Here is a 115,118-nt window from a genome sequence, read left to right on the forward strand (position 1 = left end):
TCACAAGAAAAAACTCTGTTAACTATTATGGTAATAGATGTTAACTGGACTATTGTGATGATCATTTTGCAATATATACAAATAACAAAGCATTATAATGAAATTAATGCCAATTATACTTCAATGAAAGAATAATAACTTTTAAAAAGAAAAACTAAATTCAGTTGCAGGTATCCCTTTGAATTTTGTACCATGGGAATGTATATGTATTCAAGAAATACATATTCTGTATTTTTCTTAAATTAGGATACTGATTAAATGTTCAGCTGAAAGTAGGTGGAGTATAGTTCTGCCTTCAGGAGGAAGAAAAGCAGCCATACTGTAGAGGAAAAGGGTAGAAGGCAGTAGTCCCTGCATTCAATACTAGATCCCCCTTGACTCATGGAAAATTTTAAAGCAGTAATTTCTAAGGGATAAAGAAGCCAGTGACTCTCAGACCAGTAGGAGATAATTAATAGATGAATCATAGAAAAGGGGTGAGGAAATGGCATTCCACAGCTCCTCACACATATCTCTAGGATCAAAAGGAGGAAGACTGTCATCACCAAAAACAGAGAAATGGGAAGATGTAGTTAGATAATTTGCAAATAAGTTGGAGATAGACCTACAACTAGATTACTCTTAGGTAATCACATCTCAAGTTAAGTAGTTAATAAAGTTAGATTGTGAACCCAGATTAATCAGTAATGGAGAAATGGGGGAGGAGGGGAGAGGGGTACCTAATCACATTAGGGAAAGGGAGCTAATCGCCTTAGTATAAAACCAGTTTTCTTTGTCTACTTCGCTCGCACATGCCCCTGGCTGGCTGTGCGCCCGACTCTGCAGACTCATGAATAAACGACTCACTTTGCTGCTCAAGTCCTGTTTCCTGGTGTTTTATTGTGAGAGTGTCTCACATTTCTTCACCCCACTTCATTAACTCATCTATCAAATGAGGATGACCACATTTTCTATATCTCACCATTGGACTGTGAAATGAAAGGAGCCCTTGCTTTTCTTCTCTGAACTCCTACTCATCCCTGAAGCACTAATTCAAACATCACCTCCTCCATGAAGCCTTCGTAGTCTAGTCTTTCCTGACCAGAAGGAGTTGTTAGTGGTTCCCTCTTCAGGCTTCAAGAGAAAACCATCTCTAGCATTGTTCCAGTGTCTTTGCGTTGTCCTACTGCTTTCGTTTTCTCCCAGAACCAAGTAACTGTCTTAATCTTTGAAACTTCCAAGGAGCTACCAGTTTACAATTAGGATTTCAATAAATACCGGCGTAATGAGTGATACCTGTTTCCTTTTTTGCATTTGCACACGCTTCTTAGGTGATTCTGCAAAGAACCTAAGAGGTGAATTCTCTTTCCACTAAAAAAAAATCACCCTGCAATGTAATAAAACCATAAACAATACAAATATTATGGGGTTTTATTTCTTTCAAAAATTTAAATTCCATCGGGTATCTTTTCAATATAATAAAGTGTTTTTTAACGGGGAAGGAGAGGGGCACAGAGCTCCCTGTCGTCTCCATGCTTTTATTGCAACTAGTACCTGACTTTTTAAATGCCTTAAAATACTCAACAGATGTTTGCTAAGAGAATGAGCAATCTTTTTAAAGCTTTAAATGATGCACGAAATACTCAGGACTTCGCGGGCTCTTCCCAAGATTGGATTAAAGATTTACCTGGGACTCAGACGAGAAAAGTAAGAAGCAAAAGTGCACAGCAAAAGACACTCCTGTGTAGTTACATATGGATTAGTTTGGCTTTTTCAAAATTTTCCTTCAGAAAAACACCAAATTCCTAACTGCTTTCTAAACGGCCTGGGGAGATCACCACAGCAGGTTTTCGTCCTATTACGCCAGGCCCTTCCCCTTCCGCGAGCCGAGGCAGGCCCCGCGTCAGTCTCCAACCTCGTCCGGCTGGAGCTTGGAGAAAGCTCACGGGCAGGCCTGATCCCGGCGTAAGGAGAGTTTCGTCTGCGAAAAGGAAGCGTCTAGGATCCGAACGGCCAGCTCCGCCAAGTGGCAGCGTCTGCCCACCGGGATCTTTGGGGACCTAGGACTTATCGATTCCGGAACCCGACGCCAGGAACGTGAGCGCAGCGGAGCATAATAGCTACTGTACCGTACTGCCGTGAAGCCCAGAAGAGAGGCGGATGTCAAGGGCGCTGACGCGGCTGGGGGAACTGTGTCTCAATGGCACTTTCCTGTTCGCGACTCCGCCCCCTCCGGAGGGGCTCGGCTCGAGAATTCAAGATGGAGTCGCTGAGTCGAGCTGGACAGCAGATGAGCTTAGCGGCCCTGAAGCAGCACGACCCCTACATCACCAGCATCGCAGACCTCACGGGCCAGGTTGCTCTGTATACCTTCTGCCCCAAAGCCAACCAGTGGGTGAGTGCCGCCAAGCCACTGAGGTCGTCCGCCCGGCCGCCGCCTCTTAAAGGGGTCGCGCGCACCGCCTTGTGTAGGGGGTGATGCCAGAGGCCAGGGCAGCAGAGACGAGATCAGGGAGTGGAGGAGATGGCCGGGGCATGAGGGGTTTCGGGGGCACGGGGATTCGGAAAGAGGAGCTGGAGAAGTAGGCGCAAGACATCCGGGGGGAAAGCCAACAGAGGGGAGGATTGGAAGAGGATTAGACTCTTGGGGTCGGGTCCGGGAACGTGGACGATCTGCTTTCTTTGCAGATGTGGTAAGAGGATATGGGACCAGTGAGGTCAGAAAGAAGCCTGAAGGATTGAGGGTTATCAGATAAATTACACATATACAATCTATAAAGTAAACGGCCCGCCCTTCCCCCCCACCAACAGACACATAAATAAGAGCCCCCTTCGCAGATTCATTCGGATTTAAAGCTTGAAATCAAGTTAGTTTCAATTCTTGAAAGAGAGGAGGTGGGGATACGCCCGCCCGGCTTTGCTCGAACTACTCTGTATTTCCAGAGTTTTGGAAGAGTTCAAGACACTTAAAAGGGCTTCCATTTTCGGATTCCCTTGAAATCTTTGAAAAAGAGACCCTGTAAATGTGAGTCGTTCCAGCTTTACTGCTGGTGATGTCACCCCTGAGTGCTCTCATCAGACTAAATACTTTTTGGCTTTTTTGCGCGGGAGTGAGTCCAAAAAAGTTACATTAAGTGTGCTCTGACTTGTTGGCCCCTGTTTGAAGCTTCGTTGATTGCTTTAATAACATAATTTCCTGTTTCCTAATAATTGATCCTTAATTAACTCATTCAGTTATAGGCTTTATTTACACTTGGAAAATCTTCTGTACTTAACAAAATACTAGCAAATCGAATACAACAATTTTAAAAAAGAATCCGTAAATGTTTAATGAATTGAATTCATAAATTACTAACGTTCATATTTCAGTAAGAAATGTCCTTATACTAACAAGACTATGAAAGGTTATCATCATAGCACATCCTTTACAATATAATAGAGATATGTTATATATGTATAGCCAATAATTTAGTGAAAATCATTTGCCATTTACAAAGTTAATTCAGATTAAGACAGTTGTCAAAATTATCTTGCTTTAGATCTTTCTTTCACCTCCTGGAAGAGAAGGAGACATGGGAAGCCACAAAGAACAAAATTATAGATTTTTTTTTTTTTTTAAGTTAAACTGTTTTAGGCATTGGCTTAGTTTGAATTGTTCTGAATAATTATTCTGTTCTTGGTCTACTTATAAATTTGTGAAATATGAATTGCAGACAAATGTTAAAGACTTGGGGCAGGGACTTATTTACTGACAAATTATATTTCTAATTTTTCACAGACTTTCAGTATTTTGGAATTTTAATTGTGGAGTTCTACTTTATATATGAATTACAAGTCATAATAACCTGAGTTGAAAAACAGGCTGTGATTGTTTGTTCATTTGTATTATGGAACATAGAGCATAACCAAAATCTTTTCTCTCTTTGTTATTTTACAGTGAGTTATTACTTTGCAGTGTTTTGTTTGGGCAAGTTTTCTCTGTGAGACAGTTGATTACCAATTTTTTATACTAATAATTTAGCATTTGAAAGTCAAAAAGCCTCTGAATCCATAAGAAGGAAAAGTCCCATGATAATATTTAAGCTGGGCTGATACTCCAGGAACAAATCAAGATGATAAATATTTTCCTTAATATTTTTTATCCCAACAAACTAAATTTGATTTGACCAACATTTAACATTTTCTAAGAGTTTGTTGGTTACATTAAAATATTTAGGTCCTTACCCTGGCCGGTGTGGTTCAGTGGGTTGGGCATCATCCCGCAAACCAAAAGGTCACGGGTTCGATTCTCAGTCAGAGCACATGCCTGGGTTGGGGGCCAGGTTCCCTGGCTGGGAACATGCAAGAGACAGTCAATCGATGTTTCTCTTGTGCATCAATTTTTCTCTTCCTCTCTCCCACCCTTTCTTTCTCTCTATAAATAAGTAAATAAATAAAGCCACCATGTTTTTTTTTTTTAATAATAAAATAAAATATTTAGATCCTGTATAGGCTGTAAACTGCAGACTAATAGTTATTTGTTTTGTTTTGTTTTTAAACATTGTAACTATGTTTAAGACCTAAGTACGCTCTTGGCACAGCAAATGAAAGATAGTTTGAGTTGTACTTTATTAATCAAAACATTTCACTTTAAGCTAAAATTTTTTTAAATTATTTATAAGACCTATGATGATTATGTTAAAGCAGGATATAGTTTGATTATTCAAAAAAATTCTAAAAATAACAAACTAATTGTGTTTTACAGTAATTTTTTTAAAAAACTTGTATAAGATTTTATCTGAGCCAAACTGACAACATAGGCCTGAAAGTAAGATTTCAAATACCTTGTGTTTGATAGTAATTTTTTTTTTTTTTTTTTTTTTAATTTTTGAGAGGGGAGGGGCGGAAGAAAAAGAGGAAGAGAAACATTAATGTATGGTTGCCTCTCCCGCATCCCCCAACTGGGGACCACAACCTAGGCATGTGCCCTGGCTGGGAATCAAACCGGCACCTCTTTGGTTTACAGGCCAGCACTTGACAGTAATTTTTAACAACAACATTTGCTAGTCATGAAATATATGAAAATCCCCCAATGATGAAACACAGTATGCTATAAGATAGTTTCCTCCTTTTTTTTTTCCTACTAACTTTGATAAACTTTAAAAATGAAGCAATTGGTGTACACAGTTCCTTGCCTTTAAAATTAAGAAATCTTAAAAATAAACAAATAAAAAAAATTAAGAAATCTGGCTAAAACATTTTAGTTTAAAAAGTGAAAGCTAATTCCAGGATTTTCTTCTTTTTTAATTTTTTTATAAGTTTTTTTTTTTTTAAGATTTTTTGTTTGTTTCTTTATTTTAAGGGAGGGAGAAAAGGAAGGAGAGAAACATTAATGAGTGTGGTTGCCTTTCACGCGCCCCCAACTAGGGACCTGGCCTGCAACCCAGGCATGTGCCCTGTTTGGAAATCGAACCAGCAACCCTTTGGTTGGCAGGTCAGCAGCACTCAGTCCACTGAGCCACACTAGCTAGGGCCAGGATTTTATTCTTTAAAATAAAAAACTAAAGAAAAATGCTACAGATAGGGGCATATTGCTGGACTGAATATTGCATAGACATTAATATGCATCAACAGCATAGAAAAGGAACAAAAAAAATGGTAGTAGTTTGCGGAGTGATGACTTACTTGACCTCTTCAGAAGTGATTAATTTTAAAATAAGTTGATCTTAAACATGAAATATTTTTTTTCCTTTGGAATAGTTAGGGTTGGCTTATAGTTGGAAAACTAATTGATTCATTGTCTATTATAGGAGAAGACTGATATAGAAGGGACCTTATTTGTATATCGAAGGTAAGCATTTTTTTTTTTAAGATATATGTATTTTTAAATCTCATGGTGAATAATGTCACAAGAAGTGGTTCAACCCTGTAGTACATTTGTCTTCAGAACCTTTCTGCTTGACCCTTCAAGTATTCATTCACCGCTACCTGTGAGATCCTAACCAAGTTATGTCTCCTCTTTGAAATTTCCTATGATTCAGAGTAAACAGAACTAAAACTTATTTAGGAACCTAGCAAAACCATCTCAAGGTAGAAAACATTTTTTAGTAGTAAGTGAGTCTAAAACAGATGCCTTCCTCTTCCCTAGCTCCCCACCCATATTTTAAAAGATACATAGTTGAGAAAAATATAATACTATATTTAAATTAAGCTAGTAGGGTTATAAAATAACTAGCTCTATAAAATAATATAGTTGAAGGGTCAGCACTGCTGTTCTGTGGTTACTAAATGAGAGGTTATCTTCTGTCACTCTGGTTCTGTCCCCTTTTATACCCCCTCCCTAAAAGTTCTGGATTGTGTGCAATATATTTAGTAATGTGTATTTTTAATTTGAGAGTCCTTTAGAAAGCCTGAATTATTCAGAATTGCACATTTTTTATTTTCAGTGTTTCTTGGAGTTATCATAAAATGTGATTGGTTTGCAAATTTCAAGTTTTATGATCTAAAAGTAACTGACAGGATGTGATAGTCATGGAGTTCCTTTTTTTTTAAGGGTATTTTATTGATTATGTTATTACAGTAGTACCAATTTCTTTTCCCCTTGCTCCTCTCTTCCCAGTACCCCCCTTCCCTCTGGCAATCCCACCCTCCTTGGTTCATGTCCATGGGTCGTGCATATAAGTTCTTTGGCTTTACCCTTACCTATATTATTCTTAACTTTCCCCTGTCTATTTTGTACCAACCAATTATGCTTCTTAGTCCCTGCACCATTTCCCCATTCCTCCCCCTCCCAGCTGATAACCCTCCAAATGATCCCCATACCTATGATTCTGTTCCTATTGTGGTTTGCTTAGTAGGACTCAGTTTTTATTTTTTAAATTCAGTTGTTTATAGTTGTGAGTTTGTTGTCATTTCAGTGTTCAGAGTGTTTATCTTCTTTTTCTTAAATAAGTCCCTTTTAACATTTCATATAATAATGGCTTGGTGGTGATGAACTCCTTTAGCTTTACCTTGTGTGGGAAGTACTTTATCTGCCCTTACATTCTGAATAATAGCTTTGCTGGATAGAGTAAGTTTGGTTGTAGGTCCTTGCTTTTCATCACATTGAATACTTCTTGCCAGTCCCTTCTTGCCTACAAAGTTTCTTTTGAGAAATCAGCTGATAGTCTTATAGCAGCCCTTTGTAGGAAAGTCTGTTCTTTTCTCTTGCTGCTTTTGAGATTCTCTTTCTCTTGAACCTTTGGCATTTTAATGATGATGTGTCTTGGTGTGGTCCTCTTTGGGTCTAGCTTGTTTGCGACCCTCTGTGCTTCCTGTACTTGTATGTCTATTGCCTTCTCAAAATTTGGGAAGTTTTCCTTCATTATTTTTTCACATTAGCTTTCAATTTCTTGTTCTTCCTCTTCTCCTTCTGGCACCCCTATGATTTGGATATTGGCACATTTAAAGTTGTCCCAGAGGTTCCTAGGTCTCTCCTCATTTTTTCCAGTTCTTGTTTTCTCATTCTGTACTGGTTGACTTTTTTTCTTCCTTATGTTCCAAATCATTGATTTGAACCCTGGTTTCATTCCCTTCACCATTGGTTTTGTGGGGATTTTCCTTCATTTCACTTAGCATCGCCTTTACATCTTCCCTTATGCGTTTGCCATACTTAAGCATATCTGTCAAGTCTATGAGCAACTTTATCACCTGTGTTTTGAACTCTATGTCTGTTAGGTTGGCTATCTCCTCGTCACTTCGTTTTCCCACTGGAACCTTGATCCATTCCCTCTTTTGAGCGATATTTCTCTGTCTCCTCATCTTGACAGGCTCCTGTGTTTGTTTGCCTCTGTGTCTTAGGTAGAGCTGTCACACCTGTTACGTTGTAAGGGGCGGAGCCTTAGGTATTCATCAGTAAGGGCAACCCATTTCACCACACTGTGGCACTGTGTGTAGGGGAGGGGTCTGAGAGGGAGCGGTGCTGCTTGCTCAGCAGTCAACCCCTTTTCCAGGCACTTCTCCCACTTCTGTGTGGGACTGGTGACTCTAGCAGTTGCCCTGACTGTCATTCCCAGAGTGGGTGGGTCTGCCGACGTTCTAGGTCCGTGGGGGCCCTTTAAACAAAAAAACTATACTGGGAGACCGGCAGTTTCTTCCTCTGCCCCAACCCCCACTGGTCTGCACAGTCAGAAGCAGTGAGGCTTGATTTTTCCTGGTGCTGGGACTGTGAGCTGTGCGGTCTGGTCTCGTGCTGGGAGTGCTCCCCAGGTGTCCCTCCCAACTTTTTAAAACATGCGACTGCGCCTTCAGCTCGTCTGCTGCTGCTTCCTCTGCTGCCACCAGCACAACGCATCCTCTCTGCCCCGGCTCCGCCCCTCCTACCTGTCTGGATGAGTATTTCTTCTTTATATCTTTGTTTGTTGGACTTCCATGCAGTTTGAGTTTCTGGAACTTCTGGTTGTCTCTAGTTTTGAGGTAGTTGTATTCCTTCTTAGTTGTGGAGGGAGACACAGCATGTCTATCCAGGACTCCATCTTTGCCGGAAGTCTTATGGGGTTCCTTCTTTTCCTGGATCCCTGTTAGGTCCTGCTGTGGTTCCTTCCTTTGGTTTCTAAAGCTTAGGGACTAGCAGGAGTTACGACTGACATCTGGTTCTTTTCCTTTTTATTTTATTTTTTTTAATACTATGAGTTATCTTTTAAAGATTGCTTTTCTCATTTGATTATAATTAAAAAGAATATCAAATATTCTCGAAATTTTGCGGGGAGGAAAAGTCTTTAACCTTCACCTCCTTAATTATTCTTCATTAACAATATAAATCTCTAGAAACTTCTCAACTGTTGTTAGAACTTTAGTGTCTATAATACTTTTGAAAGTACTCCTTGCTTTTTTGTTACAGTAAAGTACAGATTCACTAATTATAGAAAATGTGAAATTTAGTATAGTGTCTCGACTTAATAAAATGTAATACATGGAGGCTTACATGGTATTGATTCTAATAAAAGGAGACCAAAAGGAGAATCCTTTATATACCTTGGATAAAGATATGCTAGGATGTCAGAATATTACTTTGCAGAGACCTCAGCATTGAAGAAGCCTAGATTTGGAGTCTGAAAACCTAGTGCCGAATTCTGGTTATTTGTATAGACCTTAATCATTTTGAGCTTGTTTCCTAATCTGTAGAACAGGATTGTAAAATGAATGAGAAACTATAAAGTGGTGTATATACCTGTGAGAAGTGTCTAAAGGATTATGTACTGAATCACATTATGGATAGTAGGATTTGAGGCATTTTCTATCTAACTCAGGAGAACTACAAGAAAAATCATTAGTATAATGTTATATAGACATTATAACCAATCCTGTGCCATATTTAAAATAAATGAGATTTTTTTGAGCAGTGTTTATTAAACATCTGTGTTGTATGTCTTGTGACACAGCTGGAAAAAAAAAAGACAGAAACCCTATTTGCATGGAGCTTACATCCTAATGGAAAAAGACAATAAGTATGGAAAAAGAGAAAGGAGGTTTAGAGGTGTAAGCTTGGGAGCCCTGTAAAGGATAGTTCTCAGGTAGGCCTCATTGAGAAAGTGAAATTGAGCAAAGGCTTGTGGGAAATGACATAACTGTAGATTCTGGGCAAGTGGTCCAGGCAGAAGTATTGAAAGACAGTGGCAAGATACCCAGTGTGGCTAGAGCAGGAAGAACCAGGGAGGAGGCATAGGAAATGAAATCAAGTTGGGGGGTGGGGTGATGGCATATCAGCTAAGGCCTTGTGGCCTTAATAAGGACTTCGGCCTTGACTCTAAGAGACTGAGTCCTTGGAAGCTTCTGAGAGGAAGAGCATTATGATCTGGCTTAAATTTTTTTAAATTTTAAGTGCTAATAATACTGTGTAATGCAGTAGTTATTCATTCTTGGAAATGGAAATAAAGTAGTAGATAACATTTCTACAAACTAATTGTGACTGCAGATTACTTTTCTTCTATTAAACCTAAGGTCAGCTTCACCTTACCATGGTTTTACCATTGTGAATCGATTGAATATGCACAATCTTGTTGAACCAGTGAATAAAGATTTGGAATTTCAGCTTCATGAACCATTTCTTCTATATAGAAATGCAAGCTGTGAGTATATCTGTTTTATTGCAATTCGTATGTTTATAATTAAATTGAGTGACTAGTTTCTAGCAGCACATTTTTAGAGTTTTAACTTACAAAAAACATTTGGTCTATACTTTTACAGTTATGAATTAGTTTCAATAAGATCAAATCTTTTTAAATGGGCTTCTAAAATTAAAACACTTGTATACAATAACTTAGTGTTATTTTATTTAACTGTACTATTTCATATAATAACGTTACATTGCGTTTTTGTTGTTTGTTTTATGAAGGTAAGTTTCACCCTGTTTTTCTTGTGAGACTGAATTATTGGCTGCACATGCCCCTAAGCAATAGGACTTAGTTTCTGAGACACAGAATGGAACAGACACTGATAGTTCTGTCCACAAAGAACGTACTATCTTTGCCCTGATAGTGGTATTTTTCCATCTGTTCATTTAGTTGAGTGTCTGCTGGGTCCAAGTGCTGGGCCAAGAGGTACTGTACTTTAATGTTAATGATACAGTAACTTGTGTTGGGGTAGGCAGGCATTTAATTCAACTGAGACTCAGAAGTGAGTGGCAACTACTCAGTTGGAGAGTGTGGATAACCCCCTTTTTTTCCTTCAAAGTCCAGGGTATTTTTAGGCATTTTACAGACCATTAAGAATGGTTGGATGTAGTCAGCAAAGCTAGAGTGATCTTTCAAGATGTAATGTACTAAAAAGTATGCAGTACTTGGTTCCTGTATTTCAGTATGGGTATGAGTGAGGACAGAGGTTATGCTGTAACTATCATCTAAAGAAATTGCTGGAGAGAAATCTTGCTTCTAACTCAAAAAAAGTAAGTTACTGTGTTTGAATTTCACTTGAATGGGAGGTAACTGGTATTGGGGGAATGTATTCAGTATAAAATATAAAAAGCTACTAGAAATTATTCGTCTTTTAATTCCCAGAATGAGCAGTGGTGAGGTCTGTTTTGAAGTTAGAAGCCTCAAATTCTTCTCCCTAACTCTCTTTTAACTATCAAAGTGAAATGGAATCTCTTTTCAATAAACTATTTAGGTAATTTAATTACCTCTGAGATTTTAATTTCTGTGTACATAACTGGAAATGCCTTTTAAACCTGTAAGTTCAGATGGATTTAAACTAATGTTAACAATAGAATTATTTCAGGTGGCTGTGTTCTTTGTATTGAATAACCTGTTAAAGGGGAAATTCTGCAAAGAAATATAGATACAATTTTTTTAAAAGAGAAATTGGCTTAATTCTGCCCTTTACTACCTGGAAACAATCTAGATATTGTTTCTTAGGAAATATTGATCATTAAAATAGTAAGGAAAATTACCAGAGGCCCATGGACTTAATTACCATTTAGTATAAGCGTGAAGTGAATCGTATTGTATTTCTTTCACAAGTAACGGTTCCTTTACAGTTGGAAGTGCAACATAACACAAATATAATGAAACCATGATTAACCAAAATTAACTAATCAGAGCTTCAGTTATCTGAAAATATTTCCATGGTCCATTTGTGGAAGAAATGAAGACATAAGAAATCAAGCTAATGTTAGATATTATTTTGTGGAAATTAGCAAATAACTTGAGTGTATTCTGAGGTCAGCATAAAAATATCAACATCCTATAAATTCAATCCCAGTATAGTATCAATATTGTATGTAATTTGTTGTAATGTTAAGATCTTATATCATCAGGAGTGTTTATTATCTTAATTAGTGTTCTTGAGCAGAAAGGTACACTAATACATTTTATTTTAGAGAGAGATTCAAGAAAAGATGGAAACAAAGGTTTCCTTAGTTAAATAGAAAACTCACTTAACCAAGTCATTTCATTTACCAGTTAATGGAGACTCTGAATCATCTCCTAAGAGCCTTACAGTTTCTGATATTGCTAATTAGAAGTTCAAGAACAATTCAGCTTGTTCAGACTAGAGAAAGGCCTGAAAAGATCAAGTACAACACTGGTGTATTAGACACAGCCTAGAAGAGCAGCTTGGGGAAGTATTTAAAGGAGTAGCTGTATCGGGGAGAAAGTGCCAAGATAGCATAAAGTGGTCGGGGAGTGTATGTCTTGTCTATCTCATCTTAAAAGTAGAAAATAGTCTTGTTGGGTCAGCAAGCTGTTGAATTGTTCTGGGATTTGTTCTTTAAATAAAAAGTTAATTAGTGTCTGATTGTGTATACAGGTAATTATAACTGATTCTATAGCTGCTCTTCTGTCGTTTTCTTGTGGGAAATGGCACCAAGACGCCCATTTTACTCATTACACCTTGAGATCCAGCCAGCTTCTTACACTTAAATCAATTTGTAGAGTTAATGTAATAGAAAATTGAACTATAACTTTTTTTCCCGCTTCTAAGTTTTTTTTATTTCTTTTTTTTATTTTTATTTATTTATACAAAATGCTCGCCCAACCCCTCCCCAACTACACCCAAAGAAAAGGTAAAATTTTATAGAGAAAATGCTTATCCTAGTCAAAGGCTTAGGTTTGGTACTTGTCTGGAATCTTTTGGAAGTGGTTTATTTTCATATACTGTGTAAGAGCCTTTTGGCAACCACAGGATCACAACGTGGCTGCAGTGAGGGTTGGGGAGACTGCAGATTCTGCAGTTACTAAGCAATATCATTATATCCCATGCACCTTATTTCTGGTTCCTGACTTACAAATGAGGACGCTAGAGTCCAAGAAGAGTTAAGAAACTTGCTCAAGTCACAAAATTTTAAGTGACAGAGGCAGAATTCAAATCTAGATCTGTTGCACTTCAAAGCCAAACTTCTTTCTATCCCACTGCAACAATGAAATTGCTTCATCAATCTACTTTCCAGAACATAGCTATCCAGTAGATCTCAGTGATGATGGAAATGTTCTATATCAATACTATCCCATATAGCAGCTACCAGCCACATGTGACTGTTGACCATTTGAAATGTGGCTAGTGCAACCAAGGAAATTTTTTTCTTTCAGTTTATTTAGTTTAATTAATTTGCATTTAAATTGTCATATGAAGCTAGTGACAACAGAAATCTGAAGTATGACTCCATTTTCAAACGCACCCTTTAGTCATGCCATATTGAATTGAACAAGCACTTGGGAAACTTTGGATTAGGTTTTTCTGCTTTTAGTCATTTCTTTTTAAAATTTATAAGTGATTTCTAGATATAAAGGCTGCCCAAGATATCCCTGAGAGTGGCTTTGCCATGGTAACACTCTTGGCATGGAATTTAGTTTTCAGACAAGAATTCTATTCTAGGCTTTACCATTTTACTGACCGTAACCTTAGATAAATCACTTAAACCTCTGTGTACTGCTTGTCTTAAAAGGGTATCATATATGTGAAGGTATTTTGTCAAGCACTTAAAAAATATAAAATATTACAGATTGTGTCTCCATCTTGAACTCAAGCCAAAGGGTCTTATTAGTGAAAGAGTCATAAGGACTTTGATATTATCCAGGTTCTTTTATAACCCATGCCCATAGTGTGCTTCTTCCCATTCCTTCTGACTAGCACCATGACAATTTGGGGATTCTGCTTATCTTTTCAGGTATTATTTTCAGATGTAGGGGCCATTACTAGACAGGCTGAGCTATGACAAGTTGAAAATATATATATTAAGATGGGAAATCTTGGTATAATTTTTTTTAACTCTCAACAGAAGCAGTTTTCATCAGTAGGTCATGGTGTTTTTTAGTAATTGTTTTTCAGTTACAGCTGGCATATAATATTAGTTTCAGGTATACAACATAGTGAAGGGACACTTATATAACTTACAAAGTGATTACCCCCGTAAGTCTAGTACCCATCTGCATGGTACTCATTTTTGTCATAATACTGGAACACATAGCATCCTCTTGGCGAAAACTTTATATTAATAATATATAATACTAATGTTTTAATCTCCCTAAAAAAACATTGATGAGAGTTTTAATTTTATCTATAATTAGTTGATAAAAAACATAGGTCCTTTGCTGTATAAACATATGCATTACTGCCAATCTGCTGATCTTCTGTTCTTATTTGTAAACAATCCATTTTACTAACTGGATTATAAAATCATTCTTTGTAGACTGAACTAGGTGTTCTATGGCATAGGCACATCAAGGAAAATATCCTTCAGCTTCTGTCCACAATAGCATGACAGAAAATCTTCCTACAAACATTTAGAAATGTTATATAAAAATATTGAATGCATAGCTTAGGCAAAAGGGAAATAGTGGACATTGCAATGGGCCAGCATCAAAGTGTAGACTGAAACCTTACCTGGAAAGCCAGAGAGCTGACACTGGCTTCTAGCTGTTAGGGGTTCTTGGGGATGGGGACCTTTCCTTAATATAAGGACTCCATTATAATTATGTGGAGTCAGGAGACAAGATCTTGAATCCTAATGCGGTACAGAGTTGGAGCTAGACAGACATACCAGCATATATCCAGGTCTCCTGATAAGCTACATAATAATAAATTAGAAAGATTTTGGCCTACCAACCTAGGGAGATAAAAGGCAAGCCTATCTATCTGAGGCAAGGCTGAGTTAGAGGGCAAATGTTTCCCCTAAAAATTATAACCATGAGCTTTCCCTCATTTAGATTTGGAGTTTAAGTTATACCATTTATTTGGTATAATTTCTTATCCAGGTCAAATATTAATATAAAATTAGTCCTCAACTGGTGAGCACTCAAGGACATCTGGCAAAATGCAAATGCAAAACCCTTCTAAAGAGACCATTCTTAACCCAAATTGCCCAGGGATCTCATTGATAAGCTTTAAGGTCCAAAATTACTAAATATACAGGGAAATAATTAACAGTCAATGAGAGAGAAGTAGAATACAACAAACAGCAGGATTTAGCCAACCCTTCCCAAGAACTTTAGTGAAATAATCAGATAGACTTTAATGAATGTAAATATCAAGTGTAGATTATAAAATAAAATGACAGCTGGATGTAAAAAACCATAGCGCTTCTAGAAATTAAATTTTTAATTATTAAAATTAATTCTCTACCTAGACTCAACAATTAGAAAGAATTTTGGGAAACTGGAGGAGACATCCAAGAAAAGTATCCAGAGTGCATCACAGAGTGAGAAAGAAATGGAAAATATGACGGAGAGAATGGAATTGGAAAGTCTTAACAGATGACAGAGAGGAAGTTCAGAACGATGAAATTGAAAGATTTTTGTATTTATTTATTTTTAGAGAGAGAGGGAGAAAGAGCAGGAGAGAAACATCGATGCGCGATCAGTTGCCTCGCACACCCCAACCTAGGACCCAGCCTGCAACCCAGGCATGTGACCTGGTGGGGAATCGAACTGGCAACACTTCAGTTCACAGGCTGACACTCAAGCCACTGAGCTACACCAAGGCAGAATGATAAAATTTAGGGAGAGATATAATTTTAAGAGTTTGAGAACTTTCCAGAATCTGTGAAAAACATAAATCTCAGGTGTAGGCAGTAGAATAAGTCCCTAAGCATAATAAATAGAAATAAATACAAACCTGAACATATGGTAGATCATCAAAGGCAAAGAGACAGCAGCAACCAAAGGCTGCCTGAGATTGACTGTTTACAAACAGCAACAACTAGACAGCATGTTTAGTTGCAGCTACTGAATTTGGAAGACAAAGGAATAATATTTTCACAGTACCAAGGAAAAAAACAACCAACAATTTAGTAATCCAAGAGAACAAAGTACACTTTTTTCAACAAAAACAGAACTGTCTAGCAGCACTATCCGGTATGGTAGCCAAGTGATGCTATTGAGCATTTGAAATGTGCCTAGTGAAACTAAATTTCTAATTGTATTTAATTTAAATTTAATAGTATAGTTCTAAAGGCTATAGTTTAAAAGCAAGAAAATAGAAAATGAAATTTAAGAAACAATAATGAGCAAAAAAAAAGGAGGTAAATCAAAATAAGCAGTGACTGTATAAAACAATAAAGTGACTAGTTTGAGTAGAAATTAAAAAGGTGAAACAAAAATACTAGACAGCAATAACATAAAAGCTGTTCAAACCTAACACATCCCAAGACTGAGTTGAAATAAACTGATTAGTCATAGACTTTTAAATCAAGATATGTGTGTTCAGCCCTGGCTGGTGTGACTCAGTGGACTGAGCGCTGGCCTGCAAACCGAAGTGCCACCAGTTTGATTCCCAGTCAGTACACATGCCTGGGTTGTGGGCCAGGTCCCTGTTTGGGGGCATGTGAGAGACAACCACACATTGATGTTTCTCTCCCTCTCTTTCTCCCTTCCTTCCCCTCTTTCTAAAAATAAATAAAATCTTTAAAAAGGAAAAAAGATATGTGTGTTCAAAAGATTCAGGGTAACCACTGCATAATAAAAATAGGATGTCTTTTAAACCAGTAGAAACCAGGATTAAAACAAAGTAAATAGAAACCGTGGGAAATAGAAAGCCCAAAACAAAATGGCAATAAATAAATAATTCAGTAATTAGAACAAATGTTAAGTGAACTAAACCTACTAGTTAAAAGACAAGATTCTGAGATTAAAGATACAGAATTTGCCCACTATGCCGCTTTCAAAAATCTTAAAACTCGCCCTGGCTGTGTGGTTCAGGTGGTTGGGGCACCATCCCATACACAAAAGGATTGTAGCTCAGTTGCCAGTCAGGGCACATGCCTAGGTTGCAGGATCGATCCCTGGTCAGGTGTGTACTGGAGGCAAGCCATCAATGTTTTTCTCTCACATCAATGTCTTTCCCCTCTTTCTCTCTGTCTCTAAAATCAATAAGCATTCCTTTTAAAAAGTCTTAAAATTCAAACACCTGGAAAGGTTGAAAGTTAAGGGATAAAAAGATATATTAGGTAACTATTAACCAATCAAACAAGACTGATATAGCTATGTTAGTCAGACATGATAGATTGTAAGGTAAAAACATCTGGGATAAAATTTACCACATAATGATAAAAGGAGCAAATTACCTAGAAGATAAAACAATTCCAAACTAATGTGTATCTAGTATATGTCAAATGTATATGGAATGTTAAAAATCTATAATTGTAGATTGACAGATAAATTTAATTGACAGATAAAGTAGACAGTTCAGTAAGGTTATGGTATATTAAACAATATAGTTAAGTTTGATCTGATGGATACGTGAATAACCTTGCTTCCAGAAATGCAAGAATTTGCATTTTTTTCCAAGTACATATTAGAATTTTATAAAAATTACTACATGTAGGCCACCCAGCCCAAGAAGTTAGGAATCTGAGTTAAGATGAAAATACAGCTGAGTAGAAATTAATTGGAGAAAGTAGAAATTGCAATAGAACAACAGATCAAATCTACATAATTTTCAAAAAACACTCTCCCCTATAGCATGTTTGATCCAACAACAATGAAAATAGTGAGAGGAAGCATACTAAGCAATATTAGGAAATATATGTATATATGGGAACTAAAGGTAGAGAACACACATTTTTTAAAACCAGAAACCACTATGAAGAACTTTTTTCGTGGAAGTTTAAAACTTAGATTATATGGACAGTTTCCTTGAAAAAACAGTGTAACAAAACTTAGGAATAGACAGATCTGAACAGACTCACTAACAATAAAATAATTGGGTAAGTACTTTAAAATATCTCCCATCATATCTAGAAAATGCTGAGAGCATTCAGTAAATGCTCTAGGACAGGTGGTTCTCCATATAGAGAGCAGCCTCTGAAAAAGCAGATACAGGATCTGTGCATTTTTGACCGTGTCATAGGATACTTAGCTCCACAGACCACTTTTCTGCAATAAAGAAATCATACTTCTCTTATTCACTGTCCTTCAGCAGGCATTTGGTGACCACCTGCTATAAGCAACATACCTCACTAGTATGTTTCTCTGAGAAGGTGCTTTTCGCTAAGACCAGTGTCAAGGGGTCCTTTGATTTCCACTTTTGTAGGCATCCCTCAGAATGAAAGTGGTAACCTGTGTATATGTATACTTATGACTTAATTATAAAATATTGCGAGAATAATTTGTAAGGTGGGTTCTGAGCAATTTCTTTTTAATCCAGAATTCAGTGTTTGAATTAACAGAAATATCAAAGCAAGCAAAACCGGTTTTTCTGTTACAGCTAAACAGTTTACGACATAACCTGGTTAACTTAAAATATTAAGATAAAGGTTTGTGGTACCATTGAGCTCTGCAAAATCAGTTCTGTCACTTAGTGATTTTCCTCTGCAAAACTATTTCAATATTTTACTTTGCTTTTAAATAAGGTGATTATTTAACTCACACACCTTAATTCAGTGATATTTATTTAATATCTGGCATTTGCCAAGCACTTTATCAAGTGCTATATACCATTTTAATCAAACTATTGTGTACTTTTAAAGAATTTTATTTGCCTTTAGGCTCTATTGTATTTTTTTAGAAAATTATAAGCAGAAGTCATAAAATTGGTTAGAACTTTTAGTGTCAGAACTCTGCCTTTCTGATAAGGGTCAGAATTCATAATGAAATAAGCTACTGTATTAATCCGAATGCTATGCTTATTCCTAAAACAACTGTGTTAATTAATGGTAGAAATTAATTAAGACCTGTGATCTGAGAATTTTCATTTGTAAATTTGAATCATTAGGCTAGTAATAGTCAAAACTTGATCCATCAGAGATAGAAGGGCAACTCTGTGTTTCCTCCACTCAACATCTTAAGGCATGGATTGCTCTCTAAATGCCACTTTTCCATAGCCCAAAAGTACTTTTGGGAAAATGAACAAAGTATGCTGTTCCATAACCTGCTTAACAACAATAAAAAAATCATCATAACAAGAACAATTAAAATAAAAACATTATGCTTTTTAATATTTTTAAGAACTTACCTCCAAAAGCCTGTGAGAAGTACCCCTTCGTTTCTGCTTCACTTACTACTTTTCCTTTATATCGGGCATCAGTCTCCTGATACAGAGCATTTTTAATTAAAATTAGATCACTAGAAAAAGCAGGGAGATTCATTTCCATAGTGTTGAAAATGCAGCTGCCAAATGGAAAGTTTTAGTAGAAGAAATACTGTAGTGTATGCCCTTTATTTTTCTCTGCTTGTCCTTTCTCAGTTCAAGGGCAAGACTCAGAACAGTAGAGATGGTAGGTGGCTGTTGGCACTTGGCGCGAATCTTCAGACTTAAAGCACGGTGCAGGAAATTTACTTGCAAGAGAAGTTTATAATTTGTCAAGTCAAAAAATGTGAGTTCTACCTCCAAACTGAAGGAGGAATTTATAAACAATTTTTAAAGTTCCACAGTTCGTTCTTTGTGATCTTTGAATTCAGCACAGTGCTTCTTACTTAGCCTGAGGAAAGGCAGTCAGTTTTCCCCCATCAGCAGCAGCACTGCTGTGGTGGGTATGATTCTGTAATCAGAGAAAGAGAAAGGATCTGTGGCAACTGCATTAGTCTGGCCTTCTGGGCCAAGATAAGGAAAGAGCATTGCTGTTGCCACATTTGTAGATTGAAGAGGTAAAAACACCATGAAAACACAGAGTGACTTAGACTCCAAGGCTGACCTGGAGGCACTGTTAGGTCAGACATTTCAGAAACCTGTATTACTTTATATCTGCTGTAGGCTGCTGCTTAGTAGAGCCTCTGCCAGGTGTCTTTTGTTAACTTTGTGAGTCCATGAACATTTTAGAATTTCCAAAGCAGATTATTTTCGTTACGCCTTGCTAATTACTGGCTCCCTCCCACCTCCCACAAAGTAGTGTTGTCATGTAAAAAAGTAATTTTATGTATTTTTTAAATTGTGGTAGTATCTTAATTATAAAGATTTTTCAAGTTAACCATGTTGCACCATTTATCTGTAATATTTTCTCTTATGAGAACTCACAAAGGAATGCAACAATTACTTGTTGCTAAATGGCAGAAATGTGTTCTTAATATGTATATGTATAGGTTTTCACCTGTGTTTACATAGTGAAGTTCATTGTGAAGGTAAAAATTGAAACACAGAGTAACCACTAGTGTGAGAAGATTGGAAGCTGCTCTGGAGTTGGCAGGATTAGTCTCCAGGCTGAGCCTTGAGGTTCAGTACCCTGGAGGATCCAGGCAGTTCGGAGCTGCTTACAGAGTCAGTGCTTCCAGGCATGCTCAGCTTTTTCTTTTTATTCATAAGGAACACATAGGATAAGCGTTTCCCACCAGTATTTAAAAGTTAGGAAAAAAATAAATAAAAGTATTTTACACACACACACCCATAACACCTGGATTTCTGTTTTTTCTTGGGACAAAATGGTATGCATGGTCACACAGCATCGGCATTCCTGCAAACACTAAAAGCCGGAGCTGTGGGCAGGGATACCCACCTCACCCTCATGGATCTCACCTCCTGAGGTTTCTTATAACCCCATGGGCATTTGCCTTACAACCTTGGTTTGGATGATCTTTTAGTAAATTTACAGAAGAATATGTAGGAGAGAAGTTAGGGAAAGGAGAGAAAAGAAGTTCCGCCTTTTCTTACACCACTACCTGCCTGACCTATTTTCCAAAGCCCTATGTGTAGATTTTTGGAAGCCTAGGAAATAGGAACTCAGTTTCATGGAGGCTAAGGGCCATTCTGTTCACCCTTTGTTGTCCCTTAAGATACATAAAAAATGATAATATTTGTTTGAGACACCAGGGTGAAAAGACCCCCAGCGGGGGGGCGGGAGTGGACATCTGCAACATTTTGGCATACCCGTTATCACTGGCAGCATACACTGAGGGGATGCTCTCCTAACTTAGGGGGTGGCGAGGACTGTGGCAGTAATGGCAGTAAATCCTAACAGCAGAGATAAAACCCTCATGTGATCCACTGTTTTATTTGGGCTTGCCTATCATTTAAGAATAAAAGTTTATAAATAAAAATGATTAGTTGTGATATTTAGGTTTATTTCTTAATCCCTAAAAAAGTTCAAGGGTCATTTTATGTGTCTGGATCCTATACTGAGATTATTATATTAACAGGGACTGTGGAAGCAACATTTCTAATAAGTATTTTCAGGTTTGATTTCATTTAGAGAGTGGTACCAAATTTTAAAATAATAAAACAAAGAGCTTGCAAAACAGCATTTTTAAATTACCTGGCCAGCCCTGAGTGGTGTGTCTCAGTGGGTTGGGCGTCATCCTGCAAACAAAAAGGTTGCTGGTTTGATTCCCATCAGAATACATGCCTCAGTTGCAGGCCAGGTCCCCAGGTAGAGGTGTGCAGGAGGCAACTGATCAGTGTTTCTCTCCCTTTTTCTCCCTCCCTTCCCCTTTCTCTAAAAATAAATAAATAAAATCACCTGAGCCAAGTCTTTTAATTAATGTTCAATAAACAGATATTTACAATTAAAAATTTTTTAGGTGGGCTCCATCTCTACCATGTTAGTTTCAGTATTGTTTTAAGATATGTTCTTTTGGCCAAAAGGAGTAAGCTGCTATGGTAACTGAAACATATCTGCCAGCCTTTCTTATAAATACGCTGGCGTTTCCTCACCTGCCTGTGTGTGCATTCTTACTCCCACCTCAGAGCCTTTCTCTTCTCTCTCTTTCCCAGCTGTTTGGTGTTCATGTGGTTTTATACTTGCCAGGGCAGACTATGTTTATGTAATCTGTTCCAGCCTTGTATTATTTTAATAATCAGAAGGATCTTTCTTATGTCTAGAGTAAATGTTTTTGGCTGTGTTCAGAGCCCATTTCCTTGTTTTTGTTTCCTGGTGTAGGGGATCTTTGTCAGTATCATCTTTAGAAGTTTTGTTACTCTGAACACCATTGCCAAAAAGCTTTTATCAAACCTCCTTTTCTGCTTTGTACCATGCTGAGAAAATCTCCAGCCTTCTCAAATCCTTTTAGAAAGTAGGTCAAATCTAAATAATAAATGAGTCAAAAAGACAACATATGTTGTTCAAGAGAGGGATTTCCAGCTCTGTTTTTGTGACATTTCACAAGATCTCTAGAAGTCTCAAGGGATTTTATAAAGCCTCCATGTTATTAATTTGGCTTATTTTGACTTTATATATTCCATATACCACTCCAGATGAGTAAAGTACTATATCAAATCATAATAGGCTGTTGGATCTTCAAACAGGCTCTCTAGGGAAATGCAAACCTCTTGCCCCTCAGCTTTTTAAAAGTTTCTCAATATTAAATAATCCAAATACCTTTAATCTTTGTCAGTCTTATTTTTCACTTTCAAAAGAAAAGGGCTGTCATTTGAAAAGAAAAGGAAACATTTGGTTTTATTTTCTGCATCTTCATATTTTTCATGGAAGTACAAACTAAAGGTAATTAAATATCCTGTCATACTTCCTAACTCTTCAGTGACTTGCCTCTACAGCATGACTTATTGGGGACAGCTGTTAACAGCCATGATATATGGTGGGTATCTAATAGTTTGCTTTCATCTTGAGAAAAGCCATTTATCATACAGGATGCCATCATTATTTGCCATAGCCAAGCAGTACTATATTGTCAAATCCCTAAATCCTCTATGGTATAGTTAATCAAGGAAAATTATTTCAGGTTGTTTTAGCAAGTGAATTGTTGGCAGGATGTATTAGGCCTTATAGTGTAAATTTTATTGAGGAAAATACTTGTTTTGGTTTGGAAACAAGGTCCTCCGCAGTTTTAGCTATCTGGCAAACTTGTCTGTCTTTCCTCACTGGTGACAATGACAGGCTTAATGGCAGGTCTTTGGGCCTCCTTGCCAGTTGCATGCACTGAGCATTTGATATGTTGGCAGACAGCTGATCTTGAATGCGTGTCTGAACCTCTACAGGTCTGCTTTTGGCAGAATCGAGTGTGACTCTTATCCTTTACCCATTAAGCTATCATTATGGCTTCCTTATCTTTATTTCTTCTACAAACATGCCTTTGAAAGTGTTTGGCTCTTTTTGGCAGTTTACTTGATAATATACAAGAGCGGAAGGCATGTGTCTTATTTCTAAATTGAAAGCATATTTTTTCAAAAGAAAAGGGGGGACCTAAGTGAAGATTTGTCATAATAAGCTGACAGCTCTGATGGATTTATTTTGATTATCGATATGGAATTCTTTGCTAAGACTTTGGTTTACAGTCCCCTATGAAAACATAATTAAATGCCTCTCTTTGGCCCCCCACCCCCCAAAACATGTTTGTGTGCCTCTCTGAGCCTGATGTATTGTATATCATAAACATTTTTTCATCACTATAAGTAGTATGGGTGTGTGCATTAGAGGAAAACTGGAATCATTTGCATTTGGACTTTTGTGTTTTGGATGTTCTTTAGCCAAGGTTGGAAGAGGCATATTTAAAGAAAAGTAAGTGTGTGTAATTGCCATATATGGAGTCTTTTCAAAGCCCAGTCTAATTATTCTATGTTGGAGCAGTCGTTAGCTGCTAAGAACATAGCCAAGACCCGGCAGTAGATAATACTTAATAATTTATCTCCTCTGTTACAAGGCTGCTTCTGTGCTCTTCTTTTGGGCTGTCAAAGCTAAATTTAATCTGTTGCCTTACATACTTCAAAATTACTTTTTATTCATTGGATGTTGATTCTGTTTGAAGCATCAGTAGTGTTTTGACAATGAAAATGGGTTCCAAACATGAGAAACTCTTTACAGGAGTTCAAAGACTCCAAAAACAAAAGCCAACCTCAGCTGACTCATGGTGGTCCATGCAGTCACCTGCAGGACAGATGGCTAGGCATGGGGTCTGACAGTATAGGACAGTTTTCATGTAATTGGAGGGTTTCCCTGCCAGAGAATCCCCTCGTGAACAATGTAGGGGGAAATCTCTGTGTTCTTTATTCATTAAAATGAAATCATTCACTTACTCTGCATATCAATAATATTTTCATTCACTCTACAGTGAAAACTAAAAATTCCAATTAAATTTTTATTTGTATTGAAAGGGACTTTTTAAAGTTGTGATTGGCCATAAAGTCTTGTAGAGAAATACTGGATTGGCAAAAAATAATTCATTTAGTTTTTTCCATAAAATAAGACACATTTTTCATTTTCACTGATAACTTTATTGATTTGGATATTTTGAGTATGTCGGCTGTCTCCCTCTATTAGCTGCCAGTGGATAGTGACCAGAGGTGCTACTAAACATCTTCCAATGCACAAGATAGCCCCACAGCAAAGAATTACTTGGCCAAAATGTCATTAGTACCAAGAAACTTCACAAACCACTTTTAACACATTCGATGAATCACAGCACCTTCTCCATATATTGCACGAATTATTTTTTGCATTTCAGTCATGTTTTCACCTGTCTTGAAAAATAAAGCATAATATGCGAAAAGTGTTGTGTATTTTCTTTCATCTTCAATATTAAAATGGCTGCACAAAAACTCACCAATTTTGATGTTTTGTTTTTAATTGCACGCTGATATGACAACTGTCACAATACAGTAACCAAATTGTTTCAAGTGAAGTTAAAGACAACTGAGCAGTACTAGTCATTTTTCAGAAAAAAATGTAACAAACATTTTGGCCAGCCCAATATAATTACCTTAATTCAAGGTAAAACAAAAAAATTCACGATTAAAATAGCTTTTTAGCTTTTATTAACAGTGGTTTTTCTAAGTTATAGTATCTTGACAGCATCTTTATAGAGTAGAAATAATAGCTATTTTTAAAAGTACTTTAAATTTTCTTATACTACTAACATTTATAGTTCTATATTCTATCCTTTTAGTGTATAATTTTTAACTTACTCAGTTATTTATATTTCTTTGATGTGTTGCTTTAATCTTCCTTCATGCATAATTGAAGTTCATTAACTTTATTTCTGTAAAAATTTTGTTATTTAAACTAGTGAGGCAATAGATGTGTAGCGGTAAGACTACTGGCTTAGAAATGAGAAGACCTAAGTTCTAGTTCTGAGACTGTTTTTCTCTGATTTATTAATAAGTCACTTAGTCTTATTAATGAGTCACTTACTCTTTCCATGAGCCTGTTTTCCATTTATAAAAGTGCATAATGAGACTTTTGATACAAACAAAATGGCATAGACTTCTCTTTGCTTCTCCCTGTAAGTGTAAAATTCAGAAATAACACAAGAGACAGTCAAGAGAACTCTGAAAGGTGAAAAGAGGAAGGTGATCTGGTGTAGGACCCAGAACTGACAGAACACAGCAGCAGGGTGTCTTACAACCTTTCTACACAACAGAATAAGGGGGCTTGGACCTGGTGTTTCTCAACCTCCAACCTAGCAATAGAATATGGCCCAGGGAGGCTCATTTCTTTCCGTAAATCCAATGGGAGTCCTGCCAACAATTCCAGGTGAGCCCAGCAAAACTGGCAGAAAAGATTGGAAGCCCTGCTAGCAATAAGTGACCATCAAGGGAGTGCTTTTTCTGCTTTCCATGAAGGAAAGATGGGTGCAGGGGAAGAGTCACATACAACCAGCCTGACCTGGGAAGCAGACTCCATTTGTGAAGGTCAGAGGCTTCCTTTCCCCCAGAGGCACAACAGGTGGCCTAACCATGGGAAATTTTCCACCCTTTCAGTCAACACTGGCTGAGAGCCTACTAAATTCCTAGCTCAAGGAATTAGAAAAAGAACAAAATCAACTGAAAGCATACAGAAATAAAGTAGAATAAAGATGACAGCAGAAATCAATGAAATTAAAAATAGAGAAAAATCAACTAAAAAGCTGGTTCTTTGAAAAAGAATCAATAAAATTAATAAACCCTTTAGCAAGACTTAAAAAAGAATGCAGATTACCAGTATCAGGATTGAAATAGAGGATATTACCACAGATCCCCCAGACTTTAAAAGAGTAATAAGAGAATGCTATAAGCAACTTTATACTCATAAACTTGACAATTTAGAAAAAAATGGACCAATCCCTTGAAAACCACAAACTACAAAACTAAACCAATATACACTAGATAATATGAATAGTCCTGTAGTCATCAAAGAAAATGAATTCACAGTTTTTTTTAAGATGTTATGTTATTTTTAGAGAGAGGAGAAGGGAAGGAGAAAGAGAGGGAAAGAAACATCAATCAGTTGCCTCTCACATGCCCCCAACTGGGAACCTGGCCCTCAGCCTCATACATGTGCCCTGATGGGGAATTGAACCAGCAATCTTTTGGTTTATGGAACAGTGCCCAACCCACTGAGCCACACCAGTCAGGGCTGAATTCATAATTTAAAAACTTCTGAAACAAATCTCCAGGCCCAGATGGTTTTAATGGAGAATTCAAAGGAGAATTAATACTAATTTTACAGTTTCTTCCAGGATACAGAAAAGAAAGGAATACTTCTCAACTGATTTTTATAATACCAGTATTACCCTGATATCCAAACAAGATAGAGACAGTAACAAAAACAAAAAAAAAGCTACATATCATTACCTCTCATTAAATTAGATTTTTAAAGTCCTCAACCAAAATTAGTAAATTCAACAATAAATAGAAAAGAAATATAAAAAATGCCTAGATAGACTTTACTCCAGATATGCGAAGAAGCTTGCTCAGTATTGAAAATCAATCAGTGTAATTCCCCATATTAACAGGCTAAAGAGGAGACAAAAAAAATATCATGTAATCATATTGTTTTTTGTTTTGGTTTTTTAATCCTCATCTGAGAACATTTTTTTTCCCCATCGCTTTCAGAGAGAGAAAAGAAAATATCAGTGTGACAGAAACATCAATCCTTTAAGCAACTGAGCCACACTGGCCAAGCCATGTTGTATTTTTGATACACAAACACAAATAATTGGATAGAATTCAATGTTCATTCATGAATAAAGCTTTTAAGTTATGAATAGAAGTGAACTGTCTCATCTTAATGAAGAGCATCTACAACAAACATCATATTTACAGTGAAAGGCTGACAGTTTCCCTCTAAGGTCAAGAACAAGACAAGGATGTCCACTGTCATCACTGCTATTCAACATAGCAGTGGAAGTTCTAGTCACTGCAGTAAGGCATAAAAGAAAAATAGAAGGTCTGCAGATTGAGAAAGAAGAAATAAAAGGTTCCTATTCATGGATGATATCTACAAACTCTTAGAACTAATTAGTTTAGTAAGATGTGAGGATGGAAGATCAAAACACACAAAAAAGTCACATTTCTGCATATAACAATGAACTTGTGGAAACCCAAATTAAAAACAATACCATTTATAATCTTAAGAAAATTAAATAGTTGGGTAAACTCTAAAATACTGGTGAGACCTGGCCAGGTAGCTCAGTTGGTTGGAGCATCATCCAAAAGGTTATAGGTTTGGCCCTGGCTAGTGTGGCTCTGTGGATTGAGTACTGGCCTGCCTGCAAACCAAAGAGCCGCCGGTTTGATTCCCAGTCAGCACATGCCTGGGTTGCGGGCCACGTCCCCAGTTGGAGGCAACCACACACTGATGTTTTTCTCCCTCTCTTTCTCCCTCCCTTCCCCTATCTAAAAATAAATAAAATCTTTTTAAAAAGAAAAAGGTTATAGGTTTGATCCCCGGTTGGAATGCATATAGGGAGGCAACCAATTGCTGTTTCTCTGTTACATCAATGTTTCTTTCTCTCTTCCTCCCTTTCTCTAAAGTCAATAAAAACATCCGTGGGTGAGAATTTAAAAAATAAAATAATAAGAATATTGAAAAAAATCAAAGAAGACCTCAGTAAATGGAGATGTGTACCATATTCCTCATGTATTAAAGGATTCAACAGAATAAAGATGTCATCTTTTCCCAAACTGACCTATAAGCTTACAGCACTTCTATCAAAATCCCAGCAAGATTTTTTATAGGCATAGATAAACTTAATTCTAAGATTAAAATAGAAAGGCACAGGCTATAGAAGCTAAAATACTCTTAAAAAAACAAGCATAAAGAGGAAGGAATTATTTGACCCAATATGAAAGCCTGTTGAGGAGCTTTTGTAATCAACACAGTGGGATATTGGTAGAGAGGTAAACAAATAAATTAATGGGACAATAAATAATTCAGAAATAGACCCACACAAATAGGCCCAACTGATATTTGACAGGGCAGCAAAAGATTACTCAGTAGAGAGAGGAGAGTATTTTCAACAAATAATATTGGAATAATTAGACCAAAAAGAAAAAAACAAACCAAGAACCTTTACCTAAATCTTTCTGTACAAAAATTAACTCAAGATGGAGCACCAACTTAAATGTAAATATATAAACCTTTTAAGAAAAAACAAGATTTTGGAACTATGGCTCAGCCAAGAGTTCTTAGACTTAACACCTAAAGTATGATTCATGAAAGGAAAAATTGATAAATTAGACCTTGTCAACATTAAAAACGTTTTCTTTGGAAGGACCTTATTAAGAAGAAGAAAAAATAATTTGCAAACAGGGAGAAAATACTTTCAAATCACATATCTGACAAGGGACTAGTGTCTTGAACATATAAAGAACTCTCAAAACTCAACAGTAAAAAAAAAACAATTATAAGGAGCAAAAGACACGAACAGACAATTGAATAAAGAGGGTATATAGATGACAAAGAAGCACATGAAGAGATGTCAGCATCACTAGCTGTTAGGGAAATGTAAATTGAAACCACAGTGACTTGGCTCTGGCTGGGTAGCTCAGTTAGAGCATCATCCCAACATGCAAGGTTGTGGGTTCCATCCCTGGTCAGGGTACATGCAAGAAACAGCCAGTGAATAGAAACAAGTGGAACAAGAAATCGATGTCATTCTCACTCTTCCTCTCCTCCTCTCTCTAAAATCAATCAAAGAATTTTTCTTTTCTTAAACACAACGACTTCCTTTCCAACTTGGGCCCAGCAGAACGGCTCCTGTGAAGAAGGGTAGCAAGAACAAAGGTTATTCAGCCGTCAGTGAGGTAGTGACCAGAGAATACACCATCAACATTTATAAGCACACCCATCAAGTGAGTTTCAAGAAGAGTTCCCCTTGAGCACTGAAAGACATCTGCAGATTTGACATGAAGGAGATGGGAACTCCAGGTGTGCACATTAACACCAAGCTCAACAAAGCTGTCTGGGCCAAAGGAATAAGGAACGCCCCATACCGTTTTCTGGTGCAGTTGTCCAGAAAACATAATGGGGATGAAGATTGACCCAACAAGCTCTATATGAACATTTAATATAAATGATAACTAACTCCTGATTGTCAGAGTTATCAAACTGCCCTCCCAAAAGGAGATACAATACTGTACACCCATTAGAATGCATACAAAGTTTAAAATGTTGAGAACAGTAAGTGCTTGTTAAGAATGCAAACTAAATTGCTCACACATTGCTGGTGGGAGTATAAAGTAGCACAACCACCCTGGAAAACAGTTTAATCGTTTCTTATTAAACTAAACGTGGAACTGCTGTGGCCAGTAACTGTACTTTTGGGCATTTAACCCAAAGAAACAAAAACTTAGTTTCAAACAAAAACTTGTACACAAACATTTCATAGCAGCTTTATTTATAATATCCAAAAACTGGAAACATTAAATGTCCTTCAATAGATAAATGGTTAAACAAACTCATGCATTTGTTTCATGATACTACTCAGCAAAAAAAGGGGGTGTCGGGGGGGATGGACTACTGATATAAGCAATGACTGGGCTGAATGGCAAGGGAATTATGGTGAGTCAGGTAAGCCAATATCAAAAAGTTGTATACTATATGATTCCATTTATATTAACAGTCTTGAAATGACAGCATTATAGAAATAGAGAACAGATTAGTGTGCTAGTGGTCAGAGGTGGGATGGGGGACCGTGGGAGGTGGGTGTGGCCATGGAAACATTCTGTATTTTGACTATCAGTATCAGTAGTCTGGCTGTGATACTATACTACAGTTTTACAGAATGTTACAATTGGAGGAAACAAGGCACACAGGATCTCTGCCCTTTTTTTTTTTTTTAATGTGTGAAGTTTCAGTTATTTCAAAATTAAAAGTTTTTTTTTTGTTTTGTTTTGTTTTTTTTAAGAAAGCATAATGATACCTGCCCTTCCTGTGCCAGGGAGTAGTTGGAAGTAAGAAAGGAAGTGCATCCTGGGACAAGCTGTGTCACAGTGGGTGCACATGGTAGCAAAAAGCCATACCTATCCATATATTTATTTTGACATATATGTTCAGCATTTCTAGCCTGCGTTATCCAAAAAGTATATACAATATTTTTATGTATTGTTATCTTTAACAAAGTTCCTTTATCTATTCACCAAATTTGTGTGTGTGTGGACTTTCTTGTGCTAATCACCATACTGGGGATAAAAAAAAAAGATGGGAAAAGAAGTGATGGACAGAGTTGATCATAGGATGGATCTGGAGCTGGTATTTGTTTTTAAAGCTTTATTTTTACTGTGACATTGTATTTTCAGTTTCAAGAGACTCACAAAAGTTCTAGTGTTTGATGGCTGGTAAACTTGGTTTTCAATAATTAATACCTTTTTTCCACATTTTCCTATCTATTTGGAATGCATGTTGTAGTCACTGTTCATTCTTAGTTTAGTTGGTATCATTTTTCTTTCTTGATAATACATAAAATAATGGTTCATCTTACACTTAATGGCATCTTAGGCTCAATGAGAGCTGGTAAGAATGTCTAAAACCAACTATTTTTGTAGTTTTCATCTGAACAGTTTACCTATCCTAATTTTATTAATAATTTTACTAAACATTTTCGCCCTGGCTGCTATGCCTCAGTGGATTGAGCGTCGGCCTGCGAGCCAAGTGTCTTTGTTTCGATTCCCAGTCAGGGCCCGTGACTAGGTTGCACATCAGGTCCCCAGTTGGGGGAGTGAATGAGAGGCAACCACACAGTGATGTTTCTCTCCCTCTCTTTCTCCTTTCCCCTCTCTCTAAGAATAAAATAAATAAATAAATAAAATTATTTTTTAAAAAAATTTTACTAAACATTTTTGGGGAAAGGCATTTTTTTCTTTAGAGGAATCTTTAACAATTTGAGAGTCTAGTGATAAATTCTGTGGCATCCCATGGTAATACTATATTACTTACATGTATGTTGAAACCTCATTTCCCTTTACCATTTTTTTCTCTTTGTTTTCAAGTGTCAATATACAGTATCTGGTTTTATGACAAGAATGACTGTCACCGCATAGCCAAACTCATGGCCGAGTAAGTATTTATATTACTCCATTTATTTATTTAAGTAATGGTATGTGAGAGATGAAAAATTACTTTTCTTCCTACTTCACTTTGTTACTAGAATGAGCCAACTTATGTATTTCCCTCCTAGTTTCCTGTTTATTGTCAAAAAAATTGGAATAGGCAGAAAAGGCTAAAGAAATCTAAAATTATTTATAATCCTGCTACTACACCTAGTGTGTGTTAGCATGTTAGTCTGTTTCCTTCTGGTCCTTTTCTTTATGTGTACTTTAGGTTGATGTAGTTGATTTTTTTTCTTACAAAAATAGGAGCATACTGTATGTACATCTTACTTTTTCATGTCAACAGCATTTTTCCAGAGCATTAAATAACCCTCTGTAGTGTTCTAATGACTGCATTGTATCCAGTCCTGCGAATAGATTGTAATTTAACCAGAACCTTGCTGTTAAATATGTGGTTAGTGCCATCATACTGCTTGGCTTCAGAGGATGTCATCTACATGCAGTGCACAGCCCAACCACCTTATCCAACTTAGGTTCTCTCCAGACTTTCTGCATGGAGAACTGCAACATCCATGCTGACCTCTTTAAGTGAACTAATCTTTGACATAGATTCTAGGTTTAATAGTTGCCAATCCATTAATAGATAGTATTCCAACAGAGTTTTTTATAAATCAGAATCTTGGAATTTGGAAAACAATTTTCATTGACTTAATGTTCTAAATGGTGGTTCATTGTCCTTTCTCAAGCTGTCAGCAGAAGCTACCCCTCATGGCTTATCTGTATTGCTGGTACTGCCGGTCTGGATTCCAGGTGCCCAAGAAGACACTGGTTCTAGAGGGGCCTGAGGTGCTACAGAGCTCTTGGCAAAATGCTACAGTGGGCACACTTATTCTGGTACACTTATGTTTCCTTTTCAGTTTTTGCCTGAATCTTCTCAGAAATGTTGACATCTCTTTCCCCTCTGTCAAATCAAGATTCCCTTTTCTCTCCTGCAGGATTTTTATCTACGTGTTTGGAAGAAAGTAACCTTAGTTGTTTAAAAGAATCTTATTTTGAAACTAATTTTTATAAATAAATAACCCCAAAACTCTCAATTCCCAGTATGTTTGCACTTTAAAAGAAGCACTCGTGGCTAAGGTTTTAATCCAGGATTGCTAACGTATCCTGTGGGATGTTAATCAGCCACCTGCTTCTCCTGCGCCTGCTGTAGCACCCAGGGCAGGCCGTGCTTACTGCTGTCTGCACCCCTGAGGATCGTTCTGTGTGAATCTGTGTTACTCATATTTAAAAATGTGTCAACTCTAGAACCACACTTTCTTTTTAGAGCATCTGTTTTCTAAAAAAGATAAAAACTATTTTACAAAGTCATGTATTTGATGACTACTTCTTAGTTTCGAGAGTAACAGGAAAGACAGCTTACTTGTGTTTACCTAGATGACACAGATTTGTTCATTCTTGGTTATCCTGAAATCCAGAATATTTTTTTAACATTTAGACTTTGGAATATATTAATGCCACTGACCCTTCAACAACACAGGTGTGAACTCTGTGGGTCCACTTTACATGGAATTTTTTTTTCTTTCAGTGAATATAGTACTGTAAATACATTTTCTCTTCCTTGCAATTTTCTTAATAATATTTTTTTCTCTAGCTTACAACAGAAAATATGTTAATCAACTATGTTATCAGTAAGGCTTCCAGTCAACAGCAGGTTATATTAGTAGTTAAGTTTTGGGAGGGTAGTCAAAAGTTATACTCAGATTTTCAAGTGTGTGGGGAATCTGTACCCCCTAACACATTGTTCAAGGGTCAACTGTATATACACTTTTCTCCTGCAGATTGGGAGCTTCTGGAACCTGAGTAAGAGAATCTGGCTTCTTTAGCTCTAACAGCTATTCACAAGAAACCATTTTGAGCTTTTTTTCTCTCTCAGGGCAAGCGGTGCCCCTAATGTAAAACTTCAAATGATAAATGAAACTGAAGACTAAAGGCCTGTCTAAAAGTATTGTATTGAACCCAAATAGGATGAAGAATTAGAAACAGGAAGCAGAGAGGGAAAAGAAAAGCATTCAGGATTCTTTCACTAGAAATATCCAAAAGAGAGAGAGATTTGCTTAAGCTTTCAGCTTGTTTTACTTGAAGTAGAGAGGTATTATTGAAAATGATTAGAGAATACCCTCGTGAAACTGTTCATAGTGAGTTTTCAAGTGTCTGGCTTGTTTATGACTGGAGAGAATACCTTATATGTTAACATTAATTTTGTGATAAATGGCATTCTCGACACTAAAGATAAAAAATACTACTTTATCTTTCTTTGCTCTAACTTTGCCCGTGTACAGCCTCTATTTGCTACATATTTCAAAATATCGCGTTTGCTAAACCAGAAGAAAGACAGGTAAAATTCTTTTTTGGCATAATATGTGTCTAAATAAATGTGCCTGTCAATGCCCAGTCTGTTAAACTGAGATCTTCCCATCACTGTTTTAACAGCTGCAATATAATAAAAATTCTTTGAGTAAAAAATTTATTTATTCCAAAAGCTGTTTATAAAAACTGAGAAGCTATTTAGGAGAGTAAGCAAATTTCTAAACATGTACTGTATATAAATTTGGAAATTCTCTTTGGTCATTGCAAAATTGAAAATCCATTAAATTTGTTAAAATGTTGACTCCTAAAGAAGAAATCCAGCCTGCCAGAAACTGTTTACAATAAAACTTATTTCAGTGTTTGCATAGAATATAAAATTTGGAGATTTCATGGAAGTGAGCTTTATTCCTAATCTTACAGATAGTCTTAGGGGCATATTTGAGGATTTGAGAGGAAGGGAGAGTTTGAATTGGAAGAGGCCTGAGAGTCCAAGCCTCATTCATGTGAGGGTCCCTTCCACACCACCCAACAGCTTCTGCTTTCAGCAGTGGTGAGCTTTGTAAGGTAGCCTGTTCCACGGGTGAACAGTGGGTCGTTAGAAATGTCTTCATTTGAACCCAAAACACAGATCCAGTCCAGGTCAGCGGAGAGGTGAATACAAGAATGGGCAAGCAGCCAGCATTCTAGGAGGTAGGTAGAAACAGGCTGTTGTGACCAGAAACCTTGATGAAGTGCAGATTCAGGATGGTATGGTCTATAAGCTGAATATAGTAAATAAGTCATTTGAAATAGTCTTTTTCCTTAATATTAAAGGAGTGCCTATTAATTATGGAAAATGAGGAAAAGTACAAAAAATGTGAAATTGCCTGTAATTTACCATAAAAAAATAACCAATGTACATCTCTCCAGTCTTTTCATCCTTTGCTACAGGCCTCTCAGTTATGACAGTACAGTATTTCCCAAGAGATGATCACAAGTACGGACATAAAAGAAACAATATTCTAAATGGTCTGATCCTTATATCATGCCAGTCTCCTTTCAGTCTACCATAAAGTCCATGGTTCTACCTTTGTTTTAGAAATAATAATCCTATTAAGAGCTATAAGAATCTAGATAGAAAATGTCATCATTATCTTAAAGCAGCATTTTCCAGACAGGAATCCTGCTTCAGAAGAAGATTCTATGGTCAGATAAACCTGGAGAATAATACTTACCTGGCAGGGAGATAACATGATCACGAAGGTGGTTTTCCCAGGGCGAGGCTTGTCCATTGCACTCCGGGTGTGCTGACCCCTGCGATTTCCCCAAATGTGGGAAACTTGACTGCAAAATTTGTGGTAGTAGGAGACTGCATTCGCGCTCTCCCCTGCTTAAAAAATAATAATCTGGGGAATATATAAACCCACCCTTCTTAGAGAATTATAATACATTTTAGTATATTAAAAAACTCAGGATGATTTTGCTGTTAACAAAAAGTCTGTGTAATATTGTTTAACCCAATGTTTTCAAATAAAAGAACCATCTCAATACACTGCGAGTTCCTGGGTGGACTATTTTAAAATAGCAAACTCAGTGACACTGAATGGCCTGTTCTTGTCCTGTTCCTCTTATTCTATAAAAACAAAACAACAACAACAACAACAGTAAAGGAATCTTTAACTACTGAATTGTTTTATTGCCTGTCATCATCACTGTCTGAAAAATTCTCATTTAATACAATTATCAAGTTGCAACTGCCAATAATATTCTGTGGCAGGTAGGCCTGTTCATTGCAATTGGAACTGAAAGTTGAATAAATCTTAAAAAGAAAAAGACTAGTTGCCTTATTAAAATTTATTATTATTATTACAAGCTTGAAGAAAAATACAAGAAACAATTAAAAAGCCATGTGCTCACCACCTCGCTTTCAGTTCCTGACATTTCGCTGTAATTGCTTTAGACCTCTATGTGCAGAGGGGGGATATTCTTAAGAAATGAAATTCCACAGATAAATTTAAAGACCCCAACCCTGTAAGTGACATTCTTAACCCTCACCTTTTCTTGCTTTATATATTTCCAAGTATAGAATTAGCGTAAGCAGCACCAGTCAAAATAAAGAGCATTGCCAGTCTCCCTGACCTTAGTTAACCCTTAGTGATTTTTAAGGAGAGAATGAGGGAAACCTTTTGTTTGCTTGTAGTGCTGTCATTAACTTTTGAAGATTCACCAAGACCTTTATTTTCAAGAATTAAACTTTTTCATTCATTCCAAACTTCCACAGTGAGTTGCTCAGCTATGCTGACTTCTTTTGTCTTGGTGACATTGTCCGTTTTTAAGTTTACCAGTTAGATTGACTGATTTTGAGATACTTCAAAAAAGATAATTTAGTAGAGTTTTTAATGTACCTATTTCTAACAACTCCAGAATGGAATTCTTTATTTTTGTCCTTCTCATAATGAAGTATAATATATTGATTGGCAATGCTGTGAATAAAATGGTGATTTGGTCAGTCATATAATCCGGGGTGAGGTAAGCAAGGCTCTGTGTTTTATAGTGTGAAGACAGTGTTATCATGACATTTTTCCTGTATGCTTGTAAGTGAACCGGCAGAGTTCTTGGATCAAGTTGTGTTTAAATGGGTCTTTCTAAAACCTGGTTCTCCTCTTACAGGGTAGTAGAGGAGGAGACGCGGCGCTCCCAGCAAGCTGCTCGGGATAAGCAGAGTCCCAGCCAGGCCAACGGCTGCAGTGACCACAGGCCCATCGACATCCTGGAGATGCTAAGCCGAGCCAAGGATGAGTACGAGAGGGTGAGGCTCTGCATGCCGACGGAGGGCCAGAGGGGATGGAGGAGACCAAAGCGGGCTTGTGCACTGGGACAGTCACCTCCAGGACCAGCAGAAATAATTAGTTCAAAAAAGAAAGCATGTCTTAGTTTTAAGCCTAAAAAATAAGAAATTTCCTTACCTTAGAGTCTTTGACTTAGCATGAAAATTGAGAATGTGTTTTTTTTCTGTTCCTGTAAAATTACTACGGGAGAAAGTGGTTTTAGAGTGCAGAAGTTAGCCTATAATAGGTAGTTCTGAAAACGCTTCATGCCACTCCATGCCTCTTCTTCACCCCTGCAGTCTCTGCTAGGTCTTCAGAATTTATGTAGTTTTTAAAAAGTGGCCTGATCATTTGCGCCTGTTAATACTAAAGAGCATATTTACAGTCTGTTTTTGGTGGTTAAGTTCACAGCCTTAATTAAGCATCATTTGGAGTTAGGTCCAAATGAGGGGCTTTTCTAGAATTCATTATTTTTCTGTTTCGTATTTTAGTTTAAAGGTTAACTGATAACATTTTCTCCCCAGAGTTGGATGAAGTAGAAGTAGTTTATTTATTCAGTACATATTTATGAACTGTCCATGGTGTGCCAAGTAGTAGGCGTTTCCTCAGTAGTCCTCAAACCTTGTGGCTTTGGAACTGCCCTGGCTCTTCACTTGACATCAGCACTGAAAAGCCCCACGCTCATTGGAGTGAGACTGAAGGTTTCCACTTTGTTTCAGCAGAATTATAATTGTCTCCTTACTCTTTACTAACACTGAGTTAAGTACTTTCATTTCTTGTTTAATCCTCACCAAAAGATCAGAGAACAAGGTATAAGAAGCACTCTCTAAAAACTGTATTTCCTGAACAGTTCTACTCTGATGCTGGCCTCTGCATTGTTAACAGGTGATCCTGGAGAAAAGGTTTCAGATGGTCAAATGAGCTAAAAAACACTGTTAGTGTGGCTCCTCTTGCCCCATCCTCTTAGAGCTCTAAGTGCTCAAGACTCGGAGAGGTCCCACAATAAATAAAACAGTAGCACCAGTTCCCAGATTCATTTGACTATAGCACCATTTTTCACATACTGCCCTTTAAGAATCTAGAGTTTAGGAAACAAACTTTTGAAACAGTGCTCTGGAAGGTAGTTTCCACCATAAACTATACAATAAACCTTCTACATTCAAACTCCAAAGAAAGTTCCACTTCCTAGGTAAAGAACTGTACATTAGAGCCCATGAGAAGTTTCAAATTCCTCACTGGCTCATAGAGAATTAGGAGGAAACTATGGATCTGTGAAAATTAATACAGGAAACGTCTTCTTCTTTATAATGAATTCATTGATTCTTTTTTTTTTTAAGTATATTTTATTGATTTTGTTGTTACAGTAGTTCAAATTTTTTCCCCTTTGCTCCCCTCCGCCCAGTACCCCCCTTCCCTCCAGCAATCCCACCAGCCTTAGTTCATGTCCATGGGTTGTGCATATAAGTTCTTTGGCTTCACCCTTTTCCTATATTATTCTTAACATCCCCCTGTCTATTTTGTACCAACCAATTATGCTTCTTAGTCCCTGCACCATTTCCCCATTTCTCCCCCTACCCCCTCTTAGCTGATAACCTTCCAAATGACCCCTATACCTATGATTCTGTTCCTATTCTGGTTTGCTTAGTTGGATTTTGTTTTTATTTTTTTGATTCAGCTGTTGATAGTTGTGAGTGTGTTGTCATTTTAGTGTTCATAGTTTTGATCTTCTTTTTCTTAAGTAAGTCCCTTTGACATTTCATATAATAAGGGCTTGTTGACGATGAACTCCTTTAGCTTTACCTTGTCTAGGAAGCACTTCATCTGCCCTTCCATTCCAAATGATAACTTTGCTGGATAGAGTCATCTTGGTTGTAGGTTGCTTTTCATCACATTAAATACTGCTTGCCAGTCCCTTCCTGCCTGCAAAGTGTCCTCTGAGAAATCAGCTGATAGTCCTATAGGCATCCACCTGTAGGCAACTCTCCACCCGTCTCTTGCTGCTCCCAGGACCTCTGTCCTTATCTTTCACCTTTGGCATTTCAATCATGATGCATCCTGGTGTGGTCCCCTCTGGGTCCAGCTCACCCGGGACCCTCCGTGCTTCCTGGACCTGTATGTCCATCTCCTTTGCAAAATTTGGGAAGTTGTCCTCATTTTTTTCAATCCTTGCTTCCTCATTCTGCACTGGTTGACTGTTTTTTCTTATGTTCCAAATCATTGATTTGAGCCCTGGTTTCCTTCCCTTCACCATTGGTTTTGTGTGGCTTTTCCTTCGTTTCACTTAGCATAGCCTTCACTTCTTCTCTTAAGCGTTTGCCATATTCAAGCATATCTGTCAAGCCTGTGAGCATCTTTATCACTGGTGTTTTGAATTCTGCATCTTTTAGGTTGTCTATTTCCTCATCTGTTGGCTATCTCCTCGACGCTTAGTTCTCCCACTGGAACCTTGATCCATTCCCCCTTTTGAGCCATACTTCTCTGTTTCCTCATTCTGACAGGCTCCTGTGTTTGTTTGCCTCCCCGTCCCAGGTAGAGCTGTCGCTCCTCTTACGTTGTAAGGGGCGGAGCCTTAGGGATTCCTCAGTATAGGGTGACTTGTTTCACTACCTTGTGGTGCTGTATGTGGGGGAGGGGTCCGAGAGGGAACAATGCTGCCTGCCTAGCACTTGTCCCTTTTCCAGGCACCTCTCCCACTTCCACACCGGACTGGCGCCGCTCTAGCTGCTGCCCTGGCCATTGTTCCCAGAGTGGGTGAGTCTGTGGGTGTTCTAGGACCATGGGGGCCCTTTAAACAAGCAGACTTTGCTGAGACCAGCAGTTTCTGCCTCTACCACAACCCCCACTGGTCTGCACAGTCAGAAGCAATGAGGCTTGCTTTTCCCCGGTGCTGGGACCATGAGCTGCTAGGTCCAGTGAGGAGCTGGGAACGCTCCCCAGGTGTCCCTCCTGATTTTTAAAAACGTGTGACTGTGCTTTCTGCCGGCCTGCCACTGCCTCCGCTGCTGCCACCACCACACCGTGTCCTCTCTGCCCGGGCTCTGCCCCTCCTACCTGTCTGCATGAGTATTTCTTCTTTATATCTTTGTTTGCTAGACTTCCATGTGGTTTGATTTCTGGAACTTATGTTTGTCTCTAGTTTTGAGGTAGTTGTATTCCTTCTTAGTTGTGGAGGGAGACCCAGCGTGTCTGTCTATGTCTCCATCTTGGCCGGAAGTCTGAATTCATTGATTCTTAGGAAACTGGGTGAAAATATATTTCAAGAATCATTTTCTGAACTTTTAAATTACCTTATATTAAGCCCTGGCTGCTGTGGCTCAGTGGATTGAGCATCGGCCTGCGAGCCAAGTGCCGCTGGTTCAATTCCCAGTCAGGGCACATGCCTAGGTTGCACGTCAGGTCCCCAGTTGGGGGCACGAGTGAGAGGCATCCACACAGTGATGTTTCTCTTTCTCTATTTCTCCTTTCCCTGCTCTCTAAAAATAAAACAAACAAATTAATAAATTTTTTTTTTAATTACCTTATATTTCCTAAATTTTCTTTCATATCCTTAATGAGTTATGGGTTATCTACAGAGATACCTTATTCTGTTTTTATAGAGGACTTTCTGTGTTCTATAACTAATAATCCAGGGCTCTGTCACCTGTTCCTAGTGATGACTAGACCAAGGTGCCACATGGACAAAGTATAGGTGCTGTGCACTACAGCAGACAGTCCAGGAGGTAGCCTGGCTTACTTCAAGTTCAGGAGTGAGTAGCCACAAAATGAAAGTAGGAAACAAACCTTGTTTTTATGCACAAAGCTGTAAAAGAACTCTAGGTCAAGTGGGCATTCATTCTAACAATCTGATGTGAGCCCTGGTAGGTGTGGCTCAGTTGGTTAGAACGTCACCCCTTAACCAACAGGTTGCGGGCTTGATTCCCAGTCAGGGCACAAACCTAAGTTGTCGGTTCAAGCCCTAGTCTGGGTTCCTACAATCCCCGGTCCAGGCACGTACAAGAGGCAATCAATCTATTCTTGTCTTTTGCATCTGAAACTTGCTCTCCTTCCCTCTCCCTTCCTCTCTCTCTAAAAAGCAATTAAAAAAAAAAAAAAATGTCCTGGCGTTGTTTATAAAAAATAAGAATCTGATGTGATTTCTAGTTAATAAACATTGCAAAAATAAGAATGTGGAGAAAACAATAATTACTATAGTAAAGAAAAGTCTTCCACAGTAAAGAAGAAATAAAATGTTGTTTGTGGTTAGACTGAAACTGAACCTTTTGGGAATTAAAGTTTTGATATTTACTTTATAGTATGTTCTTCTTATTTTTGAAAACCATCTGCAAATCGGTAGAGCTCCCATAAAGGACAGTTTTGTTTCTTGTCTGCACTTGGCCTAACATCTAACCAAAAGGAGTTGGTAGTAGCATTAACCCATGAATTCATTATCTTAGTGTTTGGATGGGTTCTCCTCAGCTGTCACATGGCTCCAGGTGGCTCCATTGTTTATTTTTAGGGCGAGACTTGGGAGATTGACAGTCAAGGGCAGGGGTGCAAGCCAGGTCTCAGTGATAGGATTTAATCCCAATTCTAAATCTCCCCTGTCTGGCGTATATAATACAGTGAATGAAATTCCAGACTTTTGAGTGAGATATTTATAATAGAGACTGTTTGAACATTAAAACTTTATAATAAAAATTTTCTCCCCAAGTTCTACAGTTAGTTTTAACCAACTTTTCGTTTTCTTTCCTTTTTTTTTTCTTTTGTATTTTTTTTCTATTACCGTTTATCTCCATATACCCACCTCCACATTCACCACGCTGTTGTTTGCATCCATGAGTTCTTTCTCTCTCTTTATTTTTTTTCTTTTTCTTTTTGGCTCCACTCCTCCACCTTCCAACCCACCCTGCCCAGAACTATCAGCCTGCTCTCCATCAATGAGTCCGTCTCTTATTTTGCTTGTTAGTTCACTTTGTTCATTAGATTGTATATATGAGTGAAATTGTACAATACTTGTCTTTCTCTGACCGGCTTATCTCACTTAGCATAATGTTCTCTAGGTCCATCCATGCTGTCACAGAGAGTTAAATTTTCTTTTTTACCGCCAAGTAGTATTCCATTGGGTAAATGTACCATAGCTGTTTGGTTGTTTCTAAATCTTGGCTATTGTAAATAACGCTGCAGTGAATATGAAGATGCATATATTCTTTCAAATTAGTGTTCTGGGTTTCTTCGGTTAAATTCCCAGAAGTAGAATTGCTGAATCATAAGGCAGTTCCATTTTTAATTTTTTGAGGTAACTCCAGTCTGCATTTCTTCCAACAGTGCAGTAGGGTTCCCTTTTCTCCACATCCTCGCCAGGACTTGTTGTGGATTTATTGATGACGGCCATCCTGACAGGTGTGAGGTGCTCATTGTGCTTTTAATTTGCATTTCTCTGATAATTAGTGATGTTGAGCATCTTTTCATATGTCTATTGGCCATCTGTATGTCCTCTTTGGAGAAGTGTCTATTTAGATCCTTTGCCCACTTTTTCATTAGATTGTTGTTATTGGTGTTGTTGTTTTTGTTGTTGTTGTTGTTTTGGTGTTGAGCTTTTAAAGTTCTTTTTTTTTTTTTCCATTATATTTTATTGATTATGTTACAGTAGTCCCAATTATTTTTTCCCTTTGCTCCCCTCCACCCAATACGCCCCTTCTCTCCAGCAATCCCACCTCTCTTAGTCCATATCCATGGGTTGTGCATATAAGTTCTTTGGCTTCACCCTTTTCCTATATTATTCTTAACTTCCCCCTGTCTATTTTGTACCAACCAATTATGCTTCTTAATCCCTGCACCATTTCCCCATTTCTCCTCTTTCCCCCTCCCAGCTGATAACCCTCCAAATGATCCCCATACCTACAATTCTGTTTCTATTCTGGTTTGCTTAGTTGGAATTTGTTTTTATTTTTTAGATTCAGTTGTTTGTAGTTGTGAGTTTGTTGTCATTTTAATGTTCTTCATAATTTTGATCTTTTTCTTAAGTGAATCCCTTTGATATTTCATATAATAATTGCTTAGTGATGATGATGAGCTCCTTAACTTTACCTTGTCTGGGAAGCACTTCATCTGCCCTTCCATTCCAAATGACAGCATTGCTGGATAGAGTAATCCTGGTTGTGGGTCCTTGCTTTTCATCACATTGAATATTTCTTGCCAGTCCCTTCTTGCGTGCAAAGTTCCTTTTGAGAAATCAGCTGATAGTCTTATAGGAACCCCTTTGTAGGTAACTCTGCTTTTCTCTTGCTGCTTTTAAGATTCTCTCTTTATCTTGTGTCACCTTTGGTATTTTAATTATGATGTGTCTGTGTGGTCCTCCTTGGGTCTAGCTTGTTTGGGACTCTGTGCTTCCTGGACTTGTATGTCTATATCCTTCGCCAAATTTGGGAACTTCTTCATTATTTTTTCACATAAGCTTTCCATTTCTTGCTCTTCCTCTTCTCCTGGCACCTCTGTGATTCAGATGTTGACATGTTTAAAGTTGTCCCAGAGGTTCCTAAGCCTTTCCTCATTTTTTTCAATTCTTGTTTCCGCATTCTGTACTGGTTGACTGTTCTTTTCTTCCTTATGTTCCAATTCATTGATTTGAACCCTGGTTTCCTTCCTTTCACCATTGGTTTTGTGTGGATTTTCCTTTGTTTCATATAATATAGCCTTCACTTCTTTCCTTACACACTTGTCATACTTAAGCATATCTGTCAAGCCTGTGAGCATCTTTATCACTGGTGTTTTGAACTCTATGTCTCTTAGGTTGGCTATCTCCTTATTGCTTAGTTCTCCCACTGGGACCTTGATCTGTTCCCTCTTTTGGACCATACTTCTCTGTCTTCTCATCTTGACAGGCTCCTGTGTTTGTTTGCCTCTGTGTCTTAGGTAGAGCTGTCACACCTGTTACGTTGTAAGGGGTGGAGCCTTAGGTATTCTTCAGTACAGGGCAACCTGTTTCACCATGTTATAGTGCTGTATGTGGGGGAGAGGTCTGAGAGGGAACAATGCCACTTGCTCAGCAGCTGCCCCTTTTCTAGGCACTTCTCCCACCTCTGTATGGGACTGATGCCTCTCTAGCTGTTGCCCTGGCCATCATTTCCAGAATAGGTGGGTCTGCGGACGTTCTAGGATCATGGGGGCCCTTTAAACAAGCGGACTCTGCTGAGATGGGCAGTTTCTTCCTCCGCCCCAACCCCCACTGGTTTGCACAGTCAGGAGCAATGAGGCTTTATTTTCCCCTGGCTCTGAGACCATGAGCTGTGCGGTCTGGTCTGGGGCTGGAAGCACTCCCCAGGTGTCCCTCCCTAGTTTGTAAAATGTGTGACCATGCTTTCCACCGTCCTGCCACTGCTGCTGCTGCCACAGCACCATGTTCTCTCCACTCCTCCTACCTGTCTGGATGAGTATTTCTTCTTTGTATCTTTGTTTGTTGGACTTCCATGCAGTTCTATTTCTGGAACTTCTGGTTGTCTTTAGTTTTGAGGTAGCTGTACTCCTTAGTTGTAGAGGGAGTCACAGTGTGTCTGTCTAGGCCTCCATCTTGGTTAGAAGTCTAAAAGTTCTTTTATAAATTCTGGATATTAACCCCTTATCAGATGTATTAGCAAATATGTTCGTTCTCCTATTCAGTGGGTTTTCTTTTCATTTTGTTGATGATTTCCTTTGCTATGCAAAAACTTTTTAGTTTGATGTAGTCCCGTTTGTTACTTTTCTTTTGTTTCCCTTGCCCAAGGAGATATATCAGAAAAAAATGTTGCTATAAGAAATGTGCAAGATATTACTGCTTATGTTTTCTTCTAGGATTTTTATGGTTTTAAGTCCAACCAACTTCCCTATTTTTATGTAAAGAAAGGTAGCTGAAACCAGTCCTTTATAATCGTCCCATTCTGAGTTGCTCCTAGTCGGGATTTATAATCTTGGATTTTGGCAGAGGTTGTTTATTTGGGGTTTTGTTGTTGTTGTTGTTATTTTTAAGTTAATTGAAAAAAATTTTAAACCCAGACTTTCTTGTTCTGAAAAAAAATAGGAGCACCATTATTTTCCTATTATGTAAGCAATACATATAAATTACAAAAACTTTTATATTTAAAAATTACAGTAAAAGAAAAAAGTCATAATTCCACTACCTAGAAATAATCAGTTTTTTAAAATTAGAATTTCTTTTTTTTTTTTTTTTTTTTTTTTAGTTAATTTGTTTGCTTATTTTTAGAGAGAGAGGAAAGGAGAAAGAGAGGAAGAGAAACATCATTGTGTGGTTGCCTCTCACTCGCGCCCCCAACTGGGGACCTGACGTGCAACCTAGTCATGTGCCCTGACTGGGAATCAAACCAGCGACACCTGGTTCGCAGGCCAACGCTCTATCCTCTGAGCCACAGCTGCCAGAGCTAGAGATAATCACTTTTAATGCCTTGTATGTATCCTTCCAGAAATATATATAAATATGCCTCAGTGTGTGTGGTGTATTTGTATATACTAGTTTTATTAACTAGTTTTAAAAGTAGTTTTTATTAACTGTTTTGTAACCTGTTTTTCCCAAAGAGTAACATCATTTTGACAATAACTAACTACATAGGGAGTCCCTGTGAGATTTCATTTAGTAAAATAAAAGTGTTGTGATGTTAATATCTGTGTACTTTTCTTTCTGTGCCTTATGTAAACAATACCCTAGATTTTCCTGATTCTTTTAAAAATTCAGAATATATCCTAGTAGCTTCCTAAGACATCAGGTACAACATTTTCTTTCAAGATAAGTTACTTAAAATGGAATTGATAGATCAGTCGATTTTGGCTTTTATTTTTTTATTTTTTTAATCCTCACCCAAGGATATGTTCACTGATTTTAGGGAGAGCGAGCAAAAACACCAATGTGAGAAACATCTATTGGTTGCCTCCCACATTCTCCCCAACGTGGGATCAAACCTGCAACCTTTTGCCATACAGGACAACACTCCAACCGAACCACCTGTCCAGGGCCAATATTGACATTTTTAAGATTTTTAGCAAATACTGTTAAATCTCCCTTCAAAAGGTTTGTCTCTTAATCATTTCCCTCAAGCCTCAAAGATACTGGGAACTGTCATTAACAAAAAAAATCAGAATAAATCTTCCAGGAATGTCCCAGCAATGCTCTTCTTCCTGGCCCCTGAAAGGCACAAGGGGGAGCCCCAGAGCCTCCAGACAGCAGGAGTGGGGGAGAATGAGGTCTACATTCCACCATTCAGGAGCAGCAACCCAATACAATTCAGTTCCATGCATTTTCCATAATGTGTTGAGATTGGTTGATGGTGATGTACAAAGAAATATGTTAGAAGATATTTCATAGGTTTTCACAGACTACTTCACCTCTATTTAAATGGGTAACACTGCATAAGTGGTTTTCTGAAATAATATAAGGGGTAAGGCATTTAAATAGAAAAAATTCATATCATTCATTCATTTAACATTGGAGTATCTACTCCTGTGCTAATCACATCCACTTACTGTATGCTATCAAAAAAAATTAATGTCTAGACCAGTGGTTCTCAACCTTTCTAATGCCACGGCCCTTTAATACAGTTCCTCGTGTTGTGGTGACCCCCAACCATAAAATTATTTTCATTGCTACTTCATAACTGTAATTTTGCTACTGTTATGAATTGTAATATAAATATCTGATATGCAGGATGTATTTTCATTGTTATAAATTGAATATAATTAAAGCATAGTGATTAATCACAAAAACAATATCTAATTATATATGTGTTTTCTGATGGTCTTAGGTGACCTCTGTGAAAGGGTCGTTCGATCCCCAAAGGGGTCACGACCCACAGGTTGAGAACCACTGGTCTAGACTGTGAAGCTTAAGGCTTTTTTTTTTTTTAATCTTGAATGTTCTAAACTGTTTTTGTTTTCCATTTTGACATGGATAATGCTCACCAGATGTGGGATTAGATAACGCAAATAGAACTTAAGTTTCCAAAAATTTAAAAATCGCCCTGGGTAGTGTGGCTCAGTTGGTTGGAGCATCATACCGCAAACCGAAAGGTCACTGGGATTTGATTCCTGGTCAGAGCACATGCCTAGGTTGTGGTATTAATGCCCTGTCAGGGCACATACGAGAGGCAATCAATCAGTATTTCTCTCTCACATGAATCTTTCTCTCCCTCTCTCCCACCCTTTCCCTCTCTCTGAAATTAGTGAGAATGTCCTTGGGTGATGATAAAAAGATAATGATAAAAAAATAAAAATTCATAATTCCATCTTTTTGTAGGATTCTGTTTAAGAACGAAATATTTTCACTTTATGTTATATACAAGTTAACAGGAATTTTGTAACATTTTATGACTTTTATCATCTGTAATTATGATGTTTAGAGACCTAAAATTTAGTTTAATTTATAAGGCTATATGATGATTACAAAAAATAATTGGGAACAATTGATCATCCAAATGCCAAAAACAGAAAAATGAACTCCAACCTAAATGTTAATACCTATAATATAAATCAACTCAAAATGGATCATAGATCTAAATGTAAAACATAAAATGATAAAAATTTAGAAAAAAGATCTGTTTACTATATGACCCAGGTATCACTACTAGATATTTACTCCAGAGAAATGAAACTTTTGTCCACACAAAAACCTATGAATGTTCATATAAGCTGCATTTATAATCACCGAAAACTGGAAACAACACATGAGTCCTCCTATGGGTGAATGGTTAAATAAACTATAATGTAGTCATATCATGGAATACTACTCAGCAGTAAAAAGGAATGAACACTCCTGGCTGCTGTGGCTCAGTGGATTGAGCATCGGCCTGCGAGCCAAGTGTCACTGGTTTGATTCCCACTCAGGGCACATGACTAGGTTGCACATCAGGTCCCCAGTTGGCGCGAATGAGAGGCAACCACACAGTGATGTTTCTCTGCCTCTCTCCTTTCCCCTCTCTCTAAAAATAAATAAACAAACAAATAAGTTATTTTTTTAAAAAATGAATAAACACTAATATAGAACAGCTGAGATGAATCTCAAAGGCCCTATACTAAGAGAAGGAAGCCAGAATTCCAGTTTTTACACCTTTCTCAAAAGGACAGCCCTGGCTAGTGTGCCTCAGTGGATTGCGTGCCAGCCTGCAAACCAGAGGGGGGTCCCTGGTTCAATTCCTGGTTGGGACATTTGCCTGGATTGTGGGCCGGGTCCCCAGTTTGGGGTGTGCCCGGGGCAGCCACACATTGATGTTTCTCTCCCTCTCTTTTTCCCTCCCTTCCCCTTTCTCTAAATATAAATAGATTTTTTTTTTTTAATATTGTAAAGGACAAAAGCTACAGTGACAGAGAACAGATAACTAGTTCCTAAGAGTACAAGTCTGATTAGAAGTATAAGGGAGTTTTGGGGGGTGATAGAGCTATTTTATGTCCTGATTACGGTGATGGGTACACAGAACTGCACATCCCATAAAAGATTAATTTTACCATATGTTAACTTAAAAGAGACCTTTGTACCTATATGAAAAGATGGATGTTAGTTGAACCTATTGTGATAATCATTTCACAGAATATGTAGATCAGTCCATCCTGTTGTATGCCTTAAACTTATGTAGTGATGTATGTCAATTATTTCTCAAAATCGGGAGGACATTTTTTTAATGGAAAAGTATATGTAATAAAGTAATGCCATTGGCTTTTCCTTAAAAGGATTATGAAAATAACAATTGTTGCTGATATTATTGTCTAAAATGAAGTGCTTAACTTGCTAGAAATTTTATTGTATAAGTTACATGAGGCTCCAAAGCAAAACGTTTGGATCTTTTTCTTGTTTTTCAAGTAGCACTTCTGATAACCTCAATTGCTATTTTGTGAGCCAAATAATAGCAAACTTTTTCACATGATATACTTTTCCTTTTAATTTAAGAATCAGATGGGCGACTCAAATATCTCCAGCCCTGGGTTACAGCCAAGTACTCAGCTCTCCCATCTGGGAAGCACTGAGACTCTAGAAGAGATGCCGTCCGGGCCACAAGATAAGGTTTGTACAGCTAAAGTCCTAGCTTTGTCCAAGATAACAAAATACAGAGTAACATTCTGTAAGAATTTTAATGCAGTACATACAGGTTTGATTTGTCATTTATCTGCCAAAGTATGTATGGGCAGCAACATAATGACATCTACTCATGTCATTGCCCCTGGTCCATGTAAATGCCTTTCATCTGGATTTTGTAGTACCCTCTGTCTGGTTTCCAGCTTTTGCCCTTGCCACTCCCTTTCCTATTCTTAACCCAACTACCAGAGAAATCCTGGCAAAATGTAAGTTAGATTATGGCATTCCTCTGCTTAAATCTCTCCAGTGGTGTCCCATCTCACGCAAAAGCCAAGGTCATGGCAGTGGCCCATGAGGCCCTACTTGATCTGGCCCCCCCCTATCCTGGCCTCATCTTCTGACTCTCTGCCTTGCTCACTTGGCCCCAGCCTTGCCTGCTCTTTTGCCTTACCACAAATGTGCCAGACTTGCTCCTACCACGGGACAGGTTCTTGGACTTGTTGTTCCCTTGACCTGGAATACTTTTCTCCTCTACATGGCTTGCTCCCTTTCTTCCTTCAGGTCTCAAGTGTCCTCTACTTAGGTGAGGCCTTCTCTGACCTTTCTATTTTAAATAACAATTCTTCCCTATCCTGCTGTGCTTTATTTTCTCCCTCAGATTCCTACCCAGCTAACGTGGTTTGTGGTTTTCGTATACATTCATTGTGTCTCCTCCCCAACAGAATGTAAGCTCCCTGAGGACAGGCAATTTTTGTCTTCCTTGTTCATAGCTGTAGTCTCAGCATCTAACATTGTAAATATTTGTTGACTGAATTAGTTTTCTTTATAACTGATGGCTTGATAAGTGAACAGATAGTAAGTAAAGCTCAGTTTTTTAATTAAACCTTTTGTTTTGAGGTAAGTATAGATTCACATGCAGGTCTTAAGAAATCATACAGAAATGGGTAGATAGTGTCAATATCCATGTAGCCTCTACCCATTCCCCCATTGATAACAGCTTGCAGAATATAGTACATTGTCACCGCTAGGATATTAACACGATCTACCCATCTAGTTAACATTTCCCCAGTTCCATTTGTATTCATTTGTGTATGTGCATGTATATATTTAGTTCTGCACAATTTTTATATATAAATATGAATACATGTATTGTAGCTTTGTGTATCCACCTTCAAAGTCAATATACTGAAGACTTCCATCACCGCAAGGATCCTTTGTGTTGCCCTTTTAATATTATTTTTAAGATTTTATTTAATTATTTATAGAGAAGAGGGGAGGGAGAGAGAAAGGGAGAGAAACATCGATGTGTGAGAGAAACGTCAATCGGTTGCTTTCCACATGCTCACAACCCAGGCATGTGCCCTGCTCAGGAATTGAACCAGCAACATTTTGGTTTACTGGACAGTGCCCAACCCACTGAGTCAAACCAGTCAGGACTGCCCTTTTATTATCACACTGCCTTTCCTATCATAGCCTTCCTACCTTCTCCCCTCCTTTTATCCTTAACCCCTAACAGCCACTAATCTGTCTTCAGTTCTATAAAGTTGTCATTTCAAGAATGTTATATAAGTGATACAATTCACTCATTGAAGGACTTCTGTGTTTTTATTGGGTTGGCCAAAAAGTTCGTTATATTTTTTTCTGTACCATGTCTCTGGTAGTGTGCTTAGTTGTGTTTAACTTCATTTGAAATAATTTGGTTAGATTGTATTATGACAGCTGTCATATCAGCATACAATTTTTAAAAAATCAAAATTGGTGAATTTTTGTATAGCCATTTTAATGTTGAAGATGGAAGGAAATATGCAACATTTTCAGCATATAATGCTTTATCATTTTAAGAGAGGTAAAAACATTATAGAAATGCAAAAAAAGATTTGTGTAGTGTATGAAGAAGATGCTGTGACTGATTGAACATGTCAGAAGTGGTTTGTGAAGTTTCTTGGTACTATTGATATTTTGGCCAAACAATTCTTTGCTGTGGGGCTGTGTTATGCATTGGAAGATGTTTAGCAGCACCCCTGACCTCTACCCACTAGAAGCCAACGGCGGGAGATAGCCGACATACTCATAGTATCCAAATCAATAAAGTTATTGGTGAAAATGAAAAATGTATCTTTTATTTTCAGAAAAAACTAAATGGACTTTTTGGCCAATCCAGTTGGTTTGGGCTATTACAGATAAAGCTCTTTGAGTATTTATGGGCAGGTTTTTTACATAAAATTTTACTTCTTTGGGGAAAATGCCCAGAAGTGCAAATATTGGGTTATTTGGTTATTGCATGTTTTAGTTTAATAAGAAACTGCCATATTGTTTGCCAAAGAGGCTGTACCATATTGCATTCCCATCAGCAATTTGTCCATATTGTTTTTAGCTATTTAGATGATAATTACAGCCCTGGCTGGTTTGGCTCAGTGGATTGAGCGTCGGCCTGCGAGCTAAGTGTCGCTGGTTCGATCTTCCAGTCAGGGCACATCAGAGAAGGAAAACTCTGACTCCAAAAAACCTCCGCTGCCTTGCGGCATACCTCTTCAGGGGAAAGGCTAAGGGAGTAAACCCCGACAGAAAATCCAGAGCTGGAGTCCCTAAGGCGGTTTGACGTTGTAGTCAACACCGGCAACTCCTGCGGCGCACCTGAAACCAAGCTGTATTGACTCCGTCTTTCCCTTGGATCCCTCAGCTGCGAAGAGAGGGGGGGTCTGCTGCATGGGCAACAGCAGACCCTCCATATCACCCTGCCCAGGCTCTGTAGCTTCAGCTTCACTGCAGAGGACACTCCAGCGTCATCGCAAGATGTCGATTCAACACGGGAGGAGACAGATACCGTGTCACTCCCGAGTCGGACTGCACAGCCATTCTCGGCGGTGCAGATAGACTCTTAAGAAGCTACACCATCGTCTCTCGAGACGGACGGCTGCCGACGAGATGATAATTACCATAAACCAGATGTTGTATACTATATTCCTATACTCCATTTTTACTCTATTAGTATTTAGGATCCTCAAGGTCAAAAATACATATTAAAAGTGGTACTATGTAAAATTTATTTTTTTGAAATATGTGTGTTGAGAGAAGAAGGGAAGAAAGGATCAGGGTTCCTAGATTTCTCTTGGTCTGGTTTATCAGCCATCAGTGTTCAATTGGTCAGTCAGTTCCCTTTTCTTTCTGAATCATGGGGTTAAGGATTCTTGCATTGTCTTAACAGTTATTATGAGACCCAAATGAAAACTTGAACCAAAAAAAATGCCTAAAGAACCATAAAGTACTGTTCCTTGAAAGATGAAAGATGAGTGTGACAAGCCATAGGTGCTCAGCCTTGTATAAAAGCACCAGTGGTGGGTCAGTAGACAGACTTCAAGTGGTGGGCACTCAGAATTGTCCTCTCTAATGCGAATAATGCTGATGCTGTTATTTTTTTATTTCTCACATACATTTAAACTTCCATTTTATAAACCAAAGTGGCAAAATTCTGTGAAATACTGAGTTATGAATATTGTCAGAAGCCATGTGATTAATTAAAATTAGCTTAAATGCATAATCAGTACCTACAGAGATAGTACATTTGTTTCATAACACTGCCATCTAGTGCTGAGAAATAATGCTCTCAAGCCTTAGTGGTATTGAATTCCAATTCCGTTTCATAATTCATGTATTAAAATTCCCTTGGGACTTTCCCTAGTAGATTTTGTATTTTTTTTATTCCATGGTTAAGATTAGTGCATAGTTTCTTGTGTATTCAGTTTATTTACCAGGTAGGAGATCTGAGATGGGCACAATAGAGCCCATCTCAGATACAAATACAAAACTATAAGCAGTGACAGCTGTGGGGTGAGGAAGGGACCATGTAAAAGCTGACACAGTATATTAGAATTCTGTCATGCACCACGTATGCGGTCACTCGCTGAATTCCATCTCCCAAGGGAAATGGTCAGACTAACATTCAGTTTTCATGAGGCAACATAAAACTCAGAATCCAAACTTGAAGCATATTCAGACACAAGGGAAGAATAAAATTTCTCCTTTTCTGTGGATGATGGAAGATGAATCCATGAATAAAAAAGCCCAGCTGCTAGAGAAATATAGCCAATTTTTCTTGTCATAGGGTCTTCCCAGGTGCAGAGACTGTAAAGCTTTTGGGAGGTTGTGTGGAGAAGCGTGCTCTGCTTACTCAGCGTCTTGTGACTGATTCAGCCAGTTACATATTTTCAGAAGTTGTTACATTTTGACCTGTAGCCGCTTTAGTTATTCAAGTGTAAGCTGCACCTCTTTTCCAGAAGTTAATATCACCATTCATTTGATTAGGTAACCTATAGTCTGCTTAATTGATATCTCACTGTGGTGGCCTAATGGTAAGAATGTGGACTACATTGTTAGAACTAGATTAGAATCTGGTTTTATTGTTGTACTTGGGCATCATCTAAAATGGCAATAATGCCCTGGCTGGTGTGGCTCAGTGGAATGAGCACTGGCGTGTAAACCAAAGGGTCACCAGTTTGATTTCCAGTCGGGGCACGTGCCTGCATTGCGGGCCAGTCCCCAGCTTGGGGCACGTGAGAGGCAACCACACATTGATGTTTCTCTCCCTCTATTTATCCCTCCCTTCCCCTCTCTCTAAAAAGAAATAAATAAAATTAAGTAAAAATAAAACACAATGGCAATAATAATAGTACTGCCCTCACCAATGAATAAAGTAATGCACCTTGTGTGCATAGCACAGGGTCTCCCATAAAGTGAGCATTGTCTATGATAACTTATTGCCATCACACCATCATTTATTCCTCCTTATGGGAGATACCTCTGAAACCCGAATGCTTTACCACACACCCTACTCCAGAGAAAGTGTGAGAATCTGTTTCTGACCTGGCAGAAGTTGTAGACAGGCAGCATTGGGAAATCTGTAAACTGTCTGCTTTTGCAGTACAGGTTCAGGGTTCTGCCATATAGTTTCATTTTTTATTATGAAGTAGATTTAAAACCATTAGAAATACTTACTTTTTAAGTGTAAGTGTAGAATCATTCCAAATGTAAATGCAGGACATTTTAATTGTTCAAAAATTGATTGCTGATCCACTAGACAAGTAAAAATTGCTACCCCAGATCATGCCATTCTTTTTTTTTTTTTTTTAATTGATTTTAGAGAGGAATGGGGAGAGAGAAACAGAAACATCGATTTGTTTTTCCACTTGTTTATGCATTCATTGGTTGATTCTTGCATATGAGTAGGGATCAAACCCATAGCCTTGGCGTATCAGGACAATGCTCTAACCAACTGAGCTACCCAGCCAGGTCTTGGATTATGCCATTTTTGAAGCTTAAGGTGTAATTCGTGGTGAGGTTTCTCCATGTCCTATTGTTGGATTGCTCCTTTCCTTATAACATAAAAATAGTATTCTTATCTAGGAAAGACTTAAGGTTTTCTGCAGAGTAGTCCCAGTATGGTCTGTGTTTTTACAAAGCATTTATATATCAATGTTGGTTTCTGTCCATATATATGAGAGTATATTTATGTACATATATAATAGAATGTGGTGGTTAAGAGCTACATAATTTACATTAATGAATAAAATCAGTGTAGTTTTTGAGCACTTTTTTTGCCAATCGTCTTGATCATTTTGTTCTAAACATAATGTGTATAAAAAAGAATAAAGTCAACTCAAAAATAGGCAAAGTGCTTGAATAGACATTTCTCCTAATAAGATATACAAATGGCCAACAAGTATTGGCAAGAATATGGAAAAATTGGAACCCTCTTGCATTGCTGTAGTAATGTAAAATGGTACAGTAGCGATTCCTCAAAAAGTTAAATGTAGAGTTATACTATATGATCCAGCAATTCTGTTCCTGGACATATACCCAAAACAATTGAAAACAGGGATTAAAACTGATACTTCTACACGAATGTTCATAACAGCATTATTCACTATAGCCAAAAGATAGAAACAACCCAAGTATCAATCATCAGATGAGTGGGTAAACAAGATGTGGTATATGCATGCAGTGAAATGTTATTCAGCCTTAAAAAGGAATGAAACTGACATGCTACAACATGGATGAACCTTGAAAACACGCTAAGTGAAATAAGCCAGTCATAAAAGGACAAATATTATATGATAGTACTTTATATGAGGTACCCAGAATAGGCAAATTCATAGAAACAGTAGAATTAAGATTATCAGGGGCTGTGTATGGGGTAGTAGGGGGAGGAAAAAAATAGTTATTCAATGGGTACAGAGTTTCTGTTTGAGTTAATGAAGAAGTTCTAGAAATAGCTGGTAGTAGTTACACAGCATTATAAACGTACTGAATGTCACTGAATCTTCACTTAAATATCGTTGAAATGGTAACTTGTGTTATGTCTATTTTATCATACTTCTTAGAAATGGGGCAGTGGGTATCTATACTTATCAATAGATATTTATGATGCCAGGGATCCAAAAGTGAGTAAATCACAGTGGGAAATGGAACCTATACATTCTAGTACAGTTAGGTGGCCTGGACAGAAAGAGACGTCTGTCCCATGTGAGAATTCATTGTCTATTTTGAATTACATTGAATGGATTTGAGTTGTTACCTAGTGAGTTTTAAACATGTCTTGAATGACTCCTTACATCAGGGAACAACAGGGTAGTTTATGATAGTACAGCCCTGATATCCCATCAGGTAGTTTTGTTTGTTTGTTTGTTTGTCCATTGAGGCATTTTATCTGCACATATGTATTACATCCCCAGAAAAAGAATCCCAGGATTTTCCCTCTGTGCGTTTTCATCTTGCTTCTTCGTGGTCCATGATGCCCACTGAGGTTGTCAGTACAATGAAACCAAACTGACTGGATGGAAGCAGGTTGTTCTACCATTTTTCTAGCTCTTTAAGTTGCACACCAAATCTGGGGCTGATTACTCCACAGTTGTTCAACCTGCCCGTGAGGTTCACAACAATCTTCCCAGCTCTGTGGTCATCGATAATTTCAAATTTGCCAATGTAACCATGCTTCATCATCACAGTTAGAAACCGAACAATAACTTTGGAGCATGGCCTGCTAAGAACCTGGTGCGTGCCTCTTTTCAGCATTGTTGATACTCTTGAAAGCATCGGCCAGGACATTTATGTGCACCATTATGGCCGCACAGAAAAATGGCGGAAAGAGCCATCAAGTGGTTTTGTTGTTACAGTATTTTGCATTGTGGGGGTATGAAATTCCAAGGATTTGATGAATTTCTAATATCTCAACATTTTTGATGTTCTTTAAAACATAACACAGATTTATTCTGATCGATATTAAAGACTACATATGATAATAATAGCTAGCTTCCATTTACTGAATGCAAGTTGGGCACCAGACATTATATTGAGAATTTAATTCTCACAACAGGTCTGTGAGGTGATTACCATAGTTGCCCCCATTTTTCAGGTGAGGGAACTAAATACAAAGATTATATTATATAATTTTCCTACTTAAAAGCTGGGAATTGAACCTAAGTATCTTTGATTTCAGACCATAAGCTCTACAATTTTTTCAGAAGTAAAAATGTGAGATTAAACCATACAATATTGTCTGCATTTTTTCAGATGTCAGTGCTGCCTTACATTTGAAGTGGGATTCTGAATCTAGAAGGTAGTCTCACTGCAGCATTATTAGTGGGGAGCCTAAACTTGTGATTTGAGAATTCCTTCACTTAAAAAAAAAAAAACTCATCACATTAATTTCCACAATATGTTAGATTTTAAATATTAATAGAATTGTATTTATTGAATTTTTTTAGGATGAAATTGTTTGGTATGAAATTGCAGTTCTTCACAGCTGGAGGAGGCTTCTGCCTCAACTACAGTTCCTTTGCACCACCTGCATCCTCCTCACACCTGCCCTGCCTCTGCTGCCCAGCAGCCCTTGCTCCTCACCAGCAGCGCTCCCTTCACTTCTGTCCCTCAGGCAAACTGCCCCACATCCTCTCTCCTCACAGCCCTCCCTCCTCCCTCCTTGATAAAGCATCCCAGCCCTCTCCCCTTAAGAGCCTGCTGCCAGTAAGCCTCCTCCCCCTTCCTTTCCCTGTACCCACCATTGCAGCACAATGCCCCTGGCATCTGGGAAACTCAGCAGTTACTTGTCAAATGGATGAAACAAATATTTTCCTGGGAAAAACTGAGCTCATTTTTCTGTTAAATGTGATCATACCATAGAACTATCATGATTATACTTCACGTGCAATTGCTTTAGCCTTTATAGACTTTTTGAAGCCCTGAAAATCATGTGTTTCAGTGAATTATTTTTTCCATATAAACATCCAAACAACTAAGTAGTCCACACACATTAGAAATAAAGCTATAAGTTGAGGCCACTTGTATTTTCAGAGTACTTAGGTTTGTCTCCCACTGGAACATAAGCTCTAGTAGGACTTTTTTGTCACTCCCTGCTCTTTTCCTTGGGCCCAGGTGAGAGCAGGACCTGGCACCCTGGATGTGGGCACCTGAGTAAATAAAAGCTAAATGAATAGGCAACACTGTGTGGAGGTGCAGGAAAGCTTGACTACTTCTCCTTCAAATCATTGCAGTGGTGCCAGTAAGCCAGATCAGAAATATATATGTAAATTTAACATTTTCAGCCTTAAATGCTTTGGTGTTTCTTAAGGATTCTGTGATTTGGGAGTAGGATGAGGAATGGCCTGTTTATTTTAAATGGTTACATTTATTTTCTGGTGTCTGAGACCCAGTCCTCAAGGTGCAGTGCCTAGCTTTTTATCAAGACCCATGAAAATAAAGGTAGAGTAACTTGATCAGCATTAGGTCCTTCTTTCTTCCTGAGTGTATTTCCCGACATGTGTTTCTAACATGCAAGAGAAGGCACGATTAACTTTGTAATAAGGTAATTGTCCTTTGACCTGATCTCAGTCTTTGCCCAGGAAAAAAAAAGTGAATTCTAACATTATCATCTGGAGTCCATAAAATTTTAATCTTTTTACTAATGAAGATTTCTACCCACCAACTTACGGAGACAGATGCACCTTAGCCTTTATTGCTAGTACCTCTTCAGTTTGTTCCATTTTATTCTCCTATTCTGTCATGCTTGCTTCTGCAAACTGTTTTTGGTTGATGAAAAAGAAGTTTAATTACACTGGGTTGCAAGAGATTACTGTCATTGAGTGGTTTGATTTGTTTTTTAGTCTGCTCCATCTGGACACAAGCATCTGACAGTGGAAGAATTATTTGGAACCTCTTTGCCAAAGGAACAGCCAACAATTGCGGGTGTGGATTCGGAAGAAGTAGAGAGGCTGCCAGGAGACGCCTCTCAGAAAGAGGCCAGCTCATTCCTACCATTTTCCTTTGAGCAGTCAGGAGGAACCCTTCAGTCAGAAAACCTTGGTGTCCATCCTGCTGCCCATCACTCCGTCCAGCCTGAAGTCACCTCCCCGGTGCTGATCACTCCCGCCTCTATCTCACAGTCCAATGAAAAGCAGGCTCCAAGCTATGCGATCCCGTTGTGCCCTGGGCTAAGTCCCACTCTACCAGCAGAAGCGCCTACTGCACAGGTTCCAGCCAGCTTACCCCGAAACACCACCATGATACAGGCAGTGAAGACCACACCTAGACAGAGGTCTCCACTCCTGGGTCAGCCAGTCCCTGAGCTGAGCCATGCCAGTCTGACTGCCAGCCAGAGCCCGTTCAGGGCCCCACTGAGCGTGACAAATACCGCTGGAACATCCCTCCCAAGCGTTGATCTTCTCCAGAAACTCAGGTTGACCCCACAGCATGACCAAATACAGACACAGTCGCTTGGGAAAAGTGCAATGGCACCCAGCTTTTCTCCAGCAGCCGGCCAGCTGGCCACACCTGAGAGCTTCATTGAGCCTCCCCCTAAGATAGCAACAGTGAGAGTCTCCACCACCCTGAACAACATGGTGCTTGCTCCCCTTCAGGTACTAGCAGGAGGGTGGGTGCTATAATTGAACGGGATAAAACTGTAAAGACCATGATTTTGACTGACATGAGACAGAGTCATTTTATTTTACTTTATTTTAAAGATTTTGTTTATTTTTACAGAGAGAGGAAAGGAGGAAGAAGGGGAGAGAGACATTGATGTGCAAAAGAAACATCGATCAGTTTCCTCTCACACGCCCCCAGTCGGGGATCTGGCCTGCAACCCAGGGATGTGCCCTGACCAGCAACCTTTCAGTTTTCAGAATGACACCCATCCCACTGAACCACACCAGTCAAGGCTGAGACAGAGTTATTTTAAAGAGATAGCTATTAGACCTGGCTGCTGTGGCTCAGTGGATTGAGCGTCAGCCTGCAAGCCAAGTGTCGCTGGTTCGATTCCCAGTCAGGGCACGTGACTAGGGGGCACAAGTGAGAGGCAACCACACAGTGATGTTTTTTTCCTTCTCTTTCTCCTTTCCCCTCTCTAAAAATAAATAAATAAACAAATAAATTATTATTTAAAATTTTTTTTTTAAAAGATAGCTATTGAATATATCAGGGGCTAGAAGAAAGGAGAAGTCAAAAGTCCTGTAGTAAACAACCCAATTGACAAATGGTGTTAAAATGCAATTCTACTTCCCAAAATTATTCCTTGATAAAAGCTAAGAAACTTTGTATTTTCCTCTCAGGATATATATTTTAGGGTTTTTTGTTTGTTTTTTTCTGATAGTTCCAGAAGTCCTCATTTGACCCAGGACCACTCAGATCCAAATTATCCCAAACTTTGATCAATTCCCAATTCCCTCAGTACTCATTCAGTGTGTCTCCTTTGTGCCAGGCACGTTAGGATGCCATAAGAGCATCCCAGGTTTGGCGTTATGAGGTCAAATAAAGCTTCCTAGTGAAACTAATGTTCAGCTGGGATCTGAAAGCTGAGTAAAAATTAGCCAGACTTTTCCTAGAGGTGTGAAAAGTGTTTGAGGAAAGGAGAATAGCATGTGGAAAGGCCTGGGGGTGAGAAGGCATTTGCTAAACTCAATTGTAGGGTGACTGGATCTACCGTAGAAAAGAACTTGGGGGAGTTGGTATTGGTTGATGAGCAAGACTTTGTAAACTGTGTTACAGAGTTAGAGCTTTGTCCTCAGAGCCCTGGAGAATCTTTCAAGGGCTTTGAGGAAAGGGTGGCATGCTAGGAAAGGAGAAGACAAGCAGGGTGACCCATCAGGGAGGAGGCTGTGGCAGTCACCCAGGCTTGACTTGATGGAGGCCTGAACATGAGAATGTGGAAAAATGGATTTGTTGAACAGTATGATTAGTGGGACTTCATGGCAGATTGGGAATGAGGGTGGTGTTCAGATCTCAGCTGAACATCAGTTTCACTAGGAAGCTTTATTTGACCTCATACCTCCAAACCTGGGATGCTCTTAGGGCACCCTGCTGTGCCAGGCACAAGGCAGATGCTCAGAGTACTGAGGGAATTGGGAAATGAGTGATTTATAATGTTGGTGAGTTGCAAGATCACAGAACTGAAAGGAGATAGAACCAATGTGTATTGGTTACATTTCAAGGTCTTAGCCTCATGCCCTTTAATAATAACCCCCAGTCTTAACATTTTACTAAATGATGTTTAGAAGAGCCCATCATACTAATTGTATATTATTTCTTAGTCAGTGGGATATTTTGTTTCACACTTTCGAAAGGGGAAATTTAGTATCTTGGTTACATTATTAAATTGTCATTTTGGGCCATTTCTGTTGAGCTTCTCTGCATTCAAGTAGGGGAGAGAGTGTCCTATTTAATAGTTGAGTCTTATGCCCTAAAATGTGCCTGCTGCCACAGTTCCTGTTGCTCTGGAAGTGCAGCTGTCAATCTTGAATGCTACCCCCTCCAGATTTTGACCTCTGGGAGAGCTCCCTGCTCTCTAGCGTGCCTCCTTTCAAGGGAAGCTTACCCATGTGTACATTTTCACTTACATGGCAGTATCGAATTTTAGGGCCTGGGGCTTCAGTATATTTGCTCTACAAGTTCTTTCTCTCCCAGTGAATGAGGACAAAATTTAGCATGTGTAAGTGTGACTCTGTTTAGTACCATTACCAAATCAAGCACTATGCTGCCAGGATCTTGCATCTCTGCAGACTCAACAGCAAAAATATGCTTGGGCTGTCTCCAGCTCTTATAGGAGCTATCTGTTCCAGCTTTTTCCTTAGAGACACCTTAAAGGCTTTGCACATACCTCCTTGGAGAACTGAGTGGGGAAAGGGTCTGGCTCTGTCCAGACACTCTCATCCTGTAGTCACATCGTTAGTTGCATTGTCACAAGTTCCTGTCAGCCTCTTCCCTCAGAAATCTAGGGGCTAGTCAGTGTGAATTATTGCTCATGTTTCCTGCTGGCTAACTTAACGTTTTTCCCCCAGTAACTATGAAATCTTCATTGAAATGTGCCACATCTGTTCATCTTTCTTTTTTAAATGTTGCAGTCTATGCAGCAAAACCAGGATCCTGAAGTGTTTTCCCAGCCAAAGGTGTTATCCAGTGCCATCCCGGTAAGGACTCCCATTTTCTAAAGAACACATTATGTTTAAGTTCTGCAGGGTGTGAAATACTTGAGTGAAAAGTTTTAGCTTTCAAGCCTGTGAAGATACTCCCTCATAGGTCAGGCTCCTCCTGTTCACCCAGAGTCCCTGCCATGACCCTCTGTAGACCTGGCGTCATCTCTCTGTGTGGATATCCTCCCTGACTGTGTGTACAAGAGCAGTGTCAGCCACAGAGTGGACATTCACCCTGTGAATGGGTGACTACTGAGAGCACATCAGCCTGGTTCTCTGAGCAGGAAGTAGTCTTTGCCCTGAAAAAGCTACGATGTCCCAGTTAACAGAGGACAGCGTCTCTTCCTGCTACACTGCTCTCATTGGCCTCCAACGTTCTGACAACAAAGCCTCCCAGGCCTGCATGTTCTGCCCCTTGCTTGTCCTCCCCTGCCCCATATTTTAAAATTTGTCCCCACCCTCCATCACCACCAACTGTGAAATGCACACTTATTTTTTTCAGTTCCTAAAATTTTACGTTCCCATTTGTCTTTGAGCCTTTGTACCTCTCCTCAAGTCTCAGATCTTAAGCTAAAGCCAGCTTCTGACTGGTCTTGTCAGCCAGTCATTTCTGTACCTTGTCCTGCTACATGGTGATCGGCAGGAGCTCTCAGCCTGGTGCTACACCAACAAAACAAGTTAAATGGCTCAGACCCCAAACCATACCCCAGAACTGTGGCAGGCTCTATGTTACTTATACATGAGGAGGGTGACAGGAGGAAGAGACATGGGTATCTCCAGGGGCGGATTTAACAGCACACTCACCAGGCGCGCACCCTGGGCCCCAACTTCTGAAGGACCCCACAAAACCCCAACTTTACACTTTTTTCTAATGACACCAAGTTTGGTTTCATATGTGCAATTTTAATTACGTACAAGTTGTAAACTTGCGGGACCCTTCAGAAGTTGGGGCCCTTCAGAAGTCGGGGCCCAGGGCGCGCGCCTGGTGCACCCACCGTTAAATCCACCTCTGGATATCTCGTTAATTTTATCAAGTGTGAGAATTATTTAAAATACTGATTATTACTAGTTAAGTGTGTTCTGATGGTTAGTGTTACTATCTTAGAAACACCTCTAAATGGGGGAAGGAGGTAGATGTTCATTAGAAAGAAATCGTTATCTTTGATACCTGCAGTGGTACGGTAAATTAATTGAACACTACAAAAGAAACTAATGCTTATGCTACTGGATTTTTTAATTCTCTTTTTATTGAAGTAAAGTTTACATATAATAAAATGCAGATTTTTATGAGTTTTGACAAACATGTACCCCTTGAGTAACCCCACCCAATCTCTATATGTAACATTTCCATCACCCCAGAATATTCCCTGTGCCCTTTTCCAGTCATTTCCCTGCCCCTCCCCATATAAAAACTTTACATTTTAATTTATCATAGCATTGTTCTTATGTGCATACCATGCCAGCTATTTGTCATATTCCCCTTCTGTGATGATAGGACTTGGCTTCCCATAACAGCTCTACAGTATTCTTATCACATAAATGAGCTCTTCCTCCTTTAGATAACAGGCTTCCTAACCAGACGTAAAATGCTGAAATGCTTCTACTGAATGCTAATCTGAACTCCAGAGTTACGTTGGACTCCGCTCCAGTCTCCTGCTACTTATCGGGTTATCAGGCATTTCCTACTTTGAGCCTGGCTACTGGCTTCTGCTCTTTAGTACACAATGACCATTGTTCCCCCGCAGGTTGCAGGCTCTCCACTGGTTACTGCAACAACCACTGCAGTGTCTTCAGTCCTGCTGTCCCCAAGTGTTTTCCAGCAGACAGTTACAAGGGCCACCGACCTAGAGAGGAAAGCAAGCTCCCCTTCTCCTCTAACTGTTGCAGCATCAGAAACTCAGAGAAAGCCTTCCATTATTCTCAGCAAGTCTCAGCTCCAGGATACATTAATACATCTAATAAAGGTATGTAGGATATCAGTTCAGTCTTTGAATTTTCATTCTTTAATTTTAAAAAAAATGATAAGTTCTTAGAAATTAGGTCATAAAGTAAATTCAGGACTAACGGGTAGTAATGTTTTCCTCTTTCTGAGCATATACTCCTGGTGGAAAAATATCTGAGCAAATTCCAAAATATTAATCATGGTTTTTTTCTGGGTGGTGGAGTGATTCTTTGGGTGACTAGTTATACAAATCATTTATACAGCTTTTTTTCCTAAGCTGTTATCAAGAACTTAGTTCTGAGGAGGTAACTGACATCACCATCTCTTCCAGAATGACTCCAGCTTCCTCAGTACACTTCATGAAGTCTACTTGCAGGTTCTGACCAAGAACAAAGACAACCACAGCCTATGACTGGAGCAGAAATCAGTCTGAAGACGGAATGTCAACCACAGAAACAAATAGGCCTCATCATGGAAACTTCTAAACAAGACAGAGTTTTGAGAATCCTGAAATTGAGCCTATGAGAAAGAGACTCATTTCCTAAGAATGTTTTCCAAGTGACGTTCTCAGTGATAATGGAGGTTTCACTGTGAAGCATCACCAGCAGACCTTTGTTTTGAAAAAAAAAAAAAAGACCATTGTGTTAAATTGCGTGGGTGTTTTCATCAGCTATAAGCAAGTATGTGAAATAAGGAGTCTTGATTTTCAGCTGCTTTCACTTTCGAGGTCTTAGGGAGGAAGTCTCACCAGCCTTGCAGCAGTTAAGAGTTCAGCCCAGTCTGTACCCCTTTCCTCCTCTGTCCCCCTAGAAACGTGAGCATTAGGCTGATAGTCAAGTTCTGAACAGAGCAGAAGTCAGCTCTGTGCAATGTAGCTTGAAGCTGTAAGGATCAGAGTTTAAATTGGCAAGTTAGTACTGATTTGTTCAAGTGAAGTATATTTTCTACAAATGCCTCATTTGGACCTTTAAAGTTCTGAAAGTTGTGTTTTGTTTTTAGGTGTCCTCAGTGCTGACGTGCAGCAGGCCCCTGGGGTCCTGCCAGGCCCTGTGGTGGTGTGGGAGCAGGCACGTCACTCCTTGGAAGCAAAGGCTGGGGCTAGTAAATCTCAAATTTCTATCAGAAATCCTCACTTTAAATCAAACTCTCCAGTGGTTTTGAAAATGTTACGTTTGTGTGTGAAGCATAGCCTTATTTTCCTTTTCTGTGTAAACACAGAAGTCATTGTTGATTGTTTTCCTTAACACTTTGACAAAGGACCAGTGGACCAATCTGACAAAGCCATTCTGGTTCCATTCCTCGTGTCTACTGAGAATAATTTTGAAGCTATGCAGAAAAGGGAGCTGTTACTCACATTGCCCTTACTTTACTGTAGTATGTGGATTTAAAACAAAGTGAAATTCAGAACTTTATCAATGTATTCCTAGGCTGTGAGTACTTTTGCAGCCCAAAGTGTGAAAATATGTAAAGATGCTTTGTTATGCTGCTATTAATCTGCCATGATTTATATTTATTCTTTTATGGCATGTAATGGTGATCAGTAATATTTTAATGTAGACTTTGATTTATTTCAGCAATAGTAATTTTAAGATATTCTTTGAATGAAAGTGTCTTCGTTTCTATGATACAGGTCCTTTTGTAGTATTTAACCAATTAAGATGCACTGCTTACTTTTCTGAGCACTATTTAATGATTGGGTAAGAACCCAAGTGGCTCAACCAGCTAGCATAAGGATTAGCTGTGAATAATGCTGACAGGTGTGATGGTTCCTCGGGAGCAATCAGTTAAGCTTTAATGGTAACTCAATCGTAAGTCCTTAGATTTTTTTTCTAGCTGAGATTTTAGAAAATTACTTGTGAGTTACATACTTGTTTTAGTTTGGTCTTAGTTTTTTAGCAAGAACGCTTTGTTGGGTTGGCTTTTGATAATCTAAACATGGGCAACTTTTCTGCTTCTCAATTTAGTGTCTTCTATTGCATCTACCTAGTTATGTGTGAATTGTGCAGAAGTCAGGAAACCTTGTAAGTTCTCAGACTCAATTAGGAATAGTTTGTTTACAAAGGTAGTGTGTAAATTCAGCAACCAAAAATGAATTGCTTGTGTATCACAGGGAAAGAGAAAAGTAAGGTATGGAGTGTTACTGACACCGGGAGACGGTTTCCAGGGAGCCACATGACTGTTCTCAGAAACAGCTGCACCAGTAGGTTTGATCACACTCCAGGCATAGTCTCAGTGGGCTCTGGTAAACAGAAAAATCAAGGGATTCTTGTTGTAATAGACATTTTAATTGAAATGATGACTTGAGTATGAATAATATTAAGGGATTTACAAGAGAATATCCTAAAGAGGGTCTGTAATCAGATCTGTTCATTTTCATCCTTTAATCCAAGGGAATAAATATGACAGGTGGTGAAGACTCTGTGATAAGTTTTCCTTAATGTGAAAGTAAACTTTTAAGTGCCCAAGTCATGGAGACTTGAAAAGGGTATGCCTGTTTCAACTTCCAGATTTATATATTCAAAGCATTTATTTGAAGTTCCGAAGCCAGAAGTTCACCATCATGATTACTAGGAAGTTTAGGCCAGAATGAGTTCCTAGAAAAGTCAGGCCAAGCCTGGATAATTGAACTTGGATACCGCTGGCCCAAGAGTCACAGTTCAGTTGCCTTATTCCTCTTTCAGGCTCACTATCCAGAACCTCATGCTAGCTTGAGTTGCATGTTTACATTGCTACAGTGTCTTTACTGGAACCTTAGTTGAATCATAACAGACACCAAACAGATGCTTATTGCTAGGTTTTGCAGAGCTCCAGGTGACTTGCATTTAGGCCGCTCTGCCTATGTGTGTGCCCACCCCGATCCCCGGGGTGGGGGATGGGGGGGGTACTGCTCTTCTGTTACAGTTCATGTGATGTCTTTGAATGGACTCCTGCACCTCCAAACAACCTTGTTCTTTAAGGCAGAGGCTCCTGAGATTTGTAAGGTGTGACTTTGAATCCTAAGTTTTCAAATGACTGTCAGTGTCAGGAGAAGCATTTCTTGCTGTCTGCATGTGCATGTCCACAACTTGCCTTCTAAGGCTTTTGGGCCATCATCACAGTGGTGTTTTGTTAAGAGCCTAAGTGGACCTGGGTCCTTCTCTGCCAGAGGATGCACAGGCTTTGTTTAGGGTATGTCTGACCCAACTTTGCATGTCAAACATTTGTTCTTTTTTCTGCCTATGTTTTCTTGTAAAATTACAAACCCCATCTCATCCTCTACTAGGTAAATATTTTTAAACAGTGCAGCTTTATTACTCTCCTCCCCAAAGAATGTAGTTTGAAATTTTCTCATTTTGGTAGTAGAGGCCATAACTGCCATTGTATTACTAATAATGCAACATGAAATTGAAGGTGCCTAACTACTTTTAAAAAAAAACAAAATCAGCCATCATACTGTAACTCTGGGCAAAATGTAGAAACAAGAGGAATGAGGTGGCACAGGCACGCGTGGGCCCAGTCCATGTGGGTGAAGACAAGGAATCACAGGAACGTGTGTCCTGCATTCTTGCTGCACATTGCTGCTGAGCATGTGTTTCTTTCTTACCTTTGGTTTTATTCACTTGTACTTGAAGTAACTTGTGCCCTGTGTTTTCAGGTATCTAAAATGTTAAGATCTGCACCAGGTAAAGCAACTGACCCTGGGCCTTTGAAAAGCTGTGCTTGAGAACATTACCCTGAGTGCCCTGGGGCCTCAAGGAGCCTGTTTTTTCAGCAAGAAAGATGTGTGCAATGTTTCACTTGGTTTTGTATTTGATTTGATACCTTCGTTAAATGCTGAGATGCAATATTCTTCACTTGAGAGTGGGGAAAATGCAAAATTGTTTTCCTTTTATCTGTGATTCCTTAAACATGTTTTTAAAGTATGTGTTCTCCTAAATGGTTTTTTATTCTGTGTTACTGCTTTGGGCGAGTGGCTCTCATGACTTTCAGTGTACCAGACTCAGCTCCTGGAAAGGTGGGGGCGAGCAGCTCTGGAATTACAGCAAGGTTTTTGTTCCATGAGCGCAATACTGCATCATTAACATTTTTAAAGGTATGAATTTTGTACCATCTCTGTATGTTTGCAAATATTAAGTTATTACATGTTTTCGAATGAGCATTTTTCATCCTAAATTTTATATGTTTGCAAATATATTTTTTTAATAAAAGTTCAAAACCAAGTTTTAGCACCTAATAAATTTTAGTTGTGTTTTCAATTTATAGAAATGGAATCTTTTGAATGAGTTGTTCCTCTTTGCCAGAGCCTAATACTAGAGAGATGGGGTGGGGTGCGAGAACAAGGCTGACAAAACCCATGTCTACCTATGTCCAGCCTGTTCCGGTCAGCAAGGTCACAGGCCACACAGAAGCCTCAGATGAGTGGACAGCTAAAGAATTCCATCTCTTCCTCTAAGGCAGCGGTTCTCAACCTTCCTAATGCCGCGACCCTTTAATACAGTTCCTCATGTTGTGGTGACCCCCAACCATAACTAAAGCATAGTGATTAATCACAAAAACAATATGTAATTATATATGTGTTTTCTGATGGTCTTGGGCGACCCCTGTGAAAGGGTAGTTCAACCCCCAAAGGGGTCGCGACCCACAAGTTGAGAACCGCTGCTCTAAGGTTTCCCCAGGTGGAGGATACAGTTCTAATCACAGCCAAAAACATAGTTTATAGGGGACTTTACAGTTTGGGTCATTTCCCAAATTCACTCCATTCATGTGTTTTTGTTTTTGTTTTGTTTTTTTTAATTAAGTATATTTTATTGATTATATTGTTACAGTAGTTCCAACATTTTCCCCCTTTGCTCCCCTCTGCCCAGTACCCCCTCTTCCCTCCAGCAGTTTCACCCCCCCTTGGTTCATGTCCATGGGTCATGCATGTAAGTTCTTTGGTTTCACCCTTTCCTATATTCTTAAATTTCCCCTATTTTGTACCAACTGATTATGCTTCTTAGTCCCTGCACCATTTCCCCATTTCTCCCCCTCCCCCCTCCAAGCTGATAAGCCTCCAAATGATCCCCATACCTATGATTCTGTTCCTATTCTGGTTTGCTTAGTTTGTTTTTGTTTTTATTTTTTAGATTCAGTTGTTGATAGTTGTGTGTTTGTTGTCATTTTAGTGTTCATAGTTTTCATCTTTTTTTTCTTAAGTAAGTCCCTTTGACATTTCATATAATAAGGGCTTGGTGATGATGAACTCCTTTAGCTTTACCTTGTCTGGGAAGCACTTTATCTGCCCTTCCATTCTAAATGATAGCTTTGCTGGATAGAGTAGTCTTGGTTGTAGGTCCTTGCTTTTCATCACATTGAATACAGTAGTCCCTCTCTATATTGTGGTTCACTTATCGCAGCCTCACTGCATCGCGGGGTTTTTGTAAATACATTTAATTATTTATCACGGATTTTTCGGTATATTGTGGGATTTTGCGGTACTGTATACGTATGTTGTTAAAAGTTACGTAGGTTTAAGAGTATGTTTAAGAACATAAGTAGTGTTTATAAAAGTGTGAGAAAGGTTAATAAGGGAGTGGGAAAGGTTAATAAGGGACTGGGAACGGTTTATAAGTGTGTGGGAAGGGTTTATAAAGCCTTGAAATATATATAAATACTAAAATAAATGTAAGGTTCCTACTTCGCGGACTTCACCTATTGTGAGGGCGTCTAGAACGTAACACCCGCAATATGTGAGGGAATACTGTACTTCTTGCTAGTCCCTTCTTACCTGCAGTGTCTTTTGAGAAATTAGCTGATAGTCTTATAGGCACCCCTTTGTAGGCAACTCTCCACTTCTCTCTTGCTGCTTTTAAGAGTCTCTATCTTTCACCTTTAGCATTTTAATCATGATGTGTCTTGGTGTAGTCCCCTCTGAGTCCAGCTCGCCCGGGACTCTCCATTCTTCCTGGACTTGTATGTCTATTTCCTTTGCAAAATTTGGGAAGTTTTCCTCCATTATGTTTTCATATAAGTTTTAAATTTCTTGCTCTTCCTCTTCTCCTTCTGGCACCCCCGTGATTTGGATGTTGTCATGTTTAAAGTTGTCCCAGAGATTCCCAACCCTCTCCTCATTTTTTTCAATTCTTGTTTCCTCATTCTTTACTGATATGTACCTGGGAATGCTTCCAGGTGTCCCTTCTGACTTCTTAAAACGTGTAACTGTGCTTTCCACCAGCATGCTGCTGCCGCCACTGCTGCTACCACCACCACACCGCGTCCTCTCCGCCCCAACTCTGCCTCTCCTACCTGTCTGGATGAGTATTTCTTCTTTATATCTTTGTTGGACTTCCATGCAGTTTGATTTTCTGGAACTTCCGGTTGTTTCTAGTTTTGAGGTAGTTGTATTCCTTCTTAGTTGTGGAGGGAGACACAGCATGTCTGTCTATGCCTCCATCTGGGCCGTAAGTCCATTCACATGTATTGAGCTATCATTGTGTGCTAGGCTTCTAGGACGATATGGAAGGAAAGGGAATGAGGGAAGTAAAATGTGATTATTACAGGAAACAGAGAAAAGCTTAAAGGAAAATGGCTTAATCGTATATCTCCCTAATAATTGTTAACATTTTAATATGTTTCCAAACAAAATTCTCCCTAAAATGTTTGCTGTACCTGCCTGCTTTCTTAGAGTAGTGCATATACTAACTCTTGCTCTGTGGCTATTTTTATTCACACATACACACCAGTCATCATTAATGTTGCATGTTCATTCAACACTTAAAGATTGCCATCTCATTATCTTCTTGATCTGCAAAATAACCCATTTTAGGGAGGAGGAAGTTGAAGCTGAGAGTGATTGAAGTTATGTGCCAAAGGCTGCTTATTAAGCTGGTGATGGGCCAAGGACCTGAAGCCAAGCAGACCAAAAAGCTGGCCTGGAATTCCTTTCTTGACTCCATTTCCTCCGTGATCAAGTATTCCAGGTTGCTTTTTATAGTTTCTTAGGTCACTCATTACCACAATTTATTAAAAGCTCAAACGGTCTGCTCGCTTGCTTTTCATCTGTCATGACCTAGGAAACCAGATAACTAGTTTCATTGGAATTTCTTGAAAAACTAAGGTCAATGGGTACTAAATAAGCTGTAGAGGGTGGGGTTTTAGGTTTCTGGGTTCTTTCTAATGATGTTTTCACTCCCTGTTTATGTATCCTGATTTGTATGTTGCTAAAAACCTGATCTTTAAGTAAGGAGACTGAGTAAGATTATTGAAGCTTCTGAGAAACAAATGTTTGTCTCAGGAATCAGCCTGTCTCTCCTACTACTGTAAATGAGAAGCTAGAAACTGGACTGCTGGGTGGTCCCTGAGGGAAGCCCACCTTTAGATGAAGCCAGGTCCCTAGAAGGCTGAAGGGAAAAACAGATAGAAACGGTCACTCAAACAAACCCTGGATCTCAGTCTACATCTCCACCTTGCAGATGGTGCATGTTGGGTTACCTACTACGTGTAGTGTGAAGAGGCCTAACAGGTTTCTAAAAAGCTGAGACCAAGTCAAGATTCTAAACCTTGCTAAGTGGCAAGAAGACAGCAGCTGCCACACACAGAGCCTGTGGTGAACCTGTGCTGTCCGAACACTGGCAGGAGGCCCTGAGGGAGCTTTACATTCTCCAGGTTCTCCAGGTAACTTAGCTACAGGGAAGATGACTGGGAGGTTTAACCAACAGAAATAGAATGGCTTGAAAGAAAATACAGTTAATGTGACAGTCATACCATGTTTGACCAGCATTTATTTCAGATGAGTTTAAGTAAATTTGAAGTGCAATTCCACAAGTAATCAGAACGGACATTTGTCGTGTGCTGCATGCTTTGTATGCATTCTTATTTAACCCTCTCCGCACCTTTGAGAGGTGGAGGGAAAGGACCACACGTGACGCCAACACACACCACCAACTTCCTGTCATCCCAGGGTGGGGGGCAGATCGGGGGCAGCGGCACTGACTGTACTTAGATTGATGTCAGCCCTTCAGTGTGAAAAGGGCCACAGAAAATGGAGCCAGGAAAACAGCCACAGTCCACAGGGCTATTTTCTTACCAGGTCCCTGTCACTCCAGAAAGATGGGTTCTTGCAAAGGTCTAGAAGCACCCTCAGCAAACCAACCCCTGTTTTCTTTGGAGTCTCTTAGAGCATTAGCAACGGTGCCCTGGCTTCTGAAGCAGGTACGAAACACATGTTGCTACCCAAGCCCAATTTTGTTGTTTCCATCTGCTGTATCCCTGATGCCAGAGATTGCCCCTCCTAGGCCTTTCCCAGGCAGAGTTCTCTCTCCCAAATAGAGCTGGCTGACATCTCCCATCCTGCTCGCACTGAGGTTTACTGACTTCTGTGTGCCCCTGCCCTCTCCCACCAGGCCCTCCAGACAGGAATGGCATGCAGGCAGCAGTCCCCATTGACCATGTGGTCTGCACCAGGGACCTCCACCCCAGCAGGCACCTCACCCCCTTTTTAAAAAAGTATTTTGTAATTCCACCTTTATTAACCTGACCTGGAATTCATAGAGACCTATGCCTACACACACAATTCTAAAATAATACCCTGAGTGTAATACAAAAGAAATTTTAGAAGTAATTTATAATAAAATACTCAATATTAACTATATTATCACTTGGCACAACTACAGAAAAGCTCAAAATGTCCCAGTAGAAAAGCCCTGGTCTTCACTCTGACGCTTGTTCCCAGCATCCCCAGAAGACGACTGCTGTCCCGCAGAGGGCCTGTCTAGAGCCCAGTGTGCCTGGGAGTCAGCGTCCCGCACCCCTCCGTGGCCACAGCACCGGTTCAGCACCTATTTCCCTGACTCACCTGGGCTCCCACCCAAAAGGAGACTGAAGAGCTATTTGCACTCCAGCCCAGGAGGGTGAGGTTATGAATTATGCGCCCAGAGGACTTCGAAGTGCTTAAATGATGGCTCAGTGCAATGACTGGAAGCTCAGCCCCTCTGATCACCCAGCATCTCCCCATGCTGTACCTTGGGGAGAGGGCAGAGCAAGGTGCGTGGCAGGTGAGCAGGACACATGCAGGTGCTACTTGTTAGTCCTCCTCTGACCCTTGAGGCTGGGGGTGGCAGCTTTTCTGTCCCAGGCATTGTGCGTGACACCACACCTGCATGCCCATGCACATGTGCACACCCACGCACACACAGGCCACTCCCATTAGACAATGACTCCATGGAAAACTGGCACTGCTTGAGCCCCTTTGTATCTACAGTGTGGTACATCATCAAGGTGTGTGCCACTATGTGTGGAACAGAGTGAATTTCTACCATCACGACCAGCTGGGAGACATGCTATTACCTCATTCAGAGGAGGGAACTGGTGATTGAGTAATTTGCCAAAGGCAGTCCAAGTTCACCCAGCTAGAGCACAGCAGAGGCAAGAGTTGAACTGAACCACCACCTGCTTATGGGCCTGTGAAATGTGGAGAAAGTCTCTAGGTCCCTGAAAAATTCTGAAGAGCATTCTGAAATGACAGCAGCATTGCTCCCTATGATGCAGCCATTGACTGGTTAAGAGATTGCTTTGCCTGTTGTGATTATTCCCCATCACCCTCGCAGGTGTGGCTCTCAGAGGGCTTTCTCAGCCCTAGGCCAGAGGAGGACCACGGAGACTCAGGCGCCCTGCCAGGACACTGGCCAAGCGGAGAAACTGAGGCCCAGGGCAGAAGATGAGTGTAAACCCAGCACAATTTTCCCCTCGACATCTGTCCCTGCTTTCCAATTCAGTGTTCTAAAATTTGAAATGGATTTATTGTCTCAATCCCCCTTACCCATGCCAGCCTTACACAGGTGTAGTTCCGTTGCAGGGAATACTGTTACATATATCAAAACCTTCTCCTTGGAGACTTCCTTCATCTGCAGTCTCAGCAGGCAATTTTTTTTTTTGCACAGATCACAGCAGGCAAATCTTTCATGTACACAGCCCTTGCCAGTCTGTGACCTGTGACCTCCTCAGAACCAAGAACTGTAACAGGACTGTTCTCCTTCCTGAGCCTCTAGCATAGCACCAGTACATGATCCTTGGTAAACGGAACAAACGAATGGATGAGTGAATCAAAGGGTCAGTGATGGTGAAACCTTTTCCCTGTCCTGACTGGGTGGCCAGCAGGAGCAGCAACTCTGTTTTGCTCAGTAGCACAGAGCAATGCTTTACCAAGGGCTTGCTCATCTAAGTCAGCAGAACAACAGGCTGGCTGGATGCCCTTGCTAATCCTGGGAGGGCAGGTGGGCAGAGAGAAAGTAAAAGCCATTGTGTCTGGAAGGCAACTAATCTGAGTTTGGGACTTGATGTTTCTCCTCACCAATCCTCTCACCCTTTAATGGCTTCGTATTTCCCAGGAGGAGCTGGGGCTGGGGACAGTGAAGCAGCCCCTCCACATGCCTTTCTCCTGAGTGCTTTAGTCCTACCTGCTCTCAGTAACCATTCCCTTCAGCTATTCCACAAACACCCAGGAGAAAATCTACTTCATCTCCACACAATAAAATAAACACGTGCATCTTTAATATCCACGAGAACAAAGTAGCCACCGCCACCAGAAACCCAGGTGCTAGGAGAAAGGGTGACAAGAGTGAAGATCTCCCCCAACCCCATCCTGCAGACCATGCAAGGTGCAGCCCAACTGCCCTAAAAGTGCCCCGACTGTCAACAGCACTGCCCTAGCACAGCCTGGCACAGTGCCCTGGGAAGGAGCTGACAGAGGCTGTTGAGGCGGTTCCCTGCTCCCCGCCCAGGGAGGTGCCCAGGCTCCACTACTGAAGTTGCAAGCTACAATGACTAGGCACCTTTTCTTTATGCACAAGGAAAGCAGGCCTGGCAGGGGTTGGCCGGACTAAATACTGGTGCTCACCTTTTAGGAATACCAACATATCCAGCTCCAGGCCTTCCGGGGTGACTCAGAGGGTCAACAACCCAGTGTGGTCCTGAGACTGGCCAAGGACACACAGTGTTGACTGGAAGAAAGCCCCCTCTCCTGGCAGCACAGTGCTGGCTGGAGTGGAAGCACAAGTATTGTTACAGGATAAACAGAAGCAATGCAAAATTGACCTTCCTCTGTGCCAATAATAATCCTGGGGGAGAAAAAATAGCACATAGACTCTGTGGGAAAGGATTTAAGATGCACAACAATGTAAGCAAAAGCAAAGTATGCAGTTCATAACCTGTTTAAGATATTTATGTTCATGGATAGGAAGGGAGAAAAAAACACTGGAAGGAAATACCAAAAAGTTGTCCCTGGTGATCTCTGGATGGTGGGGTTATGGGGCATTGAAGTTTTCTTCTTTGTATGTGTATCAGCCATGGCCCAACCAGACAAGCAGAACCCATAGATATACGCTATGAGGTCTGTCCAGAAAAAAAGTCCAGTCATTGTTAATATAATGTTACATTGATGTAACCTGGCAGCCAAGGAGAATGGACTGGACTGTGCATGTGTGAACAGTGACAACTTCACTGTACTAGTCAGTAGGGGTGGTAGATGCTGTTGAGTGAGCACATGTACTGTGTGGCCCTCACATTCAAAATGACAGAGCGAGTAGAGCAATGAATCTGCATCAAATTCTGTGTGAAGCATGAGCATTCCTCTGCGGAAACTATTTGGAAGATTCAGAAGGCCTCAGCTATGGGCAGCTGGTGATTGGCAGCTTCATCATGACAATGCTCGCTCATGCATCACAGCTCATGCAGAGTTTTTTTGGCAAAAGATGCAATCACCCAAGTGACTCAGCCCCCCTACAGCCCAGATTTGGTGCCCTGCGACTTCTCACTTTTCCCAAAATTAAAATCACCTTTGAAAGGGAAGAGATTTCAGACCAGCAATGAGATTCAGGAAAGTACAATGGCAACTAATGGTGATTGGGAGAACTGTGTGAGGTCCCAAGGTGCCTACTTTGAAGGAGACTGAGGCACCATTGTCCTATGTACAATATTTCTTGTATCTTGTCTCTTCTTCGATAAAGTTTTCACATTACATGGCTGGATATCTTCTGGACAGACATCTATATTGAGAAATCTGTTGCTAGGAATTGGTTTACTCCATTGTGGCGGCTGGCTATGCAAGTCACAGATCTGCAGGGCAGGCCATCATGAAGGGCAGGCTAGGCTCAGCACAGGGCTAGCAGCTGCTACTATGAAATCTCTTTTCTTCTTCAGCCTTTTAACCAACTGAATCAGGTCCACCCAGGATTTCTGGGCTGAGAGTGTCCTCACAGGGTTCTGACCTGGCACACAGGGCCTGGCACAGAGGGAGAACGCAACCTCTGTGTTGTGAGAATGAGCCCATTCTACAGAAATGAGGAAACTGAGGCTCAGAAAGGGCAGGGATCTCAGATTCCCTTTCTCCATCCTCTCCCCTGAGCACACTCTGGGGCCACTCCAGCTAGAGGCAAAGGTGGCTGAGCTGCAGAACGAGACTTTCTGAAGAGCTCTTTGCCAGGTGTGTTTCAGAGGCTTTAGAAGGGTTGCCACCATCCATCCCAGTTGTTCCCCATTTAGAACTCAGGTCTGGGAGATAACCCGCCATGAGGACAAGGATTTAGGTACCAAAATGTTAACTGTGAGGTAATACATAACGGTGAAAAACTGGAAACAGTCCAAATACCCATCACTAAGGAATGGTTAATAAATGAGGACATAGCTCTGTAATGGGACAATGCACACCTAGTAAAAATGATAACTTTGAAGGATTTTGATATGCTAACATGAAAATGTCAGAAAAGTTGGCAAATTTTATATGATCCTAACAATGTGTTAAAAAAAAAAAGAAAGGAAAAAGAACTCAAACACATATTGAGCAAAGACTACCTGTTTTCAGCCTTGCCTGATCACCTGAAGTCCAGATGTATCCTCACTCCCACACACTAGCCCCTGACCCTTGACCCTGTTTTGTTTTCTTCATAACAATTCTAATGAATCAATATTTGTTAAATGAATGAATAATTTAAATGGTGATCCTCTTTGAGTGGAATATTGCATGACTTTAGTTTACTTTTAAATTTTCTCTACCTTCCAGATTTTTACAATGAGCATATTTTACTTTTTTATTTAGGGAGGAAAAAGTGTTTTTTAAGTAACAATAATCTACTCAAGAGAAAACAGTTTCTGTGAGTGGGTTGAACTGTGTGATCACATCTTCCTCGGGCAGGGGGGGATTATCAAAAGAAGCCTTTCCAGAAAAACCCTCCTAAAGGAAATTTTGGGCATGGAACGGAAAGGTGGATTTATTACAATTCAAGTACTAAACCTATAAGCCCATATACAGTGGCCATGAGTGGACCATCTACTAAGTACTGGTGGGCATAAGGCTGAACACAGACTTGCACAGCAATCATCTCAGGCCCTGCAGGCCATGGCCCTGGATAAGAGTCAGGAAAATGCCTGAGAACCCCAGCTGGGATATTGACTCCACTGCAAGCCCTGGGCTGGCTGGCATACCCCAGTGCCTGGCCCCAGCGTGCCCCAGGAGCACATGGGCTGGCCCTGCCAAAGTGATGCCCAGTGCTGTCACTCAGGAGCACAGCTGCTTGGGGCCCATTCATGCCTCATCGGTGCACACTCCATGGACGTGCAGGAGCATATCAGGATAGCCCCACCCTGATTTTGATGCAGTTGGCAAAACAAGGACAGAAGGAGCCCCCACCCATGAGCACCCACCGCCTGGGGGTTCGCTGCCAACCCAAAAACATACAGGGCAGCCGCCTGGCTTATGAAACACAGGGACAGCTTTACATAACCATGAGAAGTCAAGAGAGAAAGTGCATTCATAAAAATGCATCCTTCTTCCCAACCTCAGCAGTACTTTTTCAAGATGGAATTTTGGCTTCACTTTTTTCAGATTATGTTCACTGGCAAAAGCCATGTTCACTGGCACTAAATTCCAACAAAAGAGAAATTCGTAAAATAGAAACTACAAGTTGCCCTCAGACTCAGCCTCCAAAGTCCCCCACAGCTTGGAGCCTGTCCCCGCAGACTCTCTGCTTTGCCCATACAAACTAGAAACATGCACGTACATAGGCATGCACACACGCACACGTCTGCTTTTATTTATTTTTGACAGAAGTAGGATCACCCTCCCTGCTGTTTTATACCTTGCCTTTGCTCTCTTAACATATCACATCTTTCCACCACGCACTGGACTTTCAAGGCTTTGCCTGCCACACTGCACTCAACCCTGTGAGGCACCTGGCAAGGCAGTGAACTCAGATCCTAAGGGTCTCCCCAGTGTTTTTCTCTGGAGAGCTCTCAGAACCTGGAACAGATTTCCTGAGGGTCTTCTTAGAAATACAGAGTCCTAGGCTACACCCCAGAGATTTTGATTCATAAGGCTGGATATGGTTCCCAAGGAACTATGTATTTAATAAGTGCTCAAGCAGTTCTGTGGTCATTGGGACCAGTGAGTAGCTACATTTCCTCACAGGCCAGTCCAATTTCTGTCCCCAAAAGTAAGCCCATTTCTCAGGAGTTTTGATCCTCATGCTATTCAGGCAAAACGACAGCTTAGGACTCCAGCAACCCCTGCCCTCAGCCATCGTAGGTGTGTTTGCAGGTGGAGGTTCCCTCGGGATGATCTCCCAGGCACAGAGTTCCCAGTCGAAGGGCATGAGCATTATGGGGCCTTTGTATCCGAGGGTCTGGCTGGGTGCCAGGGGCTGAGCAGCAGGAGGAGCTGGACTTTGGCTCTGCCCTGGACTAAGACTAAGGCACACAGGCTTTGCTGGAGGCCAAGGAGGTACTGTGGCAGTATCCCAGTGCCCTTTCTCCTTGCATGCAGCTTTGTTGGTTGCTGACTGTGTGACCTCGGGCAAGTCATGTAACATCATTCCACAGGTCTACCGTATATGAGACACAGTTGCAGTCACTGGGGGTAGAGCTAGCCAAGAACAAGAGAACACATCCCTCTCCTGAAGCCAACATAAGGTACATGCAGATTGGAGAAGAACACTGTAAAAACTCAGAAAAGTGGCATGATGGGAAGGAAGGGCTGCTCTAGACTGTCGATTTAAGAAATGTTCAGACCTGTGGAGAATTTTTATAAGACTTTATTTGAATGAAAACTGATGACAATTGCTGAGAATGCAAGATTTCAGATGCTTCAGAGAATATCGGTTTGCTATTTATTTTTTCTTTTCTTTTTTAAATTTTTATTTATTGATTTTTAGAGAGGGGGGAAGGGAAAGAGATACAGAGAGAAACATCAGTTTGTTGTCGTTCCACTTACTTATGCATTCATTGATTGATTCTTGCATGTGTGCCCTGACCGGGGATCAAACCCACAACCTTGGCATACTGGGACAACACTAACCAACTGAGCTACCTGGCCAGGACAGTTTCTTTCATGCATTTGAAATGAAGAAGGCAATTTAGGGAATATTACATAAAATGGGAGAACGCAAGGCAGGGATTGGATTACAGGGTACTTAAGATTATGCACTCTCTTACGGGTGGTAATGACTTCAAGAGATATTACTTCTGGCATTTCAAAGGGGTGTTAACCTAGATGCACAAGAACAATGGACAGAGCTGTCTTTAAAACCTTTCACTAAAGAAATTACAGGCCTGTGGGATGACTACCTACCATGATCTGCCCAATTAGAAATTTATGATTTATTATAGCACCCCTTTTTCATCCACAAGATCCAGGCAATGTGAAGAGTTCAGGAAGGGCATTACTGGCACAGGGACCAGCCCGTGCAAAAGCCTCTAGGTGGAGTGAACTTAGTGTTTTTCAAGGAAAGCAAAGTCATTGTGACTGAAATAGGGTGGGGAAGGGAACATGAGTGGAGAGAAATAGGATAGAGGTCAGGGGGACAGAGCATGTTACCTTGGAGGGGGCTGATATTCTAAGGGTGGAGGGAAATCAATGAGGATATAACTGGGAAGGAGCAGGGGTTCTCTCTGGCAGCCACGGGAATGTGAAGGAGATGCTGAATGAAAGAGGGTGGGTGCAGGAAATAAAGGAGCAAGATGGCAGCTTGAACCTAAGCAGAAAGCTGTGGCCAGCAGATCCCAAGCTCTTCCTCCCAAGTGCCATGTGATTTATGAGGTGCATGTCGTTGAATAAAAACCCAGTACCTGGGGACAGGAGTACCACGTTGGACGAACAGGGCGTTGGCAACCGTCCAGCCAGTCCAGGGTTCTGGTTCTGAAGCTGACATTGAGGGAAGACCAACAACTGCTGACATATGGCTGAAGCCCAGGATGAACTGGGTCTCATTCACCTGGAACCCTGAGATGAGAAGCAGCTATCCCAGGGGTTCCTATAGCCCTATAGCCCCATGGTATGGCAGATGGAAGGGCATTTTCTTTTTATCACAATGGATCTCGAGAGCCACAGCGAATCCCATGACACCATCAGATACCAGGGTGGGCACAAAGTGGCAAAAATTAGTCCCATTGGGCATATGGGGAAATTGAGGCTTAGAATAGGAAACCACTGCTCTAAGGGCTATAGAGTTGGAAGGCACAGAGCTTCCAAATGGTTTCAAAGGTATGTCCTCTTATTAGTCTGTGAGCAGCCTGAGGGCAGAAATGGCTTAGCCCAGGGCTACCTCACTCTGATCCAGCCTGCAGCACTGGCCAGCCGGGGGGCGAGCCTCTGACGGGCTGGGTCAGTAGGAGCCAAGTGCTAGGGATGCCACACTTGGGATCTGGCTGGGCAGCTGAGAGCCAAGGAGCACTGAGGGGGAGGATAGGGGACTCATTCACATCCAGTCTGTTGTCCCACATGATTCAGAGCTCTGGGTGTGGACTATGCAAAGGACACAGAGGGGAGACACCAGGGCCTGCCAATGGTGCCTCCCACAGCTCTCCCAGGGGATCAGCATAAAACATATGGTGCAGACCCCTGCTCAGCCACCAGTTTTGTTACAGAACCCCTGGGCTGCTCCAATTGAAAACAAACCCACGGGCTGTTCAGTTAGGGGCCCGATTGCCCGCTGCCAGAATTATAACTCTCAATACCAGAGTTTAGTGAAAAGAAAAAGAATTATTTATTTAACAGTTATATTCTTCGAATTCGGCAGCCGTCCGTCTCGAGAGACGATGGTGTAGCTTCTTAAGAGTCTATCTGCACCGCCGAGAATGGCTGTGCAGTCCGACTCGGGAGTGACACCGTATCTGTCTCCTCCCGTGTTGAATCGACATCTTGCGATGAAGCTACAGAGCCTGGGCAGGGTGACATGGAGGGTCTGCTGTTGCCCGTGCAGCAGACCCCCCCCCCTCTCTTCGCAGCTGAAGGATCCAAGGGAAAGACGGAGTCAATACAGCTTGGCTTCTGGTGCGCCGCAGGAGTTGCCAGTGTTGACTACAACGTCAAACCGCCTTAGGGACTCCGGCTCCGGATTTTCTGTCGGGGTTTACTCCCTTAGCCTTTCCCCTGAAGAGGTATGCCGCAAAGCAGCGGAGGTTTTTTGGAGTCAGAGTTTTCCTTCTCTGATGTGCCCTGACTGGAAGATCAAACCAGCGACACTTAGCTCGCAGGCCGACGCTCAATCCACTGAGCCAAACCAGCCAGGGTATAACAGTTATATAGATTTAGATTATTTGCAGATTTCTGCTGTTAAGTCTTATGTTCTTTAAAACACCCATAAACACATATCCTTGCCTCCCCCCTACCAAACCTGGCCAGTCTTAGGAAGGTCAGAAACACCATTTCCCTACTTTCCAAACACAGTTCAGCTTTACCAGCAGCTGCCAATCACTCAATTCTGATTGGGGAGGTCCTTTCTGTGCTGTGGTGCCCTCCAGCTCTCAATGCAGAACCGACTGGATTCTCAGCCTCCTTGTAAACTGCCTTCTTCCTGCAAACTGCATGGATCTCCTCTCCTCAAAACCGCATGGCGAGAGCCTCTTAAAGCATCCTTGAGACCTCTTCTCCAAGCCACATGGAGGGAGCACACAAGAGCAAGAGAGAGCTAAAATGTTCGCAGCTGCTTATATATCCCTGACTGGATCCTCTGCCGCAGTGGGTGTTGCAAACAGTTCTGACCATTCACAGAACCTTACGTAGGCTCTGTCTGCTTTTTCCATATCATCCCCTGGTTCAAGATCCCTCCCCATCTACCTGAGGCCTTGGAAGCATCCAAGCCATTTTGCATAAGAAAGACACTAGCCACCAGCCTCAGGAATGTGGAGGCATTCTGAAAGCTGCTTCCTTCTCCCCATCCCCCAGCTGCAAACTCTGGGGATTTTTGGACTCCCCTGTTTCTGTAACAGTTTGAGGAGCCTACCTTTATCTCTCTTTTGTAAAATGGAGCTTCCTCCTATGTAAGACATGGTAAACAGTATTGACCTCATGGGGCGCGTGGGGTGGGTGGATTCCACAGACAGTCTCTGTGATGACAGTCCCTGCCTTTCCCCACTCTGGGAATTCCCTTTTCCCAGGGGGCCAGGAAGTCTGGAAATAGCAGAAGTGGGTGCTCCTGTCCCTACAGACTTGGGACCAGGCCCAATAATCTAAGGGTCAGCAGTGTTATTAGGCCCTAATAACTTGTGAAGGGTCTGCTTCTAGTACTTTCTCAGTTAACATTAGCAGGTATCATCATTACTACTACCGTTACTCTCATTTTCACAACCCCCGACCTCCCTTACAGGTCCCTAAAGCCATGGGTTCACTCTCTTGGGGCCAGTGCTTGAGAATGGGTTGGGTCTGCTAGGGCAGAGCCCCACAGCCACCAGCCCAGTGACCTTGTTGACTTTGCCAGTCTCAGTTTGCTCATTTGTGAAGCGGGAGTCCAAGGAAGCCTCCCCTCTCTGTTCTACCCAGGGCTGTGCAGAGGAAGGAGACTCAGAGTGGTCTACAGTGAAGATGCGAGTCAACAGGCAAACTCTGAGCCAAGCCTAGAACCTGGAGTTACTTCTATTTGTTTGGTTAATACCACAAAGCAGTGCCTCCTGACTCACAGGAGCCTGGCAGCCCATCTCAGTCCAGCAAATGTCGGGGGAGGAGAAGGGGAGGTTAGGCGAATGGTGAGCATCCGGCTGGATCTGCAGGTGCCCGAGCTAGTGACAGCTTCAGTTTCCCGCTCAGAGCTGGAGGGCTGGGGCACCGGCCGCTCCCGGAGGCGGAGCCGGTGGGGCGGGGCTGGTCGGGGCTGGGCGGAGCTGTCGGCGGCGCCGCGGCCTGGGGTGATGCCGGAGCTCCGCCCCCGTGGGCGGGCCCGGGAGTCTTAACGCGCCCCCGTGCGGCTCCCGGCCTCGGCCGCTGCTTGTCTCTGCCGGAGTCGCTACGCTGTTTCCGTGTCTCCGCGTCCTACAGTGTTCTGCTCATCCGGCCGCACCATGGAGGGCTACCATAAGCCTGACCAGCAGAAGCTGCAGGCCCTAAAGGACACGGCCAATCGCCTGCGCATCAGTTCTATCCAGGCCACCACAGCGGCCGGCTCTGGGTGAGCGCGGGGGGGCCCCGGCCGCGTTCAGGCCTGGGTGGGAGAGCAGTTTTCGGCGGCGGTGAGCAGGCCAGCTCAGTGTGGCGCTGCATGGACGCACCACGAGGGAGGCGGCCAGGGCCAGGTCAGGTGGCGGAGACCCGCGCCTGGCAGACCTCGGGCCGGAGGCCCTTCCGCTCCGCCCTCTCTGCCTGGTGGGCCTCGGCTCCCTGTGCGCCTCTGGCCGGCTCTGCCCTTGCAGGACTCCGGCCACCCGGCTGTGCTATGGCGCGGTGGGCGCGACTTGTGAACCGCGCGTCCTCTCTGCAGGCTTGCTGGGAAAGCCACCATTATTGCGCTCTCGCGGAGAGCCGAGCCCTGTGCGGTGCGCCATAAGCTCGCGGCTCTCTGGATCCTTTCCACACCCTGTGTGGGGAAACCGAGGCTCAGAGTTTAAGTCAGGGCCACACACAGCGTGAGCTGGAATTTGAACCCAAGGTGCCCAACTCGAGAACGCCTGTTTTAACCCCTCGTCTTGCAGGTACACTCGAGTCTGGCCTTCTCTTCACCTCACACTTCCCCTCCCCGTTGCCACCTAACATTCCTGCCACCTTGGGTTGGGGTCCAACTCTGCAGCAGGGGACTGCTGGGACCCCGGACTAGGGTGTGGGATTGGGGAGGAAAGCGGCCACGTGGATGCAGAACCTTGGCACCAGGTGTGAAGGAGGGTGTCTTAGAGCTGACTTGGTGGAAGGTGGGGATAAAGGTTGGGGTGGAGAGACTTCCAAGGCTAAGAGAACGGAGGACCTAGCCCCAGGGCCAGCACCCGGTGGACTTTCCCCAGGACAGAAGTTGGGGCACCTATCTCCCAGTAATTTTTCAGGGCCAATTCTTCTGGAGGTGAAGAAAGACTGTTGCTGGTCCCAAGAAACCTCCACTGAAAGTGGCTGGTAGCAGGGACAGTGATAATGACGAGGGCCACTATACAGCCAGAGACATCCAGTGCAGTAGTTAAGGTTAGGATCTGTCCGTCTCCTACTCTGAGATGGGAACAATAGTAGCTCCTACACACGGGGTGGTTTCAAGGATTCAAGCCGCTCCCTCAGGGCCTGGCACAGAGGCTGCAGAGACAGCAATGTGCTGGGTTCATGAAATGATTTGGGGGCTGGGTGGGGGTGATTTCCAAGAACTTTCCTAACCAAGCTGTGTGTTTAGAACAAGGATAAGATTCTAGCTTCTGGCCAATTTTATACAGGCCATATCATTAATAAGTATACCCTTTTGACCTTAATGATGGGTATGCACTACTCTAACCCATTGTGCCTTTAAGACACCCAGTTCTCAGGAGGGATTAGGCCTGTCTTGGCAGGCCCTTTCCTTTCCACCCCACCCCCATGCATACTTTGGACCTATTATCTCCATTTGGGTTTATCAGCCCTACCCACTATATGGGAGTCCCTGCCCAGATAGGGACCCTGGCTTACTCTCCAGGCCCCCTGCCCCAGCCTGGAACACAGTAGGTCTGCACACTGTATCGCTTACTGGGTACTACAGGTCCCTTCCTTTGACCATTTCATGGGGTCAGCTGCCCTGCAGGGCCTTGTTGAACCCTACTGTGTGCTAGTTGCTATTTAGCCAGGCTCCTGGGGGTCTAGCTGGAGAGACGTAGCAGTTACCCAACTAAATAGTGTTACACATTTGAGCACCTTACAGGGCTGATGAGACCTGCAGACAATTATAGGTTACTAAGCCAACTGCTATCTCTGGTGTGACACAGTAGCCTTTATGGCTAATATTGTCTCATGCATTCTGAGAATGATCCTGTGAGACAGATGCTTTTACATACAGATTTTATAGATGAGGAAACTGAGGCTAGTGTGTTAAGTGACTTGCCCAAGCTGGTCGTTGGTGGCTGTTCCATGCTGCCCAATGAAGGGCTTGCATTATCAGGACGACTTCTTGGGTAGGCTGGAGAATGGAGAGAAATTAGAAATGGGGAGATCAGGTGGATTAATGGCAGATATCAATCAATTTGAAGGCATTTCGAGAAAAAGGAAACATTTACAACTGCTGGGCACTCCCAAAGGGAGGGGGTGTAGAGTGGGTCTCCTGGATATTTGTTAGGTGGTTAAATTCTGATTTCTATTGGGGGAAAGATACTATGTGGCAACTGAGACTTTATGCCCAGGTTTCATTGTAGTCCTAAGGAGCGACTCACTGAACTTCAAGTGTCCATATGCAAAAAGGAAAAAAACATGTTAAGGACTGTGAGTGTGGTAAAAGGAGCAGGAAAGAAATACTTAGAGAAAACATGTTTTGTAGAAGGAAGTAACATTGCTATGCAGCCCCTGTCACAGAGGTATTTTGAAAGGTGTTTAACAAGAGCTATATGGGTGCACAAAATTGTTGTGAAAGAGGAGTGTTCTGGCCACCAGACGTTTGCTTTGAGGCTCACTATTTCCTCACTTCAGGGAGAGAGTCCCATCAAACAAAGGCTGTCCTGGGGCCTTGGCCCAATGTGGGTGCAGTCACAGCCAAAGTGATCATCTTGTCAGGATGTCTCCTTTCTGGGGGCGCTTACGTTCCCAGTGGTGAAACAGCACCTTGGTTAAGTCTTTTCATGGCCACCCACACAGGCTGGACTCACATTCTGTCAGTGAGGAGCCAGGCTGTAGGGTTCAGAATGCGGCGAGGTCCTGATTTCTTGGTAGCTAATTCCTGTGCCATCACCGGGCCCCAGCAAGGGAGGACACTGGCTTCTGTGTCAGGGGAGCTGAGGGACAGAGGACTCTTTGTGAGGATGCAACCCACAGTGGCCAGAGCTTCTCTGGGGTCCTGTCCCGCCGTGTGCTCAGGGAACTGTGACAAGGGTCCAGCTCATCCAGATTTTAAAAAAAGGAAACCCACTGGGTTTCTCGGAAGTGGGGGCTGGCTGCTCGGGCTGGTGGTAATGATCTCGTAGTTCTCACTGACCAAGGCTAGACTATGGCATTGTCCAAGCAGTGCTAAGTGTCATCTGAGGACAGAAGCAGCCTTGAATTGGGAAGGTGCAGGTGGTGCTTTTAACGTGTCCCCAGGGCTCTGACCCACACAGTGTTGGGGAGGATACTTGGAAGCTAGTGTCTGGCAGGACCTAGCAAGTGGGCACAGGGAGGCAGGAATCTAACCCCGCTCTGGCTCCGTTCAGAGCAGCTGTGTCCTTGCCAGGAAGGCCCTTCCCATCCAGGGCCTTGGTTTCCCCGTCTTTAAAGGAGAAGTTCATAGATAGGTGGTTTTCAAACTGGGTCCCCCGGGAGTGTGACAGGGAGTACAGAGGGAGCGAGCTCTGAGGCCCTACCCCCTGCAGTGTGGATTTCATGTCCTGGTGATCCATGTGACTTTGAAAGGGCTGGAGGTACATCCCTGTACCCAGCTCTGGCATTCATTCAGAGGCCCCTTTCGTGGTTCAGGCTCCTTCAGATTTCTGGCTTCTCTGGGCAGCAAACTATGCCTGGGGCCTGCTTCTCCATTCGCCTGCCTTGCCCCGCCTGGCCCTGACTGAGGAAACAGCAAAGCCCGTTGAGATTGCCCCAGCAGCAGCATTTCCCAACCTGCTGTGAGGACACCTGGCTGCCCTGTAAGGACCTGGTTCTCTGCTCGAGTGACTCTTAACTCAGCAGGGCTGGTAGCCAGCGTTTCTTGAAGCTGGTAACCAGATGCAGCCCCCTTGTTAGGGTCTGGCTGAGAGATTCTTGTAAGCTGAGCACACTGTTGCAGCTCTGACTCATAGACTTTGCTTCTTTAGGCAGGCCTGGTCACTAGAGCATGGTCCCACAGAATCAGGGCCTCCCTTATTGCCACAGACCAGAGCTCTTTGCCCTGGATGCTCTGAGGGCAGGGTCTGCCCAGAGCCAGGTCCAGGCAGACTGTGCTCTTATCCTGATGGTGAGGTGGAGTACACTCAGAGGAGTGGACTTGTGGGAGTTGGGTGGGTGACCTGCTGGGTCTAGTTGACCTGGCCTGCACTCTTTGGGCTTCTTGCTCAGAAGTCACTTGCACCAGAGGCTGGATGTAACCTCTGAAGGCTGCACAACCGGGCAGAGGGGTGTGGACACTCGAGAACTTCCTCTACCAGGCTCTCAGCACCTTTTTCTTATCAAAAACAAATCTTTAACGGTTCTATTAAGTCTGATTTGCACATCATAATGTTTTCAGTTTATAGTTCAGTGGCTTTAGTAAATTAACAGTGATTTACAACAAGTTTTAATGAATTTACCACATCTAATTTTAGGACACTTAGTCACCCCTAAAAGATCCCCTGTGCTCATTTATTGTCACTCCCCATTCAATCGCAGCTCCCAGGCAACCACTGATCTCCTTTCTGTCTCTATAAATTTAACTCTTCTGGACATTTCATGTAAATGAAATCAGTGGGTCTTGTTTCTATTTAGCATGATGTTTAGATACTCATTCATGTTGTAGCATAAATCCATACTTTATTTCTTTAATTGCTGAACATTCTGTTGTGTGTAAATACCACATTTTGTTTATCCATTCCTCAGTTCCTCACAGCATTTTTTGTCCTAGATCTTCTGCTGGCAGACTATGTGACCGGCAAGTTAGTTCTCTTCTGTGGCCCTTAGAGGTCCCATCCTCAGAATGAGGAAGAGGTTAGACTTCACCTCTGGTATGTTAAGAACTAATACTTACTGAGCAATAGCCACTTGCCTGTGTGCTGTGCCAAGCTACTTACCCACACACTACCTCATTCAGACAGATTCTGTTAATGTCTCCATTTTACAGTGAGGAAACTGAGGCTCATAGAGGTCATATCCCTAGGGTCTTGGAGCCAGGATACACCATTTATTCATTTGTTCACTTTGCCAGGTGCTGTTAGAATCCAAGAATACAAGTGAAAAGGCTCAAAGTCCCTGCCCTCTTGGAGCTTGAGTTGCAGGAGGTTAGATAGCCAATAAGTAGCCACATACTATCAGTGGTGGCCAGTGTGAGTAAGGGGAAGAGGAGGGTTTTGAGGTAGTGTGGTCCAGGAGGGCTTCTCAGAGGAGATGACATGGAGCAGAGCTCTGAGGAAACCTGAGGTATGGAGGCAGTCTTTCCAGGCAAGAGTCAGCTAGGGCATTTCAAAGAACAAGGACTGCTTCTGAGATTCACTTCTGCCCTCGCATACATCAAAAGAAGAATATAATATATCCCTGGTCAGGATGCTTACTTGGTTGGAGCGTCATCCTGTGCACCAAAAGGTTGCGGGTTTGATTCCTAGGTTGAGGGTTCAGTCCCCGATCTGGTACATACGGGAGGCAACTGAAGGATGTCTCTCTCTCGCATCAATCTTCCTCCCTTTCTATATCTACCTACCTATCTGTCTTTCTCCCTCCCAACCCTACCTCCCTTCCTCTCTCTCTCAAAATCAATAAACATCCTTTTAAAAAAAGAATAAATATTGTATGTAAATACTGTAGCCCTGGCCCATGTTGTCAGTTGATGAGAACGTTGTCTTACAACTGAAAGGTTGCAGTTTTGATTCCCAGTTAAGGCACATACATACCTAGGCTGCAGGTTTGAGCCCTGGTCTGGGCATGTATGGGAACAATTGATGCTTCTTCCCCGCATCCATGTTTCTCCCTCTCCCTTCCTCTCTCTTTAAAAGTAGTGAAAAAAAATGTCTTTGGGTTAGTTAGGGTTAAAAAAAATACTGTATATATGTTATAAATAATGAACTTGTACATACCTACCACGAGGTTTAAGAACTAGAATGTTACAGTATACTTGAGAAACTCCTGGGTGGACACCCTCCTCCCCGAGAAAGAACTACACCCTGAATTTTGTCTTACCATCCCATTGTTTTCCTTATAGTTCTATAGCATTTGTCTACATTCGTAAACAGTGGTCTTTCCTGCTGTACAGATCCTGCTGCAATACGCTTTGTTCACATGCATTTGTGGGGTAGTGTTGATGTTGGGTCTGTATAGTTCACTTACTCTCACTGCTGCGTAGTATTTACTATATAAATACTCATATATTGTGATTATCCTGTTGATGGACACGTGGGTGGTTTCCAGGTCTGGTCCTCGCACAGGGTGCAGGGATCCTCCAGTGTGTGTCTCCTACGGCTGCATGACAGACGTGTCTGCATTTCGTTGTGGGCATGTTCCTATGAGCGGAGTTGCTGGGCCTTACGGGTGCATCTGCAACTCCTGATTTGGTTTATTTTTACTGCTTAGAAGATTACTCGGGGTTTTTTTTTTTCCTTAGATCAGTTTTGGTAAGTTATTTTTTCCTAGACATTTTCCTTTTTCACAGTTTCTGGAATCCAGTTGTTCAGAGTATTTTATCATCCATTCTCTTGCACCCACTTCCATTTCTAATATTGCCCTTTTCTTTTCCTGGATCCTGCCTTATCAGAAGTTTGCTAAATTTTTAGTCTTTTTTTTTTTTTTTTTTTTAAGAATTAACCCATGGCTTTGATTTTTTTTTTTTAATCGTATATTTGCTTCCTATTTTATAAATTTCTGTTCTTTAGTTTCTTCTTTCTTACTGTCTTTGAGCCCATGTTATTTTTCTAATTTTTTGAGATGGATCTTAGGTAATGGTTTTCTTCTGTTTTGTTTTGTTTTATTTTTTCTTCTGTTTTTTTATTTACTTTGTTCTTAGGATATTTCTTTCTTCTCCATAACAGATTTTTTTTTTTTTTTTTTTTTTTTTTTTTTTTTTTACTTCTTTAGTTTTAAGCATTGAAGATTATGCCAATGGGGCTGTTCAAGGTGCTTAGCCTCCCTCGTTTGTTCATTTGTTGAGAAGCCATGTGATAGGCTCCCTAATGACTCAGGTCAGCGTGTGTATGGCGTGTGCATGGTGTGTGTATGGCGAGAGATGGGCCATTTGTTAATGAAAGCTGACAGCTCTTGTATCTTGGTAATGGAAGGAGCCTAGCTAGAGGGGTGAGGGATTTTTTTCTCCACTATTCCTGCCAGGAAACCTGTGAGCAGGCAGAGTGAATGCTGAAGGCCAGGGAGCATCTGGAAAAACGTGGGGGGCATCTCTGAGAAATGTAACTTCTTCAGGCCTAGCTCTAATCTCTCCGCATCACCTTCATAGGCTGAACTACCTGGCACTGTAAGTGTACTGTTCAGGCCAAGGCAGGGATTTGGAACAAATTTGCGACTCCTGTGTATCTTGGGTAAAGCACCCTGCAGCGCCCCTCCCCTACCTGTATGCAACCGCTGTGTGTCCATGGGTGTGACACACACAATAACATGGAATGGGGCCTCCACCTGTGCTTGTCCCCACCAGGGAGGACAGGGTTACAGGAAAGTGTCCAGCCCTGAGTCCACAGACACAATACATTTTCAGCCCTGGAGGCCTTCTAATAGGTTGAGTTTAAAAGTAACTGTCTCCTGTGTGCTCAGCACTTTACAGTTTACAGAGCTGTGTCTCAATCCTTGACTCATTTCTTCCCTCCTAACTGCCCTGTGGTTAGTGGTTGGGGCTGGGGGACACAGTCCCAGCCCACAGATGAAGAGCTGGAGGCACTGAGAGGTTTGGCCTCTGGTCCTCCAGCAGATGGTGGCTGATGGACCTGGGCATTTTGAATTCATTATCTTACTGGGCGTCCTGGACCCCCAACCTCCACATAACAGCCCCATTTACAAGTGAAGAAGCTGAGGCTCAGGGAGGTAAAGCACTTGCTCATATCTCCACCTGGGAGAGTTTGCAGAGCCCTGAGAAAGAGTGGGGCGGACACCTGGCCCCTAAGCATCCTTTACTCTATGTTTTTACTTAGTGGGTGTGAAGACAGGGCCAGTAGTGTGGCTAGATGCAGACTTCAGAAGGGATACAATATTGCAGGCTCACCCTTCCTGGGTCTAGCTAGCAAGGAATAAAAATCAACTAATTTTCAATTTCCGATGTCTCTGAGCGGCTGAGCTTCTTTGTCTCTCCACATCTACTCTGCCCAGGCCCGGGCGCCCTCCCGCCACATGAGAAAGCCTCCTACCTCGCACGTTCTTTGACAGCCAGGTGGAACATCACCCTGGGATTACAGTGTGGGTAGGGCAGGCAGAGCCCCCTCACCTGCCTTTCTTCTTTCTTCTCAGAGCTGTGAGGCCCTCTCCACCCACATCCTCCCCCTACTCCTTTCGTAACAGAGTCAAGACTTTTGAAACAGGACTCCTCAGAGGTGGGGCTGCTCTTTGAGGCTGGAAAGACAGGAGGTCAGCCTGAAGGGTGTGGACTGGGATGTCCTCCAGCTAAAGTGTGGCACTGGGAACAAGAAATTTGGGTCCCCAACAGGCAGAGAAAAGTCTCTCGTTGACGTTTCCTCACCTCCCTCTTTCAGGTCTAGTGTCTTTTCCCCATGACCAAGGAGCTCGTAGAAATGGTTAAGTATAAGGTGATTGTGTGCTGGGAATGGGGTACTAAACCAGCATGGACAGTTCCGGATTTCTCTACTAATGTGTCTGCTCTGGGAGTGACTCACCCCTAACCTAGTGCTGGCAGGGGAGGAGGGAGGCGGGTGTGAACTCCAGTTGTTGCATGTGCCCTTTGGGCATGTTTCAGCGTGAAAGACCTCAAAAGAGTATTCTCAGGGCTGCCTTGAGCTGCATGGCAGGGTGGCGTGGAGGCCTGTTCCCTGAACAGAACTGTGGGCTAGAGTGCGTCAGGCAGGGTTAGCCAGGAATTAGCATGTCCCCGCAGGAACGGGCTGGGAGGGCAGACTCTGGCTTCTGTCAGCCCCACTCTGCTCTCGTCACAGGCGGAAGGGATTTTTATCCTTTCATGATTGTAGCCTTTTTAGATGAGATCATGTGTTTTGCCTTTTAAATTCTACACAAAAGGGCTACACCGGCCCCTAAAATGCCCATTTAAAAAGCTGCCAAGTAGCCCAGTGATGCTGTCGGAGAGCCTCAAGCCCAAGCTTTCAGACCACCAGCCCCACGAGACTGCCAGGAGGTGTGTGGTAATTCCATGAGCTTCAGTTCCTTACCCCTTGCCCATGGCCTCAGGACCAGCGCCCCTGGGCCCTGGGAGGGCAGAGTGCCCTCATAACTAGGCAGTCATGGCCAGTCCCACGGGGATATAGCTCACTGGTTAGTCACAGAGGGGCTACAACTCCTTAGCTGCTGAGTTCTAACTCCCACCAGGAGCCGCAAGGCCAGAACTGGGCCGTGCCCGGCACCAGCCACACCGATCCAGATCCACAGTGCTGCCTGGCACTGGGTCTGTGCTAGCCTGCAATCTCCTGGGCCCTCCTTTCTTACTCTAGTCCGGCCCGAGAATTTTTTAGTTGTGTGACCCTGAGGGTATAAACTGGTGTCCTCTGGGAGGGTGCACCCCCACGTTGCCAGCAGTGGTCTCCTGAGACCCTGTGTGGCCCTCCCAGGGAGCAGGAGCATGGCTCTCTGTGACTCCTTGGGACATGCACCCCCCAGGCCTCTGTACATGGGCTAGGATGAACCCTGTCGGGCAGGGGTCCGGGGCCATAATGCACATGTCCGTCTCTTCTGGGCCACAGTCACCCCACGTCATGCTGCAGCGCCGCAGAGATCATGGCTGTTCTCTTTTTCCACACCATGCGCTACAAGTCCCAGGACCCCCGGAATCCTCACAACGACCGCTTTGTGCTCTCCAAGGTAGGAGCCCAGCCTGCTGCCCTTCCCCTGGGACTGGGTGTCATGGGCCCTGGACCCCTGACAAAATGCTGGCAGTGGGCCATCTCCAAGGGGACCCCCTCCCTAGTGTAATCCAGCCCTGGCCCACGCTTCCTCCCCCAGCCCCATCTCCACCTAGCAGGCCTGGCCCCTCCCTCAGTGTCCTGCTCCGTGCCAAGCCAGCTGGTAAACTTAACCCAAGTTAAGGAATAAATTGATAGGGGGCAGTGGAAATGGTCTGCTGGGTGTTGTGCCTGTTTGGCATGTACAGGACTTGAGTCCATGTCTGAGTATAGCTTTGTGGCTTTCGGCACAAGCTTTTCTGTGCTGTGCCAGTTCTCCTGGGCCACAGCTTGTTCCCTCATTGCAGCAGGGTTCGGGGTGGGGCACCCTGCCCTGGCCTCCTGCTTGAGAATTGCGGCCATGCCACAAACCCCTGAAATTCACCTGCACCCAGGCCTGGCTCTGTGGCCTCTTGTCCCCCGGGGCATCAGAGCTTAGAAGTCTGTCCAAGTCTGCCCACATGCCAGAAGCTAGGGATTAGGGCAGCCGGCTGCCTGCTGGGGTTTTGGCTTCGGCGGCCTCACAGCTGTGCTCCCCCTGCACCTGTCCTGGGGCCCGCTCAGCCTTGGCTGTGGAACTTCAGGCTGGAGAGGATGAAAGGAGGGGAAATGGCCTTCATTTGATTTCTCCCTTGAAATGGATCCCCTGGCCCACAGACCCGGCCAGGCCCCGGGGTCAGTATACAGTGGGAACAGCCCCTCAGTGCCAGCTGCCCATCTGACCCCTCCCTCCACCGGCCATCCCTGGCAGGGTCATGCAGCTCCTATCCTGTATGCAGTCTGGGCTGAAGCTGGCTTCCTACCTGAGGCAGAGCTGCTAAACCTGAGGAAGATCAGCTCCAACTTGGACGGGCACCCTGTCCCGGTAAGTGTACCCCACCAAGGCATGTCGGAAGTGGGGCAGGGGCACCCAGTAAGGAGCGGAGGATGTTGGAAGGCGGAGAAGGACATTGACATGAGGAAGGAAAGAAGTAGGTGTTTTGGAGGCTTGCTTCATTCACCCCAAGCTGGTGCTGGAGGGTGAGGCCTTTCAAGGCTCCGGCCCAGGGGGGTCTGGGGCGACTTCATAGGCGATCTCTCCCCAAGCACCCAACACCCAGCTCTGCTTCCCCACAGGGCCTCTCTGTTCTGAGAAGAGGTTCACAGTGTCAGTAAGGGTGTTTCAGGATGCTGATGGTGCCCAGTTGGCTCCTCCGGGTGCTAATCCCTGCATGTTACCATGGAAAATATCATTTCCCATCTGGGCACCTGCTAGGACCAAGCTTTTGTCAATTTTGTCATGAATTCTGGCTGCTGCATAAGGTGAATGATGTGGGCTCCCTTTACAAATGAGGGAACTGCAGCCCAAAGAGGTTCGGTTCCTGGCCTGAGGTCACATACCTCCCTGGTGGGCAGAGGTGGTATCTGAACCACACGCATAGTCTCTGCTGTGTGAGAATGAGAAGTCACATTCTGGGTGGAGGCTGCCCTGAGGCCGAACCTTCTGCAGACCTAGCCTGCACGGCCTAGTCTGGGTGGGGATGAGGTCGGGTCCTGGGAAGGTGAGCTGCTTCCTTCTCTCCCCTGTGAGTAACTGAGTCTCTCTGTTATGACAGAAACAATCTTTCACTGATGTGGCCACTGGCTCCCTGGGCCAGGGCCTTGGGGCCGCTTGTGGGATGGCCTATACGGGCAAGTACTTCGACAAAGCCAGGTAACACTCCCGTTCCCCACCCTGACTCTTGGTAGTTTGGGGAGGGGTTCAGCTTTAACCACTGCTACCAGGCACCTTCTCTTGTCTGATTAGGAGCCGATTAACAGTGCACATGTGGCTTGAGGCTGGTCCCATGACCAGCTCCCTTTTCAGATGAGGAAATAGGCTCAAAGAAGTGGAGGGACCTGCCCACAGGCCCCTGGTAGTGACTGCTGCGGCCAGGTGTGAGCCCAGAGCCCGTGCTCCTGACCACGTGCTCTTTGTCCAGAGTGCTTTGGCTGATGAGTTCCTGTGTCACCCCCAAGCCTGGTTCTTGGACCCCAGAAAGTCTTAGTAGTCCCCACCCTCTAATGTCTGACTAAGTGCCACAAGCCCAGGCCTAGCTGCTTGCCTTTATCTTGGGAAATGAGAAGATTGTATATTCTGGAGGGTCTGAGCATCTCTGAGCCCCACCTGTCAGCCGGGGAAGAAACAAACACTGGAGAGAGTGGCCTGGTTTGTCGTTCCGGCGCCAAGTGGTTTGGAGGCACATACCTGCCACAGGGCTGTCGATGGAGGCCCCGTTTGACTGGTCTCTGTTGCGGGGAGGAGTGTTGGCTAAAGGCTTTAAGAAGATCACTTGTCAGATGGTCTCTGGTGCCATCGCTGTGTGGGATCCTGACCTCAGTGCTCAGAGCTCCAGAGGCTTTCACCTTGATAAGCCCCCTACGAGCTGAGTGGTGACAGGTATACAGTGACCCCTCCTACTGACGTGGAAACTGAGGTAAGATGTGGTGGAGGCAGGATTTGACCCCAGCCCGTGCATCCTGAGTTCATATTCAGAGTCCCCAGGCTGTTCTGAGGGGCCTGAGGGAAGCAGAGGAGGTTCAGGGAGCCCTGTGGGTAGGAAGCTTCCTAGAGGAGGGGCTGAAAGAGCCCAGCCTGTGGGTGGCTGGAAGGAAGGGCCCAGCCAAGCAGCAGTGGCTTCCCCAGTGCCTGTAGTCCACCCCCCTGCAGAAGGGCCACAAGGACAGGTGGCTGCAGGAAGCCTGACTGGATACTCTACCGCAGTAAGCACCTATTATGTGCAGGGGAAGGGGCTCCTGGGACTGGAGCTGTGAGACATTCCAGACCCTCTCAGGCCAGTGCCACCTGGCAGTGTAGCATTTGCCTTCAGTCCCCAGAAGTGATTCACTGTGAAATGAAGAAAGTCACCAAGAGTGGGATGTATATTTAAGAGTATTTTATTTGGCACAGAACCAGAGATGTGAGTTGATGAGTCCCTACAGTTGCTTGAAATAATTCCCCATGAAGGGTCAGTTTCTGACCCTAACATAATGGAATGAGCCAGTGTAGGGAGAAGGTTTAGCTGGGTTCCCAGTAGCAGGATTGGCTAAGGCTCAAGGCCTAGGACAGTGCCTGGGGGAGGGGGTTGGCAGGGGTGTTGAGAATTAATCAGGCCACGCCAGGCTCCCAGGGGTGGTGTCCTGATAGAACGGATCTGGCCTCCGGGCATGTCACCCAGCTACCGACAGGGAGCATACATCAAATTGACGCTTTCATTCCTTTTTTAACTGCTTTTTTTGTTGCTGTTGTTTGGATTATAAAATACCTATTCATTTGAAAAATACAGAAAATTATGAAAAATAAATGAACGTTTTCTTTATCCTTAACCACCACCCCCATTTAAATCTCACTTAATGTCTCACATTTCCTCCATATTATCGTGACACTGTTACCCAGTGAACAGAACCCTCTATAATCTGTAATCCTAGTATTTATACAATTTCACATTCTGCTTTTTGAAATATCTGAACATCATGAACATTTCTCACATTGTAACTGTCAAGGGCTAGTTTTAATGGTTGCATGATGTTTGGTTTTATGGTCTGCTGTAACTCGTTTAGGCTGACCTCTGGTTGGACATTTGAGGGAGTTTTCAAACCTCTCTGCAACAAATGTCAGCCGTCTCTTTAGGGTCTTGACCCTTTATGGTGGTAACTCAGAGCCTTGGGGTGAGCCCTGGCTTGTGTGGGGCTCCCGTGGCTTCCCCAGGACCCCCTGACCAGGCCTGGGCCTATAGGCCCTGAAGGTCCAGTCCGACTTCCTTGGGAGTGGGTGCAGGACTGGGAAGGCAACCAGTCCACTTCCCAGGAATCCCTTTCTGGAGAAGATGAGTAACCTACAGGCCTCTAGCTCAGCCCCATCAGGCTGGTGACTTCCAGGAGCTTCTGTGCCAGACCTGACCGCCTGCAAGACTCAGCTTCAGATAAGCCCAACTGTGGGTCCTAGGGCCTTCTGCTCCTAGCCAAGGAACTAGTGGCCTGGTCTGTCCAAGGCCACAGAAGCGAAGAATGGGGGACTCCTTGACCTGCTAGCTGTGCAGGTGCTGAGTCATGCTGACAGTGCCACGCTGGCCCCGCCCCTTCTCCAGCTCCAGGACCACTTTCTGCTTCTGAGCAGGGCAGCTCTGTCTCCACTGAGCCCATCCAGGCACCAGCCTCACTCCCTGGGCCACTCAGCTGGGCACTGGGCAGGGGAAGGGCGGGTGTCTCCCAAGTCCTGCTGCTCCTCCCCTGCATGCCTTCCCAGATAGCAAGGAGTGGGCAGTCTGCACTGGGTGGGCAGTCATACCTGTGTTCAAACCCTCACTCAGCTACTCCCAACTGCATAACCTTCACACGAGTCCCTTGACGCTTGAGCTTGTTTCCTTATCTGTATGTTTGGGGAATAACAACTGCATTTACCTTCCCTGGAGGGTTCCTCAGCATAGGGCCCAGCACCTTGCTAGAGCCCCTAGGAACTCACATGCCACATGCCAGCCTGTGAATGGGGTTCTTGTTTCTATGCCTGCAGCTGCTGCCCCTCAGCCACCCCCTCACTCCTGCGGGATGATGGGAATGGGAGTTTGGAGGGTCAGAGGTCCCTGACCTAGTCTCCCTGCTTCTAGCCTCACCCTCTTTGCTCCACCCTTCCCCAGGTCCAGGGAGGGTTCTGTTTACTGGGTAACCATGTCACACTGCCTTTGAAAAGGTCATGGTTGCCTGTGTTGAGGGCAGGAGAAGGCCCCTGGAGTGGAGAAAGCCCCTCTTGTCTTGGGCAACAGCCAGCCTCATACCCGTGGGAAGAGGCGATCCTGTGAGGTGCCCATCCCATCACGAGTCCCCTCCTGAGTTGGTGCTCCTTCCTCATCTGAGGTCTCTCCCTCTTGGCACACTTCCCACCCTCCCCAGACCCGCTCCTTCAAGCATAAAGGTCCCCTTTCCCTTTGGCCCACCCAGCGAGTCCCAGGGCTCACCCAGCACTCCTGGTTTGTGGGAGGGCAGAGAGAAATGGGCTTCCCCCTGCAGCGGGCAGGTCAATCCCCTGCTGCCCAGGACAATTTCACTGGCCCCAGTGAACACTCATTTCCCTTGTGTCTGACAATCCTGCTTCTCTGAATCTTACTCACCAGACTGCTACATCTTGGAACTCTGTTTCTTGGCAGCCAGTACTTTCTGGAGCTCCTGACAGCTTCCTGCAGAGCCAACCCCTCGTGGTGTGGACTTGGGTGGGCATCCTGAAGCTCTCAGCACTGTTGCATGTCATGGGTGGTGGCTCCTTTAAGCAGAGCACGGGCTCCTTGGGAGGGACAGGCCAGGAGCACAGTGGCCCAGGTGAAAGGTACCAGCCTCATACCCACTCCTCACCTGCAGCTACCGTGTCTATTGCCTGCTGGGAGATGGGGAGCTGTCGGAGGGCTCCGTGTGGGAGGCCATGGCCTTCGCCAGCATCTATAAGCTGGACAACCTTGTTGCCATTCTTGACATCAACCGCCTGGGCCAGAGCGAGCCCACCCCGCTGCAGCACCAGTTGGATGTCTATCAGAAGCGCTGTGAGGCCTTTGGGTATGTATAAGGCTGTGGCCGGAGCCCCTGCACAGCGTGGGAGCCACAGTGCTAGAAGCTGTGCAGGTGCAGGGGCTGAAGCCTGAGGCTGGGGATAGGTAGGGGTTTGAACATGAGTCAGCTGGCTGCCGATGTGCCTGCTTCAGCCGACCTGTGGAAGGGAACAGACCCTGTCCTAGTGAAATGGGTGAGAGGGTTTCAGACTCCCCCATGGGCCTGGAAAGGTTGCGAATTCAGAGTCACATGTTACAAAGCAGCGAGGTCCTTCTGGGTGGGCATCAGCCAGCAGGGATCTCACCTCAATTACAAGCCACTCTGTAGTTAGGACACCCAGAGCCCCAGGCTCAGTCCCAGCTGAGGAGGCTGTACAGGGCTCTGAGGCCTGAGGACCCATTGTGGGTGCGTCAGTGACCGAGGAAGGCATAGTACTGATTGCACAGGAGACATGGTTGGTTATCTCTGATGACTGACCTTAGAGAGAAAGTGAAGAGAGCAAGTATCCATTCTGTTGAACAGAAAAGGAAACTGAGCCACAGAGTGCCTCAAGGGCCTCTGTAAGGCTACAGCGGGCTGGGGACTTGGGAGTGTAGCTCCAGCAGCTGGGTCTGAGTTTAACCTTGTGGCTCTGAAGCCGGATTCTTTAAGTCTTGGCTGTATCACTAACTTGCTTTTATTTGCTTTTTGATTTTAAGGATATAGAAGAATGGAGAGGGCGGGGGGATGGGGGGGAGAGAAACATGGATTTGTTGTTCCACTTATTTATGCATTCATTGATTGATTCTTATACATGCGCTAACCAGGGCTCGAGCCCACAACCTTGTATCAGGATGATGCTCTAACCAACTGAGCTACCTGGCCAGGGCTCATTATTATTAACATGCCATAGAGTCCCAAAAGGGATTTCTCTAAAGAGAAAGGTTGCCCTGCCCTGGCTTTTCCCTAGATGTTTGACAATATGGTTTGATTAAAAAAGTTTCCAACACCACATCCAGCATCTGTGGAGTAGTCACATAAATAAAAATTGGGCCAAAAAACTCATCAAGAATTTAATAGATAGATTCCAAACCGGTGCCTTGCCCCCAAAGCAGCTTTCAGTAGGAAATTAATAGATCAGGAAAGAAAAAGGCAATAAATGAACTAAGCTATGAATTACTTAGAAGAAAGGAGGAAAATCTGTTCAAAGCAAACAAGAGGAAGGGAAATAATGTAAAAAGAAAAAAGAAAACCCAGATTGGAAGCAGGCATATTTTAGATGCCATGACTCCTCCAGCTCTTTTCCAGACTATAGTTGTGCAGTGGAGCAAGGGCAGGCCTTTCCCTGGACCGCCCAGGGTCCTTGGGCACCTCGCCCTTGCCCCTCACTCCCCTGCTCTGTCCCCAGCTGGCACACCATCATTGTGGACGGACACAGCGTGGAGGAGCTCTGCAAGGCCTTTGGCCAGGCCAAGCACCAGCCAACAGCCATCATTGCCAAGACCTTCAAGGGCCGAGGGATCACAGGTCCGTATGCACAAGCCTCCCTTCCCATTCCTGGGACTGCGCCCTATGGCTACCCAAGTGGCTGGAGGTTTCAATGGAAGGGGGCCAGTCTCCAAGATGATGTGTCTGGAGAGCCACCAGCCCTTTGCTTCCCTAGCGAGTGCACCCCAGCTGGTGACTCAGTGGTCAGCATGGCTGAGCAAGAATTCAAACCCAGGGCAGGCTGGCCTTGGCTGAGGGGCACATGCAGGCAGGAGGAGAGGAGGGACTTAGGGAGGTCCTGTGGGCAAGGACAAAAGATACCAGTGTGAGACCATCCCTCACACCCCCTCCCTAGCTGCCATGTGCAAAGGTCCTTGACAGCTCCAGCTGTCTGCCCTGAGCTGAGGGCCAGCAGAGCCCTGGGAGAACCTGGAAAGACCTGGGTTCTCCCGTAGAGGCTAGTGAGCAGGACACAGCCCTCAGTAAGTAGAGAAGGGCTTAGCAGAGGCCTGTGCAGGTGGAGAGCCTGGGAGGATCTGGAAGATGGTTCCTGTGCCAGACATGAGAGAGAGGCCGGCATGTTGCTCTCCGGCAGCCAGGTGGGAAAATGGGGCTAGAGGTGGTCGGAACTTGAATAGGGACACAAGGAATCTTTGGCACTGGAAGGCTTAATTGCAGGCTCTGGACGGCTTTACTGTGGCAAGTGCCTTGGCTGTCCCCCTGCATGCTTGGAGTCACGGCTCCCTCTGCCTTTGTGGACTCAGTAATTGAAAGCATTTGCTGCTGTCTGGGAGAAAGGGCATGGCTGCTGGGAGGGGGTGGGCTTCAAGGAGAGGCCTCGGAGATGTTGTCATGGTCTCGGTGCTGCTGCCTGACACTGATTCCTTGGGTGCCACCACCGGAGGGATCTGGAAACTTTGCAGCTTCCGCGAGTCTGTGGGGCTGCTGGGTGTGCCTAGAAGGGTCAGTGCTTGGCTCTTCCACACTGAGGTAACCTTGGAGGTCCCCACACAGCCAGGCACTGCGGTGGTAGTGGTGGGCCCGCTGAGGTACCAGCTGACCTTGGCGGTGCTTGCCCTGCTCTAGGCCTCAGCTTTCCCTTCTGATGGCCAAGATCCCGACCCGGTCAAGAAACTGAGTATGATTTCTACTCAGGCTCAGGCTGGGAAGGTAACACAGAAGGGAATGGGACAGAGCGACCTACCCCTGCCTGCTGCCCTCCCCATTCTGCCTGGAAGCTGCTGGAGGCCTAGGTATCTAGTCAGTGGGGACTGGGTACATGGAGTCCTGGTCACCAGGATTCTCCTCTTCTGACGCCTGTGGTGTCCAGCACAGGGCTGTCCTTGGCTGTGATGACACTATTCCCCCTCTCCCCTGACCTTCCTTCCATGGGTGGAGAGCCCAGGGAGTAGCTTCCTGGCCCTCTGTCTGTCTTACCTGGCTCTCTGCCCTCCTATGTTGGACCTGCAGGGATAGAAGATAAGGAGTCTTGGCATGGGAAGCCCCTCCCCCAAAACATGGCTGAACAGATCATCCAGGAAATCCACAGCCAGATTCAGAGCAAAAAGAAGATCCTGGCAACTCCCCCACAGGAGGATGCCCCCTCGGTGGACATCACCAACATCCGCATGCCCACTCCACCCAGCTACAAAGTTGGGGACAAGGTAGAGTCAGGCCCTGCTTTTCTGGACTAGCTCAGGGGTGGGAGCATAGTTCTCTGGCTCCCCAAGGTTGGAGCTAAGATGTGTCCTTTCTGGAAACAGCCAGCTCTGGAATCATTTACCCGCAGACGCTCAGAGGGCAAGGGACTTGCCCGCAGTCTCATAGCAAGCTACTGGCAGCACTGGGATCAAAGCAACACTGGCTTCTGAGTCCCCCTTCCCTGGGCCATCAGGTCCTTGGCCTGAGCTCAAGACTGGCCTTGTCTGGCCTGGCAAAGGCTAGGGAGGCCTGCCCTGCTTCATGGCCCTCCCCTGGGTGAATCCGTCTGTGCAACTGGCGTCAGGCACTCTTGACTCCCAGACTCTCATTGTATTCCCGCGTGGAGCGGGGTGAGTTCACAGACCTCTCTCACAGGGAGGAGAAATGAAGGTGTTAGGACATCTTTTGCAGCTCAAACGACCCACAGCTGGGCTGGCGCAAGGGACTATAGGAACTCCCTAGTTCATTGTAGAAGTACTTCTTGGCAACCTTAAAAGTTAACGTTCCACGGGGTCATGTGTTGTTGGGCTTCCTTTTTCTGTCCTAGTTCTTGTTGTTTTCCTCCCTAAAAGGTGTGGTTCCCCAGAGGCCATGCAGGGCTGTAGGCCACACCTTCCACTGCCTGCGGCAGTGCTTAGCCTTCTCACTCTCCTCTCCACAGATAGCTACCCGCAAGGCCTACGGGCAGGCCCTGGCCAAGCTGGGCCATGCCAGTGACCGCGTCATCGCTCTGGATGGGGATACCAAGAATTCTACCTTCTCAGAGCTCTTCAAAAAGGAGCACCCAGATCGCTTCATTGAGTGCTACATTGCCGAGCAGAACATGGTGGGTGCCAGGGGCAGGCAGGCAGGCACAGGGCCAGCCACAGCCTCGGGGCAGAGGTCCGAGGTGTGCAAGGGAAGGGCTAGAGCCCTCCTGCTCCTTTGGGCAGCTATGTTGGTTGTGCCAGATGCCTTCCAGGTGCCCCGGGAGACCCCAAAACAGCTAGGATCCAGCAATGACCCTTGACCTCAAGTAGCCATAGTTCAGGGGAGGCAGTGATATCACGTGTAGGTATAAATGTACTAGATGAGTGTGCAAATGGAAGGGCTGAGTGGGGCTACAGGTGCACATAGGAGGAGCTGCATGAGAGCCAGGTGTGGTGGCAGATGGGCTCTCTCTGGGGCCAAAGGGCCTTCCAGGTGGAAGGCGGGGCTGGAACACGATGGACCTACCAATCAGGTCTGCTGAGCCTTTTACACACAAGGCTCTGGGCCTCTGCCATGCACACAGTTGGATTAGCAGCCCTTGTTAGGACCTAAGGTGGTGAAATAAGGGAGGATGTTTTGCTCTGTTTTTCAAAATATCTGCTGCTCCTGACTGAGGAGCCCAGCCTGGCCTGCAGGCCTTCAGGGACCAAGAGCTTTCCCCCTTTGGATGCTACTGGCTCTGCCACATCCAAAGTTCTTCCAGCTGAACTTGAAGTTCTTACTCTGTGGCTCTAGCCTTGGCAGCTGGAGGCTTCAGACTGGATTGGCAGGGTGTGGAAGCTGGGGAGGCCCCAGGATCTCATGTCATCAGTGGGTTTCAGAGCTGTAGAGCGGGCAGCTGATCTGGAACCAGTGCCCGTACTCAGTGCTGCTGGGCTGGAGCCTCCATGGGCACACACAGGGGCTGGGAGGATTGGTCTCTGCAGAGGCCTTGGGGTTAGCGAGGAAATTGGGTCGGGGGGCTTGCTCAGGTTGGGGTGGATAGGCTATTCTGTGCCCAAACTTAAGTAGCCTGCTCTGCGAAAGGCTTTGCTTGTTGCTAGGGGTAAAATGTTCCCCGGGACACTCATTTTTAAAGTACTTTTAAAATGGTTATTTCAAGTCGAAGGAGTTGGATGTTTGGAAACAGACTGCAGAGTCCCTGGATGTGCAGAAATCACTTGCATCAGGGAAGTAGAATTAACAGCCCCTAGGATGACAAAACCCCCTGGCCACCCCCTCCCTCCTTTGCCCCCAGGTGAGCATCGCCGTGGGCTGTGCCACACGCGACAGGACCGTACCCTTCTGCAGCACTTTCGCAGCCTTCTTCACACGGGCCTTCGACCAGATTCGCATGGCAGCCATCTCCGAGAGCAACGTCAACCTCTGTGGCTCCCACTGTGGTGTGTCCATTGGTGAGCTGAACTAGGGCTTATACCTATAACTTCCCTGGGCTTCTAGACCAGGTGGTAAGGGGGGAGGCGGGTCCATGGATGGGAGTCTTAACTTCAGCATATCCTTTCCCAAACCCCAGGGGAAGATGGGCCCTCTCAGATGGCCCTGGAAGACCTGGCCATGTTTCGATCAGTCCCCATGTCAACTGTCTTTTACCCAAGTGATGGCGTGTCTACAGAGAAGGCGGTGGAATTAGCAGCCAATACAAAGGTTGGTCACATGGCTGTTACTTTTCCAGCTGGTAGTTAGCTCTTCCTTAGAGGGGAGGCCAGCGTGCAGGCATAGAGCTGCTCATTCACTGCCCCAGAGGGGTTTCTCCTGACTTTGTCCCTGCTGTTTGTATCTTATAGGAGTTAGACTAGGAAAAAGGAAATACACACCATCCTTCCTGCCACAGGGCAGGCACTGCTAATTGATCGTCCTGCTCTTTCTCCGCTGAGAATCCCAGCAGCCCCTGCCACTGTGGCCGTTGATGCTTGTCTGGCCTCCCTGAGCTGGATTCACTAAGACATAATGAGCAACGTGGTCCTGACCACGAACCGTGCGGCCACAGACCAGAGTGCCCTGAGGGCCGGGGCGTGCCGATCCATTCTGGTGAAGTGACCCCACTTGAAGGCCACTCTTCCCAATGAAAAACTCATTTTCCATCTGGGGCTGGGGGCTGGCAAGGCTGTTGGGCACTGTCACTCAGGAGGAACATTTGGAGAGGTGCATGCTGCACAGGGCGAGAGAGTCCTTTTTCCTCTTAGAGGAGCAGCCAGCATGAAGTGACTGACCGACACCTCCATGAGGCCAGTAGGGTGGGGGACATTTGCAAGTGGACAGCGATGGCCTTTCTAGAAAGACTTTGCTATTCGAGGTTGGCTGTGCTATGTCCTGCAATCCTCCATTATTCTGTTTCCTTCCAGGGCATCTGTTTCATTCGGACCAGCCGCCCAGAAAATGCCATCATCTATAACAGCAACGAGGACTTCCAAATTGGACAAGCCAAGGTCAGTGTGGTAGATGCCCCTGTGAAGCCCCATAGAGTGAGCCCGAGGTCAGGGCCCACCTTGGGCCACCACTCCCTGAGTCTCACTGCCACTGCCCCTCCGCTCCCCTCAGGTGATACTGAAGAGCAAGGATGACCAGGTGACTGTGATTGGAGCTGGGGTGACCCTGCACGAGGCCTTGGCTGCTGCAGACCTGCTGAAGAAAGGTGAGCAGGGAAGGACCCAAATAGTCTTAGATCAGGTGCTGACTGTACACTCAGGCTTGGAGGTGGGAAATAACTTCATCCAAATTAATGATAATAGCCACCCTTTGAGCACTAACTACATGCCTGCTATGATGCTAAATTCTGGGGCTGCAGTGGCCACAGGGCAGGCTAGGGTTGAGGCGCTTGCCAGTGCGATTGAATCGCCTCTCAGCTAAGCACCAGTTAAATTATTTAGCATCACTGTGCCTCAGTTTTTTCATCCATGAAATAGAGATACTGTCACCTTCCCCATGGGGCTGCCCTGGGGTTCAGTAAATAATAACCTGGCATTATTATATCATTATGAGCTTGAAAATGTTAGCTGCTGGTAATGTAGGGGAGACAGGCATTAGCCTCCCTATGGTAGAATCATAGATGTCACATCTCAGTCATGCTGAGCATGAAGGAGAGGGTGGATGTGGGCGTCCTTGGGGCAGTGACCTCAGATGTGCATAGGACCGATAAGCAGACTGGGGAGCGAAGAGGCCCAGGCAGAAGGAACGGCAGGTACAGAGCTCAGAAGACGGGGGCAGGAACAGGATGGGCTGGAGAAGCCAGAAAGCCTGGGCCCAGGAGGGATGGAGGTTCAGAGGTGGGTGTGAAGGAGGCATGGCAGAGTTGGACTTGTGCTTCTGAGGTCATTCTGCGGGGTCATCACGTGACCGGACACCCTCATGCTTGCCTGTGGTCACAGCTTCCCCCCACCCCCATCACGCCATGAGCACAGGGCTCTCAAATCAGACACTTGGCGCTATCTCTCTGGCTTCCTCTCCGCCTTCAAAGGCATCTGGGAGGACGAAGGAAAGCAGGCCCCACACATGCCACTTGGTGTTCTTTGACAGGCTAAAGGCCAAGATCCCCTGGCCAGAGCGTGAGGGAAGAGACCAGATGCTCCTATAACAGGCCAGGAAAGGCTCCTAGGAGGTGGGTGGGTGCAGAATGCCAGGGTACATGGGCACCACATAGCAGAGGAAAGGGGCAAGCCACTGGGATTTGGCAAGCACCAGCTCGGTGGTGGGAACAAGGGGACAGCTGGTCCTCCCAGGACAGGGATAGGACACAGGCTGAGCACTTAGCTATGTGACAGACAGCTGTCAGGACACCCCAGCCATTTCCCTTCCCAGGGGGCTCATCAAAGGACAGACCCACAGTATCCAGCCCACTTCCCCTCAACCACGTCCCTGCATCTTCTACCCTCACAGAGAAGATCCACATTCGTGTGTTGGACCCTTTCACCATCAAGCCCCTGGACCGGAAACTCATTCTTGACAGTGCCCGTGCCACCAAGGGTAGGATCCTCACGGTGGAGGATCACTACTATGAAGGTAAAGGGGCCTGGGCCAGAGAGTCAGGGCCAGTGGGTCAGGGGAGGGCCCGGGGGCACAGGTCTGGCCATCCTGCCTATATCCCAACCCTAGTAGGGAAACAGTGGCCCTGCAAGGGGCCAGCCCACAGCTGGCCTGGAGCAGCTGGGACTTGGCCTCTTCGGCCTCAGGCTGGGCCTGGGAAGCCAATGAACTCTTAGCTGCTAGAATTGCTCCATGGAGCCCCTGCCACCCAGGAAGCCAGTGGGGATTCTGATTTCACCGCTAAGAGCAGAAAAAAGGTGGCTTATGTTTGAAAGTAGCTATTGTGTCGAATCAAACAGGGGAAACCACACAGAATTTTTTCATGAGCCCTTCTCAAAGTAGTCCTTGAAAATCACACACCACCTTCTCCCCAACAGGAGAGGGAACGGCCTAGACTTTGGGGTCAAATGCAAACGCTAATCTTTTGATGACAGCTGCCCAGAGGATGCTGTTAAAATGATTCAGAGGCCACATTTGGGCTTATGAAGAAAAAAAAAAAAGTACAGTGATTGATGAATGAGTAATGTCTGGTCTGGCTGCACTCGTGGGGAAGGGTGGTGTGTACACCATCTCTATCATCCTTGGGTTAGGGAATAAACTCAGACCCTGGCAGTGGGCCAGGGGACCGACCCACTGTGCACCCTGAGACCAAATCACCTGAATCACCTTTCCTTTCTCAGGTGGCATAGGTGAGGCCGTGTCCTCGGCTGTAGTGGGCGAGCCTGGTGTCACTGTCACCCGCCTGGCTGTCAGCCAGGTACCAAGAAGCGGGAAGCCAGCTGAACTGCTAAAGATGTTTGGCATTGACAAGGATGCCATTGTGCAAGCTGTGAGGAACCTTGTCACCAAGGCCTAGGGAAGGGTTCTACACATTCCTGAGAGTTTCTGGCCAAGGTGCTCAAAGATATGCTGAGAGGAGCGGTAAATATATGTTTTGAGAAAAACCAACAAGCCTCTGAAATTTTTTTCTTTGTGGGTGCAGCCGGTGGTGGTTCTGGGGAAGAGGTGGAGGGGGATGGAGGGAAGTTGGCACCCTTGGTTCTGGGCCAGGACCTGGATGTCCCAAGGCCTTCATAGTCACCTACTCTGACGCCCACCCCAACCACCACAACTGCTACTGCCTCGCAAGCACCACAGGTGACGGTGGACTACAAGCTGCCTTCAGGCCCAGAGGCTGCAACCCAAATCCCTGGCCTCACTCTCAGCCGCCAGCCCCAGGGAGGGTGGGAGCTGCCGCAGGCGAGGAGCTGTCCAGGGCTCCTTAGGGCCACCTCCCCTCCCGCAAGGACCCACAGCCCTGCAATCAGAGGTCTCCCAGGGTGGGGAGGTGCACTTGCTTATTGTCCCTATTTCTTGCCATATCTTAACCAGTAAGCTCAGAGAAGCAGGGGAACACAGGGCAGCCCCCATCCTGGGAAAGAAGGTGACCCTCAGGTTTGCGTCAGAGCTGCAGGTGGCGGGTTAACAAGCAGGTTCAGCTGCCATCCTGTACCACAGACCAGAAGTCCTCAGTCCTGACTTTGGGACAGCCTCCCCTAAACTTGTTAAAAGGCAGGTCCCTGGGCCTTGTTTCTGGAGCCTGGGACTCTGCATTTGACTGCTGGCCCAAGAGCCTCTTGTGTCACACTTAGAGAGTTGTGCAGGCCTCAGCTCCAGCCCCTACCCCACTGCTGGTTTCCTCACTCCTGTGACCACAGCTTATTATCCCCTTGCTATCTGGGCTTAGGGTCAGTTCTGCTTGTGGCCAACTGCAGAGTCCTTTGTACTAGCCTAGGACAAGCTAATGTCAGGGAAAGGGGGCTGGATGCCCGTGGCCACTGGTGGGATCCCTAGGAAATCCTACAAGACACCGTAGACGTGTCCACTTGTCCATGGATAATCTGGACACAATAAACTAGTCCAAACCTCAGACAGCAAACTGCCTTCCACTCAGCTACTGATTGGTCCATATTTGGCTGTACCAGGGGCCATGTGTCTCATTCAACTCACCAGTGCCAGAGGGAGGGGGAAGAACAGATGGGGAGGAGGCCTGGGCTGGTGTGTCCATTCCCCACCTCTGAGGGCTTCTCAGCCTGTGAACACAAGCTGGAAGTGACTTCAGCTCTAGGCTTGGGGGTCTGAGTAAGCTCCAGAGGGCCTGTGGGGAGGGAGAGGGGAGTAGGCAAGCCCTCTCCTGCATGGGCCAGTGAGGATAGGGAGGGGGACAGTTCTCAGCCAGAGCTCTGGGCCCTGACACAATTAAGATGCCCTCGTGTATAGCCATGCTCTGTAAAACATTTCAGTCAGCAACGAATGCATATATGACAGTGGGCCCCTAAGATTAATGGAGCTGAAAAGTTTCTATCACCTAGTGACGTTCACAGCACATGAATTATCAATACATGATTGTGGTGATATTGGTGTAAACAAACCTACAGAGTTGCCAGTTATATAGATGTATACAGCACATACAATTACAGTAGTGTCCTACGATTTAGGTTTTCTAAGTATACTCTGATGTTTGCACCTAAAGATGCATTTCTCAGAAGGCATCCCTTTGTTAAAGGGCACATTACCACAATCAACAACAGTAGCACTGGCCAGGTCGTTCAGTTAGTTGGAGCATCGTCCCTCTACATCAAAAAAGTTGTGGGTTCAGTTCCCAGTCCGGGCACATACCTAGGATGCGGGTTCAATCCCTGGTCGGAGTGCATATAGGAGGCAACCGATTGATGTTTCGATGTTTCTGTCTCACCCTCTCCCTTCTTCTCTGTAAAATCTACAAAAACATATCCTTGGTGAGGATTAAAAACAACAGTAAACCATAGAAGAGTACGGAAATGCACAGGTCTGTAGGCAGCAGTCTGCGAGGGGAACCTGGGCTGTGTGCTACCTGATGGTCTTCCCTGGTACTGCAATACCTGGAACAGCCCCCAGGTGGAGCTGAGGGGGCAGTGGGGAGGGGATACTGTACAGGCTGGGCTGCAGCCAGCAGGGAACAGTGAGCATCATGAGTGGGAGGTGAAGGTGACATGAATGAACACCTCCTGCAAGCCATTGCTTTATATGTATACGTCTTATTTGGTCCTCATTTTACAGGTGAGCTAGAACTGAGGCTCAGAGGATATACCAATTACCCCAGCACATGGGCAGAGCTGGGATTGAAACTCGGGTCTGTTACTCCAGAGATCCCAGCCCCCTGTAGAAGGGGTTGTACAGCAGGCCCCCTGGAGAAGGGCCTTGATTCCTACAGGACAATGACCGTGGGGAGTGGGGAAGGAGCTCAGACCCTATGGGTCTGTCAGCAAAGTTGCCTGGAGTCCCCAGAGTCTACAGGCCCTCAGAGAAGTTTCTAGAAGCAAAAGGTGGGACAAGGGCAACCGAGCCATGGCTCCAAGTCCAGTTCTGCAGGGAAGCTAGGCTGAGCCTGCTGGGCCATGTCCACTGGGCAGCCATGGCCCACAGGACCCGGCAGGAGAGGCAGCTGTCCTCACTCCAACCTGCCGGCCTCTCACAGGCCCACACACCTTGTGAAGGAGAAAACGAGACCTGGGCGGGCAGGCACTTAGGGCTTGGGCAGGCTAGGGGGAAGTGGTCGTATTCCCAGGGCCCCTGACCCAGATACCCACAGTCCTGAGATGGCAAGTACACAAGAACCTGGGACATTCAGGGATCCAGAGGCTATGATGAAACCCTGAAACAGCCTCCTCTTTTTTTTGCTGAGAAGACTTATTGCAGAATATACTTCGTGCAGGTTGTGCTAGAAGACAGCTGGACCCACATGAGAGTTTGAGGAACCTGTTGTTTCTCCCTCAGCCCCAGTCCAGGGAGTATGAGAAGTCAAGACAGAGGGCCTGAGGCTCTCCATGGCCTGACCTCTCAGCCTGAAAGGCCCAGCCAGGCCTTGTGGTTTAAGCAGCCGAGTGGAAGGTCAGCAACACACCACAACAGCCTCAGGACAAACTTTCCTTGTACCAAAGAGACGCCAGAGACCACTTTTCTTCACATGACCACACAGCCAAACGTGCGACGTGGCAATGGAGGGTGTGGGGGTACAGGTGCCCTGGTCACTTATCACAGTCCCCAAGCCACTCAAGTGAGGCTGCAGCCAGCTGAGCCTCACAAGGAGCAGGAAGGGAGACAGGCGGGGCTGGAGGCACCTCACAGAGCTCCACAGACCAACACTCTGTGGAGTAGCAGGTCTGGGCTCTGATCCCACCTTCACTGTTCTCCACTCGGTGCCACTGGGGAGTCATGTCCCCAAGCCTCAGTTTCTCATGTGTTAAATGGGGATAACGACAGGTGCCTCATAAAGCTGCTGTGAGACTGAAATGAGGGATGAGGTGATGTCATCAGCACAATGCTAGGGAGATGGGGGCTCTAAAGACAGTGGCAATGCCCAACAAGTCACAGCCAGGGCACCTGGCGGGGTTGGTGGCGCTGAGCTGGGGATCTGTGTGACTACAATACTTAGGAATCACGGGACTCAACTTGCAGCAGCTCAGGCTGCCATTTAACAGCTGTTGTTTTTTTACAGCTTTATGGAGATATAATTCACCTATTATAAGCATACAATGTAAATTTAGACCTTACCAAAAATGTCATTTCAGCTAATCTCAGAGACATAGATCTCAACAATTAGCTGCTCTCTGTCATCCTCAGAGGCCCAGGTTGCATCACTTTTCAGGGGGCAGTGGCCCATATAGAGGAGGAACCTGCACCCCTACCCGTAGGACCAGGGACAGGTGGACTCATGGACCAGAGACACTGGGCTGCCGAGTTACACAGCATCAAAACTGCAAGACGCATACTGGGACAAAGAGAGCTTCCAGGCTATTATCCCTGAGAGATGGGACAGGGCTCTCTCCTAGTATCTTTAGGTCCTGTAGACTTTACTTCCTAAATGATCCCAAATGTGTCACCTTCTGCCCTCATCCTGCTCCTGACTCCTATCACCTCTCCCAGCACAGAGCAACCGTTAATGGCCTCCAGCTGCCCCTTGACCTCTGCCCCTCCCCCCAGCAGCCCAAGAAAACTCTCAAGAACTCAACACAAGAATTCTCCTGTTCAAACATATTCCTTGCCCCCACCCCACTGGATTAAGCCCAACCTCTGGCAAGGCCCTAAGTGGTCCCTTCAAGGCCCTCTCCAGCCTTACCTCAAAGGTCTCTCTCTCTTGCTCTAAAGGCCCTGAGCCAGCTTCTCTTGGTTCCTCCCAGTCTCTCCCACTTCCTCTTCTGCCTCCTTTTCTTCCCTAGTCTGTGTTGGTGCTTGAACTCTTAGGTCAAAGGAAAACACAAATGAGTTTGGCAATAGGAAGAAAATGGGGATCAGCAAGAAGGAAGAGAGAACTTGGTGGTGGCAACAGGGGAGGAGATCAGAAGAGACACTAGGAGGAGATGGCCTCTAGGAGGTTGTAGACTGGGTTTTGACTGAGGGTAACCTGCATGTGCATGGGCAGCAGGCAAGGGCCTCCAGGAGGAGGGCACAGCCTGCTGGAGCAACAGTACACATCTGGTTTGACTAGAGGGCACATGTAGGGGGTGGGATTATCACCGGAAAGGACCAGACCCAAAGCAGGTCTGCCTCGGGTGAGTAGTGTGTGGGTTCTTGACTTCATGCAGGACGGATATCACAACGTGAGTCCAGGTGATCTGGAGAGTATGTTTATTAGAGTTGGCGACAGTGAAACAAAGGAAGGGTTAGGGTAGAAGCAGCAGCAGGGGAGCCTAGGCGGGGCTCTGCTGTGGCTCCCTGGGAACGTTATAGGAAAGAAGTGAACCAGGGCAGGGCTGCTGTCAGCTCACTGGGAAGTCAGAGAAAGGGGGCCTTGGAGACAGGTTCAGGGATGGGCTGCCCATTGCTCCCCTAGTTGCAAGTCTCATGGGGTCTCTTAGAGTTTAGGAGAGAAGTAAAGATGCATGCCTGAGAGGGAAGGAAGGCGTGGGCATGCTCCAGAGAGAGCCCATGCTGGGTCATTCCTTTGTGGGTTCTTAGCTGTTTTCTAAAGGTGGGAAATTTAGGGGAGGTCCCAGGGGAGGATCTTAATAAAGTATTCACTTAGCTTTATGCTGATGCATCAGTGAGATTTCTTCCCCTTGACTTCCTCTGTCTTGGGTGTGGTTGGCACAAATGGCACTAATTGGATTTCTGCTATCTCCCTGAGTAGGGTGATTTAAACTGCTTACCCTCTGGTTGGGCAGAACTTGACCTTTTACTCTCAAGTATCCTTGGTTAGGGAAGATAGGATTTTGAGATTTACTAAATGGCTGTAAACTGCTTGGCCCTTTAACTACCTGTCCCAGTTTCCCTATGTCCCTCATTCTGGTTTACTAACCTGTCTCAAGACTATACGGCCTTGAATGCTAACTTCATTGTTTAGGCCCCAACTATGCCTGAAAAGACTTCCATTTTTACTTCGCAGGGAGAGAAACTTCTCTTTTTCCTTCTCCAACCAATATTTTATTAGATGCTTTTCACTGCCCAGATCCTGTGCACAGAGGAACCCAAGGATGAACCAACCCTAGTTCATGTCCTCCAGGCCAGTAATTTCCCAAACCTGCTGAGGAACAGAGTGGAAGATCTCCACATGGCCTAGCCCCAAAACAAGACAGGCTAAATTCTCAAAAAGGGTTTACTAAACAGAGAGCAAGCAGGAAGGAAATCAACTCCTAGAGTACTTGAAGTATAAAATTAATCAGGCTTTCCACAGGTTCCTATGCCTCCCAAACCAAAAATGTTATCTTTTTGCCCTCTTCTGAGAAATCTGCACGCAAGCCCATCATGCAGTCATAATTTCCAAGACCACCCACCCTCGCACCAGCTGCCTCTGGAGGTAGCTTATCTAGACATTTTGGTGGCGAAAATGACCTTCCTTCCCTCTGCCCTTCACTTCCTGTTATCTGTGTTCTCTTTGTCTCCCTCTCCCTCTCATTTCAGACTCATAGTACAGTAACAGACGGCAGGAAAGGAAGCAGGATATTTAATATTATAACCAGAAAGTCAATACTTTAGTCAGAAGTGATCAACAAGTGACAAGATGCAGCTTTTTTTTCACTGAATATTTCTAAATTCTCATGCTTTGGAAAGTTACCAAACGGGCCTCCTTAGATCTCTGGTTGAGAGAAATCTTCCTCCTATGCGCTTCTTCTTTTCATAAGGCAATGGTATCCGTTGCCTTCCATCATGGCGATTTGTTCTAGACCGTGAAATCCTTAAAACCTGGGTGATTTTCTGGTTCACCTTTATTTTCTCCACAGAGCCAAGTGCAGTGTTTCATTTGGGGCAGATGCCACCTATCTGGCTGTCCAACAAAGTGGGCAATTGAGGGGTGAGTAGCACCATAGCACATTAACCTGAGAAAACTTCATTCTGGTGGTTGAGAAAGTTCCTTGCACATATGCATTGCTGAAGATTTCCTGCATTTCATTATCTACCCAGGAACAGTTTTTCTGCCTTGTGGCCATCCTGTGGCTATCATGACATTTATTTTTATAAAAGAATGTCAAATCATGTGACCTCTGGAACTTATTTGCCTGCTTCGCAATTCCAGATCACAGTTCACCCCTATAGTTACTGTTTCTGGTGCTTTTTCTCCTTAGGGCAGATCTGTATTTACATCTGGAATAATTTTCCTTCTGCCTGAAGGACTTCCTTTAACATTCTCTATAGATGCTGGAGATGCTTTCGAGGTCTGAAAAACTCTGACACGGAGCTAGCCCAAGAATTCTGGATTGACTCTGTGTGTTCTTTTCTGTTAGCATTTTAAAGATTTTCCCCTCCTTGTGTCACTTGTATTGTTTTGAAAGAAAAACCTATTGTCATCCTTATTTTTGTTCCTCTGTCTGTAACATATTTTTCTTTCTTTTTTTTAAAGATCTATTTGTTTTACTTTTAGAGAGAGGGGAAGAGAGGGAGAAAGAGAAGGAGAGACATTGATTGATGTGTGAGAGAAACAATCAGCTGCCTCTCCAGCGTCCCCAACTGGGGACCCAGCCCACAACCCAGGCATGTGCTCTGACAGGGAGTCAAACCAGGAACCTTTTGGTTCGCAGATCAGCACTCAATCCACTGAGTCACACCAGCCGGGTATATGCTTGGTAATTTTTGATTGGATACAAGACATTGTGAATTTTACCCGATTGGGCACTGCATATTTTTTGTATTTCCATAAATATTCTTGGGCTTTGTTCTAGGATGCAGTACCCAACGCTCTCATTCCAACCTGGTTTCCCTGCACTCTGACAGCTTCACTGGTCCAATCTCCCTGTGCCGCAGCGTGGAGAGTGTCTCCAGGCAGGGAAGTGGGCAGTCACAGGGCTCACCTCCCTTGTTTGCAATCTCTCAGAGGGTACTGCCCTTTTGTTGCCTGATGTCCAGCATCTCAAGAACTGTTGTTTTATTGATTTTATCTCCTTTTTTTTTTTCAAGCGGGAAGGTAAATATGGTCCCTTTTACTTTATCTTGACTGAAAGCAGGATTCCACATAATCCATTTGGATAAATTACGGTAAGTTTATGTGATGGAATATCATACAACCACGAAAAGGAATGCCTTAACTTGTTGCAAAAGACTACAAATTGTATGATTCTATTTATATGAGATGTCCTGAATAGGCAAATCTATACAGTCAGAGGTGAAGTAATGGCTGCCTAAAACTGAAGCTATGGGGGAACTGGCGGGGCAGGTGATAGCTAAAGGGCTTGGGGTTTCATTTTTGGGTGATGAAACATTTCTAAAGATGTGGCAATGGTTGCAAAACTCTTGAACATACTGCAAACCATTGAATTGCACACTGGAAGGGGTGAAAAAAAAAGAAATGCACTTGAACTACAGGGCTTTGCAAAAGTCAATTTCAGGAGCATATCAGGAGGAAATCTGGTGACAGAAGGATCCTCTGAGCACAGGTAACTGATTATATAAAGCTTTAAAACAGGTGAAACAATCCTCTAGATATGCTCAGAGATGCCTCTGGCCTGTGGTGCAGAGATATGCACCCCACACTAACAGGTGGGGCTGGCTCTCCCTGGAAAATTGCAGAGGGAATTAGGGTTGTGTGTTAAGGAGGAGGGTACAAAGGGTGGCGATTTTATCTCTAATGTTTTATTTCTTGGTCTGGAGCAGCAACAGTCTCTATGCTTTCCTTTATGTCAAAGAGTTTTCTTAATAAGATTACTTGTCAGATAAATCACTCAGCCTTTTCCCTGAGGTCAGGGTGCCCTTCCCTGTGCCCGCACAGCACCCCGTTGGGGACGCCAGCACCAGGCTGAGGGTCTGAGGTCCCATTGCTGACGCAGAAAGAACACCGGATAGTTTTAGGGACAACTTCTGGAGGGCTGTTTCTTACTCCCCCCAGAAAAACGCCACTTTCCCTTCACCTGCGCCCACACTATGTCTCCCCCAGTCTTTGAAAGTCCCAGAAAGCCTCCCGAGCTCAGGAAGGCAGCTTCCTCTCACCTCAGCCCAGGGCCGCTCACTCTCTCCCTCCAGCCCGGCCCCCGTGATTCCTCTGTTAGCTTAGACACCCCTGCCACTGCCAACAAGAAACGCCAGGCTCAGGCTCGTAAGAGCCCCCACCAGCGGGCCGCACCAGGTGCTGCTGCAAACACTTGATTAAGCCTGTTCTTTCACGTCCCGCTGGCGCCTCTCCCAAGAAGAGAGCTCTCTTTTCATCCAGCCTCTCCCAGGCCTGGGACTAGGTCAGGCTTGGCTCCCAGGTGACATGACAGGATAGAGAGCCTGTCCCCACACAGCCTGCAAGCAGGGCTACCCCTCAGGGGACCACCATCCTTGGGCCCAGACTCCCAGGGCCTGCACAGTCGAGCCTCTGCCTGGCTCCCAGGCCTTGGCTCCTGCCCATTCCTTTTCCTGGGGCTGCTTCCCTGACCCCAGACTCTCGCCTACTCACTCCTTTTAACTTTTAA

The 115,118-nt window shown here is 43.6% G+C and overlaps 2 protein-coding genes, 1 non-coding gene and 1 pseudogene across 4 annotated transcripts; 3 read left to right on the forward strand and 1 right to left on the reverse strand.

The window, feature by feature from the left end:
- Window positions 1-2,179: 2,179 nt before the first annotated feature.
- DCP1A (decapping mRNA 1A) lies at window positions 2,180-66,880 on the forward strand. 2 transcript variants are annotated; one of them, XM_090284020.1, is made up of 10 exons: window positions 2,180-2,374; window positions 5,769-5,809; window positions 9,937-10,064; window positions 30,997-31,063; window positions 36,073-36,211; window positions 48,130-48,243; window positions 57,411-58,163; window positions 60,642-60,707; window positions 62,456-62,674; window positions 62,984-66,880. In XM_090284020.1, the coding sequence occupies exons 1-10, from the start codon at window positions 2,180-2,182 to the stop codon at window positions 63,062-63,064; spliced, it is 1,803 nt and encodes a 600-aa protein (XP_090140146.1). In that variant the 3' UTR covers window positions 63,065-66,880. The 2 variants fall into 2 exon arrangements, with proteins under 2 accessions (XP_090140146.1, XP_090140147.1); XM_090284021.1 differs by lacking the exon at window positions 48,130-48,243 and having other exon boundaries at window positions 2,207-2,374.
- Window positions 34,630-34,792, forward strand: LOC150004842 (U1 spliceosomal RNA). The gene has a single exon (XR_016512499.1). It is a non-coding gene; the product is annotated as a U1 spliceosomal RNA (small nuclear RNA).
- Window positions 55,018-55,369, reverse strand: LOC150004843 (small ribosomal subunit protein uS8 pseudogene; annotated as a pseudogene).
- Window positions 66,881-81,834: 14,954 nt separating the features above from the next.
- Window positions 81,835-106,167, forward strand: TKT (transketolase). The gene is made up of 14 exons (XM_090284022.1): window positions 81,835-82,037; window positions 91,528-91,645; window positions 92,477-92,590; window positions 93,321-93,418; window positions 97,093-97,284; window positions 98,666-98,784; window positions 100,216-100,409; window positions 101,108-101,272; window positions 102,434-102,590; window positions 102,710-102,840; window positions 103,539-103,622; window positions 103,735-103,828; window positions 105,070-105,192; window positions 105,897-106,167. Exons 1-14 carry the CDS (start codon window positions 81,931-81,933, stop codon window positions 106,070-106,072), a joined length of 1,872 nt encoding a protein of 623 aa, XP_090140148.1. The 5' UTR covers window positions 81,835-81,930; the 3' UTR covers window positions 106,073-106,167.
- Window positions 106,168-115,118: the final 8,951 nt, after the last annotated feature.

This window comes from Furipterus horrens, unplaced genomic scaffold, assembly GCF_987537825.1.
Source record: "Furipterus horrens unplaced genomic scaffold, mFurHor1.1.pri manual_scaffold_7, whole genome shotgun sequence".
Lineage (NCBI taxonomy): Eukaryota > Metazoa > Chordata > Mammalia > Chiroptera > Furipteridae > Furipterus > Furipterus horrens.

What these genes read in the sequence shown, in the direction of transcription:
- DCP1A (XM_090284020.1), top strand. Translation starts at nt 2,180, where the DNA reads ATGGCACTTTCCTGTTCGCGACTCCGCCCCCTCCGGAGGGGCTCGGCT. An exon ending in CCAAGGATGAGTACGAGAGG is followed by an intron (nt 36,212 to 48,129) that starts GTGAGGCTCTGC and finishes TTTTAATTTAAG; the next exon opens with AATCAGATGGGCGACTCAAA. An exon ending in TGGTGCTTGCTCCCCTTCAG is followed by an intron (nt 58,164 to 60,641) that starts GTACTAGCAGGA and finishes TAAATGTTGCAG; the next exon opens with TCTATGCAGCAAAACCAGGA.
- TKT (XM_090284022.1), top strand. Translation starts at nt 81,931, where the DNA reads ATGGAGGGCTACCATAAGCCTGACCAGCAGAAGCTGCAGGCCCTAAAG. An exon ending in TGGACGGGCACCCTGTCCCG is followed by an intron (nt 92,591 to 93,320) that starts GTAAGTGTACCC and finishes CTGTTATGACAG; the next exon opens with AAACAATCTTTCACTGATGT. An exon ending in TCCAAATTGGACAAGCCAAG is followed by an intron (nt 103,623 to 103,734) that starts GTCAGTGTGGTA and finishes CGCTCCCCTCAG; the next exon opens with GTGATACTGAAGAGCAAGGA.